Source organism: Amia ocellicauda, chromosome 13, assembly GCF_036373705.1.
Source record: "Amia ocellicauda isolate fAmiCal2 chromosome 13, fAmiCal2.hap1, whole genome shotgun sequence".
Taxonomy (NCBI): Eukaryota; Metazoa; Chordata; class Actinopteri; order Amiiformes; family Amiidae; genus Amia; species Amia ocellicauda.
The window spans coordinates 30508957-30630852 of NC_089862.1; the positions used below are offsets into that span (position 1 = coordinate 30508957).

A 121896-nucleotide genomic window follows, 5' to 3' on the forward strand; every position below is an offset into this window, starting at 1 on the left:
CATGTCTGCTGATTTCCTGTGTGTAAAAATAACTTGACTTCAGGAGAGGGTGAATCTGGAGCCAGTCTAGTGTTTGGAGTAGACCAACAAAAAAGTATGTTCTTTTTAGTGCCATACAGGAAAAACAACAAGAAACAAACATTGCCACTGTGTAACATCTGATGAAGATACATGGAAAGCACAGGTTGCTGGGCTGAATTTCCTAGAACTTCACGTCGTAATGACCTGGGGATCATCCCTCCCAAGAGCAGCCTGTCAGTGAGTGATGTTCTTCTCTTGTGGTCTGTTTAACGCACCTGGCAGATTGTTTCCTATGCTGTGTCAGATCTAGTTAGTGTGACAATCTATCCTGCCACAAAAGACAAACAGCGGCCATAATCTGCTGCTGAGAAGCTTCTCCAAAACTCCACTTTATAAACATTGTTCCCGTGAGAAGTCCCAGAATTCCAGCTGTATCGCCTCTAAACCTTCCCCCCCCTCATGGAACCATAAACCTTTAAAAGACTTTAGAAGAAATTCAGACTTTGTAGCATCAGCCAAAACCATGCATGTAATTTAAGTAGGGAAATAATTTGTCGCTCACTGTTTAAAAGCTAGAATCAAATTATGACAACATCAGGAACATCTCGTATCAGTGTGACTGTACCACGTTGCCACAAATGTGCTGTCACTTCACAGGCTGTTGCGATGATGGAAAGCAAATCACAACTGTCCTTTTGATGTCCTACAGAAAAACAAACAAACAAGAAAACAACTTATTTTCATGGAGCACCTTGTTTTCAAGTTGATGGTAGGCTTTGACAACAGTGGAAATAATTGTATGGAAATCATACCACAGATAGGTATTTTTAACCTACAAGACCCTCTGTCTTACACCATACACTTTAAATATATATGTCTCTTATATAAACTGTAAGTTATAAGATACTGTGGTGTCTGATAAGAAATTACTTGTGTGGAAATTCATTACTAATATCTCTAAATTATTTAGACGTTAATTCTACTGTCGACCTCTAATACCTTGTTTTAGGTGACACGATTCTTTTGAGATCTTGTCAAAAAATCTACAGTATTTTCTCCATGCTGATGGCTATCTAGATTTTCCTACCGTGAGAAGCTGCTGAATCACTGACCCCCCGACCCCAGTCACTTCCATTCAGTGTTGTGTATTCAACCTTTTCAATGCGGTTCAGAATGACAAGGCGGATTTGACCTTTCCTGGATGTCAGAAAATATAGCCACTTGTGTTTTTGTGTAGCCTTCTTTTTTTAAATATTAGTTTCTCTTTCTAAAGCTGAATTTGAATTTGTGCAATTCAGAAATGACTGTCAAATCCAAATATACAGTGGGTGCCAACATTTTGTACATAATTGAAAAAATGAGTCTCCAGGACACTAGAGGGACAACCCAAGAGAATAATCATAATAAGATGAATAATACTGTTGAAAACATATCTGTTGAATAGTGAAGCGAAGTTATTTTCATGGTATCATACAAACAGTAGGTGTTTAAAACATAAAGTTAAGTATGTATCTTAATACATCTTAATAAATCTTGTTAATGTTAGTCCGCAGTCTTAGGAAATTTTCATACAAAGTGCTGGTAAGGGGAGCCGAGAAAATCCAATTCAAAGAAACATGAACTAAAAGCAAAGCTCCATGTTCTCTTACTCCAACAGTTGTCTTCTGGTTGTTGATGTAGACTATTCCATGCATGACTGCATGTTGGACTAGCAGCTATGAAACAAGTCACATTTATTGAGCCCCAGGCATAAAAATGTTACATTCAATCACATACTGCTAGCAAGTCTACAGTGCACATCTTCAGTGACATAAACAGTTCACCCAATCACATGGCAGGGGTTTCCATCACAGTTCAGGACCAGTGCTTGACCAGTAGGAAAGGAAACCTTGGTCAAGCACTGCAGATGTCCAGCCTGTTACCTGTTGTGCAGGAATGTGTGCAAACATTGAAATTGTGTGTGTGCATGTGTGTAATTAGCTCCAAGATCAAACCATGTGAATCAAAGAAATTAAAAACAGAAAGACATCCTCCATGTTAAAATAACAACCAGTTTTATTGATTTGTCTTTTTTCTCAGCATCTGTAAATTCCCTAAAGAACATTAAAATAAGCTGTTAATGCTACATGTTGGACTTATTATGATCATTAGATATTATGCATATCAATGTGGTGGGGGAAGGTTATTGAATTGGGTAAATATCTAAGCAAGATCTGGGAGAGATGCCAGTGAAATGTGTGTCGGACTTTATTATATCAACTATCCAAATTAAAGATGTAGGAAATTACAAATGTAGGAATTAATTAGTTCATTCATTCGTGTTCAGACCTGGTGTGACACACCACAACTGGAACCTCACAGGGCCTAGAACTGTGTCAGATCCATGGTTTTGGAAGGCAATCGTTTGAGTAGGGAACTGCTTAATTTTAATACTCTTACCTCTATCTTACTCTTTATGTCTATGTGTCATATGTCTGAATATCTGGGATTTGTTTACACTCATAATAATATTGTGGCTTCTCTCCCCGTTAAAAAAAAGAGGCAGACTATATTTAGGATTGTTCATTCAGTCCTTTGGTACAAAATCGAAAACAACTCCCTGATTTCGCTGTTTTGAGTTTGTCATCTCATATCTGCATCCACTTCAAATGAAGTGTGTGTGTGTGTGTGTGTGTGTGTGTGCGCATGTGTATGTGTGTGTTTCATGCCTTTGTGAGACATATTTGATAGAAGTACCGAACGTAACACAAATTCTAGTATTGAATGGTTTTGTTCAGAATTTTCGGTATACCATGCAACACTATTTCCAGGACATCTGAATGATGCAGTGTATTGTGTAGAAATGTGACTGTTCAAGAACAATGTCATAATATTTTAGATTCACAGAATTAATGATTAACTGTGAGCTGATTTGTTCATATTAATCCTCAGCAAGCAGCAGCACAACCTTGAAGCCTGATCTTGAAAACGGGGTGTTGGTAGACCTTAGGTTAGGAGACATTCTTGTCTGGACCAACACATTCAAACCAACAGGAAAGGGGGGACTCTGCTGTTAGAGCATTCTGTTCAGGGCAGTACACATTTAGACTACACTATTATATACACTTTTACTTTAAGCTTGAAAGTCAGCATTTTAAAATACAAGCTTATGTTAGGTGATCAAGTCAAAGAAGACAGTTTCCTGAGCAGATAATCAATCTGTCAATCGATACTGGGGTCTTTGTTGTTCTTCCTTAAAACCAAACTGGAAACCTTACAGTCTTATGTAAATAATAAAGGAACAGAAGTATTTACAAGTTGCCCCATACAGACACAGGACAGTAGGGGTGAGAGACAAAAAGCTATGGAGTTGACTAGGGAACAGAAACCAAGAGACTGAAAAAACTGTAACATTTAGAAGCATGTGGCCACTACAGTGTCAGGTTTGCAGAATGATTCCCTAACTGGATGAACTCATCCAATAAGATTTAATTTGTGAACGTTGTTGACATGTTGAAATCCTAGAGATCAAGGTCCGTGATCTTGAGGCTCAGCTTGTCGATCTGCGCTGTATTAGTGATATGGAAGAACTGGTCAATCAGCTCATGAGAGAGATGGTGTGCACGCCAAAACCTAGGAGAGTTGAGATCTTAGAGCAGGAAAGTGTACAGAACTGCTGGGTTACAGCCCTTAGAGACATCCCAAGAGCTAGAAATGCCCAACAGGTTCCAACTGCTGGACACCAAGTTGGACAGTGATGGCTCTGAGGACGATGGGAGGGCAGTTGAGCACCAGAGCACCATGGTGCTCACTCCCCCCCCAGAACAGGGAGGTAGTTATAGTAGGAGACTCAATTCTTAGAGGTGTAGATCAATAGTGTGTTCTAGTGATAAGGAGACCTGCATGGTATCTTGCCTGCCTGGTGCTCAGGATGCAGATCTCCCTAATCTAGTAGACGGGGGGAATGCACTGGTCATGATCCACATTGGAACCAATGACATAGGAAAAGGTAGAGTAGAGGTTCTGCAAGATGAATTTAAAGAATTAGGAAAGAAACTGAAGAGCAGAACCTCCACGGTAGTTTTCTCTGAAATACTTCCAGTACCACGTGCATGGCCAGGGAGACAGGCAGAGATTAGAAAGTTTAGCATATGGTTGAAATCTTGGTGTAGGGAAGAGGGTTTTAGGTTTATGGAGTATTGGTCTTTCTTCTGGGATAGATGGGACCTGTACAAACAGGACGGTCTACATCTAAACAGACGGGGGGGGTAATGCATTGGGAGAGCGTATGTGCCGAGTAATTGAGAATCTTTAAAACTAGGGACCAGGGGGGCAGGGAGCTCTGACAATGGGAGATGTTCTACAAAGGAAAGAAAACAAAGGGAAACTGCTAGTAGGAAAGTCCTGAAATGTTTGTACCTCAATGCCAGGAGTATAAGGAACAAGATGTTAGGCCTAGAAGCAGTGGTGGACTGTGACCAAAAAACGTCCCTGGATTTTAACCAAGGGGACGACGGCTAGGGTAGTCTGGGTCCCAATAAAGTGCGGTCCGGGGGGGGGAATGGCTGCCAAACTGTGGTTTTGCGTGCCAACAAAGTGCGGGGGGAGGGGAGAGGGTGTTGGCGATGTGCAGTCCAGGTGTCTACATGGTGCGACTGGCCCACGTGAGAATTGCCCGATGGCCAGTCCGCCTATGCCTAGAAGTCACTGTGCTGTTGATGATGATGATGATGATGTTGTAGGAGTGACAGAAACATGGCTTACAGGACATTCTGGGGATGAATAGAAGTTGAAAAGATACACATAGTATAGGAGAGACAAGGAAAATCGAAGAGGTGCTGGGGCAGCATTATATGTCAGAAATAACATTGAGGCAGAATAGCTCAAATTAGATCCTTCAAATGAAACAGAATATTTGTAGGTTAAACTTTTGAATAAAAGACCTGGAGGATTAGTAGTAGGAGTGTGTTACAGTCCACCCAACTCAGATATTCAGACAGATGTTGCACTGTACAATGTAAGCAGGACTGCATGTAGCAAGGATGTGGCTGTTATAATGGGGGATTTCAATTTCCTAAAACATAGACTGGGAAAGCCCAGTTGGGACTACAGAAGCAGAAATAGAAATGGTTGAGATGGTAAATGACTGCTTTCTAACTCAATTTGTCAGGGAACCAGCCAGAGAGAAAGCATGCATTGATTTGATCTTTTCAAAGATAGAGTCAGAGGGACACTAGTTAGAGAACCAATGGCAAACTTTCAAAAAACAAGGACCAAGTTGAAAACAATGGTACAATTTTAGAAAAACCAACCTTGCAGGTATGAGGCGGCACTTAGAAGAGGTAGACTGGAGCACACTGGATACAGATTCAGTCAAAAATGGATGATTAGATTTTAAGAATATACTACTTGAGGCTCAGGAGAAATTTGTACCTAAACTTAGTAAATAAAGGACCAAAAAACACTGCCCAAAATGGTTTAATAGAAGTATGCAAAAAAAATAAAGAGAAAGAAAATGTTATATAAAGCACACAAAAGGAATGAAAACAAAACAAAATACAACATTTTTAGAACTGCAAAGAAATGTTAAGAAATGGATCAGTAAAAGCAAAGAGGGAAATAGAAAGAAACATAGCTCTTGGATCTAAAACTAATGCAAAGAGTTTTTCTCAATACTACAACAGCAAAAGGTCAATAAAGGAGGAAGTGAAACAGATAAAGGGCAAAAATATAAGTATCTTGGAAAACGAACAAGATGTGGCAAATGTTCTAAATGAGTATTTCACAGAGGTTTTTACAAAAGAAAAAATTGATAACATGCCACAGGTTAACAATCAGTCCAGTCAAACCCTAAGAGAGATCAGGATAAATGAGGAGGAGGTACTAAAGGGACTAGCAGAATTAAAAACAAACAGATCACCTGGGCCAGATGGTATATTTCTAACAGTACTTAAAGAAATGAGGGTCGCTAACTCAAATATTCCAAATGACACTTAGAACAGGGGATGTGCCAACTGACTGGAAGACAGCAAATGTCATACCAATCCACAAGAAAGGGGACAAAACTGAGCCAGGAAATTACAGACCAATCAGTCTCACCTGCATCACCTGTAAAATGTTGGAAAAAATGATTAGACAGAAAATAGAAGAGCATCTTAATGAAAACCATATTCTTGGAGATAGTCAACATGGGTTTAGACGAGGCAGATCATGTCTTACTACTTTATTAGAATTTTTTGAACATGCAACTGTAGCTGTGGATCATGTGAAAGCATATGATATGATATACTTAGATTTTCAAAAAGCTTTTGATTAGGTTCCACACCAAAGACTGATCCTCAAATTGGAAGCTGTACGTATTCAGGGTAATGTAAGTAGATGGATTATGAACTGGTTGATGTAAAGAAAACAGAGGGTGTCGATTAGAGGAGTTGCTTCTAACTGGAGTGAGGTTGTTAGTGGAGATCCACAGGGATCAGTACTAGGGCCTGTGCTGTTTCTAATCTATATTAATGATCTGCATTCTGGGATAGTTAGCAAACTTGTCACATTTGCAGATGATATAAAAATAGGTGGCTCAGCAGATACAATCTCGGCAGCACAGGCTATTCAAAGGGACTTTGATAATATTATGTTGTGGGCCGACACCTGGCAGATGAAATTCAATGTGGACAAGTGCAAGGTATTACATGCAGGCAACACAAATGTCCACTATAATTACACTATGGGAGGAATAGAACTGGATGAAGTAACGCATGAGAAAGACCTAGGAGTCTATGTGGACTCCTCACTTTCTCCATCCAAACAATGTGGGGAAGCAATAAAAAGGCAAACAGGATGTTAGGGTATATTGTCAAAAGTGTAGAATTGGGAACAAGGGCAGTGATGTTCAGACTGTACAATGCACTAGTTAGAGCTCATCTGGATACTGTGTGCAGTTCTGGGCTCCACACTCCAAGAAAGATATCGCTGCTCTAGAGGCAGTTCAGGGGAGAGCAACCAGACTTATTCCAGGTCTGAAGGGAATGTCCTACTGAGAGACTGAGGGACCTGAACCTTTTCACTGGAACAGAGCAGACTATTTGGGGACTTGATTCAAGTCTTCAAAATCATGAAAGGCATCGACTACATCAAACCAGAGGAGCTTTTCCAGATTAGCAGGGACACACGGACCCGGGGACACAAATGGAAATTGGGCTTCAAGACATTCAAGACAGAATACAGGAGACACTTCTTCACACAGAGAGTCATCACAATCTGGAACAAACTCCCCAGCGATGTGGCTGAAGAGACAATTTGGGAACATTCAAAAACAGACTGGATAGGATCCTTGGATCACTTAGTTATTAATGGACACCAAACGAGCATGATGGGGCAAATGGCCTCCTCTCGATTGGACACTTTCTTATGTTCTTATTCTTATGTTCTAAACACAAGGAGTATACACCGATCAGCCATAACATTATGACCACCTGCCTAATATTGTGTATGTCCCACTTTTGCCACCAAAACAGCCCTGACCCGTCGAGGGATGGACTCCACTAGATCTCTGAAGGTGTGCTGTGGTATCTGATGAGTCATCCTTCTGGTTTGAGGTGGACTGCAGGATCTTTCAACCAACGCCACAGATGCTGCAGAAGTTGAAGAGCAACATGTACAATATCAGAAAGGAACAGAACTGTCTGTATGGTCTATTTGTGGAAGCCTAAGTTTGTAAAGCCCTGTTAAGATTTACATCTATTTAATGATTTTTCATTGGCAACTGCATTTATTCTCACATTTTATCCATGTAAGGTATACCTAATAATAGTCTGAACATAACACATTTTTTATTGTTTATTCAAATTTACTTATAGGGGAAAATTTCTGAAGACAGTAGAAAATGGAGCATTTTTTCCACCAATAGTGGAATTTTGTGAGAAGTGTCTGGCAATTCTGGGGGATATACATGACATGACCTGTTGTGTTAGTTTGACATCAGTAATAATTGAATATGAAATACAACTTTCAACATGTCTGCATGCCTGCGAAAAATAAATACTTTGAAATGCCATGCTTCCCACACGCTGAAGCATTACTGAAGACACCCCTGCCCAATCCAAATGACAGATTGTTTTGTTATGTTTTGTTGGGTTTAAACAAAGAGCTAAAACCTCATTTTAGAGGCTCAGTTTGTGTGTGTCTGTCTGTCTCACTCTCTCTCTCTCTGCATGTGTGAGAGAGTGTGTGTGTTTGTGTGTGTGTGTGTGTCTACCTGAAGTGTAAAGATTTTGTCTGAAATCTGATGCAGTAAACCTCCCCTATTTACAAAACCACAGCCACACTTCACTCGTGATTCTTGGTGACAGGAACATGTTGCAAATTATGAGCCTGATACTTGATGTATGGGCTGTTTTGTTGTGGTGCTATGTTGTACCATAAATACATCCAGTCTCTTTATACAGGAGGCTGCACAATAAAAACCTCCCTGTAACATTTGTTTTGATTAAAAACGAAAAATCGTGTTACACATAACTTCCCACACAATTCTACGTTAGCTCTAAGCACTTGTCTTCCGATTGCTGAGATGAACTCAGATCAATGTCATGGTTAATCCTGGATGCCCCTCTATGGACATTTGCATTCTGAGATGCAGAGACAAGGGTGTCAGGATTGTCTAAGCTCTTAGTGGTGTCTTTCAAACCACAACCTCAAACACACACTTCTTTCTGTCTTCAGGTTGACAAAGCTTAGCAGTCATCAGTGCCAACTAGAAATCATGGAATCCCTTGCTATTGTTCTTAGTTTTTGTTTCGAGGGGTTTGAATTTGTATTGTTTTGGTTTCCTAGACATAATAGCTTCAGTATTCAGTGTGTTCTCTGTGTATATTACACAGCATTATAAATACTAATATTTCTTGGAAAAAAATAATTAAGCTGGTGCATTTTGAGAAAGCAGTTACATTATTACAGCCTTTTTCTATTGTAGAAAAGCGCATTGCTCAATTACGTCAAGCCATGCCTGATAAAGATAGTAATTTAGTATAGTTACAGTACACTAGAAATAAAATTGAGTTCCTTTCAATTTGTCACAAGTTATTATAGTAAGTATAGGTCTTATTATGTGGAACTGAGAATAGAAGCAATATTCATTTCAGCCAGTCGAGGGAAGCAAAGTCCTTGTGAGAAAAAATCCAGTACTGTACTTATTTTTTAAGGGAAAAAACTATATAACCATCAGTATAAGTATGGACGAGAATGAGATTATAATCAAGTAACAAAGTGTTTACATTTACAAGACAGTTTTAAATTATATTTAAGAATGTGCAGAAACTGTTGCCACTTCAGACATTTTTCATTTCAAAATTTCTCTTGTTTTTGTGCTTTATTTAATTTGTTTTCTATCAATTGATCGTTAACACGTAATATTGATTCTAAGCATTACCTTCCTCTTTCAAAAGAACTCGTATATCTGTTGTCCTTGAATATATATTTTATCCTATGGATATATATTTTATCTCTACAGCATGAGATTCAGTGAACTGTATTAAAACACAGAGTTAGACTATCAGTCTTATCACAAAATAATGTTAACTGGCTTTCTGGAAATGCTTCAAGTTCTTGTTACTTTGGTATGAATCTGATTATAAGATTACTTGCTGGTACGCTTCTTTGGTTATTATGCCCAATTTTATATGGCTAAGTAAAAAGTACTTTCAGAAGAGATTTCTCTTTGAGATCAAAATAAGTAATTTAATGGTAATGTAAACAGACTTGAAAACTTATATTTAAACTGTACGGGGTCTGTAGATATCCCAAATTAAAGACAGCAAAAAGTTCATGAAAACAAAAGAGAGTTACTTGGGAAACATTTCATGGGAATTCCAGCTCACATCTCTTGCTGTGCAAGCATTCGATTAAACTGGCACTGGTGATTGTTCTGGGGTTAGATGTGCATGTCAATATAAGTGAACACTAGTGAACACTAAATGTGTGTGTCAGTTTAAGAGGAAAAACAATCTAGAATAATCAAAATGCACACTTTAAAATTAACAAATACTACAGTACCTTTAGAAAGTCTACCCACTCTTATACTTTTTCCAAATTTGGCTGTGTCAGCACCTTACAGTCTCATGCATTTAAATTAAGATTTGTATCCACTTATCTACACACCAAACTCCACATGTTTAAGGCGAAAAAAAGTTATTTTTCTTATATATATATATATATATATATATATATATATATATATATATATATATATATATATATATATATAACAAAAACAATAGTTGATACGTGGATTCACCTTTGGCAGCAATTACAGCTGTGAGCCTGTTGGGATTGGTCTCTACCAACTTTGCACAACTAGATTTGACAGTATTTGTCTATTCTTCTTTACAAAACTGTTAAAGCTCTGTCAAGTTCCTCGGGGAGTATTGATGGACAGCAACCTTCAAGTCATGCCACAAATGTTCGATTGGATTTAGGTCGGGGTTCTGACCTATACCTGGGCCAAGGACATTTACCATTTTGTTCCTTAGCTACAATAATTTATCCTTGACTGAGTGCTTTGGGTTTTTGTCATGCTGAAAGTTTCCCAGTTTCAGCTTTCTTGCAGAGGGCAGCAGTTTTTATTCAAGGACTTTTCTATACTTTGCTCCATTCATTTTCCCTTCTATCCTGACAAGTGGCCTAGTCCCTGCCGATGAAAAACATTCCCATAACATGATGCTGCCATCACCATGCTTTTTTCCAGATGGTTACACAATCTCCTGAGTGTTTCAAGTGGGCTTTCGTGAGTAATGGCTTCCTTTTTGCCAAGCCTACGATACAAGCCAGATTTGTGGAGTGCTTGGGAAATCGTTTCACACTTTGACCAGTCTTGGCCATGAAAGCCTGTAGCTCTTGCAAAGTTGCCATTGATCTCTTGGTAGCCTCTCTGATCAGTCTCCTTCTTGCTCAGTCATCCAGTTTGGAGGGACGGCCTAAGGGCAGGGTCTTGGTGGTTCCACACACCTTCCACTCCTTAATAATCGTCTTGACCGTGCTCAAGGGGATATTCAAGGCTTTTTATATGTTTTATATCCATCCCCAGATCTGTGCCTTACAACAACTTTGTCCCGGAGTTCTTTTAAAAGCTCCATGGTGCTCATGGTTGAGTCTTTGCTTTGAAATGCACGTAGCAGAGAGAACCTAAAGAAACTGTAAAAGCAGGAGTGAGAATCAACAGGGGATAGAAAATCAAGTCAAACAAGAAACCAGAGTTTGTAGTCATATAGCAGGCAAAGTTTCGAGATCAGGCAACCAGGACAGAGAAGAATTTACAAGAATCATAAACAATAACAGAACAAAGGTCAAGAGGAATAGTCAGGTCAGTATACAGGAAACAAGGCTATGATTTGTTACTCTGGAGCAAACAAGACTTCACAAGAAGCTGAGGGAACAAAAGAGTATATGTACTCATGGTTAAGGGAAGCAGGCACCTGTGGCTTGGAGAGATAATGGTAGGTACATGAAATGCACATGGTGCTGTGGAATGTCAGATACTAGAATGAGGGAGATGACGACCTCTAGTGGCAAGTTGGGCAATTGTGGAGTATAGACATGACATTTTAATGCTTGGGTATTTGGCAACAAAAGGTGACACTTTTGAAATTCAGTTTTCAACAATTATCTACGATTTCCTTGTGGTTTATTAAAGCTGGTCATTGAACCAGCTTAAACCACGCATTGTACATAGACTGCAGTTCTAATGATAAATAAGTAATGTTTGTACAAGTCGCATCCAATCATATTTCATGCATTTCACATGGAGTGCAGTGCCACAGTGCAGTGGTTTCATGATAAATACTGTGCATTTTACCAGGCATGAAAACAGGATGATGTGACCTGGAGGATGTAATGAATATCCTGAAATGAAACAATAAAACCACCAATACAGGCATCCAATGTCCAGAAAAAAATGGCTTTGGTTTGCTTTAGAATTGGCAATCACCAGCACTGAATATGATGACAGTTATCAAGATTCTGATGTTAACTTGTCACTGGATCTTCTGTGATAAGACCGGCAGGTCTCTGCAAAATAGGTTTCTGTGTCGATTCTCAGTAAAAACACAAATACTGTAGTCATTATATTCAGCCTGTGTGCTAATCCTGGAAAAAGGTCTCGCCAAGATCCATCTGCAGACTTCTGTCTTGAGCTATTCTCATCCAACTCTCTCCAGCAATCATTTTGATTTCATGTTTTTGTGTGATTTTTCAAGGACAGTCTCTTTGCTTCTAAATTTGTACCTGGATCGAATACAGTGGGTCTTATTTTATATCCAAAGAACAAGAATATTTTCACCAAACCCCGCGGGCATCAAAGCTACCTGCTTCCCAAGATGAAGTCATTTAATTAAATACCAACATGCCTTGAGAAACCTCTGGTATTGCTACCCACAATTATTGAGGCTCACAGACTGGATTTAAACCTGCATGTCACAGGGTCCATTCTGCAATCCAGATGGAGCCTTTCATCAGATGAACCACTTAGGAGCCCCAGCTGAGTTACTGCATTAAAGGGTTACAGAATGATGCGTAGTGTTCACATCAAACATACTACTTAGCAAGGCTGTCATCTGTAGGGTATGTGTTACCAAAATAGTACATCCGAAATCACTGTGATTGTTCTGATTTTGAATTTCACCCCCCCAGGGTTATAGCCTGGTAATGGAGTCTAAAATAAATCACATAATTTCCACCAGCTAAATGACTCAAGCACAGCGCAGTACCTTCAGAAAATATTCCATGTAAAAGTGCTCTTACCACCAACGTGGTTTCTGATTCTACTACAGCCATCCTTAATATCTCAAGACAAGTCTGTGTCAAGTGCATTGTAGTATGTAGACAATCCACAATTATTTTGGCCCACTGGTTTCAATTTGATGCTTCCTATGGATATAACTATCCCCCAACCCCCTCCCCCCACCAAAAGATACATTATTGCATACACTGTAGTAGCCTAGTCTGATGTCACTTCTGCAAAACAAAAATCTTCTTTCTTCAATATGACAAATGGCGTGATACTCCCCTGTTTCTGCCCAAAATACTCACTTTCCTGTGGGTTTAAATACTGTTAGTACAAGAGCCACACTTGGGAGCCTAAATGATCTTACATAAATTAGTTGAACTGAGTGACATGAGATAGATACATTTGCATATTTAAAAAACATTAAAATGAGCTACAGAATGCACGCACATTCTACAAGCAACATGAGATATAGTAACAAATTGCGCCAAAATAAATGCATCTGTGGTTACCTTTAAGATGTTTACAGCACCTTACTTGTCTTAATGGGAGTAATATTTTCCTAAACGCTGTGGTTGTGACACAAGGTATTCTGCATTTTGAAAGAGAATGAGTCTGCACATTGTCTGTTTAAAGGACCCTTCATAAATGAATACTGTCACTGGACACTGACATTGAATATTCAGATAACCAGTGTCACCCCAGGATTTTAGACATCTCATATTTAATATAATACAGCATCAAATAGTCATCTAAATTATAAGTGACCTGTTAACTTTTTGTTTACATCATTAATGACTGAATAAATGCTCATACACATAGTCATGCATTTCCACTTCTCTGGAACTAGAATCTCTTATTCTCTCCCAGAGTGTGTTTTTTGTAACATCTGTGATGCTTGGCATAGAGCTTTAGTGTGTTTTGGAGCTGCTGGAATGAAAGTTACTTCATTCATATTTCAGCATTTTCTAGTAATGATTCTCCTGGAAAAAAAAAAAAAAACTAGGTAAGGTACTATCTGTTTCCCCAATGATATCACTGTCGGAAGCCACAATAAAAATAAAAAATATTATTCCAAATTGAAGTTTCAGCCATTTTCCTAGAGGAAGTATTATTATTATAATAAAAAGTTAAGTAGGCTTTTAACATTTTATGAATGTGCAATATACTTATAAATATATATTTTCACAATTTCATATTTTTGATAGATCTCTGAAGTCTGGCTCTGAGAGTATTATTCAGAATATTGCAGCCCTATTTCTGTCTATAGTATATACTTCCTCTGTATGTTTCTGAAAGTCTGACTCTCAACTGTTTGTCAGGAAATTGACATATAAGGCTGCAAACACTGTTGAACTGAAGTAATTTGAAAATCCTAAAAGTCTCAGCCAGAGTAACTTATTTTTCTTGATATCTGAAGAACAGAATGCAGTGTTTATAGTTAAATGGAGAATGTCATCTCTCTTTGATAAAATCTATAATTCATATTTATATATAAAAGTTTGTTAGGTAATTTTAGTTCAAACTTGATTCCTTAGGGCTTAATTGGATTCTTTAGGGCTGATTCCTTTGTTGATTTTACTGATATTATACGAAATTTTTGATATACAAGAATGAATCTGCTTTTGTGATTCAATATTTTAAATGCACAGTTGGTCTGTAAATAAAATATTAGATTTTGACAACAAATTAGTGTAAGAGTTTGATTGCAGAGTTAAGTGAAAGAATATTAGTCAATGTTGTATAAATATTTCGAGTGCATGTCATGTCTAACGTTATCTCACTGATAAAACCATCCGAGTCAGGGAATGTTAGCCTGCCTGCTGTACAGCTGACACTTCACTGGATGGTAATGCAGGAGGACATTTTTGTATGGTATGTTGCCTGGGAGACATGTTTCATTTTAAATGTTCACACATTAAATATTTCACTGCAGCTTTTTGTCAATTAAAAGGTTAGACACGCATTGAAAGGCCTTCGGGAACCAAGAACCAAGGAATTATTTCCATATAATCTGCATAAAGGGTTAATGGTTAATGGTCATTCTTAGCAGGCAAACAGCCAATGCTCTGGATCCAAAAGTCTTATCTTCTTCCTATCCTCCATTCCTTTGATCTCTTGGGTTTTAAAGGTTTAGCCTAATCTATCACAGATGTACACTGCTGTAGTATAAGCTCATAAGATGTTCTTGTAACTTGTAACCTGGGCCCCTCAGATTGGAAAGTCTAGAGATGTTTGTTGAATTGGTCACAAATCTCAGGAAATTAAGCCTCTTGTTTGTAGGAGACTACTGAGATTTACCATGAGCAAAGGACTCTAGAAATCATGCAATGTAAGACTTCTAGTATAATAATAGTACATATGTCACATTGTCCTCCTGCAGTACCTAACCCATCCTCTTTAGGTATTTCCCTGTACATGCTTACAGTGATTTTACTGTGCTACAATAGATTTATTTTAATTGATACAGAGCTTTTAGGCTGCTGATTGTAAATGGACTTGAGGTACAGTACATAAAGGCAGCGTTGATATTTTAAGCATGCGTATTATCCACAGTTCAAGAAGCCCCCCACGACAGAAGGGTTTGGTAAAAATCAGATGCTGAATAATCGGCTTTTGGCACCATCAGACAAACAAAACAGCTGCCCCTTGGCTCCTCTGGAAGGAATACATTTCTGTATTTTCTCCAGAGCCATAATACTCACAATACACATTCTCCTCAATTTTGTACAAACCTAAGCAAATTTAACAGAAGACTGAAGCATCATTACCCATGAGTTGCAAATTATTTTCCACTCATCTTATTATGAAGATGTAGGGCAGCTATGGCATAGCTTGCTCCTACTCAGATAGCATTGGACTCATTGTGAGAGTGCATTCAAGTAAATTATTAGAACAATAAATAAATAAACACAAAATATCAACATAATATAATGTACTAAAATGCTGTTATATTTTATGAGATTACTTACATATTAAAAAGATAGTTATCTGTTCAGGGTGGCCAAGACAAGTTTACAATATTTATCATCACATTTCAGAGCATTAAATGTATTGAAATCCTACATCATTTGAAAGACACTAGTATATTGCTAGTGTGTGTGGGGGGTCTAAATGAATAGTTTGTCACCTCAAGGTTAGGTTACAGTTGTAATATTCAGAAGCAAAACCTACTTAATTCATTCAGAATTGAAAGTCCCAGCTCAGACACTGTCTTCCATTTCAATAACCTATTGGGCATTTCAGTTTTGTTTTCTCCAAAACAAGAAATGGTATCTAAGGTCAGTCGAGTCATTGCAAACAACCCAGTGCAACTTATCTAGTGTCTGTGCAAGGCCTCCCTGTGCCCTTGTGTCTGATACTGTGATTATTGCTCATCCATCTCACTCTAAGTGGGCGGCTGGAAAAGCCCGGGCTGTCTGAAACCTGTGGCCGCCTTTTGTAAAACAAATATACAAATGAATACAATGCTCTTCATAAACTACTCTCAATCTTTTATCATCAGATGAGAGGTAGAATATTCAGACCATTGGTTTACAAGTAATAGAAATACCACCTCAACGTTTCACAAATAGGACTTACAATAGTGAAAAGCGATGTATCTTTATTGTCTTAGTGTCTGATTACATTTTTGTGGTCTGTTTGTGATGAGGGGTGTTTGTCACATGTTTGTTGCTCGGTAAGGGGTTTTAGTTCACCAAGCTTTGCTGACATTGGATATAATCAAAAATACAAATATAAAGCATTGGGAATGAGGAATAAAAAGCTAAAGAGGTCATATGGATGTAGCACAATTCCCTAGCTAGGTCACATCTGGAATACAGTGTTCAGTTTTGGTCCCTCTTTCAAATTCTATTGACCTGCTGGAGAGGAGTATTTAGTCTCTTGAACTGGCAACCAAAAGAAGATTCTGGAAGACATTTTCAAGCCAATTCTACCGCTATTATACAGGGGCACATGTGGAAGGTTATTAATAGCGGATTTAGAAACCGACATTGAAAGAGTGATAAAAACCTCAGAGTAATTATAGATGATTTATATACAGATTTAAGAAGACCAACAAAATGCAGAACCGTCTCTTCTCATTTGTAACCCTTTTAAAGTTCTTCAGATGTCAAGAAAAATAAGTCACTTTGGCTGAGATTGTCTTCACTTTTGGGATTTTCAAATTACTTCGGCTCAACAGTGTTTAGAGCCTTATACAGTATGTCCATTTCCAGACAAATAGTTGAGAATTATTCATCAACAGAAGTTGCCAAAGTATTGAGTCTTGAAGGCCTGAGCCCCGCCAGGGCAATCACCATCTGGTCTTATCAGGTGACTGCTCAGTGGTGGATGGTGTGACATAATGAGACAAGTCAGTCCAATCTTGGTTTTATCCTCTCACTAACCCTTTTGTGGTTGACAGTTCTGCAGTCAACAGCCAAGTGTGTCATTTTTTAACAAAACATTTTCTAAGCTTTCAAACTGAGAGGAAGGTCAATATCCTGTCAAAGTATGATTAAAGATTTACAAGCACTGCACAGCTTCTTTGTCTTTATATTTAATTCCTTTACACTTATGAGTTTTCCTTGAACTTGTGTGGCTACTGCACGGTCAATTCTTCTGTTACACCTTTATTAATAATAACTTCAGTCCTGATTACTATAATTAAAACTTGGGTACACAGCCTCTGAAGAGTTTGTACAGATTCTAATCTCAAAGACCAGTTTGCCATCCCTGCTATACATTTTGCACTGATTTACATTTCCCTATACCCGAAAGCCATTCATCCATCAGAGACCATCAGGGACTAAATGTCAGTTTGGACTGCTATCAAAACTGAGCCCAAGATAACCAAGCTGAAAGTATTTGTAAGTAAATATAAAATAATAAGATAAGTTGTTTCAGAAGAGCCATTTCCAAATGTGCCTTTTGAATGATGTTTACTTATTGAGAAGTTTCTTATTTTGTGTTTTGTTTTTTATTCTGATATTCACTTCATTTCTTATTAGTTATTTTCTTTCTCAATTGGAAATGCACAACTAATTGTTAGATGTTTATTAAGGGTGAATCTCTCCCCTTTATCCTCTGGATTCATTGTTTTCAGAGGCTTGTTATTGGTCTATGCAAATTGACAAATCTATATTGCTTCATCTTAGACAAAACCTTTTTATATGCCATTACTTACATACAATAGCTTATTAGGTACCTGACAGGTATGACAGCCCTTGCATGCAGTGGAAAACATGGTGAATTACCTGAAGTTTGTTTTATGGTCAAAGCATTCTTTATAATGGCTGTCTGTTTTCAGTTTCATCTTGAGATTCAATTAATTCAGGAAATTAACAATATGCACATGTTTTTCTGACTTCTTTTCAGTTCCCTTTCACCTTAAAACATATACTGATAGGTAACTTACATGTGAGGAAGTACATGATATGAACTGATTGATGAAATGATGTTTATCATAAGGGAAGCAGTAATAGGTTTTTAATGACAACAAATATTTACTTTTGCTGTCAGTTGCACTGGAAATAGTATCACTATCAGTGCTGTCAGGGTTTCCCCAGGGGGAAGCTTGCTGTGAGTTATTTTTATTACTCACTAAGTCTGTCATATTCTTGTCTCCAAATTCTTCTTTGAATGTCTCCTATAGTAACTTTAAGACCTTATATGTAATAATGTGATTTTCTGTCATTTTCTGCCAGAAATAAACACAAACTTAGTTTCACAATTCATGGAAAACAAGGCATTTATAAACAGCAAATGCTTGGATTTTTATTTATTTATTTATTATTATTTTTAGGAAAAGTCAAAAAACATTTTTTGTGTGACCAATTGCTCTTAGTAAATCTTAATGTGTAGTGTATTGAATATTGAAATGAAGTTCTACTGTGTTGATTTTGAATGTGTAGATGTATTTAATCACATTTGACATGTGTCAGAATGATGAAGATTAGCTTTGGTAACTCCATGTCAATTCAAATTATAAAAAGCATTTTTATACATTTCCAGAATTTAATTTAACTGGAGATGTGTCTTACATATTGATCAGATGGAGAGCTTGTTCATATCGGTCAATATTTATTATTTATCGGTGATTGTATCATTGTTTGGTTCAATGGTTTTATCTGCTGCTGAAACAAGTGTTCAAAACGGTCCTTGCTGAAGTGGAGTGAATTGATGTAGCGTGACCCACATTTTCTTCTTTCAAGTTTTTTATTTATTTTTTGCAAGATTTTATCTGTTATGATTTTCAAATTAATGTGGAACAAACCAACAAACTTTACTGTGCCTAACTTTTAATGTGCCAGATAATGCACTGATTTGAAAATAGATTTCTGAGATTTGGTTCAGAACCAGAATATGATTCACCCAGCTGACATTATTCCCTGTATTACAATGACAAATATTTGACAATACTCTGCCACACATCTAGTTACAATTATGCAGCTAAATAGAACTTGAAAAAGAACATGAAAACCACTCATATCATTATGATGCTAAAGCAGTTAAGAGGTATAAACATAAATTGTTGTTTTAAATTAGATGTTAGGGTCAAATCAAGTTCTTGTTAATGGTGATAGACACTTGAGCATTTGTTTATTGCCACATGAGGGGACAGTGTGCTGTCTAGGGAGCTGAAACAAAACGTGTCTATCCAAATGTTATTCAGCATGTGTCACAGTGGTCCTGGCCATACTTCATTTTGAATTCAGTTTAAATTCCCTGCACTATAGAACTCTAAGAGCTTTTGAAGAAAACTTTAATGACAGCCCTCAATGCTGGCTTTTCCCATGTGAGTCTGCAGCATTGCATTGAAATCAACCAAATTACAAATACATCTAATATGTATACATTTTTGTGACGGCCAAGTACAAACCAAGTGCATAATGATCATTCATCCTCATAATGCACCCAGGTGGGGGCAATGTGTCTGTTTTCAACATCACAACCTCAAACTAGTGAATTGAGAGAATACACTTTCAATCAACATGAATCCTGATATTCACAAAAATATTGGGACAACAGAAAGCAGAGCTTCAGTTGTGGACCCACCGGGCATTATATTTGTTTACCAGCAGCTTCTTGTTTCAAAGAATCAATGCCTTAAAAGAGAAAACTATGCAAAGATTGCGGGATAACATCTTGAATACAAATACGGACCATTTCTCCGTGAATCGGTATTTCTGAATCTAGTGTTGCTGACTGCACTGTCTCGCTGTTGTTAGTATTTATTTATTGTCTGTGGCGTGCAAATGAAACACGGCCATAATAACAATCCTCACCTACAGTGCACGCCTGGGAAGCAAATCTGACGTGTTGCATTGGGAAGAAGGTGTGAGAGTCCAGCTCCTGTAGGTGGATGCAGCTCCACTCCGCACATGTGAGCGCTGTTTGCAGGAGGCAGTTAACAGCTTGCATTGCAGTGCTTATGGTCATTTTGATGCAAGAACTGGTACAGGGGGTTATTTCTGACAGGGTAACTTTTCCTAGCAGTGATTCCAGTAGGGGCTTCTCTTGGAGGTGGAAGTGCGCTTGAGATCACTGTCTCCATCTGTCCCCGAAGCCTGTCTTTCACCCCATGCTCTCATCCTCTCCCTTTCAGACTCGACTTTCCACAGACAGAGAGGCAGCTTGCTTTGAAAATGCAGGGACGCAAGTTCTTGGGATGTGCTTACATAGGGATGCATTTATGGACAGCTTTCTTATTTAAAGGTAAGGGATGCAATGATTTGCTATATTATGTATTTATTATCATATTTACATCTGATTGAAAACATGTGCGGTTTTCCACTGTGAATGAGAGAGTGATGCTATCCATTATAAGCTTCGCTCATTTTAAACACTGCGTTAAAAAGTTGTTTAAGAATATTTTTAAATGGTATGTAAGGAAATGTGTGCTGTATGATTGTGTTTGCGACCAATGGTATTGTATGTATTTATATACCGTCATAATTAATTAGAGATACATAAGCACAATGGTGCGACATTTGATTTATGTATAGCCTATAGTATGTGTAAGATACACTTCAGCGGTATTAAAGTATGTGTTTAAACCAAGATACAGCACTGAATCTAATCTAACGCTTCGTCCTGTAAATGTGCATTTTGAACAATAAACAATCCAAGCAGCATAGCTAACTTTTACTATTGCAGGTCTTAATATTCAGACTATAATTGAATAATATATTTATTTAGGTTTCTTTCAATTCTTCCTTATGAAATGAAAAAACGAATCTACACTGAATTTCACGATATTCTTTCCCCTTTGATTACAAATATGCATATCATGAATATATCATTTAATATATAACTTAAAATAAGCTATGTATTTGGTTATTATTATATTCTATTATTATTAGATTATTGTAAGCTATACCTCAGACATACAATTATATAAAATATACTGAGGTATAATATATCAGATTGTTGTAGTTTGCTACAGCTTTTAATAATACAATTAGAAACTTATTTTTTAAATTATTAATACCTGCCTTTTTATTGCATTTGTCTTATCGATTACTGATTGGTTAAAAAAAAGTTTGTACAGTCAATATATAGTATGATCAATCTACACATATTTACAGTTGTCAGGGCAAGAGGCAGTTTGTATACCATTTTGGGAAATGTTCCATGATATAGAAATGTTTTTTCAAATATTTTCTATTGGTCTTAAATGTAACAAGCACTTTTGCCAGATAATAAGATTTCCTACTCCTGCATATGGCCTTTTTAAGACCCACAACATCTGGTCACCTCAGGAGCACAGATCCGGCATTGCATCCAGTCTGTGAAAACTGTGAGGATACCTATGCCATCCCTAGGTCTATATTCAGTTACTGTTCAGATTTTAAATAGAGACACTTTTTAAGACAGGATTAGATTTATTCGATGAGGTACTTTATTAACAATTGATGTCAGTAAGCTTTTTTAGAGGATTGCATATTTAATTTGAGAAACGCTTAGAGACTTCCTGAAATATCTAATATTTAAAAGCCATTAAATGTTTGTAAAATGATATATAAAATACAATAAATTATTAAATCAAATATGTGGCAAACCAATGATTGGGGGAAAATACCCCAGTATCATAGGATATGTATTTAATTATCTAGATAATCTGACAGCTATGGATGTGTTTCTTAAACATTTCCTGCTAATTGCTGAGAAAGATAGTAGATTTGAAGAGACAGTTCATTAATCTTTATAAGGCACCCAGGAGGGGGGGCAAGGTGTCCGTTTGAAACCTCAAACTAGTGAAATGAGAGACGCTGAAAAACACACTTTCAATAAATATTAAACCTGATTTTCCCAAAAGTATTGGGACAACAGACACAAATAAGAAAACCCACATGTTCACCATGTGTTTAAGAAGTTGTGGACCCACTGGACCTGATATTTGTTTACCAGAAGCTTCTTGTCTCAAAGAATCAGTGTATGGAAATCTGTCTTTAAAGAATCACAGTTTGACGGATTTCCAGGAGGACGTTTTGCTTGTCCTCCTGCTGTTTAGTTTCTTATGCAGGGAGAAAAGTTGTGCTCTGCAATCTCTTCCTGATTAGCAGTTCATGTTTATCCCAGAGGTCCAGACTTAAGCATGCCATATATTATTTTCAACACTCTACTCCTTGAAACACTGTGTTACACTTAGCTTTTTAACATGGTATGCTGTCATTTTGGCATTTGTGCACACCCTCAATGCTCTATTGATGCTGGCAGGACATTGCTGAGTTGTTGATACCACTATGCATATTGGTGGCCATGGCACCTTCACAAAAAACAACCTCTGTATACAATGTGGTGCACTTGTGAAGTAGGCTTTCCTATTACATTTGGCAATATAGTGAAACTGAACTTCTTTTAACACAAATGATCTTCTGGCAGACAGTACTTAAAATAAAAAATGAAAGAAAAGACAAAAGTATAATAAAATTAACCACTGCAGTAGAAATGTAGAGAGATATGTCTGCAACAAAACAATACATTGCAACAAACCCTCCAATGAACACTTATTTATCGTACAATTAAATATGAGGTAAGTTTCTGTCTTGTGGCAAATGTTCGGGATCTTTAAGTGTAAACATTTTAATGAGAGCATCATACTTTTTTGGATGCGTAGGCTGTAGTAGCATGCCATGAACCAGTTTGTCTCAGAAGGCTCAGAAACCTCATCTTAGTGTAATTATCTGGAACAATCAAGAATTAGTCATGCATCTGTAATAGAGTTAACATCTGCCGAGTGACCATGTCAGAGGTGTAATGTGTTGGTTGCCTTTCTCTTGAGTGAAAGAGAAGTATTAGATGATGCACCATCTTTCATTTAAATGGAGGAAAAAGGGAGGGAACATCACCATCAATGCAAGCTTTTTGAATAGAACACATTCAATCATATAATTTGGGAACAATATGATTGCTGTCATAAGTACTGAATATTCATTTTAATGATGCAGTTGTTTGGTGTTATTTCTTTGGGGGGGATGAAGTTCATAAGGCAGAGATGATTCATCTTTGCACCGAGGGCATACTTTGTCTTTTTTGTGTGTTTTCAAACAGAGGGAGATTAAAACATGATCAAAATGTTTAATAGGGTGATTCAGAACTAAACACAGAGAACCAAATGGTCCACCTTGTGAAGTGTCATCAGGTATGTATGGTAAATTATTCAAATTTGACAGGAATGATGCAGCCCTTTGTAGATGTCTGTTTATACTTGGGTAAAACTGTGCTGAATCACAGGCTACTTTTACCCTCTGAGGCCACCATACATTAATTTATTTTCATTTTAGAAGCTGAAACAGAGGTACACTGTCCACTTTTCTATTGTCTCTTCAACACCTCATCCTTTTGGAATTCGAAGAGCCACAGTAGTGGGTTTGTTTAGACTTTGATTGTGACTCAAAAGCCGTACTCTAGGGGCAAGTGGCTCATTCAGTAAAAGTCTTTGTTTGGACTGCTAGAATGGCCCTACACCCACACTGGTTACATTGTGTTTTAAAGCGATCTCCTGTTAGAGGTCAGGAGAGGGTGGCACTGATTTCGATGGGGTTTTAAATGAAAGATGAAGAGAAGGACAGACCCTAGTCTCGTTCTCAATTTCCTGTTAATGAGCATCTCTTTTCCTGGTTCATGTTCCTCCACTCCCAGTCACTGCCTTTGCAGCATCCCTTTGCTTCAGTCCACCTAGGATCCCAGGCCGAGCACCGGCTCCGGCTCCAGCACCGGCTCCTTGTCGGTGGAAAAGCGCTACTAGTGAGGGGGTTCCCATGGCCTCGTCCTCACAGGTGAGCCGTAATTCCCTCAGCCACCTTCCATAATTTACTTCTGACGTGGGGTTGTCCAGTCTAGGGTTTGTGGAAAAGTTGACCAAATATTTCTCACAAACTAGGAAGTGCCCCACCCCAAATGTCAATTACCATTTTTTTAAACTACTGTAAGCTTTGAGTCTGTAATCTTTAGCTGACTACACACAAATGACTACTTTTACCACTGGGCGGTTGATGGTCAATGCCAGAACGGCCACTGTCTGACCTCCGTTGGACAGGAAATCCTTGCTATGTGAGTTCTAGTGCCAGATTAGAAATAAAAAGCAGCTGACATGAGGGTACACATATGTATACTGCCTTCATCTCTCGTTGTTCTATTTAACGTATCAGTCAAATTGCATGTAATGGGGCAAAACTAATCCCAAACAACGTTTCATGAATATATTTTGCAGCCTGAGGTCAGTGCAGTCTCTGGGTGGAAATATCTTAAAATGTACATAATTGTAGTATAACAAGCAGAGGGTAAGAGAATCGAGAATTTTCTGTTGGTTTTCAATATAATCTTTTAGAGGGAAACATCTGAGATTTTGAGACCATTATTTAATTTTTTGTTCACAATGTAGTTGTTAAATTAAATTATTAAAAAGGCACCAGCTCTCAATTGAAGGCAAGATAAGGGATACCTGCACTACTACTTTAGTAATTGACTTCATACCAAAAGGATACAAAATAAATTGTATTTTTTGGGGTGTTTTTTATATTTAGAAAAACAATCTAATCAATTGAATACATTCATTTGGTTGATGGGGATTTAATTGCAGTTATTAGCATACTGTGGAGAGGATCATCAATGCACAGTGCTGCCTACAGGATCCAGTGGTTCATAGATCATCAGAAAGATTGAGTGTCCTGCAGGACGGTGTCTCTTGTGTCTCTGAATAAGGGTTTGATGATGCCTGTCTAGCAGATGCTGAATGGGTGATTGGCAGGGCCGTTTTGCATAACTGAACAAGGAAGTTGCTGCAATCTTTCTCTCCCAGGTCCTGTCAGGAAAAGCAATGTTAAATCTACGGCCTTTGTGTTTATTACATCACTAACACAGAAAAATGATGATTGTTATGAGAGGAAGATAAATATGTTAATAACATCAGTTTAGAGCACAGGGCTAAACTCATGCAGACCTCATTTGTATGACCCTTCAAAAAATGTTTGCAGGAGGGGATGGTGATGTTACTAAATATGCACTACATCCTACAATGCTTTTGTTTTTTACAGGCCACTTCATTAACTCATCAAGACCACACAATGTGTTTCTTTCCTGCTGTTTTTAATTTATGAATTAGTTTACATGTTACGGATGCTTCAGTGACAATCAACCGTGCATCCCCTAGGTTTCTATTCGGTGTATTGATCCCTTCAATATTTGAATTCTCAGCAATGCCACAGAGGTTTGGCACAGGACCCATAGTTCTTACATTTAAGCTGGATGTTAATCAATATTTAAAGTTTTTGTTTTTGTTTTTAACCTTGAGTACTAAGAAATAAATATAGCCTAGAGCAGGGGTCTCCAGACCTAGTCCTCTGTTTTCTTCCCAGAAAGAAGTCTACATGGCAGTTTATTTTGAATTTGAAACATAATATTATATAGTATTTTGACAAAGCTGATCAATTGTACTATATTCATGAAAGGTAAAAATCAATTACCAAAAACATGAATACAAGCTTTCATTCTCATTTAATTGAAGAAGGTCATAGGATAAACGATTTCTATCTATATATTCTTTACAAACTGTACTAATGCGTAATGAAAATATGCACACAAACATCTGTTCCCTTCATACATACTTAAAATGTTATGTACCTGTCAGAACATCAATTAGATTTGATTAGTTCGTTTTCAAAAGACCAGAATTGTACTATTGTTGAACTTCTCTAAACAAACTCTAAGTGAGATGCAGCTCTTTCTGGAAAACAGTAAAAGGCATTGCTTCAAACAGTCCTTGAAGAAGTAAAGCATCCAATAATCTCATAGCATCAGGGTTGGAAATAAAAAGTTTACTATTAATAACCTTTTTTGTTGCAGAGCAAAGGAAGGTTCAGTACATCTCCTAATATGGTTCTTAAATGATAGACTCACATATATTTTATTTGTATCTATCAAAGTATATTAATGTATTGTTTTGGACATTCATTACTGTATTGCTATGCTGATAAACTGTTTATCTGTGCCTTTTGGGTTAATTAAATATGCAGATAAAGTAATTTTTTAGGGCAAAGTTTCAGGAACTCAGCACTGCCTGTGGTTTGGTGGGCTTGGGTCAATTTTCAAGGCTTGAGGGGAACAGTGACTCCTTTGGCTTAGTAGGTTTCTGTGAGCCCACACAGTGACATTGATTAGCCCTTCCATAGGATGCTATAGATGTGTTGTGTGTGCGGCCGAAAAGATTAAGGGTGGCATCAGTTTTGGATGATGTGTGTGAGGTTTGTGAATCTTTCCTGCCACAGTCCAGGATTGGTGAAATGTGTAGCTTTACAATTTGTGACACTAGATTGGAAGGATGTATTTATAAAGAATTACTGATGATCCCGATTAAAATATATATATATATATATATATATATGTATAGTTATACACTCACCTAAAGGATTATTAGGAACACCTGTTCAATTTCTCATTAATGCAATTATCTAACCAACCAATCACATGGCAGTTGCTTCAATGCATTTAGGGGTGTGGTCCTGGTCAAGACAATCTCCTGAACTCCAAACTGAATGTCTGAATGGGAAAGAAAGGTGATTTAAGCAATTTTGAGAGTGGCATGGTTGTTGGTGCCAGACGGGCCGGTCTGAGTATTTCACAATCTGCTCAGTTACTGGGATTTTCACGCGCAACCATTTCTAGGGTTTACAAAGACTGGTGTGAAAAGGGAAAAACATCGCGTATGCGGCAGTCCTGTGGGCGAAAATGCCTTGTTGATGCTAGAGCTCAGAGGAGAATGGGCCGACTGATTCAAGCTGATAGAAGAGCAACTTTGACTGAAATAACCACTCGTTACAACCGAGGTATGCAGCAAAGCATTTGTGAAGCCACAACACGTACAACCTTGAGGCGGATGGGCTACAACAGCAGAAGACCCCACCGGGTACCACTCATCTCCACTACAAATAGGAAAAAGAGGCTACAATTTGCACAAGCTCACCAAAATTGGACAGTTGAAGACTGGAAAAATGTTGCCTGGTCTGATGAGTCTCGATTTCTGTTGAGACATTCAGATGGTAGAGTCAGAATTTGGCGTAAACAGAATGAGAACATGGATCCATCATGCCTTGTTACCACTGTGCAGGCTGGTGGTGGTGGTGTAATGGTGTGGGGGATGTTTTCTTGGCACACTTTAGGCCCCTTAGTGCCAATTGGGCATCGTTTAAATGCCACGGCCTACCTGAGCATTGTTTCTGACCATGTCCATCCCTTTATGACCACCATGTACCCATCCTCTGATGGCTACTTCCAGCAGGATAATGCACCATGTCACAAAGGTCGAATCATTTCAAATTGGTTTCTTGAACATGACAATGAGTTCACTGTACTAAACTGGCCCCCACAGTCACCAGATCTCAACCTAATAGAGCATCTTTGGGATGTGGTGGAACGGGAGCTTCGTGCCCTGGATCCCACAAATCTCCATCAACTGCAATATGCTATCCTATCAATATGGGCCAACATTTCTAAAGAATGCTTTCAGCACCTTGTTGAATCAATGCCACGTAGAATTAAGGCAGTTCTGAAGGCGAAAGGGGGTCAAACACAGTATTAGTATGGTGTTCCTAATAATCCTTTAGGTGAGTGTATATCGAGTCACGAGCCACAACAAAACACCTACACTGCCTTGAGGGCACACAAATTGATTAAATTATCATTTAAGCATTTGAGAATGAGTGCTGTACCAATAAATTCAAGATTCATTTCAGGATCATTAACTAAGTTGCAGCTGGCCAGATGAATCCATTCATGTCCAGCAGTTTGACTAATATGGCCATTCAAAGCAATCAATTTGAATAAAATGATGAAGTGATACACATCATACTGAGCTTTTAATTCTCAAGAAAATATGGGTCAGAAGGAATCTCCTGATTTTCCACTCTTTGGGAAGCTTGAACACTCATTTGAAATATGCTCTCTCCTCTTTTTTCGTCTCCTGTGATGGTGAATAAAATTTGCATCATTTGGTAATAATTAAAAGTTTTTCCTCACGGTTACGCAAATACAATGTTCTTGGTCTACAGTTAAAAAATAATCACATTTAAGTCCATGTATGCTTTGATACATATATACGGTTGTATCACAGTTTCGTATTCTAATCTTAATTTTTTGTTAAAGATTTTTGATTTCTTGGATCTGTATTCATAAGCTGAAGAGCTGGTGAATCACTTCTCCCGATTGCATTGTTCCAGCTCTCAAATTCGGTGGGTGAAGCATTATGGTATACATAATTGGCAAACTTATTTTTCTGGCCTGAGGGCTGAATTCATTCTTCAAGCTATTCAGACATGTTGGGAAAAGTTCTGAAGGCCTCCTTCAATAATTTATCTCCATGCTTTGCTATAGGACTAATCCAACAAGATAATGCTGCTTGCCACATATTACTTACCAGCAGTAGATTGTATTCAAGAACCTGGGTTACCTTTCTCAAATGGCCTCTGTGACTTAAACACAGCAAAACATGTATGGACATTTTAAGTGAAAGTGTCAGGCAATAAAATTGTTCTTCAAAAGCAGAACTGCAGACAAAATTGCCTAAGAAATTGAACAAGATTGGAAGTGCCACCACTTACCTGTCAACATCTTGCCTTAAAGGGTCTTAAATGTAATTTGAGCAATTGGAAGCCCTACAAAATAGTACAAGTTTTTTTTATTACATGAAATGTATATTTTTTTAAATAGACTCTGAGAATACATGCTGATTGTTTGAACGTTTACGTGTAATCGTTCCCATCGCTCACCTTGCTGCACATATGAGATCTCCATGGAAAAAGATTCAATAACATGACATTTGTAAGAGGATGGAAGGATGGGAATGGTGGCAGTTTGAATACTTTCAGATGAGATAAGCTTCTAAAATGCCTTGGAAAGACACTAATCCCGGACAATTGGTCAAAAGAGCATTGGATAACCGACATGCAAGATATATTTATGAATCTTACAGCTTTCAGAGCTGAAAAGGAGAGAAAACAACAAGCCATTACTAATGCGAAAGGTTTGGGATTATTTGGCTGGTACACTAACAGGAGTCATAGGACAGCAACCATTTTTATACAATAGCATTTAACCTTTATCAACACAATGATGTTCCTAAATATACAGATAGAGTTAATCAAACATAAAATAAATAAGGAGAGAAAGAATGAGCACAAATGCAAGTTTACTTTACTTTTCTCAGTTGCCCAACTGAACACCACTGAAATTATATGAAATGATATGACTGGAAAGACAACATTTCCAGTAAAATGCTAGCAAAAGCAAACCCCTGTTGCATTCATATTGGAGAAAGACAATAAATTACAATCTAATTAATCCGCTTAATGTGATTCCTCCTTTCTTGGTTGAATTTCAGTGGGACTTTCAGGTGACTCCATAATTCTTATATCAGACAACGTGAGTGTGCATTTACAGCTCTGCTCAAGAGGTCATCCAAAATCTAAAGAGCTTGTTTATGCTGACTACACTAAATCATTTTGGGAGTGTGGATAAGTGAATTTCCCATGAGCACGCTGACCCATGACACCAAGCTAGGAAAATGAGCCCCAGTTTGATTATGTTTTCAGTTTTAAGACGACATAAATTAGCTTTCTCCTTGGCAACTTGAGACCATTATCTTAATTTATTTAAGATGATGTCCTTGTGAAGACGGAAACACAGCCAACATTTTGGCAAATAGGTTAGCAAGAAGGATTTGCATTTCCTCTACTTTTTCCATTCGTTTACCTGACTTTAAATATTGTTTTCTATGCCAATTAAAACAAGGCCCTTTAACTGCAGAGTTTGCTGTCCTTGTTTTTCTCCTTGATCTGAATGAGCATTTATTGTACTTTGCAAATTCAGTGATGCACAGTGAGGAGTTCATTGCTCTGTAATGATGATGATTTATATAAATCCTTAATGAACCTTTAAAAGGATTTTCATTAATTTGTTTTGTATTTTATATGTTTGATCAATTTAGTATAGTATTCAGGCTGAATGTCTACTTTGTGATGCAGGCAGATTAGATGTCTGCTACCTAAATACAACCTTTTGTATATTTGTACATTTCTTTACTGTACATTTCATTGAAAATACTTGCTTAAATTAAAAAACATTTGTGATGCGCACATTTTCTACATGTGCAGTACACGAGAACGGCCAAGTCAGAAACAGATCAGCAAAATTGGAATTTGAAATCACCCAAAAGAGCCAAGTTAGGAAAACAGGTCAGTCCTATAAAGATTTGATATGACATAAACACATTTCAGGCTAACTTGGTTCCCTTTGCCATCATAAATCCAAATCTGACCACAGCAAATCCTTGAAAGAGAGTGAGGGACAGTTAGTCCATACTTTAACTAATCCAGGTCATATCACATCTTTATAGGACTTAATGGGATTATTAACTTTGGTCTTTTGACTGATGGCATCTTTATCTGTCCGATTCCTGTTTCTAATGCGGCTTGTCTTGCAAATGGGAAAAGTTTTAAACCAATAAACCACTGCCACATTTTTATATTTTTACTACTTCTTGCTTGCATGTTTCTGTCAAAGTGTCCAATACTTATTAACATAAATATACCCAGCAGGCACTCGATGTCATTTCCAAGTTGTTTCGTGGTTGAAATCTAGTTGCAACGTGGATCAACAAGAATACAACTACTATTCAACGTGGTTTTGGCAACGATTAATCAACGTCAAAATATACATTGCTTTCAGGTTGAATAGACGTCGTGACAGTCAAAACAATCAAACAGACCCCAGATAACAAACACAATATCCTCTCAAACAAATGTATTTCCCCAGTCAGTACTTTTTTCATAGGTGTATTTTGACTGACATGGTAACAAATGCGCAAAATTCCCCTTAATAAATAAAACATATATATGTACGTATATATATATATATATATATATATATATATATATATATATATAATGCTACTCTATGATAAACCGATTAGCCGATGAATCAGATAGAGTCAGAAAGGGTTATTAAATAATCAGCCAATCAGATGAAAGCGGGAAAGCCTCTAGACTTGAACAGCCTGGGAACAACCTCCATTTTAACTGTGCTGGCTGTACGGAGGAAGGATTTCTCAAGTAAGAGTATATATATTTTGTGTAGGCTATTGAAAGGGTCTTTGCTGCTTGAATGTTTAACTGCTATATACTGTAGAAATTGATGAAGCTATATAATTAGAATTTAAGCACATTCCTCTAAAGGAAAAATATTTGTGAGAGTTCATTAATTTAAATTAAGTAATTAACGGCTAGTTTAACTCAAATATTTTACTAGCAAAATATTTCAGTGCAGGATAATAAAACTGTATTATGTGTGCATTAATCAAATGTATTATCAAAATAGTAACTGCAATTAAAATATTTTATCAGTGACCGTTGACGATTTTAGAAATTTGAAAAATGTCAGCGTGCATCGTTTTTTTGTTTTTGTTTTTTTGTTTTACTTCAACTGTATTTCAACTGGAGACCTGTATAAAATATATTGGAAAAACTGTGGGTGTGTGTAAACGTGCTCTCTAACCATAACTTGAATGGAACTAGTTTTAAAAAGATTCATAGCATTTTTAAAATCTGTTTTTCAGGTGGTTTAATATACACTCTTAGATGTAATGTGTAGAAATTCTACACAAAAAATTTGTTAATAGTACTATGACATGTTTTGTGTTATTTTCTACACAATATGTGCAGGGTACTGTCTTTCTTCTAACACATGACAATAAAGTAATTTCAGCCAAAAAAACGATGTTTGGAGTTTGCATTCTACGTTCATCCTGTGTTTTTTTCCTCTACTATTTTTGTATAGTTAACACCAAGAAATTGTATTTTAGTTGTTTACTATTTTTCTCCCCCCCAGATTAACTCATGTTATCTGTCATCACTCACTCTCTCTCTTTTTCTGTGGTTGTTTGCATTTGCTGATTAAATTGATGTTGAAGGAATGTTGACAATTTGACATTGATTCCGTTTGCAAATCCAACCAATTTGCAACTAAATTTCAATGTTGTATACATTAGATTACATTAGAAACAACGTTGTTTCAATGTCATATTTCAAAGTTGACTAAACATTGAAAATTGATTGGATTTGCAAATGGAATCGACGTTGAATTTTGTCAGGGACAAGATTGTAGACCTACACAAGGCTGGAATGGGCTACAAGACCATCGCCAAGCAGCTTGGTGAGAAGGTGACAACAGTTGGTGCGATTATTCACAAATGGAAGAAACACAAAATAACTGTCAGTCTCCCTCGGTCTGGGGCTCCATGCAAGATCTCACCTCGTGGAGTTTCAATGATCATGAGAACGGTGAGGAATCAGCCCAGAACTACACGGGAGGATCTTGTTAATGATCTCAAGGCAGCTGGGACCATAGTCACCAAGAAAACAATTGGTAACACACTACGCCGTGAAGGACTGAAATCCTGCAGCGCCCGCAAGGTCCCCCTGCTCAAGAAAGCACATGTACAGGCCCGTCTGAAGTTTGCCAATGAACATCTGAATGATTCAGAGGAGAACTGGGTGAAAGTGTTGTGGTCAAATGAGACCAAAATCGAGCTCTTTGGCATCAACTCAACTCGCTGTATTTGGAGGAGGAGGAATGACCCCAAGAACACCATCCCCACCATCAAACATGGAGGTGGAAACATTATGCTTCCTCGGGGGTGTTTTTCTGCTTAGGGGACAGGACAACTGCACCGCATCAAAGGGACGATGGACGGGGCCATGTACCGTCAAATCTTGGGTGAGAACCTCCTTCCCTCAGCCAGGGCATTGAAAATGGGTCGTGGATGGGTATTCCAGCATGACAAAGACCCAAAACACACAGCCTAGGCAACAAAGGAGTGGCTCAAGAAGAAGCACATTAAGGTCCTGGAGTGGCCTAGCCAGTCTCCAGACCTTAATCCCATAGAAAATCTGTGGAGGGAGCTGAAGGTTCGAGTTGCCAAACGTCAGCCTCTCAACCTTAATGACTTGGAGAGGATCTGCAAAGAGGAGTGGGACAAAATCCCTTCTGAGATGTGTGCAAACCTGGTGGCCAACTACAAGAAACGTCTGACCTCTGTGATTGCCAACAAGGGTTTTGCCACCAAGTACTAAGTCGAAGGGGTCAAATACTTATTTCACTCATTAACATGCAAATCAATTCATAACTTTTTTGAAATGCGTTTTTCTGGATTTTTTTGTTGTTATTCTGTCTCTCACTGTTAAAATACACCTACCATTAAAATTATAGACTGATCATTTCTTTGTCAGTGGGCAAACGTACAAAATCAGCAGGGGATCAAATACTTTTTTTGTTGTGTTGTGTGTATGGCCAAAATCCTCTGCAGTTCACTTATAGACCTCTTTCCAACTTATCTAGTTTGAGAGAAATACTTGAACCCCCCCAACAGATTAAACCCGCACCTGTTCTCTGCATCCTATAATCACAAACTCTCCACCCTTCACATAATATATAAATCATTTTCCAGGAACAAGATCTCTGGCTTTAAATGCAGCCACATCTAGCATCCTGCTTAGAAAACAAACAAATCAAAACAAAAAAACAAATATGGATGCACACCTCCTCAGAGATATATATGTATATACACAAGAGCAAAACACTCAGGTTTGAGGCAAGCTCACAGTACAGAGATGACTCTTGTTTCAGGCATATAAATGCCCTTGTAAATTCTGACTCAGTTCACATCTCGTACTATTTTCGAATTTTAAGTGTGGCCTGTGACACAATTTCTCTTGAGGCGCCTTGACCCCCTGCATCAGTTTAACTGGCACTGCGTCATTTTAAAAGTCATATTCCTCTACATGGAAGTAATTTCATAGCTTGACATATCTTTCTCTCCCATTGCAAACATTAACTGTGGCATCCTGCAATCTTTTTATTATGCCCTGTGCTCTTTGTGATTCACATTACCCCTATGTACCTGAATTCAGTGAAGTAATGAGAAAACAAATGTATTTTTAAGTGGCTCTCTCAGCATCAATAGCAGAGTGCATTTTAAACTTACTGTTTGTCAGTGGATTTTTTTTTAGCGCTTATTTAAAAGGAGCTAAAATGAGGCCTTCAATGTCCCCGACTGATGCTGAAAAAGTTGTGTATTCTTTAACCTCTCTGTAACATTGTGATTGTAGGTATTTCTGGTTCTCTACTGTCTTGCCTTTGAATTTTCCAAAATGTTACAGTCATGGTTCTAAAGATAACCAGGAAAACCCATATGATAGAATCCCTAATCCCTAACGTTTGAATTGATTTTAAGAGTTTACTTTTAACTTACAAGGTCTTAAAATACTTATTATCACTCTACCCATTTACACTTTAATCACATTATAATCCTCCTTCCAGGTTCCCAGAGTTAAGTTATGCTCAAAGGTTGAATAAGCATTGTCCTTTTCTACCCTGTCTATAGAATTATGTGTCTGCCAGGATTATATATTCTGAATAAGTCTCTCATTCAGTCTTACGTAACAGATTCTTGAAATGTATTTCTACAGACTATACATTCATTGTTATTTGTATTTTCATACATTGCAAATGGTGCCATCTATGTCACATTTTGTTCTTAGTGATGTAAATTAGGTCCTTGCTGTAGATCACAGTCCAAACTCAGATCAAGTCTCTGAACTTGAACTGAACATAACCTCAGCAGTACCTGCCACGGACATTCCTAGAATTAAGTCAAAGACATTACCAGCTAAATCTGATAAAAAGACTTTAGATACAGATTAAAATAATATGTTTCCCCACCTGCTATTAGAAAAGGACAGGGTTTCAAAGCACCATTACAATTTCAGCAGTCAGAAGATTGAACTATAGAAATTCAACCGTAATACAAAACGGATCATGACCATCAAGTCATTTTCATTAGTAAATAAATAGATTGGAAGAGTAAATAAATAAAATAAAAACATACAAGGACAAGTGGGCTACCATTCTGAAATCAGTGCATCTCTGACTTCATCATATGCTAATGTCTAGAATTAATCTAAAATTAAATGGTGAGTGGAACCCACTGACCTACAATGTGGAATTAAATACATTTATTTGATAGAAACGTAATGCCATAAGGAGGTTGTTTGTCGGTCAGTTATCTCACTTTGATTATCTGTATGACTTTATACCTGTGTTGTATGTCATCATCAGCATTACTGAACTTGCAAGTTGATTGGATTTATTTTTAGAGCATGCAGATAATACTTTGAATCTCCATTATACTGTCAAATAACACACTTTAATCAAGCCCGGTCTGTGAGGGCAACAGGATTCTGGGCGCATGCAAAACAGTGTGTTCCTGGACAAATGTTATCAGTGACAATACAAATGAATCAGTGTGAAGAAATTGCCTTTCATTTGTCAATTTTCTGATTGCTCTGTTACTTGAGAGGGGAGGTATCTGTTTCAGCATCACAGCTGAGATACATCTAATTGTTGTTTACCACTGGTTTTCTGTCTTTGAGGTAACTTAAAACATGGACACATACCTCTATTAAGGGATGATTAATGTTAAATAAATTAAACAGTAATTAAATGTTGGGGCCAGGGGAGGGGGTGTTCTAAAGCAGGATTTAAACAAAATCCACTTTAGGTTTAATATTCTTATCCTTTCTCATAGTGAGAGTAAGCAATCTGCAGTGAAATGTACTACACTATAGAAGGGGTGCTAAGAATAGGTTCAGAATTATTATAACTCATTGCAGATAATGAGAAAAACTAAACACTGTTTTCAGCTGCAAATAGAGCTTTTTAATGTGTTTTATATTAGATTAACTTACATTTTTGTACCGTGCTGATTATAATCTGGAACGCTTGAATAAGAATCGAGTTGACAAATTGCCCAGGAGGGTTGTCATTATGTTCAAACAGTTAAGATCTAATAGATTAACGGTGCTGATGTGTAAGTCACACTTTGAGGAAACCAAATTATTATTATTAATATTATTATTTTGACCCAACTTCACTTATGAACTCTACCATTATTTGAATTTGAAGCAGTTAACGATAATAATAAAAAGAAGAAGATGAAATAATTGTGTGTACTAGCTTTAGGAAAAATGCCAGGTTTCTCTATATTATCCATCAAATATTTTTAAAGAGCCAGAAAACTTATTTGAATGCAGAATGTCATTTGGCTTTTTGCTGAAATGACTGTAATGTGACATGCAGAAAGAAAGGCAGTAAAATCAGACTGCCATGGTAGTTTTATGAATTTGACATAAAAATCGTCACGCTGACTCCGTGGGCGATTTGATAATTGTGTTCATTTTGATGAGAACTCCCCATTATGTTTGACAGCTGTGTACTTTTTTCGGCAGAGTTATACCTTATAGAGTATTGTTTGAAAAACAAGAATGTAAATCTCACTTTCCTAACAAAGCTTGGCATGGCATAGTTATAGTGATGAGATTTATTTTAAGTTTTTCATAACTTGCTAAGTAATTTGCTGCTAATAAAAAGCAGAACAAGGTGACATCTGTTGCAGTTAATAAGCAATCTGTATCATATTAATAGATAATGAATAACAACTTATAAAAGCATAACCACTGCTAATGTAACCTTAATATAATATATACAGTTCCTGCTAAGTAATATGTGAAAACAGTATATATGCTCTGAGGATGATGTGACCTGAGGTTTTGTTGTCTGATGACTATAATGTTATGTATTTGATTATAATGGATTACATACATTTAACTGGTTGCCTTTTGACTGTTTTCTTGCATGTATAATGCCTTTATAGCATGCTATTCATTATCTATTATTATATAGGTTGGTAATTTACTACTATTGATGCATCTTTATTATAAAGTGATTCAACAATTATTGAACATTGTAAACTTTCTTAATTTCCTTCCTCCTCCCTTTTGATTTGTTTCTTTCAACAGTGGTCACTCATCCAGCAGGTTTTGAGCATATATCACTTTCACTGTTTAAGCATTTGGGTAGTTCTGTAAAAGATATAACAAGATGTAACATATAAAGTGGCACAGTATGTGTCTAATTTAGTTTCACTGGTTTCTGGTGTTAGCCTGTTCCCAGAATTTCATTTGTGTGGCCCTCATGAGATTAAGGGCCACACAAATGAATAGTCATATTTATTGCATATCTTCCTGAAACTTCCTCTATTCACTCATAACAAAAAAAGCAAAGTTTCAGTAAACCCCTTACCAGGGACTGCCTTTTGAGTGTCAGTTTTATACTGTCTGAAGCATTATTTTTGGAAAGTGATGTTCTTACACCAAACTTATTTCTTTATTTATAATTCTTTATTTATTCTTTTTCAATGTAAAATCTGCAGGCAACTTTTCCATGTTTGTGAGAGTTCAAAGCTTAAAGCTTAATTGACATGGAAAAATAGGGATTGTTATTTTTGTGTTGTGACTGCCTGCACATTCAGAACTTATTTGTTTTCATATTTGTCACGTATCTTGTAACAGGTGGATGAAACTAGGTTTTAAAATAGCAGCAGTGAAATATGAATCTAGTCTGCAAAACCAAAAAGCACACAGATGATCACCCAATTACTGGAAATTTCAGGGATCATAAATACAGCTTGTCAGAATAATGCTTTAGTAGATAACTGCAGTTGCCATAGTTAGAGTTACCATATTGGGAACAATAATACTGAAGTATGCAGTCTGCACAGTATGATTATCACAGTATTACTATGGCAGAAGAGACCACCCTTTTAGCGCTAGAGCTGTTCTGGTGAGCTACACCGGTTGGATCCTCACTACAGTGAATCCTCGACTAAAGTGCCAGATTCCCTGCTTTGCGTGACAGTTTCAGTTGAGGTTTAATTTGACACAAGTTGGATTTGACAAGCCTTGTCTAACCCTCTGACCATCACAAAATGTTTAGGGGCACAGCTCGCTCGCTTGACTTTTATTTTTCTTCCTGCTTTGCCATTGCTAATTTATTGTGATGACCAATGTCTTCGGAGCAAACGACACAACATGACTCTTTGCTGGTGAAGAACATTTTCAACGTGCGCCTCCTGTCTCGGGTCGTCGGGATACGATTGATCTCTGCTCTCCCTCATCAGTGATGCTTCACATTTTTATAGTACTGCAGTACCACTGGATCAGCACTGCCACGTGCATCAGCAAACACTCTGACCCTAATAAATGTACATTTGGACATTTGCTATAGTAGTTAAATTTTTCAGTGACATTTAGTTTATGTATCACATATTTTAGGCTCTATTAGCTTTCATAAGAGACTTATTTATCTTTGGCAAAACCAGTTAGGAAAAACAAAAGTAAGGTAATTAAAGTATGGCATCTGATTTTCACCTTTTCATTCTGTTAATTGAACGTGGTTACCTAAAAATCAAATGATCAGCTTTTAAAAGCATCTTCATCCTTGAGAAATAATAGCTGACAGGTGAATGATGTAGAAAAGTGAAATTACATCAACTGCCGACTCTTACTTCTAGCTGTGGAAACTCGGTCCTGTCTGTTAAAATTTTTTTAGGGAATAAAACCCTTGACAGTGAATATGAATCTTAATAGGCACTTTTGAAGGTACAATCCATTTTATTTGATAAATCCCGTACTTTTGTATTAATTTCAGGGTAAAAGCCGGCAATTTTGAGAGTGTGCTTGGTAGATAAGTGGCCATAGAAATTGATTTGAAGCCGGTTTGCATTTCTGACTTTTTTAAAATTAGTTCAGACGAGAGGGTCTGGAGGATCCCTTGTAGGCCTGGTAATCGTGCCAAAAAAAGAGTAACCGTATTACAGGCACTCACTTCAAAGTCTGACTTTTCAGTGCTAGCCAGTGAGCATGGATTTCAACATGTGTACTCATACACAGTCTGTCCATCTGCATACATCGGGACTATAATCACTGGATAATCACTCAGAGGCTTAAAGCCGGGACAGCAGCTTACAAAATGATGCAGACTAAATAAAAATACATTTTAAATTCCAGATTATCCCTGCAGCATATGAGAAAACAGTTCTTCAAAGGCACAATGAAAACAGGTGCTTTTATTATAGCTATATGTTAGCTTGGATCTAGTATATAACTTACAATGCTTTGGCACATATTATTAATAAGTTAAAGTTTATCAAAAAACATTTAAACTGGACAAAAAAGTAGTAAATATCTGATTTACAAAAGACACAAGTATAACTGACATACAAAATGCTTTTAGGGTTTATTCATATCAAAGTATTTGGCTGGCATTGCAGGTGGAAAATGTTGGCTGCAATAACATGAACATCATGTAAACTCTCACAAAATGCTTTTTGTAGTGGCGGGTAATTATAATATGTAACTTTTCACAGTTCTGTGGTGCGTGTGAGTCATCTTGGACATATTAATAATTAATATTACAACATAAACAACAATACCAATTAAAAACAGCATTATTATTATGTTTAAATATTTTTTTATTTAAATATTAAAAGTAGTAGTCGTTGTCTCAGGCTCAGCTGACAGCACCAAAAGACTGGTCCCCTGTTGTGGGGGGGAGGTTGAATTTACCAAGTCCATGGGGAATGACATCACCATGACATTCATTTACACATTATTGGCCCTGATACACATTCACTCAGTTTGGCCCGAGCTGAAATGCTGCATTGAAGCATTGGAGAAAAGTGTAATGTTTCAGAGCAGAAGTACCCAAGTGTATATAGTGACACAACTGCATGTCTCACAGTCGGCCATCAGCCATTTTTTAGTGTTGATTCCACAGAACCAGAACTACATTAACCCAATACTGGAAACCCAGAATGCATCACTTATCACTCACTTAAACTTGATTAACCATTTTCTTGTATTTTAAAGTCTGGAAAGAACGTATTTCTTTGTTACATTTTAAAATATTGTAGTGACCCGGCCACAGTACTGTAAGGGGGTGTGGTGGGGTCATCCTGGGCAGGTTCGGAGGGGCTGGGAGGTTCTGCAGTTTTGGCGCGAATCCACACCTGTCTGTCGCCGGGGGGACTGCCAATGGTGAGCGTGCAAAATTGACTCTTGATGCTCACAGTTGGCAGGTACCAGGGGAGACGGGGCGGCTTCATGGAGAGGTAATAAACATGCCCTGTCTGGTGGTAGGGAGCCAGGATAGGCCAGGTCCTGGTTTAGCACAGAAGCCAAAGTGTTGGTAATTCCTGTGCTGTTGCTTATTTGTTGTGGCACAGGCTGCGGCCAACACGAACCTGTGGCCACTTCAAATAAACCATCTGTTCGAGAACGGTATTAGAGTCTCTGAGTGCCTCCTTGTAAAAACGCAACGATATTTTAATGTAAACAACAGTACATTCAGTACAGTATAAAGCATTACTATGTATAGAAATGTGGTATTTCAGGTTTGTATTATTTTCACAATATAAAAATATGTAAGACTCAATATCAGAAGTGAGAAGAAGGGAAAATCTTATTTTTCATTGCAAGAGACTAAACCTGTTTTATATGTTTCTGTGTTGCTTACTCCTTGACTGTGAGAATTCCTGCATCGACTTTCTGCCTTTAAATTGTGAGGGTCAATCAGTCACACTACAGAAACCCCAGAAACCAAAACTACAAATATTAGACTGTCAAGATGCTGAGATAGTGCCAAAAAAACCAACTACATTTACTACTACAACTACATGTTATTTAATGTATGCTAACAAATAACAGACCTAAACATGAAAAATACAAATTACATTAATTGAAGGCAAATAGATAATTCTGTGACCTGAACATTTATAAAAAAATATATATATTTATAGTACATATACTACATTTCTGCACTACATTGAAATCTCTACATGAGATATGTAATGTGCTATTTTTCCTCTTGTCATTTCAAGTCTTATCGGTCTTGTACTTGATATGCCTACTATAAAATGCAGAGATTTATGCAGAAATATAATATGAGAAAGCTTTATACATTCAAAATGCATGACTGTGCAAAATATAAAGGACATTTCCAGTTGATTGATTGACAGAAATTATAAAAAGTTTAAGCTTTTCCTGTTATCTCTACATATGTATTTAAAAGGAAATTAGTAGTAATTGCGGGAGAAAGCACTTAGCATAACCTCTGAAAGACTGCTAGGCTGAGCTGATACTTTGACGCATGCCAAAGATGTTTTCCAAATATCCTCCCCTTAAAATATTCCCAGAAGTTCCCTGCAGTTGCATATAGTAACACAGTGTATTCTGCAAGGTTGCCATGTATTTTTCTATGTGCACTTGCGTGTGTGTGTGTGAATGTTTACACTCATAAGTACATCCCAAACGTTACTCTAGGAGTCACCATATTGCATTTTGAAGCAATCTAAATAATATAAAATCAAATTAAAGCGAGACACCATCAAACAGAAACAACTACACTAAAAACAACTCAAGGACAATTCCAGGCTTATCCAGATAGAAAATAAACTAAATATGATTTGATACATAGTAGAAAGGTATACATACACTGTGTCTGCACTGCAAAGAATTTCTAATTAAGAGTTTGCATTGTGATTTAAATGATTTTGCACTTTAGATATTATAATAAAGGAAAGGAGAAAAGTATTCATATTGGAAATGAGTTTCAATTCATCAGGACTGAAAATTTAATTTTCACCTGCAATGTCATGAGATTTACAGTATGTTCACTTTTCTTCTGAAATTGTAACAGTGTCTCCAGGCAGTTTGCATTTATCATAAAAGATGGCCCAGAAATTATATTAATTGGCTGGAATGTAACTCTATCAAATGGAATGTGTTACTGCTAGCTTTAAAAAAAAATGTATGGCATCAGTATTACTAATGGGCACACTGAGAGTTACACATTACATGCTACCTTACTAAGTTCCCGATTAAATCAAACTTTGCTATGCCATTCTCAAATTCAAAATGCGTCACTTGATTATGGCTATGTGTATATATACCCAGTGGTGAGTTGTAGAGAAATTGGTTTGGAATTTAAAATTGTTTGGTGGGTTGAAGTTCAGATTTAATTCAGGTTTATATGTCTTAAAGCGTAACTGGTACTCTGCTAACTTTATCCCCATCTTTTAAGAAGCGTTTTTTGTGCTGGAACATTTGATGCACCAGCTAATAATCTATGCAGAGACACCAGCAGGTGATCACAGTGAACCCATACAAGATTAACTGTAATAAATAAGAAAGAAACAACAGGATATGTTTCTTTGTCTCTCATTTGATATACATAGACCTGATAGATATTTGGAGCACATCTCTGATCAGCACCAATTTTACATTTTTACATTTTAAATTTGAGAACGGTTGCTTGGATTTGTGTTTATTTGTCCATTGTTGAATTAAATAAATTAAGACTGTTTGCAAGTATTCAAATTGAAAAAAAAAATCTGATTAGAACTTGGTTTGCTATAAATGAAGCCCAATGGTGCTATCAACTTAAATTATTTTCATTTTGATTTGAACATATCATGGGAATAACAACTGTAGCATTGTTTAATTAAAATTCCTTTGCAGAAATATTCATGGCCTATTGATAACTCCCACACAGGCCCATCAGCGTGAATCACAGGCGCACATCTTTAATTGATGAACTAATTCAACCGTATCGGCAGGATTTTGCACTCACCAAGTAAAGCTCAAGCTAAATGAATAAAGAAGTGTTGCATATTATTTGTTCGGTACAATGTTAGAAGCTTTTGTTTGTCTGTTATCATCTGTTCAAATTTGCTCTCCAGTATCAGAGCTTACTATTTAATGCATATATTCAAACTAAAGCCTGTGTTATTTTCACAGAGATTCTACATTTTTGAATACTTGAAGCCGAGTGTTAGACTGGGTTTCTCTGTGAGATAATCTTTAAAAACACCGGAACTTGTTGAAATCAGTTTAAAGGATACTCTGACTTGGGGTGATGATTTATCTTGATTGTCTCCACGAGTGTGACAGGTCGAGCTTTGAATATTGCACTTAAACTGAAAGAAATTAACATATAAATTGGGCATTACGTCCGGGATGAATAGGGGTGCTTCATTATCATGTGCAGCAAACAGGTAATACTGATCAGCCATTCCATATCCCTGCCACTGAGTGAACATTTGATTAACTACTGATTGTATCGGGTGAGAACTTGCACAATTTATTATTAATTAACAGAAAATAAACACTGCCTACTATATTAATAATGGCAAACAATGCAGAATAAACAAGACAGATCAATACCTAATGATATAAATATGTTATCAGACTTTATTTGTTTTCTTATTGTGGTGCAACGGCACTCAATTTAGCAACAGTGTAATGCCTGATTTAAATATCTTTCCATTTAAGATCCTGTCTTATCTCTAAGTGTCCCGGTGACCATGGAGCTATATCATCCTACTTTGATTATTGCAAACATTTATCAGAATATTTTTCCTGTCTCGGAAAGTCTTTTGATCATTTATATAAGCTGCATCCTGGAGCTGCATTTATTCTGAAAATCCGTTTATTAATATATAAACAACCTGGTAATGTGCTCAGCTTGAGCTGTTGTTTTTTTCTGTCTAGAGTTTTTTGTTTCCATGCTAATGAAATGTTCTGTCTTGTGTGGAGTAACAGAGTTATCAATGCTCATTGATAGGAAATGCAGAGAGAGCTAATTAGTTTTGTCCCCAAGGCAGTTATCGAAGGTCTATGCCACAGATGCATGCTTTTGCTTGTGATTGGAATCTATGTGACATCCATTTTGAAAATCGTACTGATTTTGGCTGTGGCCGTGGGGTGACCATTCTACACCATTATACACACCGTTTAAGTGGGTTTAAAACAAGCAGGTGGTTGTAGTAAAAGTTTCACAAGCACAGTTGCCCTATGACAGGGTTTTAAGCGTGTGCAGGCTGCTTTCCTAAATCTTGTACTCCCAAGTAAAATAATTTGGTAGGAAACCACTATGTCTTTACAGGATGACATGTATGACACAGTTTTATCTTGATCTGCATTTCCATTGGCAGAACTAGGCCATCCTTATCTTACATAACATAAGGAACAGATTTCCCATCACTGTTACTGCATACAAAGGCGAAAGTAAAAGTGCAGGAAAGTCTTGTCTGCATGAAGTGCATAAGCCCGGTTGACACTAAATTGCTTTTTGCCAGTTAGAGGTTAATATTATTTCCCATTCTGTCCATTGATGCACAAATTTATTGTGGGTAATGACTGCTGACTCATCCAATGGGTCTTAACATGTTCAAATAATAGAAGTTGAGCTACATCAGACACGTCAAAATTTGCCCATGCTGTCGGAGGTTTATTTAAGGATGTCATTACATTGACCAATCAGTGTGTGGACTATTGATTAGATATCTAAATCTTTTATTGACTAGATTATCCAGGGGTTTTCAACCTGTGTGGCGCGCCCCCTTAGGTGGGGCATACACTTGAGTGAAACAGCTGCGAATGTGAGCTAGCAAATCTTTAGTAATCCACTAGAGGAGGCAACCTGATTAGTCCCCCAGCTAATCAGGCGATCTTTACATATCCTCGTTGTCTACGGTTACTGCAGAGTTGGTGTGATGGAGTTTGAGAAAAAATAACTAAAAACAAAATGTAAAAAAGAATACCAGTGATGGTAAAACGGTTAAACCGACTGACAAAAAAGAGGAATGTCAAACTGATGCCGAACTCTCCACGTCAACAGGGCTTTCCACACGGAGGGGATTAATTGCAATAACCAAAGGCCTTGATGCATCAAAACGATTAACGTATGACAAACAGTACAGAAAATATGGATTCACGTGCATCACATTAAATAATGAACCACATCCACAGTGTGTTGTATGTCCTGAGGTGCTTGCAAATGACAGTTTGAAACCTGTGAAACTGATAAGACACTTACAAACCAAACACCCGACGTTAAAAGATAAATCGTTGACTTTTTTCGCCGTAAAGAATCAAGCTTAACAAATCAAAAACAAACTATGACCAGCCAAACTACTGTGGCAGTCAAAGCAATTACTGCTTCATATGAGGTGGCATATTTAGTTGCCAAGGCCAAAAAGCCTCATACAATTGCAGAGAGCCTCATTCGTCCACCAGCAATGGCCATCTGTATAACTATGTTTGGTGATGTGTGCCAGTGACATTGAACAAATTCCACTATCAGGCAACACCATCAGCTGCCGTATCACTGAGATGGCAACCAACGCCAAATGCCAATTAATTGAGAGAATAAAGGACGGAAGAGTTTTTTCATTGCAATTAGATGAGTCGACAGACATCTCAAACTTCTCCCAACTACTTGTTTTTGTCTGCTACCGCTGTGAGAGAAAATTGCTTGAGGATCTGTTATTTTGCTCAGCACTGGAAAAAACATGCCCAGGGAGAGATATTTTTTAAAAACTCAATGGCAAACTGGATGAACTTGGTCTTTGTTGGGACAATTGTGTCGGTGTGTGCACAGACGGAGTGGGAGCCATGTTAGGGAAAAATAAAGGACTCGCTGCTCCGCATGTTCGTTTCATCCGCTGCATGATTCACAGGAAGGCCCTTGCAGCAAAAACTCTTCCTGCTGAGTTGAACGCAGTGCTTCAAACAGCAACACAAATTGTAAATTTCATCAAGACTCGTCCCATAAAATCAAGACTGTTTGCCCCGTTGTGCAAAGAAATGGGGTCAGAATATGAATCCTTACTTTTGCACACAAAGGTAAGGTGGCTCTCCAGAGGGAAAGTACTGCAGCGGATATTTTCATTGCGTGATGAACTAAGAATTTTTCTGTTTGATTGTGCATCTTCCGTTGCAAATTATTTTACTGACCCAAAGTGGCTCGCAGATCTTGCATACCTGTCTGACAGTTTTGATAGACTTAATACCTTTAATTCGTCTCTGCAGGGCCCGAATTCAAACCTACTAACAATGTCTGACAAAATTGTGGGGTTTGTGAGGAAACTGGAGCGATGGCAAGGGCAGGTTGATGGGGGTAATGGGGACATGTTCCCAACCTTGGATGAATTTCTCGTGGAAAATGGGCTTAACTGGGATGTTACAAAATGTTACTCTCCATCTGCAAGCCCTGTCTACACATTTCATTAAGTATTTTCCTGAGCAGCATAGTTGGAACCAGTACGACTGGGTTCGTAACCCCTTCATCGAAAGCGCAGGGAGTCTGTCATCAGATCAGCAGGATGCCCTTCTGGACCTTTCAAGTGACCGCACTCTGAGGGCACTGTTTGACCACACTGTCAGAATTCTGTCTGTCAGTGGAGACAGAGTATACTGAACTTCCGAGACTTGCAATTGATGTACTTTTGCCTTTTGCCTCAACATGGCTCTGCAAAGCCACATTTTCAGTATTTACTTACATCAAAAACAAGTACCGCTCACACTTATTGACAGTGGAAGATGATTTACGGCTGTGTCGGGTATTGAACCACGGATTGGAATGATGTGAAACAGTCTCAGCCGTCACACTGAATTTGGTAAACTGTTTATATATTTAATGTTTCAATGTAAATAAGGTTATGCACGCTATATGCAGCACATTTAAGTAATATGCTAATGATGTTTGTTTGTTTTTTTGGGGGGGCGTGCGAGTGAAATTAGACAAAAGTAGGGGGGCACATTTCCTAAAAGGTTGAAAACCGCTGGATTATATCAGATGTGTGCGTTTTCCTAGAACAAGCTACATGCTCTGGTGTGTAGGTAAATTAGCATCAGTATGGGAAAAGAAAGTTTACTTTTTCTACTAAATGTCACCTTAAGTTTCATGGTCAGCTCTTTCAAACACAGATGAAGAATGGAAAAGTAATTTCATGGTAATAATTGTAATTTTTTGACTGTGCACTTCCTCCAGTAGTTACTGCTGTATAATTATGACGATGTGGTCGTATTATAATTTTGCTACATGATGTGCAGAAAAATACATTCTTGGACATGTCTGTAGTAATATTGAAATATGTGGCCATACATTACTAATTCTGATTGTGGCATGATTCAGTATTCACTGAGTGTAAGTTACTATCTAGAAATAGACATTTCTTAACATTATGCAAATATTGAACTTCAACCTTCAAGAACATATTTCCAGCTATGTTGTATTTTTGATGCAATTCAGATTTAAAGTGCTGCAGGCTTCTTCTTTTACAGATGTGTGTAAATGTAATCAAAGTTCTGTAAAAAAAACAACAACGAAATACCCAGAAGCTAGTGTTGGTTTATATTGGGGCCTACAGCTTATAAAAGTAAAGTTTCTGCATCTCCTTAAGGACAGAGAGGTATAATGAATGTTGCACAGAGGTCCCAGAGCCTGAATTACAGATTTACTGAAATGCTGTTGCCTTTTAGTTACATTTCTAATAATTTGCAATTTGTATTTTCAGTATAGGTTGTGTAATTTAAAGAGAGTGGTTATAGACATTTGTAATATGAGTATTTTGATGAAGTGTTGTAGACGACCAGCAATGAATAAAACAGTGTTTGGCCACCAGAAGGCCATTCAGGTATGAACAGGAAGGATGCTCAGGTAAAATGGTACCTACTCAGAACTCAGCGTAGCACTCGACTGATTGTGTTTCATGGGGAAGGTACACTCGACTTGATGCGATATCTGTTATTGCATGCAGGTGACCACACAGAGGCCCAAACAAAAGGTTAGTTGAACACGCACACACACACGCACGCACACACACGCGCACGCATGCACACACACACACAATATATATAACCTGGGGGAAGCAGTATAACATTGTCCCCAAGGATTTTATGAGCTCTGAGAATATTTAAATTATAAGTAAAATGACTAGTTTTATGGTTGAGAAGTTTCAGATCTATATTATCTGTCAATGTTCATTTTCATAGCCTTACCACACAAAATATGACTTGTTGGTTTGTTCAAGCACTCAGGTGAGGAAAAAGGAATATAAATGCACTGGTTACGTTAGCAGTTAACACAGACAAGAAAAAGCATCCTTATTCAATCCGAAGAATGCACTATATAAAAATGACATTTCTGTATTGCCTGGAGCACGCTGTGAGAAGGCAATGCACAATCCTCTGCAAAGTCATTTCTGTACATATCAAGGTTCAGTCAGAAGATGGCTAACTGCAGGGTAGTCCCTTTACTCTCCCAGGGTAATCCCTTTACTGAGTCTTTTCAAAGTACATGTGTTATACATTTTATATATTCAGAGACTAAGAGAAGTTATTTAAACTTTTTCTCCCATCATGTTGTACGTTGTGAGCTGTGTGTACTTTACTGCAAATAAGATAGCATCATTTATATGATTTCAGCTGTACCTCTTTCCAATATTGCAGCAATGTTTTGTTTTGTACCAAAAGTCAGTAATGAACCACAATAAGATGTTTTGTAGACTTGCATTCTGCAAAGACATATTTTAAGCTATATAATAAGATGCTATGGGATTTGTGTGTGTGTGAGATGTGAAATGTTGCAGACAATAAATGTTGCATAGCAGTCTTAATTAGTCAAAAATAACCTGGTACAGATGATGGATAGGCAGACATGCCAGACCCTGTAGCACTTGCACACATAAAGATTGAAAGTTACATTTTTCATGCTGCTAGAGAAGTATAACCATATAACAAATCTGTTTTGATTTGTATCTGACTTGGGTATTGGCAGTATTGGGAATTCTCAGGTTGGCTTTCACAGCCACATTGTTTCTTTGGTCTTGTTTGTGTTCACGTCCTGTTGTAGGTGATGAATGAATTCTGAAATTTGGAACCAAACCTCCTGCTGTTCCCTTGCCTATATTTATATTTCAAATAAGAAGTACATTGTACTGGACTTTGAATGTTAGTGTATTTTTGCAGGACTGACAATTTGTAAAAATGCTAAATTTTTAGCATGTGACCTGATATCAGAGGTCTGTGCTGAATGTAAGTAAAATATCAAGTTATGTCATGAACAACTTTGAGAAAGTGATGACAGGAAGCAGATCTTCCCAGTATCTTTTGATACTAAGTGGCCCACAGCCATATGCACACATCAGAGAGGAGCCCTATACCAGCTGCATCACACTGCCCTTCAGAAATAAAACAACCTAGCCTCAGCATGTGACAGCTGGTATAATCCATTACCAGCAGAGGGGGGTTTGTCCTATTACATTTAAAAAGTAAATTTGTAGATGTGCTGAACATATGACATCACTTTGAGGTACTTTTGAGGCAGTGGAAAATAATGTCTAGCAAACTGTGTTTCCTCTTTTGTGAAGTGTTAATAAAGTTTGTCCCGTCTAATTTGTATTGTTCCTCTAATTGTTTGATTAAATGTCTGAATGTGTGGGTGATAGACTAAAGCACAATATGAAAAGGTTAATAAAGAATGGCAAATAGAATACAACTAATGTAGCAGTCCATTGTTACAAGCTTTGTATATGTATCACAAAGCAGAACAGTGAATGAAAGAGCAGTCCGTGTTATACAGAAATATCTTCCTTAGCTGTCATGCTGTAATGCAACGTGTAGTTTTATTTCTGAGCAGGTGTTTCCCCACAAATATTTCAATTAGCAAGAAAAGGCCATGGCATTGATTCATTCCGAAATTTGGCTTCAGCTACCCAATCATTTTTCACATTATCCCCTTCATTGACCTGACAGCAGACAAATGGCTTTCCTCGATTTCCCTCTAATTTAGATATACTTGAAACATACCACTGGACATGGTACCTGTGATTGATTATAAGTCCTATTTCAAGTCACATCATGTCATCATAGTGTACCCAATGCAGCATAAGGACAAGGCACATTTTGAATACATTGAGCTCCTTTTCTGAAGAAGCCTGAAGGCAATAATTAAATAAAAGCCAGAAAACACACAAACACACACACATATTGCATGCATTGAATTTGGAACTGGTATATGCCTTTTACAATCAGAAAATTAATGTTAAATGGACTTAATTGTTCCCCTCCAAGTAAATTTTTCTCAATCATTTGTTTCTTAATTTGCCAATTTACCAGCTTCACAGAATAAATGTGAATAAATAAATAAAAGTGAATTGCTGAAATTATGAAATAGTTACTGACTTTGAAGTGAGAATCATGGTAGCATATAATGAAGTAATTTACACTTTGGCATGTGTTGGTTTGTTTATTTCACTTTCAGAGGGAGGACATTTTGAAGTTGCCAGAAAAATAAGAGTTTTAGAATATAAAATAAAAATGTGGGTAGGTTCTGCTCTGTTTCATGTAATGTCAATTTTGTTGTACTATTGCCTTCCTACATTGTTTTATGTCTGGTTGTTCACAGAGAAACAAGTCACAAAAGACTCAACAACCTTTTAGTTTCATCAATAAAGAATGAGACTTACATCTGATGTGATCTATGTCAAGTTATATTACAAACATTTTTTTTTAAATAAATAAATAGTGAGACTGGAAAGCATATACAGTACAGTAAGTAGATCATTATTTTCCCATCTTGTAATAAACGGAGTGATACAAGGCATTCAAAATACATGCGGATATTCCCCAAAAGATGAGCCTCTGGAGATGAATCACCATGTTCATGTTTTTCTCTGTTTGTTGTCATGCAGAATCCCATCAGGGTGAATACCAAAGGAAACTGTACAAAGAACTGTTGAAGAATTACAACCGCCTGGAGAGGCCCGTGCTCAACGACTCCCAGCCACTGCTTGTCGAGCTTGGAATGACCTTGTTGCAGATTATTGATGTGGTGAGTTTGAAAATACCAGTGTTTCAGTGTAACATCAAGCCCAGCCAAATAACATATAACAGAGTATATAATCACAGTCTCCAATTATTGATGACTAATGGCTGAAAGTAGTCAAGGGAGTAACAGTAACTATAGCAAAAGCATTTTCTGGACTTCAAATATCAGTAAAGCATGCTACACAACACAGTAAAACTCACAACCATTATAAATCAACTCTTTCCTAACAAAGGCATTACGCCACATTACTGAGAATATAGAACGTGTTCAAGCTTTAGTCATTCACATTCAAGTCTAACCCATGCTGACTCATCAACACACAAATACGATAAGTGAGGTATTGTCAATAATATTGATAACATCATTCATATCCCTTCTGAATAAGCGATTCCAAGGTATTAGTAACATTTGTGTTCTTTACATAACCTGAGTTTTGAGAGTTTGGGAATAGTCTGGTTGAAATGGGATATGAGAGAACTGGGTTTATTTCTTATCAAATAAGAAAGCTTGAGACTTTAGCATCAGAGGGTCTTTTATCTCTCTCACTCTGTCTTAAAGTTGCGCTATATTGTAGATGGATTTAGACTAGGGTCCGGATTAAATAATAGCAAACTACAAACCTGTACATCATAGCAGTTACATTTATGATTAGAAGAAAGTGGCATCTCACTAAAAATGCAGCTGCAACTGGGTACAGTTCTGTAGTTTTCTATTAGCGGGTGGGTCAAAGTTTTGATTTAATCCGGCTCTAAGACTGAAGGATGAGGTTATTGATGCCATATTGGTCTTGCCATGCTATATATGTTATTCAAAATGTGAATCACCAATTTGCCAGTGAGATTGTGTTGATTGAGTCCATGGACACATTTTTTCTTCTCTCTTGATTTTGAGGTACGAAATGAGATACAGATTTACGGTTCAATATTGTACCGCACTGGTATGTTATTAAAGATGTTTATAGGTATGGTACTGATTCACAATACTGTATTTTCAGGTCGCATTATGAAAAACCTTCCATACCAGACCGTACTGCCACCCTTGCCTGTTTTATAAGAGCAGACATATTGTTTTGAGAGTTTGTAGTCATAGAAATAGAGAGCCAATGGAAGTTGTTCTTGCGAAGATTCATAACATGTAGTCATAATGTAGTTTCCTTCCAGTATAGAAAGTGAAGTCACTTCTGTGTCTCTGGATAATTTTGTTATGTTACATTTCATTCTAACATCCATGCAGTGGATTTCCTCTGATAGACATTCATTTTCCTTGTCTGAGAGATTTATTTTAAAAGAGATGCGTTATTCCTACTTGAAACATTATAATTGCCTCTGTGTAATGCAGGGTTTCATTTCTTGTTTATTGAGCTCGTTTTGATCAGCTGTAAGTGGTTTGAAAAACTGACGGATGTTCTCTGTGAAATAAATTCCTTGGAGGCTTTTCCGTTTTTCTTCATTGAAATTAATATTTATTTTCTTCTAATTAAACATAATTATTTGATAGCCAAAGTCACACAATTTTGCTGCTCTACTCTTCTGTGAACATTACCGAGCGGGAGTAAGAGTTGAAACCAATCTGATGAGGAGGGGGTATTTAAATTTAAAAAGTGCACCAGCATAGTTCAAACTAAATAAATAAACACATACATACGTATGTACAGAGCTGGTCTTTGTAAACTTGCTTGCTGTCTCATTTTTGTAATTAAAAAAACACTGTCATGTTATTATAATTAGATCAATAACAGGACATGCATATATAAATTATACTGCTGGGGTTCAGGGAGCATTTTGGCTTGGTATAATTTCTGCATATTTTTGCAATCTTGCTTGTTCTGCACCCAAGGGTTCATTTTTTTAATCACTCCATTGATAGATGACAAAAGCATTAGATAGTGTTGTGAGATGACAAAAAAAAAACCATGACATTTAACATAACATAAGAGAGAGTTTTCACCACCCTTAACTAAACAATTGACATATACTTGTATTTATTTAACTACAGGCTTTTGGGCATTTCATAATAAACACGAATTGACAATGACTGGATTCTTTTTTTAAATTAACTTGCATGTCCTTTGAAATCTTCATAGGTAGCTTCTGTTAACACAGTATAACGGGATTCTCACCTTCTTTCTGAAGATTAAAATTCTCAAAAACAAACAATAAAATGCAATTAGAAGGCAAACATTATTGAAGAAATTTGTTACAACACTAAGCTTTAAATCATGGTATCATAATTTAGTACTAGTAGTAATCCTAGTATTAAAATATCTGCCTCTGACCCTCGTAAGTCCCTCTCCTAGGTGGACTTTGAAAAGTCATAATTCCGACTGAGAAATATATTTTTTGTTTGTTTGTGTGTTTCTGTTAAATATGGATTTATATGGCGAAACGTAACCTGGAAATAGAAAATGTAAGTTTCTTAAGTTGCTAAAGATACCAAAAAAAAAATAAAAAATACATTTTACTTGGATTTTAACTTGATTTGGGAGAAAGAAAAAAATGTAATCACTAACAAACCATATCCTGCACCACTTTAGGGCTTGCCTGGTACTTCAATACTTTCATGCACTCTCCCATTAACTGTGCAGAATGCTGAAACAAAATGCAATAAAATAAAAGCTTCATGTTCCTCAGCGTTATGGGAGTCCTTGCTAGCTGCTGCTGTGCCTTTATTCTGCTTAAAAAACCTATTTCACCCTGTTCCTACCCACTTGGGCCTACATTTACATACTCCAATTCACTCAACAGTCTGTACGGCTACAGGAAACTTTACTTGGATCTGCAGGATGCTAATTATGCAGCTCTTTCAGGTGAACAACTTCAGAAGCAGCTCTTTCAGGCTGTGCTGGGGCTTACGGGAAGTGTCGGACCATAATAAGAAGAGCCCTGTTTCAGAGACACTTGGGATCTCTTATGCACTACAGTTGAGAAATTTTAAATCAAGATTCAATAACCGATTCACACTATAAGAGCTCTTCCTTATATCTAACCTGCCATTAGGTACTTGTGTGTATTTAATTTTAAATTGGCAGGGTGGTTGGAGTTTTAGACTTTGCTATCTTCCAGATAACTCAAAGCCTGTCTCTTCTAAAGTGTGACTTAAAACAAACTTGCATTCATAATGTGCAAGGCAGTAAGATGGAGGATTCTTCATTTAAAGAATATTATTGAAGTGTAAAGCAATTCAAGGCAGACCTGGAGGAGCCAGTCTCTCCAGCTGTCTTTCGTGTCCTACATACAGATGCATTGGAAATTGTCTCAAGGCATTTTACTGTATGATCTGACAACTGGCTCAGTCAAAATTAAATCTTAGGGCTGTCAATGACTTTGGAAACATTATTTGCCACACAAAGTTTCTTTTCACATTTTTGTTTTTCTAAAGTGATTGTTTCAACTATATATTGTCTTAATGTAAATATTTAACCAGTGTTTTATTTGCCAGTGTGAGTAGGATCCAATAATCACTGTACATCCAAATAAAATTATTCAAATTGTCATTTTATTTTCATTACAACACACAAGGAGAAGAACAAATAAAGAAGAAAACATCTTTCAGTATCTTTTATGAGTTCCTTTTCTTTCATATTTTTCTCTGAGATAACTGGTATTTGCCAGACACCAGATAAACAGACAGACTGAAAATAAAATACCCTGATGCTTGCTGAAAGCTCTCCTATAAATCATTTGCTTTCTTACCTATTTAAAATGGGTTCCAATATCTATCCCCCACAGGTATGCTGAATGCTTTTTAAGCCCCATTTTTTGCTTCTAGAATCAATAACTTTAGGGTGTCCATTGGGGATAGGGTATTAGAAAACCTTCTGAAGCAGTCTGCCATCAATTTGTATAAATATCCATTACATCCCATCTATTAAAGCTGTCTGGGGTGTATCAACTGTACTGGGTCCCCAGTGAATTGGGATTAACCGTAGGGTGTCTAGTGGCTAGGCTTTGCTAAAACCTCTGCACCTTTCTGACCTTGTACTTAACTTAGTGTTATAATGAACACATTTTGCACCCTTAGCACCCGCATTTGAGTGACCCTCCCAGCTCTGCTTTGAAAGCCACATCACCACTAATCATCTCACCCGCAAAAAAGGGTATCAACACCATTGTTAGGAGCAGTGAGTGACAGCAAGATCTACATCCCATTTAAAAGTTGTTGATAACTCTAATACGCCATCTGTAGTGTTGCACAGTTTTCTCCTCCAGCGCCCAGGTCTCCTCACTGGTCTAGTGGACTGGTGTCAGGGGAAGTCAGGTATAACTGGGAAAAATTGCACAGGAATAGAGTTATACGTTATTCATCACCTACCTAATTTTTGGGTGAGCAGCAATAATACCTTTAAGGACCAACAATAGGACAAACACATCACCCACTAACCTCTGACTGGACTCCTCACAGGTCTGTTGGACAATTGGACAGTTTCACTGTGTCTGGAGATTTGTGGCCATCAGTGTGTACCTTATGGCTGATTCCTTATGGAATCAGAGGTGAGCCACTAGTACTCTTAAACCAGGACAGGTGAGAAAATGTGTGGGATGATCCAGAGGTGCCCTGTCACATACACACTTTCTCCTTAGAGAAAATCGGCTGTGTATTTTATTATTTTTGTTCAGCAGTGCTGCCCACATAAGAAAAACAATCACAGCTCTGTCCTTTGCTTAGAGGAACGCCTTAGTGCATCTGAAATGATTCCTAGACTTGAATCTAATCTCAAATGACAGAAACAAATCTATGGAACTAATGCATTTCACAAAATGTCATGTGCTTTATCCCAAGATATGCCTCTGAAAATTCTGATTGACACAACCTGTTGCAGAACAGTATTCCCCCAAAATAGAGGACAGAAACATGACTGTATATATGTGGTTTAGCATTTTAAAATTACACTACACTGAATACACTGTTCAACGTAACTTTAAATGAGGAACTCAAGTGTAGCGATAAAATCATTTGCAATACCTGTAAAGATTTCACTGCTCAATAAATTGTTTAATATCTTGCCCATTCTGTTCTAACTATTTGAATAAAATACAATTTCTCATCCCGTTTTGGATGGTAGGAACTTACCTAGAATATCAAAACGTTATTTCATAATCCTGAGGTATCTGAGCTTTGACAAATGCTATGTAAAACATGCAACTATAACATTGCTTATTTTGACGTGAGCAGCAACATTAGAGGTTTCTAGTTAAATATTAAAGAGCTGTCTGATTTACCTTACGTGCTGTATGGAAAGTCATTCTTGTTCTCAGTATCCAGTAGCAACAGTCCTAATGTGTGTCTGTGCACATCAATGCTGTCTGTCCAAGCAGATTTCATGTGGACAGGGAGAAAGGTTATCTGTTTCACCTACTGTAAATCACAGACATACAGTCAAATCTGTAAATTTTTTGTACCCCTTGTGAAAAATGTGAACAGATCATCTCTTTATGTGATTGTACCTAACTGCTACTGCTTCTTAACATTACATACTATACAGCTTCCTTAACACTATGCCCATTGGTTTTGGTGATTACAATGCTCTCTGATTCTGTAAACATTATAATAGTGCATAACTATACGGCACACAAACATATTTCATACATAATTCCATAGTTTGTGTTATGTAATTTGTTAAACAGAAGTTTGATTGTCCATGATTGTCTGGAATACTGAACTGTATTGAGCTGCTGAAATATTGTGATGGATTGTGAGACCATGAATAAAACGTTTAGTTCTACGTCTGTTACAGGAGTGTGTGTGCCGGAGTCCAGGGCAACTGTGTTTGAGTCCCTGAGGTAGTGAGCAGCAGCTTCATAACTCTGTGCCATTCATCTGAAACAAACCATGCCTTCTCTTATTGTGTATACTGTACCATTCTATTACCGTAGCTGAGTCACAAATATATCCTTCATACTGGATTCACTACAGGCCTGCAATATAATTGAAGAGAGCTCTGTGTATACAAGGAATGTTAAAAGTAAAAATGGAGCTGAGAGTAAAAAATAATTTGCTTTTACAATGAACTGATCAAAGAAATAATGCCAGTTGTTGTGGGATGTTGTGCTTTAGGGATACAATCAGTGAATGCTGCTGGCATGCAAACAGAAGAGAAGATAATGTCAGACTATTTCCATAACAGAAATTATTGCAGTGCCTTATACACAATTGGTATCTTATAAACATTTGGTAGCTTGCTTTTCAAATTAGTTTAAGCTAATATGTCCCCTACGAAGTCATAATCTCATGGCTATTATTAATTTAACTAGTGCAGCCAATGTCACATACACACATGCAAGATTAAAAAAGACATAGATAGTCAGTGAGTTATTTTGCAGTTGTTACTTCATTTGAATTGACAAATAAACAGGGAGAGAGAGAGGCATAACTTTGCCCCTTCCCACTTATGGTACACTAGGAATAAATAGGATTAAATTATAGTCCATGTTATTGTTAGTTTTCTGTTCGGGTGATTTATTTTTTGTTAATTATCCTGGGGGTCTTTATTCAGTACGCTTTATTGACAAACCAGGTCGTTGCTGAACAAACATGAACAAGATATAGGATGTGTGAGATGCCGACACTTACATTCATATAGTTTGACAGAGATATTGGAAGGTGGCTAAACATACAGACACACAAGGCATTAAGCCGTATGGTTCAGGGCCACAGGCCATCCCAGAACCGGTTGACTGGGTTTCATTTACACAGTGAAACTGAGAACGCATGACTACATTTTAATTAGTTGACAGCTGAGGACATCTGCTTTACTGTAATGTTAACTAGGTGTTAGAAAAATGAAGTCAAGGATTGTTCAAATTCTATTATTGCTATACATATAATACAAATATTTGTATTTGTGTATTGTTATTATGTAAGTGTATTTTGAATAGTTAAACTAATACTTTAACTATTTTTGTATTCACTCAACAAACATCAACATCTCAAAATGAGGGAAGAGTTCAAAGCTGTGACAACTTCAACAGATTCACAAAATACACATTAATTATGATCTTGCTCATTGAAAACCCCCATAAGAGATCAACCAAAAGAAAAGACGCAATGGAAACATGAAAACACAATTTAAAACAGATGCTGTTTACTATCAGAAGATACAACATAAATAAATGCATAAATACACTAGAAGCTTAATTAAAAGTGTTATGTTTCAAAGATGTATACTGTGAAACTAGGCCAGAATTTTTTGGTGCAATTTAAGAATTGCCCTAAGACAACACGAGAGCGTGGAAGCTACATTAATAAAACAACACACAAGATATTATAAGGCAGTGTCATGGACCATTGAAATTAGTCTAGTAGGTACGCATTAACCTTCCAACACAACAGATATTTATCAACAAATCTTCAAGAGTCATTTCTGAGACTAAAGTCATCAGTTGTAAATGCATATTTATCTTTTCTAGCTTAATTTAGCTTTCCCCTAGTGGTCACATCTTTAATTCCAAATGGATATTAACAATGTTTAGACCAGTTCTGTATAGGAAAGTGGAGAAAACCATTTCCAACCTACGTTCCTGTAGCTTGGACCCATTGAAAAAGTGCCAGTCAATCTGCTTTATGCACATCTTCAGGAAGCTGTTCAAAACATTCAGTCTAGATTCCTCTCGGGACTTAGTACTGCATATCGTGTAATGATCTTCTGCAGCTTACAACATACTGCCCACCTGTGTCTGTGCTGATCTTTCTGCAGCCTTTGATACCTTAGATCATTACATTTAAATATACTATTTATTATGATATTGGTCTCTCTGGGAAGGTTTGGGACTTGTTTATTTCCTGCCTGCCAGACCATCAATTGTAAGATGTCAAAGAAGCTCAAATTAAAAATTGGGTCCTCTTAAGTCAGGTGTCCCCCAGGGCTCTGTTTAAGGTCCATTTTTATTCAGTATACATGCTGTGCTTCATGATATCATTAGAAAATACCATTTGATACACACATGCATACCATTTTGTGTTCAACCATTTTTAGTAATCTGGTTTAAATTCTACTAAAGAAGAAGTTGGTATATTGGTATTATTCTATTGCTATGTTAAGTTATTAAATAAATTGTATATCAACAACAGAGTTAGCATTCATATTTAAACAATGCTAATAATAACAGTTCCCTGGACTATATTCTGGATATTGTACTTAATGAACCGAAGAATAAACATGTAAAGTTAAAGAATGTACTGGAAGACCTTGATCTCTCTAAAGAACCACTGTTTTGGCTTCGCTTTGCATCAGCTAATGATTTTACATTTTAGTTATTCAACGTGTTAACCAGGGACATCCAGTTGAGGCTATCTGTCTCAAAAGCAGTTGCAATGCTAAAATGCTACAACCGTGAATTAATACAGTGTCAATCACTTTTTAATGAGGTTGCCCTATTGGGTCGTGTTCCTCTATACTAAAAGTTTCATTTCTTTTAAATAAGAATTTAGTAAGAACATACACTTTGACATTGTATTTCCTTCATAAAGTTTAAGTGTAATTATTCATATTCATAGGTTCTGTTTAATACACAGAGGTATGATATTAATAATTTAAAGATCATGATCAGATCATGTAACAGCATGGACTATTTGTTTAGCTGAGTTTTTGATGTACCTCAGGAAATGGGCCTCAGGAAAAGGTGAATACAAGAACTCAATGAACTTCAATTTACATCAGTTCATACCATATAGGGGTGTGAAATGGTTAAATTACAGCCTGTCAGGAGACACAGGCTAGCATGGAGAAAGAATTATCCATGGTAGAGAAAATGTGCTTTCTCCTAGCATATCTTACAGCATGCAGTAAATTCCTGGCTCAGATTGCCTCACAACTATTGTATGAAGATTTAAAAACATTAATTTCTCAATATTGATTACCTATTGTGAAACAATTTGATTATGTATTCCTACTAAACGTCAGGGAAATCCTATATTATGAACAGGGAAATCTTCCTCGGCAACAGGCAACAGCTAATCTAAGCAATCGTCAAAGACACACAAATATCTTCATATGTGTTCAGCCATATGGATAAAACCCAATCATTTTCCAAACTTTCTGAGAATTTAGCTAACCAGATGTCACACTTAGAAATTAATTGATTAAATATTGTTTTGTTTTTTGTTTTTCTGACCTCATTAATATGACCTGCAATTTAAACCTGCTGTCTCTGGAAATACAAATGCAGATTTAGCACCTTCTTGGCAGCTCTTACTCATTTGAATGTGTAAATAAAACATCAATGTCTTTGTGCTACTGAAATGTCTTGACTTATGAAACTAAACAAATTCAGCAGTTCCAATAATCAAGTCGATTGGTTGATGTTACCAGGTAACTGATTTTCAATATTAATAATTCAAGAGAGGAATATAAACATGTTGATATCTTTTTATTCTGGGAAAAGTATTGCAAAGAGTAAATTGAGTTCACTTTCAGATTCCCTATTTGGCTATTTCTTGTTTTCCACAGAAGTGATATTGTATTATTAACCATATGAAGCTTATTTTATTAATATGAGATCACTTTGGCCTAGTTAAATCAAAACATTGAACCATTCGCCAGTCAGAAAGAACAGTCTGAAGCCTTGATGCATGTTTCCACTTTGTACCAGAGGGAAGCTTCTGAAAAGAAATCTTAGGGACTCTTTTTTGTGGAGCTTTAAATATAATTACTTGCAAGCATTGACAGCCCTCCAGGATTGTGCAAGAATCTCCAGGAACTAGAGGTTAATCTCAAGGACACTGCTGGGAGCACCCCAGAATAACAACCATGCAGAGGCGAAAATCTTTAGTAACTGTTGAAGAGTGATTTGGATAAACTGTTATTTGACTCTTGGTAGTTTCAAACAGAGAAACAGAGGGAGTAAAACTGTACCTTCTGAACATTGTATTAGTGTTATTTACAGTTTAAATTGAAGGCAATTGAGTTTGAGTGTGGTAAAATTATTATATGAAACTTAACCCCACCATAATGTCAACAGTACAATTGTTTCAGTTGTGTGTACAGTTAATGTTGTACAAAACCACACAGTTTATGTATTAATCACTATGCAAAATAATATTATTTTGTTTGCAGATCTAGCATGTATTTTTTCATTCAATAAGCAGAAGAGAAATAGTGTTTTGTTTGTTTTTCATTTGGTTTCCCCCACAGACAACCAGGCTTAGTATTTGAGGCTGCTATGTTACTTTATGTTTGTGTCTAGGAAGGCTCAGAGTTTACGCATTGTACCTGTGTGGATGAATATGCTTTGTTTAATACCAGACTGAAGGATTCGTTTCAGATCTAAAGGGATATTAATGTTGCTGTTCTAAAAGGTCATATTTATGTGTGCTTGCTTACAGGGCAGAATATTGATGATTATTTGTAATCTTCACGATAAATTGCCTTTACTGAAAGTTATATGAATGGTGCCCTTACACTGTGGTCTGTGCATTGCTCCTTAAACCAGAATTATATGAAAATACACATTGATAAAAAATCTTGATTCCTAGCAAAATCTGAGAAATATATTGTAAATTAGTTTTTGGAAGATACTGATTATGCAAACATTTATGTCCATCACCTGGTAATATACATGTTTTTCTCCTGTATTTTCAATATTATATATAAGAGCAAACAGAATTTGTATGGAAATTGACTTCCCTGGATATAAATCCTGCCTCATTAGTTTACATTGGTTTGCCTGGGAATTTTAGATGGGTTTTAATCCTTTGTTTGAGTTTCCATTGATGGACCTCTGCTAGATAGAAGTCAAGTGTGAATGTCTGTCTTACCTTCAAGCATTTCCTTACAATAATCTTTTTTTTTTCCTTTTAATGTGATTTTCCAGTCTCTGTGATTTCTAAATAAAACAATCCCACATTGTAAATTATCAAATAATTGGAATAACTGGTGGAACTGTTTTCACATTTTAAATTCCTCTCTATTCATGTGGTTATTAAATGGGAAATTGGATAGCTGATGGAGTATGTCCACACTGGGCAATCTGTGTTGATCCCAGCATCTGTGTTTTAATGGTGTGAAATTATTTCTTACTCCTTTGGAAATACATATTAAGAAATATACATGCAGATTCTTCCAAATACATCCTTACCCTATATTAGAATATGCAGAGGTATAGCAAGTATTTGATATCATAAATATATTGAAATGTTGGAAAACATATTAATATTAATACTCTCTTAAATATATTTTTTTTCTTCAAATGTATTCCTACTCTTTAAACGTGTTGTAAATAAATCCTTGTAAATATAGTACTGCATTACTTTTCTGGTGATAAAGTAGTAGAAGTAGTAGAAGTTTCTGGAAGTCACCTTGAAAGCAACTGTGTGTAAAAGGATGGTTCGGACAGATGCAATAACTACATAAATGACAAAATACTGAATTGTTTTCATTATCCATTGTTTATGCTTGATCATTTTAAGTCCTTTAAAGTTGTGGAAACAGAATATAAGTTTTTGTTCGTACAATGTCCACATGATTATTCCACTATCAACAGTATCCATATTATATGCAGCGCATGACAAGTCCATGTGTTTACAAAACTGCAACAAAACCACATACACTGGGATCATTGACATCATTCCTCTGGTGGACATACTATCCCAGTTATGTTAGAATCTTTTTGCTTTGGTCAAGGCGGTTTCTGGAGAAGGATATGAACCATAGATTCTGGACCTGTTCAGGAAGGTCTCCTCAAGAAACTTGTCAAACACTGGATAGACAATCACTGGTTTGCTCCATCACTGATTTCTGAGCTATGATGCTTTGGTTGAGATCCCACACTGATCCCAGCTCATAGTGAAGATGATGAGAGCACAGCCCTGCAGTCACAGAACGGACAATTCACTAATGCAATCCTTTTTCAGATACTGTATAAATGTTACATGCAGTTACAAGCCAAAGGGTGTAGGTTAAGTGTCCATATGCCACTGTTTCCAGGATACCGTATACTGTATCTGTTATGTACCCTCTGCCACTAACACATACACGTCCATTCAAACACATTCACTGTTTTATATTCCAGACAAAACATCAAAGCAGTCACCTGTTTTCAGTGAAGTGTTTTTATTTTCGTTGTTGTTGTCTTGTTTGTTTGTTGCTGTTTTGTGTGGTGCAGTGCACATACTAATAACATTATATTCCTTGCATAACTACAACAGAGGATATAACATTAGGACAAATCATTTTTACATGTCCTCTGGTTTCAGTAATTGAAAATGTATGTCTGTGCTGATGAAATCATGCATAATGCAAAACATAGAATGAGATTTCAAGGGTAAGTAATGGTTCCATCTCGGCAGTATTGTTTACTTATGGTGATTGATTATTCACTGCTTAAAACCAGTATATTAATTTTACTGTGCAAAATATGTTTTCAGGATTTTTTAGAAAATGTATTTTAACTCGTAAGAATACTGTAGCTATAGGAAAATGTATATATTCAGTGAAGTCTGTACATTGATTCAGAAACCATCGGTCATTCTGAATAGACTTGAATGAGTATCCTATTAAAGTGTCCGTTTGAAAGGAAACATCAGTAATTGAAAGATTTGAATAAACAGAGATAAATTAATACTTGTACCTGTTTGTAACAAATTAATGTTCTTGGTTTTAAACTCATAAAACAACTTCCACAGCACTATGTTACCATACATTATAGATTACAGATTATACAGACATTTAAACAGATAGACATACATATCCACAAATAATTGTATAGGTTGAAAAACCAAAAAAAAGCTAATTTAATGGTCTGTTCAGCAGGTTAAACTCTTACATCAGCAGGAGCTGTAACACACACAATAGGGTGTTAGATTAAGGGAGAACAGATATTGGCATGTTTACAAGAGGAAGACTTATTGACCATCTTAGGTGTGAGAAATCCCATAGAGAAACCGCAAGGTTTTTTCCATACATTATTAATGTCACCTATCAACTTACAATTGTTATAAAGAAAGAAGAAACTTCTAAAGTAAGATGCAAATGGTACAAATAACACAGCCAGTCAAAATATATTTAATGGAAAGGCATAAGAGCTTTCTAAAATGAAAGTTGTAGGACAGGAGTGTGGTGATGTTTGCCATATTGATTTGTTTTCAGACGCTTTCAGGTTTTGGTAATACATCATCAGTTGTCAACAGAAATATGAATGCAATATACCTGATGAAATTTGGTTTTCAGTGCACTTGAACATCTGTAAAGTTAAGTCTTAAGACAGACAATTCAATCTAAGTGATGGCAATCAACAGTTAATTCCTACAGAAGATGTCCTCTTCCCAGAGCAATATATATATATATATATATATATAATTTGTACTTTGACATTAAATAGCTGAGTGTGTGAGAAGGAAAAGGTCATTAGCAGTCAAACATATGACCCATGCCAGAAACAAGAGGGGACATCTCATTGACAGGGATGATATATTACATAATCATGGCCCTATTTTCTCAATTTTTGATGAAAAGGGAATTTACCTACATTTTGTAAGGTGAAGCAGTTTCTTCATAGTGGACTATCTATTGTTACAATAATGCTGAGGGGGTGGTGTCCTGACACTGAGAATTGCACTACTGTGTGCAGTCCTTTTGTATTTAGCCCTTTCTTCACCTACACATAGTATTGAAAGAATTAAACATTTTCACCATCTCTAACTGTTCATATTCTCCTGCTGGGGCTTAGAAGTTTAAACACTGTTTTCTTTGTCCATAATAGGAGCCATTGGTATATCAAGCAATCTGTACACTTCAATTTCCATTGCATTGTTTTGCTACTAACCTCAGTTCCCTGAGTATGTGCACCTCTGATTAATAAATATGTATTCATTTATTTATTTATGAACATACTGTCTTTTCTCTTTGATTGTATTTTACTGTTCAATCTGCATTGACTAGAATTGGGTTTGTTCATTAAAGTTCACATTTTTGAGTCTTTGGAACAAGGGTTTAGTTCTTTAAGAGAGGTGTCTTTTCACAGGCAGGCAGATTTATTTTTATTTTTATTTATTTTTAAGGAAATAACATGCTACAAGGCAAATTGCCATTTCAATTTTAATTTTTTGGTTCAAGTCCCTTGAATCTAAACAACACTAAACTGCCACAAGACAATTAATCCTAATTTACTTATTGTATTTGACATTTCCCTGCAAGCACTTCTATGTGCCTATGTGTCAGTGGTACAAGTCTTATTACAAAATGTAATTATGTCTCCTACTTTTAAAAAAATGTTTGTTTATGTGAAAAAGGGTTTTCTAAGCAAAAACAGCAACTAACAAACTACCGACAGATTACTTTATTTCATATATTGGATTATGTTATAATAACTAATAATAAAGGAAGATGCCATTGAAAAGTATAATTTAAACATATTTGGGCACCTGGATTAGATGTGTATAAAGGAATTAAAAATGCTAAATATCTTCCTAAATTCAGATTCATATATGTAATAAAGTGTGTGTAACTCTTTATTATTATTATTATTATTATTATTATTATTATTATTATTATTATTATTATTATTTTCTATGTGTTGTTTGTGTATCTACTGAAAAAAACTATCAACCGCTAACAGCAAAAAAATAAAACTGTGTATAACTCAATGTACAAGGTCACCCAGAAAAGAAAGCCACCCTTTTATTCCCGTGGGAATGACTTTGTTTTAGAATGTGGGGCGTGCTAGGTGTCACTCCTGTGTCTGTTCAATATAGTGCAGACAATATAGCTAGGTATTGTATTCAAACAATTAGAAAAGCAAAGCACATACCTAAGAGTACATGGAGAATATGTAGAAATTGGCCACCTACAGAACACAGTGTTCCTGTTTGAGGATATATTAAAAAAATAATATAGATGTTGAGGATAAATTTAGAGACTTTATCATCTGTTTTATAAAGCTTGCGATACAATTCTATGTTCAGTAACTAAATCTCTCTGACTTGAAGAGTGTTAATCAGTTTTTAAGGGAGGATCAAACATAAATCTTCAAGAGTATGTATGGCCTTTACAAAGACTAAGCTGTATATAACTTTAAAGATAGCCTTTATAATGGACGAAAATGGCATGCATGTGAGTATATTAAATTATATTTATTTACATATGCTGGCATATTTATATTTACTTTGCTTACTTCCTGGTTTATATGGGATAATAAAACTTGGAATAATTGATCCAGTCATGATGCTGAGGTACCGTTAAGAACAGGCTGGAAAAGGTGTCGACGATAATCCCAGAGACGCTTTCTGGAGCTTGTGTTTACGTCATCGCTAAAGAATAATCCAGTTAACGCGATACATTTAAAAATAGCCAAATATTAATGCGAATGTCTTTCACGGTACACATTGATGAAATGGCTTCATTTTTTATACACACCGATAAGGTGGCCAATATGTACGGCAATACTTTTTTGCCTCCACTTGAGAACTGTAGAGAAATATATACAACTATCAAAGTTGGAAATAAATGCTTAAGCCTGTGTCAGTAAACCAGGCTGTAGGCACTGTGAGACCCTTTGTTAATGGGATGCTTCCTGAGGTGCTTCAAGATTATCTGTGATCCTACTGAGTGTGTGAAGGGCAGATGCCATGTTATGATCACTAAGCATCTTTTGATCTTCACCGCTGTTGGCATCCACACACAATCACTTCAGGGTTGTTATTAGGTTGGGGGAGATTTTAATTGCTCAGAAAGTTTATTTATCCAGAATTTCCAGATGTGAAAACACAGTCAGTTGTTACCAATTAACCTTCTCCGTCTCTCAGTAAAGTTGCCTGTGACTGTAGTTAATGTACTTCCAAATTAAAAAGCATTATCTCTTGCTGAAGGGGTTTACGAAATAAGCATTTATCCCACGGTTCAGACCCAAGGCTGAGTCAAACATATTTTGGAGGTACTTAACAATGATAAAGGCAAAAGGGGGAAAAGCTGCATCCTGAATAGCTAACGCCGAGCTGTTTCTTCTGAACTGTTTTTGTCAGGATTAGCAACAAATACGAGTGCCTTTCAAATTGATATGTAAATGTATTTTCTCATCTGAGGAAGAAATAAATACTGCAGTGACATTGGCATTCAAATCCATCTGCATAGCAAATGCTTTTCATAGAAAGAAGTGGATTGATTACATTCAGCAAGTTGCTTCATCCACTTATGTTCAGGTTTTTCAGCGATTAGCCCATTTGTGTCCAAAATAATAAATATGTCTTTCAGTTCAGGATTGTATTAAGCAGCCTATATCAGACAATACCAATAACGAATCCCGGATAAGACATTAAATGCTGTAAGCATTAAAAACATCCATCCAGAATTCGTCTAGGGTTCTAGAGCATATTGTCACACATCCAATAAGAACATAAGAAAGTTTACAAATGAGAGGAGGCCATTCGCCCCATCATGCTCGTTTGGTGTCCATTAATAACTGAGTGATCCAAGGATCCCTAGTCTGACTTTAAATGTTCCCAAACTTTATGCTTCAACCACATCACTGGGGAGTTTGTTCCAGATTGTGACGACTCTCTGTGTGAAGAAGTGTCTCCTGTTTTCCATTTTGAATGCCTTGAAGCCCAATTTCCATTTGTGTCCCCGGGTGTGTGTGTCCCTGCTGATCTGGAAAAGCTCCTCTGGTTTGATGTGGTCAATGCCTTTCATGATTTTGTTCCAGGGTGAAGAGGTTCAGTTCCCTCAGTCTCTCAGTAGGACATTCCTTTCAGACCTGGAATAAGTCTGGTTGCTCTCCTCTGAACTGCCTCTAGAGCAGCGATATCTTTCTGGAAGTGTGGAGCCCAGAACTGCACACAGTATCCAGATGAGCTCTAACTAGTGCATTGTACAGTCTGAACATCACTGCCCTTGTTCTCAATTCTACACTTTTGACTATATACCCTAACATTGTGTTTGCCTTTTTTATTGCTTCCCCACATTGTTTGGATGGAGAAAGTGAGGAGTCCACGTAGACTCCTAGATCTTTCTCATGTGTTACTTCATCTAGTTCTATTCCTCCCATAGTGTAATTATAGTGGACATTTTTGATACCTGCATGTAATACCTTGCACTTGTCCACATTGAATTTCATCTGCCAGGTGTCGGCCCACAACTGAATATTATCTAAGTCCCTTTGAATAGCCTGTGCTGCCAAGATTGTATCTGCTGAGCCACCTATTTTAGTATCATCTGCAAATTTGACAAGTTTTCTAACTATCCCAGAGTCCAGATTAAATGCCTATGCAATAAAGCACTACATAATAAGGTATATAGTGAAACAAAACACAGTACAATACATGAATAGGCAAGGCCCAGAGTGGTAGAGATAGATAGTTATGGAAGAGTGTGAAGCAGAGGGGCTATAGTGTCAAAAGGAGGTAAAAAATGAGAGAAAGAGGAAAAGTTCACGTCGAAATTGAATAGCTAAACCAACAGATAACAAAAAAGGGACGTTTTGTAAGGGGAGAGAATTTCTATCACACTGGGGTAAAGAAGTGTTGGCAGACAGAGGGGATAGGAAACTGGATGCAGAAAAGTGTCAGAATTGAAACAGGAGACAGCCACTACCTCCCACTCGGCCCCCGGAGGAATGGAAATATGCAGGGCCAAGAAAGGGCGGGGTTAGTGATAGCATTGTGTGGGGAAATCAAGGTTTCTGTGAAAGATAGAAAGTCAATAGAGAGGGATGAGAGGTGTAAGCAGAAGTGAAGTCTGCTTTGTTTGTGTCAGGTGAAGAAGGCACCAGAGGTGGCAGCTAAAGAGATTGGGCGAGTACAGCTGAAATCGAGAGTGAGAGGTGGATAAGGATGGTGAGAGAGAGGGAGGGAGAGAAACATGTGACTTTTAAATAATAGTTTAACTATAAGAAGTAAAGTAGAAACAGAATTTGATGTTTTTGGAAATAATGATGCTTAGTCCTCCACATCAGATAAAAACATTACTGGATTTTAGTATGCAACAAGCTTTATTTATCTCAACTTTTCTTGTAATCAATTTAATTTGTTTCTACTGCTTCACATGTTACTGGAAATATTATTGTACAGTGCCTTGAGGTACTAGCTACACGAGTAATTTGTTTTGAAAAAATTAAGAACTATTAAAAGGTCATGAAGGTTGTAATTCCCAAAGGTTATTAATAAATGTAATGCTGGCTTTTGCTACACGTGTGTATTTGCCTTTTGCTTTTGCATTTTAAATGAAAAAAACATTTTTTGTGCACAAAGCATTTTTATTCATATTAATAAAATATTACATGAACACCATTTCAAAACATGAACAGAAACAAACCTGTTCATGCTTTGAGATGGTGCTTTTCTCATTATCTAATTATAGAACACACTGAACAAATTATTGTAATTGTTTCATTACAAGTGATGTTTGAGTTTTAAATGGATTGTTTTCTTTTTCTTTTATAGGATGAAAAGAATCAGGTCCTGATTACAAATGCTTGGTTACAATTGGTAAGGCTTATCTTTTATTATTATAGTTAATTTGCATGTATTGTAGCCCTCTCATTTAGACATATAAAACTTAATACAATTGCCGTATTTCCATAACCTGTGGTAAACATTGTTCTATGAGATTAGCTAAAAGCCACATATTGAATAGTCAGTAACCCATCAAGTTTGAAGTAACTGTTAATTTTTATCTATGAAACCTACTAATTTTCTATAAATCCCCAAAGCTCTTGAAACTGGTATATGAATTAAAATACATAATACACAAATAAAAAGGCATAACAGATATATACTTGATTTGAGTACCTCTAGCAGTATTTTAATATGGTAGCTTGGTTTTCTAACACTTTAAATAATGTAAGACACACATACAAATCAACAGATTGTTATTGCCAAGTAAGAATAAACTCAGAATAAAAAAATAATGGAAGCCGATGGTGGAAATGTCATCACTGCCCAGGGAAGAAAGCAAATAAAGGGTTAACAGTTTTTGTTAGTTTTTATTATGTTAAACTGTTTCTATTTCTTCTTGAGAAAAAAACAAACAACCAAAGACATATGCATAGCTTGTTGTCTCTGCGTTGCTCTGTAATTTACCACTGTTTTCTTTTTATGGGACTGTCCTGCAGAGGGAAAGAGAACACACACTGTTGATAAGAGCACTTTTATTGCAAGTAACCTAGATAGCTGATTAAAAGAGTCACTTTTGAAATGTTGAAATTGATCAGCTTATATTATCAAAAAATGTGATTATGAATGTGTGCTTGTATATATTTATTTATTTATATTTTTTGCTACAATTCCAGCTTTTGCTTGTTTAATGGTTTTGATGAATTGGACTCTAGTTTTACCAAAATATACATGAACAGTCTTTTATCACAGTAATCGTTTTTGACTACCCAGCATTCTGACGCTACTGTAAAACATTTTTTTAGCTTCTGTCAGCGTTAAATTGACTAAGATCACTCTAGGTTCACAGTGTTGCTCTGGGACTGTTAAAGGATTGGTTAAATATTAAACTGACCCCATTATAAATTTGGCTGTTCTTATTTTTGGCTTGGAAAGGTATTGCAAAGGCAGCAGGATATTTAAAAAAAAATATACCATATATTTGATGTTTTCCTCTGTGAAACAGCAGCAGAAAATTGAGAATTGTGGCATAATGTGCAGCACATCCGCTCATTGCCTGTCCATGCAAGTGGAGGGAAAGGTGTCATATACAACTGAACACACAGGCTTTATTCTTAACCTGATGTGTTTCTGATGGGAGACTTGTGAGAGCCTGGGTTAAAAGGATGACATCTCTCTCTATGTTTCAGCATTTTCACTACCTTGTATCCATGACATGGAGCTCAGATCAGCCCAGTGAATGTCCAATCCCATTGTGCTATCACCGCCATTTGTCTTTCAGAGACCAGAGTGCCGTCCCAGTACACATTGGAAATTGCTTCAAAGACTATACCATAACTCACCAGGGAATACTCTGAAACTAACGTAGCATAGTCCCCAATTGGTGTGCATTTATAGAACACTATTCTCAGTCACCACACTCCCATGAAGAAAGTCTTTCAGAAAGGCCTGTCTCCATCAGACCAATTTATTGCAAAAATGTCCTCTTTGCACTGATTTTTCATAATAACACACATTTTCCTTAAAATCACATACTCATTTATACCGGTTCAGAGAATTATGAGTTCTGTATATCAGGAACAGGTGAAATGATTTTAAGGTTTCATAGTGCACCCTTAGTAACCTCTCAGAGCTTTCAAATGTTGATTTATGTGTTTAATATTTGAAATAAACATATTCAATATATATAAATAGTAAAATAAAATATATTACTAGCTGAGATTAATGTGGTAGCTTACTGTAATAAGTTTACGACGCAGGGATTTATTTGTTTATGAGAGTACACAGTTCTTCATTTTTTAAACAGATACATTTATAAAACAAGTATATCATATTATGAAACAGTGGTGTGCCATGATCATTAAAAAGGCATGCATTCAGGGGATTGTCCGACGTGAGCCCTGTGTCATCAACTGACAGATATGATTTGATGGAGTTGATACCTCACAAAAAACACTACATTGAATTGATTAAATGCTTGCTATATTTTCAGTATGTGCCATTTTCTGTGTCTGGTGAACTGACACAGGTGACTGCGTGTGTCATGATTAGAATAATATAGTGGATTTCATGAATAATGCATTGCATTTACATTAAGCAAGTTGCTTGATCCATATAACCTTGCATATCTGTCTAATAACATGTTTACTTAACAAGCATATGCTTACAGAGAATGTCTCAACTTAAGATTAAAAGAAATGCATCATTGACCTCCTTTTAGGTGATATCAGTAGGTTTACTTTTTTAAAGGAATGATCCCATGAATGTATGCCTTCTTACCTATCACAGCATGCCACTGACTAATACCTAATATTCCTATTTAATTTAATTTATTGTGTATTGTGTAATAAAGTTTTTATTTTATTTATTTTATTTGGAGTGGGAACACAGGGTTCTGACTCAGGCAGTGGTTGCTTTATTTAGGAGAAACTGAAACAGCAACAACATCCAGACATTTTAGTATTCTGAGAAACCAAATAAAATAACAATCAGGTGCATTAAATTCACAAATTAGTAGCTGTAAAACATGATGATGCACACTGAACACATATTAAAGGTCACATTGCACAGAAGAGAATTGGTGAAGCAAAACATACCCAAATGTACAATGTCTCCAGTGAATGTAGAATAAACACAGATGGAGTCGGCAGCAGAAGAATTTGGTTATAGTGGTTAAAACATGTGAAAAGAACAAGAAGGGAATTACAGAGCATTCATTTAACAAAGCCAAACAGGCAGGCTTCGATATCAACACAGAATCTCTTTTCAATCTTCTTCAGCTGGGGAAATTACTTTAACACGTCTGGTTTGTTCTGTTGTTTCTGCAGTGCACAGAAAGGAAATTCTGCCCTTTGACTTTCTGAAATTATATTATTTTTTGTGTTGTTTTTCTGTACTCCAAAGAGCCTGCTAGATAGGGATAACCAATATGTCTTCAGACAATAAGTCTGTTCAAATCATCTTGTTTGAATATGGAGTGAAAATTGTATTGAGTCTGATTATTAATGTATTTATGTCATTGATTGTTTCCCATACCAGGTAGTGATGTATATACAATTTTATACACTTTGTGTTTCTGATTAGGCATTCAGATAAGGCAAAAATGTAAAAGGCATAATTTATACAGAAACTGATCTTCTGTAGCTTTGTGGCAAAAAGTTATGTGATCTGATCAAACAAAAATTTAACATTTTTGCTTAAATGCAAAGCATTATATTTGTCACAAACCCAACACAGCGCATCAAACAAACAACACCATCCTTACTGTGATGCATGGTGATGGTAACATCATGGTATGGGGATGTTTCTCATTGGCTGGGACTCGGGCAGGATAGAAGGTGGAATGAATGGAGCAAAGTATAGAAAACTTGGTAACACTGTATAATAAGGTTCTTCTTACTGGTCTTCTTAGTGTTATTAATTGTTTATAAATGTTTAGTATGTAATTCATATATATTGTATAAAGCATTGATAATTCATTGTAAATTAGTTATAACTCAGTTATAGCAATTGATTGAATGGTCACAAAGTCGGGTAGCAGGTAGCTAAAAAGTGTCAATTTTTCAAATTATATATGAACAGGTTATAAAGCAAATTTCACTACTGCTTTGACACATTCGTAATACATTTTGCAATTTTTCATTATGAATAATTTATAAGAGGGACACTTTTTAGCCATTCCATGTATTGATATAACTGAGTTATAACTAATGCATAAGGCATTATCCGTGCTTTATAAAGTATATATATTAATATTTGATTAAACTTTTATTAATAAAGAACACATTAATAAGCAGCACCTGCTGCTCTCTGCAAGAAAGCGGCAACTGGGACTGAAGTTCACCATTCAGCATGACATTGACCCAAAGTACACAGTCAAAACTACACTGTAGTGGCTAAGCAACAAAAGGTAAATGTCCTTGAGTGTCCTCGTCAGAGCCCCAGCCTAAATCCAATCAGAAATTTGTGGCATGACTTGAAGATTACTGTCCCCAAGGAGCTTGACCGAGCTTGAACAGTTTTGTAAAGAAGAATGGTGAAATATTGACAAATCTAGGTGTGCAAATTGTTTTACTTTTTAACCTTTTTTCCCCTTAACAGTGTGGAATATGGTTTGTAAATAAATGGAAATTATCCTCATTTAAATCCATGAAACAGTTCAAGGGGGTGTAGACTTTCTATTCATGCTAATGTGTATAGTGTTGTTTTTTCAGAGTGTTTGATATCAATTGCAATTACGTTTTTTAATTCTGAACTGTTACTTATATTATGTAAGGTTATGCATAACTTAATATACTTTATAAATAACAGTGTGACTTTCATTCTGTTTGACAGTATTGGACTGATGTATACCTGACCTGGAACCCTGAACAGTACCCGGGGGTTCAGAACCTGCGATTTCCCTCCAACCAGATCTGGGTACCAGACATTCTCCTGTATAACAGGTAAGGGCTGCTGCAGAATGGCAATGAGTCGTTACAGCGTAGTGCTGCTGGCTGCAGTGTGAGCAAAGGTTAAATTGATGTTGTTGTTTCTTTCAGTCAATAAATCAGTTAGCCTATAGGCTCCTCATCTAAGTGTCTCAGGGCATTCAGTAAAATCCTCCTGACATAAACAGTCTTAGCTGAGTTGTATGAGAGATCCCTGGAGAGGGAATTCCATGGAGCAGGGATGCAGAAAGTTGGGAGTGTCAGTTAAAAGATACTCTTATGGAAGGGAAAGCTGTATGTAGGTCAGCGTTGCAGACATTGCAGAGCACAGTGGAGAATCTAGTATCCCTTCAGCATGTTGGAGAGGTAGGTCAGTGCCATGATTCGCCGCACTTTCAAGGTAGGCACTGGGATATTGTAGTTAATCCTAAGGGCTGCAGGCAAACAGGAATAGAATTATACATACCATTAATAATTACGCTCTGAAACACCTGATTGGATCTGATTTGCTACTAACTTCAATTCAATTAGAACTCAGGTGTAGCAATAACAAGGAGGCCATGAGACCCAGATTAAGCCGCAGGTCTATTTGTCAGTGTTAGTCACTGGCAATCTACACCTTCAGAATCCTCCCCACCCCCCGACTTTTCATTAATGATCATTTTTAGTTTTAATTCAATAGTTTTGAGTATGTAGAACACAATAAGTTTTTCCATTCATCCTTAATTGTATTTCAGTAGATATATTAAAGTCTTTTCACATTAATTATTTATTTGAAGCAATTATAATTCAATGTATTACTTATTTCTATCTTATTTATATACTAGAAAAGTAAGCACTTAAACCATTAATGAATAGAACATTTATATATTGTGTTCATATGCTGCATTAGTAAACAGTCCAATTCCCAATGGTTGTGCTCAGCCATTTTAGAAAAAAATACAAAATTGGAGAGAAAGGCTTTATATAATTTACTTAAAAATCAGGTGAAAGTAGAGCTCTCTTCGATAAAGCTTTGCATAGCCAGGGTTTGAGTAACTAACATGTCTATCAGCACAAACATTTTTAAGATACTCAAGACAGGTGCAAGCTGAGATGGCTGACATGCTTGTCTGTAAGATCTTAGTAGAACATGTAATTTCACATTTGACAACTCTATTGGAAATTCTAGGAGTTTAGGCACAGATATACTTATGATTAATCAAGTAATTGTGTCTGTAGTTTTGGCAGGAAACTCAATGGATTTGAAATCGATTCTCTGTCCAAATAGGTAAGGATAACTGTATTTGGCCCAGACTGAGAATGAACTTTGAACTTATATAACAGGTGTAATTGCTTTATGCCATGGTGGCAACATTAGTCCTTGCATTGTGAGGTGTTACTTAGAAAAGCATCACAATTCTGTGCACAGGAATGTCCCCAACTGGAAAACAGGCACCACAAAATATATCTGTAACAGCACAAAACTCCATGCACAAAACTAAGAAATAACAACATTATGAAATGATGCAACTTAATAATAACATTCAGCCTTTGCTATAAATCTCTGAGATTGCATATAAACTACAACATTACAAAATAAGGGAACACTTGATGAAACCTGTTGATATATTTTATATGAATTGTTTGTAAAATGTGTAGTGGCTTTAAAATATGTCTATCAATAAATTACACACTAGATTAAATTGCGTTCGGAATATAACCGCTGCACCAAAATGTTTTTATATTTGTCATTGAGCAGACTATTGTAGGTAAAATATGCAAGGCACATGGGACCAACTATCCCCTTGTCTGGGTATAATTCAAGGAGACATTTCAATAAGAATAACTATTAAATGGTATACATTACAGAAATGCATTTTACCTTGAAGGTGATTCTGAAATTCTTAATGAAGCCTAGAACCAAGCAAAAGAGATTTAACTACAACTAATATTGAGTCTCAAAATGAAGTTGAGGATTGTTGTCTAATGAAATGATACACAACATTAAACATTTTCATGGTCAGAATAAAACCATCATACCAGGATATTATAATAGCAAAACCGACTGGGTATTACAATGCTTCTGAGTGGAATGAAAATATTTAAAAATGCATTTAACTTATTCTTACTTAATGACTGTTTTAATGTTAGATTTCATAAGGGTTTCTGACATGTAATAAATTATGTATGTAAAGGAATATTTACAATTTTAGGAAATCCCTTTGTCTTGATTGTTGTCCATGACTTTTAAAAGGTTATTTAGGGTGATCGTTCAGAAATGTGCTAACTTGATAAGTGTTCAAATTGTAATGATTTATATAACAAAAGCAAAATGCTGAATACATTAAGACAGAATAGGGGGGTATCCCACTTCATGGAAATTTAAATAATCCTTACAGTTTTATCTTGTCTGTGTTTAACAAAGTCTAAAAGTTCATAAATAAGTTTATGTAAATTAATATTTATTCACGTAAATGAATCACTGAATAGCATTTTTTTTTAAATGAATGCCGAGTAATTTCAACTATAACTGTACGTGTGAAAAAGACAAAACAAACAGTAATCAGACACTGTTCGTTTTTGCAGACATAATTACAGATTTTTCTGAGGTTTGACTTTTCTCCTACAGTAACTCTCATTGTTTTTCAATATAGTCTATGATTGTGTTACTGAAGACTGTGATTTTTTTGTTGCCACTGGAATTTCATTGCATGCAGTCCATAGTGAAAACACTAAACTGGTTTTGGGTTAATAGTTGTAGGGGGTGTATTCAAGATCACACATCTTTTGAGCCATTCCTCTCAGGTGAAAAATGTCTGCTGCTGGCTTGCATTTGCAAAGCAGGAGTTATGCAACAATGTCAAGCTAAGTGCAGCAGTCACAAAACATCGCACTCCAAAATAAATTGGTTCCTCTTCGCTCTACCTAAGCTAAAATAAATACATAACATTCACATCTGTTTTCCAGATTTGTCTTAAACCTGAATCGACACAAAGCAAGTGGTATGAAAACTGGTGCACTGTGGCATCAAGCTGTGTGAATACACACGCATTACAAAGTCAGGGAGAACATTCCAGTTGTGTTGCAAAATTGTTCAAGTACAGTCTTGTGTCCAGTATTGAAGAACAAACATCCACAGTCCGATGCTATTCGTCCTATTGCAGTGTTTGTATGTAAGGAGTTTCTAATATTATTTTATTATATAAAAAAACAATACAGTGCTCCTGTTTAAAGCCACATTAACAACAAACAACATCTGTGGAAAAATCAGACTCAGTGCAGGAGTTTACATCTCTAAGCAGCTACTGTACAGAAGAAAAGCAAGTGAATGTGTATTTTCATTTTTATTGAAAACATGCACCTGTGTATATTAAATATTAACTATTGACTATGAAGATAACAGTTAAAAACCTTTGAGTCATAGATATTTTTCTGGATCTAATCTGGACTTTTTCTAACTATTCCACATTCTGTATATTTCCACACTTGGAAGGAAGAAAGGCAATCAATGAAAAGCTTTCACATGATTATATCAGTAAAAAATATAATTGGATTTAATACAATGAACTGATAATTAACTGTTATATATTTTTAAAATGTTATTAGGTGCCGGATTAAATCAAAACTGAACTGTACTCAGTTTAAGCTTCATTTTGCGTAAGATACCGCTTTTTTCTAATCATAAATGTTACCGCTATGATGTACAGATTTGTATTTTTACATTAGCGGGTGGGTCAAAGTTTTGATTTAATCCGGCCCTAGCTTTGGGTTCGTCTTCATCTCTTGAATGGACCTAACATATTTGGACATGTAGATATATTTTGCCAAATAATACAGCCATTTACATGTTCTTGTGTCTGACTTACTTGTTATGCTATAGAGTGACATAAGGACAGTCTGTAATAACGGACACAGATGCAGGGTGAATATCATTTCACACATGTTCAGATTTACACTTGCTTAACAGTGCATGCTCCCCTGGATAGGCAAGTGTTTACTGGAATGCAGATGAGACTGAGCAATTAATCAGTCAGACTCTTGAATGAAAGTAAACAAAAATATTTAAAAAACGAGAGAAGAAAAACATTTTTTAACCCTCAGAACCACATTACAGAATAGAACAATTATTTAAAAAATACAATTTATTACAGAATCTATTTTTCTAAGCATCCTGTTGGATTGCAGTAGTAGGCTTCTTTTTTATCAAGATTAATTAATCTTATACAACGTTACATAGGCCTGCAGTCATACTTTAACATGCCACTTCAGTATTTATTAGAAAGCGTGAAACACACATCGTTGACATTCTGGACTGGCATACTCTCACCAGCGGTTAAGCTAAAGTCGCTTCACGTAACGTACATAAGAATGCTCAAGTCTGAAGAGTATGGCACTCAATAAGAAATCAAGCACAGTCAGTCAATCAACCTGGAAATTATCTGCATATAACATTGCAAGAAGAGATATACAACCATTTGTTTTTCTAACAGGTGAAACTTTGGTACCTAGAAGGGGGCAAAACACTTGTGGTATGGATTTCTGGGAAGCGACACAGTAATGTTCTCAAAGAAGACATCAGTTCAAAGAAGACATTTTGGCTGTTCCCGTTTGAGCAGCAACAAATGAAGGTGCATGTCAGTTTTGACAGTTAAATCAACCAAAAACATCCAACCACTCAACAAAAGTGAAAAATATGTTTCATAGATATTTTTATTTGCCTGGCTACACCCAATATAAACCAAAGAGGAAACTGTGGTGTTATTCAACCTGCCATAAAATGTCTCCAATATTTCCTCACCTGAGAACCTTCTCTGTGGAGTATGGTAGCTAGGTCACCTGGGATATCATTATGAAGTTCTTCAGCACAGGTGAACAGATCGTTTGGAGGGACAGCAAGAACCCAGGGCCACCCGTGTTTGGCTCTACTCGTGTACACCCTCAGTCTCAAGTGATAAACTGGTGTGGGAAGGGTTCTTGTTAAGCCAATATTATCCTTTGTGACAAACACTTCTGGCACTTATTTGGCAGCTTGTTGCAGCTTCCACACACAGCCGTCAGTTCACAGAGTATCCAGGAATCCCTGCGGCCAGTCTCGATACAACCCCCCCACCTCAGACCGTTGCCGAGGTTGTCTGAGGTCTCTGTCTCCCTATAACAAAATTAAATCAAGGATCTCATTATGTCTTGCTCACTGAAGCCATGATGACTCAGACAAGTCCACTGAAGCGACGTGTCTTCTTTCCCTCTCAGTTAAGTTGCACATGTGTCATTGGGTGGTCTAATTGAACTTTTTCAAGAAGTCTTAAACTATTATCTTTGACTTACTGGCTTCAATTCAAGCCTGCAGTGTAGGCTTTAGCCTAAAACCTCCCTCCTGCAGGGATGAGCTCCAAGTAATTGTAAAAGGATGGTAGCAATGTTATTTGTCTTGGATATGGTGGGCATGCAGGTTTTATAAGTGTTTGTGTAGTGGAACCAAAATTGTATTTCTTAAATGTGGGAAATATTTTGCAATCGCTTTGTTTGTTTGTTTGTTTGTCTTGTTTTGCTACTGAAATGAGAAATATATGTTTTAAATATAATAATTGCATAATTGAAAATATGAATACATTTGATCCCCTGAGTGTAATAAAATGTTAGGTGGAGACAATAAATAATTAAATACCTGATGAATCCAAAGATAAATCAAATAGCACTTTAAAATAAACCAAAGCAAATGCTTTTTTTAATAGAAAATGGTTTGGTTGTAACTAGTAGAAATAGCTAATGTACCTCAGGGTCCTTCATTCTTGCTTCTCAGGATTGACTGGGTTTTATATCAGTTGAACTCTCTGTCACTAAGGCTAATTGAACCACTTAATCAAGCTATTACTTAATTAGACCTTTTTCTACAATGTGTTCAGCTCTTGAAAGCTTGAATGTGGTTAGAAATTAGAATGAAGCTAGTACCAAATGTTGGGTTTCATAACTCTCATTTAGATATAAGATGTATTTTCTTATCAATTGCCAGCTGTCTGCAATTTACTAATTTGGGCCTTCGCACTACAGGTTCTTTATTTTGTGTTTAATAGAGTGAAAATCCCACCTCTGTCTGTAAATTACGAAATTGGTAGCCTTTGGTAAGAGTTGTTTAGTTGGGAGATTCTAACTTGAGAATGCATTGCCTTCAGAAAAGTCAGAAAACCCTTATTTTCTTCAACTGGCATTTTACCATTTCCCTGTCAGTTCAGTATGCATTCAGATTGTAAACTGCTTTGCTGGAGATGAGCTTTTCTGTGACTAATTGGAATTTAGGAACATTCTTTAACATAGAGCTGTTTCCTGTTTTGGCAACTAATTTTGGGATTATGACCAATGTGACGGGAAGGTAACACGTACAATGGATGCCAACCTCAAGCATTTCTTTCCAGTGCTTCTAACAATGGCAGAGTTATTGGTAAAGTGGTGATACTGACAGTCCTTTTCCTGTCCAAGGCAATATCTCTTGATTAAAATGCACGGCTTTGGGCTCCACTCTATGGTGCTTTGCACATCAACCCACAAATCACTATTTGTGCATGGCTAGATTACCTTTGTAAAAAAGATAGAAAGTATCCTCTCCAATTTCCCCCTTGCAGGATCTACAATATGATCTTAATAAGGTTACTGCCCCAATTCATATCATTTCATGGTATGATTAGAACAGTGTCAGTAACTTATATTAGACATCTTTGTATTTTATTACCACCTTCACTCCATTCATAAATTGAGTCAATTGCTTTTAATCTTGTAACATGGGACCCTGTGCTGTATATTCAACAAAATTGTCTCCTCTGATCTCATAAACCATATAATTTGCAGCTTATTATTATTAAAGGTTATGTAAGGAACATTGAACATAAGTACTATCACAGATGAGTGGAGGCCTTCAGCCCATCTTGATCAGCAGGCTGTTAGAAATTTAATCATCCTTTACATTTTTCTGGAATTCCTCAGGTTACTCAGCACCCACATGGGGACTTGGAGTACAGATAAAGACAATTAAATTAAGTGTGTATATATATGAATATTCCAGTTCAGTGCAAAAACACACTGGAGGCAATACATGTCTATTTGTTTTATTTGTCTGTTGTTGTTCTTCTGTTATCTGTGTTGTTATTTGGAAATCTTAACCGTGAAAACAGATTCAATACGTTTCAAGAAAGCACATAGATATTAAATAGTGTCAGCTAGCCAAGAGATATTATGAATACAAGCAACAGAAAATTGATTTGCCACATACATACAATGCATACTGTGAAATAACAAAATGCTAGTAAAAATCTAGTAAACATAGGTACAAGGTGTGAGGGAGGGGAATATATGAAGAGGAATATATAAACTAATTTAGATGAGGCAAAAGTACTTTCATACACTCAGCTAAATATTGAACAGATGTGAATATCATATCACAACAGATTCCCTCCATCCCGAACTTATGAAGTTGGGCTACCCCCTCCTCTATGCAAACTAAGACCATTATAGATTAATTGAAATGTAGAGGATGGCCTTCATGTTTGGTAAACCTGCCATTTTATATTCAAGTGCATAAAGATAGTAATTATTTACTACATAGAAATCCACTTAAGGATTCTACAAGGCATCTTACCTTAATAGTATCAAATAAACAACAAACAGGCATTGAACCCATTACTCAAACACCCACAAGCCTTTGTGTAAATAACTATCTTCTGCTTTGAGTCCTGAACTGCATTTCATTGACTTTCAGGTGTGCCCTCTGGTCCTGGGCTCTGTGCTGGGTGGAAAGTCAAACTTTGGTTGATATTGGTTGTCATTCTTTTGAACAACCTTGATCAAATAATTACATCTTTCTTGCTATAGGCTAAACACATGTATTAATTTTCATATAGTTTCATATAGTTCCTCTATCTCCTGATATATGTGCATAATTCTTTGTATTACTATTACTATGGATGGTATTATGAGTTAACTTTTATTTTTTTATGTTACCATTTGTATTTTATTGTATTGTCTTGGTCTTATTTATTTATTTACACATGCTTTGATAGATAGACTACTCTATTGCTCTTTCACACATTTGACATTTGACCTGCCCTAGATACACACTAATTTATTAAGAATAAGTTTACATTGTCACGTCTCAGCTCAGAGTTGTATCCTGCCCAGTTTGTGTTAGATTTTGTTTTCTGCTCAAAGAGTGTTTAATTTAATTTAATTTAATTTGTGTCATCTTCCAATCAGAATTTCTACAGATGTCATCTGCAAATGATCACTTGATAGTGATAACTGTCCAAACCATTGTGTTGAATATTAATAGACACATACTTATGATTTCACACCTGAGTCTCTGGGCAGTTTAAAATCTTTCTATCAACCCTTCTTTTGTGTAAAGTTTTGCAATTATTTATGTAAGAACATCAATAATGAATACACCTGTGCTGCTTATATGTCAGTGAAGGTAAATCATTTATGAATATTGCATTACAATTCATAGTCCATTACTTATAGCAGAACTAATTTGAAAATATGCTATAATATATAATATATAACTATTCATAACTTTGATCAAATTACACATTATACTCAGTTTGTATATCTATAGTATTGTATTGTATTGTATTTTTTACCCTTTTTACCAATTTGTAAATTATTATTTTGACAAATTTGATAAACAAATTATCACATGATGTACCTTTGAAAATGTCAGAATTGTTGCTGTAGAAAGCAGTATGTGCAGTATGAGAATGACCTGCAAGAACCTGGAGGGTCTAGGAATAAGAATACTTTTTTTTCTTCAACAATCACATTTCTCCTAAGTGTGTTTTCTTGTACCCGAATATGCAGCTTTCGAACCCATTATATAATATGTAAGAGGGTGATCCTGTTAGGTTGCTGGGTAGGTGGGTTGAACTAAGTTTAGTGTTTGCTGGCAGGAAATATATTTTCATAATATACAATATATCCGTTCTCCATGGGATATAGTAAATCTGCTTTATTGCCAAGGTTTACACAGTTCTTTGTTTTAGTAATCCATTGATTGACATGATCAATAACCTGATAAAGGATACAGTGTGTGTTATGATTGAACTGTGGGTTCTGTGCATTAGCCTTGTCTTGTCCGGTTTGTGTGAAATTCCCATGTATTATTGAGTGAGAAAACTCTCTTGTATGTCTTACATATGTCTCTTGATTGTAAATTATTTATGATAATGTTTTTAAGAACAGTTATAGTGTTCTCTCATGTGACCGTGCTATAGTGCAGAACCTTTCCCAATTTCTAAGTGCATGAACTGCATATCATGTATATTGTATATCACATACACAGTACACTTCCATCACATTTTGAAATGCAATTCAACAGAAAAGAAAGAAAAAAGGCCTACTCTACTACTACATAATAATAATCATAATCATTAGTAGTAGTAGAATTCATTGATATATTATTTTAATATATTTAAATTAATTCTTAATTGCTTGAAAAAGGACAGAATTGTGTACATGTACTTCAGTCTGGTAAAGCTACCCTCAGTTTTTGAAACAATTGTGCCTCCAGCAATACTGTAGCAATACTGATTTATATGTGATTGCAGCTGCCAGGACTTAGTTATAATTGTGTAAACTGATTATTAAAGGTCAGAAGCTTCCAGAACCTGAAATAATTACTACTGTAGCTAATTGCAGATGTTTTGATGGTACTAAAAAAATATTATTTTGAATATAATAATCTTTATTCTTATTCGCCCAGAAGAATATATGACCCTCCATATAAAGTATTTGGAAGTTTATAGTTTATAGTTCACCCACACAACGCAGACACATCAGTTTGTATGGCATTTTAAAATACTGTCAGTGGGGGGTAATTCTGTAAAGAATGTTAATTAACAAAAAATACATATCTTTGATCTCTGCAGTTTTATTTCTCATCCATCAGATCACTATTTAAATTGAATATTTTTTCATTAAATACCTCTTTAATCAAATAACTTCTTAATTGTGAATGTGCAATGTGTAAATCAATCCGTTTTAAGTATTGTATTCCCAGGAGGACACAAGTTATTTCACCATTATTTTTTATTTTGTATTATTTATTGCATCATATTCAGATAAACATAAAAACCAACACCATTTACTGGCAACATAAATGGGCAATAACAAATGCTTTATGATATATTTCAAAACATAGGAGGGAATGGGGGGAGGGACAATATAGTATATTTCAAGACTTGAAGGGGGTGCTTTGTTTGTATTATTTTGTGTACATTTGTTATATAATGTGTATCATGTTGTTGTGTGCACATTACGGTGTGTACTGTTCTTTGTGTTGTATTATGTTATTTTAAATTATCATGTGGCATTAATCTAGCAATAAATTCAGATATAAAATTGCAGGTGTCCAGGTCTTATTGAAAAGGTCACCATTGTTTAATATGTGCCATTGACCACATCCACAGGTATGATTAAAACATGTTAAGGTTGTCATTCAATCAATACAGTCCATGGTTGGAGAGTGGCACATTACTTCTTGTTGTGCAGTTATGTTAGGATCGTTCAACAAGCAAAACTAGTTCTGTCCAGATGCATCTTGCCTGACTACATCAGAACAGTAACAGTATTAGTGTGGCCACTCTGAGGGACAACAGATATGTTTTTATTCTCAAAATTGGATAGGGCATTAAAATGCACATCTGTAAAACTGAAATGGTCTCTACTAAGTTAATGACTCTTTGCGCACTGCCTTGCATACAGCGTTCACAGCTTGTTGGGCTTTTCGTGATGTAATTTCGCCCCTGGCGCCTGCCGTTCCGTCCTGGACTCCTGACACACTCGCTGAGCTGTGTCTGTGTTTACACACTACCCAGAGGCACATCTGTTTGAAAGTGACTTTTGTTAATTAGATCCTGTCTTGTTAGTTATAAAATACAGCTGATTTAATTCAAAGTGGTGTTTAAGGCTGTAAGGTTTTTGCTTTTGTGTTGTTGTTGTTGTTGATGATGTTTTACTTTTATTTAAAAACAAGTGTAAAAGTGCTCTTTACAAAATAGAGGGGGCTATGTGTTATGAAAATGTGTGAAATGCTTAGACTCTAGATATCTCAGGATTTAATTTACAAATTAAAAAGTGGGACCATTTAAATACAGGCATGTCAAACAGTTAAACTGGATATATATTGTTTTTGTGTGGCAGTTTTAGTGGGAATATTTTAATCTGGAGCCTTTTATTTTCATCATTCATGGAGACTCCAACAGCAGGTTGAACGCCATCCTTGTAGGTTGACAGACTGGAGCCGATTATGGAAAGCCCAGACAGATATTTTACGGCCCACATCTGTTAAATGTGTGAGTGAAGTGTGATTGGTTGGCAACCACACAATGTCATCATGGCTATCACTTGCCCTGTGTCACCAGGATTTCGCACTGGTTGTAAGCAGCTTGCCAATACCGTTATGTGATTGATTCGCTTTTGGAAGTTCAAAATTTGAACTAATTGCATGGAGCATCTGCTGAGTTGACTGGATGCTGTTTTAGAGCCTCATTTTGCAAGCAAGTCGAGATGTGTTGGGGATGTTGGCTGCTTGGGGCCACTGGGTCACACTAGTCTGCCAGGAGAGGAGCGCTACGCATTTTATATATTAAAGCACAACAATACAAAAAATAATGGCTAAACCTTATCTGTTGAATATAAATCTAATAACTGATAATAAGTTGTGTTTGGAAGGAAGACATTCTGTGAAAGTAGACGTTGAATGAAATGCTATACATGCAATTAATATAGCTGATTGTCTGTTCCTAATGGTATCATTACAATATCTGGATTAGAACAAATGAAGTGATGGCAGCAGCCTAAGTCCACCAAGTAACAAAACATAAAGATTATTTTTTATTATTATTGTTTTATTTGTTTTAAGTTGTGTTTTTATCAAATGTTTTTATAAAAAGTTTAGCTAACATACATTTGTTTGCTTTCCTGTTTTACACACTCTACTTTGATCAATAAAAAATATATTGTTTTAGAACTGACCCAAGGATGATATTGCACTCCTGTATTCTGCATTGTGTACCTTAAATACGGTTTGACAGTGCTTTCATACTGTGGAATTATTTATTTAGTGCTTGTTTTTAATCCTAATTAAAACAATTTCAATTTCTCAGTGATGGATTAAGAATACTGCTTATCTCGGGACTGCTGCATTTGTACTTAACAATCAATGGAAGGGAAAAAGCACATTATCTGAGGTTTAATGGGTCTTAAAGGTCTAAGGGCCTTAAAGGTTTAATTCCAAAATGTATGGTGACCTCTGGCTTTTATTCATACAGCTTACTGGGTTGTGGAAATGACCTGGATTTCAACATTTGTGGAATTCTACCTATAAACACTGTTAAAGCCCTGTGCTATAATGCAATGCAGGTGTTATAAAGCTGTTTAAAATAAAGCTATGCTTTTCCTTAGCCAGGGAAGATCTGCACATAGACATCTCCCATCTAGGGAATGGGTTTTGCTTTATTGAAAATCACAAATGACAGGGAATTTCCACCTGGGACTCCACAGCCAGTGTTTCAGCAATCTGCTACGATAATGGGCCGTGGTGACTTAGGTACTTTGATGCCATGGATTTATTGGGATAAAAAATACTTCTCTTTGCAGCAGCAGAATATTCAACTGCACATCAGACGAAAAGGTGGAGTTAAAGATAAGCAAGCTTGGAAGTGAATTTGGATTCCTTCATTTGAAATATTTTTGGAGGCATTGTAATTATTTTTAATTGTCCAGGGGGTAGGGCTTGTTAAAAGCTTGGCCGATGTGCCAATACTGGGCACCTATCCCATTGACAGGTCTAATCAACTTGCGTCCAGTGCAGCTTTATTTTTTTTAAGTTAATCTTCCAGTTACAGAATGGGGAAGCAAGTATATTTAAAAAAACGTGTAACATGCAGTCTATATCTTAGAGTAAGAGACACGAGTGAATTGTCCAAAGACATAAGCCATATGTTCCTCACATAAACAGGTTTAAAGAGCAAACAAACAAACAAACAAACAAACCAATAAACAAACAAACATCAAGGATAGCTGTCCCTGAAGGAAAGTATTTGTGTTCAGTAGCAGCATGCACTGCCAGTCAAGTAATACCAGTTGAAAGTGCAGAAGTGCCTCAAGAATAGCTTGATGTCTGATAGTGGATTGAGAAGTACGAAAATGTGATCATTTTGACAGCATCCAGTGAGTCAGGTCCAGCTGGTAAAAAATCATTGTGAAGCTGCATGACTGCTACAAGATCCAAGATACAAGAAGTCTGACCCCGGCTCTGTCATGGATGTCCCGTCTTGCAACCAAATCATTTATATATAGTAAATCTCTTGTTACACTACAAACCAAAAAAAACATCCAGACTGTAATATATAATGTACAGTATATTATATCACAATTGGTATATCACATATCACAATTGGGAGTTGTCTGGTTGACAGATGTTTTACCTGGGTGCAGGATTGACTTTTCAGGAATTATTTAAATTTACATTTTTAAATTTAGTTTTCTGTAAAGGTGTTTATAAGATTTTTGTGTGAACAAAATAAGAAACATATTAGACATTGCCCATTTTTTGTACAGTGTTTAGATTAAATATGTAGATGGTAACATGAAAGTGGGGTTGTGTACTGGTGCATTTAAGGAATGTTTTGAAAAGGAATAATTAATTTTCATTTTCATGCCGTACTCTCAGGACTGTGACTTCCCAGTGAAGAAATTCTCTCAAAATTATAGTTACCCTAAATAACCTAAAACCACAGTTTTGTCTTCTTTTCCATTATTTAAATACATTTGGTTAGTCTTAGTGTATGATCTGTAAGTCGATTCTTTTTGCTCTCTGCTGTTCATGAAGGAGCAATGTTTTGAAGAAATCTGATTTGGACAGTTTTTAAATGCTTGTTTATATTGATTCTTGGAAATGCAACACTTTTCTCAGGGCAGTCTGTGCAATGTATTTGAACTATTTCATCCTGAGAGATCTAGAGTGTTTGATTTAGGAGGTGAAGATAATTGTTTAAATTTTTTTGGGAATGTTAAAAGCAGTCTATTGAAAAGTTAACAGTTAATGTGCCTATATACGTTTTCTCAGGTACAAATGCATCAATTCAAACGTGGGGTACAAACACCAGAGTTTTCATTCATTAGTTTGTTTATTTCTAAATTCCAGTGCAGATGAAAGATTTGATGCCACCTTCCACACCAATGTCCTTGTCAATGCATCAGGGGCATGCCAATACATTCCTCCAGGTGAGTTAAAACAAACTAAAATTAAAAAGACTAACATTTAAAGTTTATTAACTGTGCAGCTGTATATGGAAGTTGCCATGCATACATCCTATAAGAGCAGTGATCACAACACTTTTTTTTCATATAATTTCATCAGTTTGTTTATAGCAAGTGCCACAGAGCTGTTATTGGACAAATACATGAGGAAAAAGCACAGCAGTCTATGGAAAAGTTAACAGTTAATGTACCTATATAAGTTTTCTCAGGTACAAACATCTATACCGTGTCCTAATTATATACTAAAGCAATGGAGGAGAAAAAGCATTTGGAAACCAGTGGCCAGACAGGTACCTTGGCTTGAAAGGGCCCTCTAATATAATTGCACTAGTAGAGTTAAAGGAAAGGTATCTCTTCAGACTTTAACAGAGGGGATTGTGAAGTGATTCAATTGAGGTTTTCAAAATCCTCAAGGGTATTATCTTCTGGACAAATGAACACCAGAATGTATGTGGCATAACAGGTTTTAAAGCCTATATTTAAATCTTGTGACACACTAGGTATCCTGAAGAGCACATGCTACATTGACGTGCGTTGGTTCCCGTTTGATGTCCAGAAGTGTGACCTGAAGTTTGGCTCCTGGACACACAATGGCTGGCTCCTTGACCTGCAGATGCTGGAAGTTGACATTTCAACTTACATCTCCAATGGAGAATGGGACTTAGTAGGTAAGATTTCAAAGAGATATTCCTATTAAGCCAGGCACAGACATTTTGATGCAAAGGTGCCCTACCTTATGCACGTTTCAAAAAGGTATAATAATTTACATTAATAATATCAATATCAAGAGTTCAATATATGAATTCTCTTGAGTTAAGGGCACTTTTTCTTTGCTCTCTTTTTTAAAATACTGTTGAATCAATGTTGAAATATATTTTTAAAGCTGCTTTATAGACTAGGAATATGTTTGTATGTAGCTGTGTTTGAGGCTGTTTGCTAAAGTGTTTGCTAAGATGCAGGAAGTTCGAAACTGGAATGTTTGAAATTATTTATATGTTGTGTATATTATTATTATTGTTGCTTTTTTGCACAAATGTATGAGATTTTGTTTTGTTGATTCCAGCATTAATTATACATAGGCATCATGTTTTGAAAGTGGTGTTTTCCATATTAAAGGCAGCTTCTGTTTCACAATAGGCTTTGAATTTTTTTAAAAAGTGTCAGTTTTTTTGTTTTGTTTTTTTGTTAATTTTTTTTTTAAATTCTACTGCCTTTATCTTTTTCCTCTCATTGGAAAAAAATGCTTTCTGGTCCAGATTCATGCTGCTGTCAAAATGATAACTACTTCAAAGGGAATAAACTTCCATCTGTAAATGTTGATTAAGAAAATCAGAATCGTCCGGAAAACTGCTCCTCAATGGAAATAAACTCCATTGGGTGCCTGAACCCAACTTTTGCATAGTTAGGCTCCAACTGCACACAAACAAAGAAGGGAATAACTTTTGTTATCGTCCTTGCCAACAGGCAGCTGTGAAATGAGACTGGGACTGGGAATAGGGAGGCATTGTATGTGCGTGTTCAGTGTTTCCTGTGCTGTTTTATATCACTCTTCTAGAAAGTTTTAGATGAACCCTGGGATTTGTGTTTCTCGTTTTAAAAACAGTGGAATTTGGTGAATTATATTATATTTTTGGTACCATAATCATAAAACAGTGAACTGGCTTGTACTGGGATTTTTTTTCCCCCTTCAATTAATACTTTACAAATGTAACTAGCTCTTAGTCCTTATATATACTGTATATTACCTTACATATATTCTATATCATGCTATGCTTGTATTTGGTGTTTATGTTTCTTTATATTTTTTTACATCCAAAAATACTGTTAACAAATAGATTCTAATTTGGCAGTTTTTTGTTTTTGTCTCCATCTTAAGTGTCTGTTAAGGGCTTTTAGTAATGGTCTATGGATTACAACTGTCATATCTCTAGGTACCAATTTAACTATCATTTCAGCCTATTTTACGCTCAGATCTTTCAGTACTGATCAGGGTCCTTTAACATGAGGCATGTTAGTAGTTTCTTCCTAATTGAAAACCTGTGCAAAACATTAATTTAAGCTATTTGCCAATTCCTTTAAATCTTCTACAGTGAATTCATTATTATCTCCTAGACACGTGTTCCTTGACTATTATTTAGTTATTTGTATTACTCCCCCTAGAATTACATTGTATGTACACTGTAATAGACCATACTGTTTTAATTAATTAATTGCACATTATTCCAGGGCTTATGCAGTTGACAATTAAATGGCACTGTGGCAGATGGCTGACTTGCCACCTAATTTGAACTGTAATCCCACAAGTGTGATGTGTGTGCTGGACAGCTGACTCATTTACTATTTGCAGGGCATGACAATATTAAAACGATAATTCCTGATTAGTCCATCAATCAGACCTATAGAGACTGGGACATCTTAAAAATGGGCTAGAATAAAGACTGTTCAGAACAATGTGAATTAGAAAATTAAAAGGAACAAAAAGTGTATTTTTGGACACGCGATGCACAAAGCTCTGCAGAAAAGCCTCCAGCTTGAACATGATTAATCATCTAAAGGATTGCAAATAATATCCATGTTTGACAAGCAGATGATTATTGCCTGAAACTCCTCCTTTTCCTATCTCTGTCTAGAGTATGAAATTATTTAGCAAACACACATTTATCCACCTTAGGCCTAAATGGTTTAATAAACACTATCCTCCACCTGTAGAAGAGGGACAGAGAGCTCAATATAGGTTATAGGGAGAAACAAAAGATGTAGAGGTACAAATTAGCAGTTTGGCGAAGTGAGTAGTGGGTAAGGACTGGGATCCTGAATTTAATATGGTCAGAATTAGAAATTGTAGAGTTTGAAATAGGAAAGTACCGTGAGAAGAATGAAAGAGAGTATATGAGACAAGCAACCTCATTCTGAGCAAGATGAAGAGGGGGAATGGTGGGTGCAGGATGAATAGCCAGAAGACAGTTGCTGTAGTCCAGACTTAATAAGACAAAGGCCTCAACTCAAAAGCAGATTAGGTAAGCAGTAAATTACTTATTCAGGAGATGTTGCTTAGACAGAAACTGCCAGTGGCTGCCAAGGAAGATCTGTGTTCAAAGTAGGATGAAAGGCAATCAGAGATGTGAAAGGAAATGCCAGAATCAAAGAAGGGAAAACCGAGGAAGATTTAGGGCAACATCTGCAGAGAAATTGTAAGACAATAAGTGAGAGGAGATAACAGAACCCAGAGAGTGAGTTTATATCAAGTAAAGTATGGTTCCCAGCATGGATTCCAGGAAACCAGGAAGGACTGGTCATAGAGGTAGGAAGGGAATCAGATGGGATTTCCAAATCTGACAGAGCAGACAGGACAATGGAGTGGTTAACCGTGTCAAAAGAGGTCACGTATAATTAGGACAGAGCCTCTAAGAGCTGGGGTTGTGCTCTATTCTGAGCTGCTGACAAGTCCAAGTTGATTTCAGCCTCATCAGTTATGACCAGACACTTCTTTCTGGCATTGACCCTTTTGTCAGATTGCATTAGATGACAGTACAGTGTTACTGCTTGTGAGATCTGGCTGCTCTGAGCGGTACTTATTCCCCCGAACATAAGGCATTTCAAATTAGCGAAAATTATATATCTCTGTCAGTTTTATGAAGGCTCTTGGATCAGAGGGTTCTTTCTGGCTCAAAATAGTTGTATTTTAATATGCTTCAATGATAAGTCAGTGAGGTCCTACTAAACTATCTGGCCCCAATGAAAACCTCTGCTGTCCAATAACATACATTTCCAAAGATAACTGCTTTGTCCTTCATTATCCCGGTTGTTAAAAGGTTTGCTGCCTGACAAGCTACATTATTTTTAAATTAAAAGTAAGCCTGGAACTAGGTTCACCGGGAGATGTTTTTTTTATCAGGATCCTCCTTTGATTTATAATTTCTGAAACATGTTAGATGATTTCTTTATGTTATAATAGGAGGTAAGATTGAGAGTTGATGATATAGCATACTGACCTGAATCCACCTAAGCTTTTTCATTTGTGCTTTATGGACAAAACAAATACTGGTTATCCTTGTATAGGTGTTTAACGTGGTAGAGAACACACGTTTGTCTGAGCTTTTTTGACATTTTCTTTGTGTATGTCATGTGTTGTACATCTGGGGCTTCTACTTAAACATCCTAAAGTACTAGGATTTTGACTGCAAATGTCATTTAAATTCCAAATACTCCACATGGGGATTGTCATGTGATCACCATTATGGAATCATGAGGAGACGTTATGCATGTTAACACAGCACTATGACTTCTGTCTCCCACACAGGGGTCCCTGGGAAGAGAAATGAGCTGTATTATGAATGTTGCAAGGAGCCCTACCCAGACGTGACATTCACAGTGACAATGCGCAGACGTACACTGTATTACGGCCTCAATCTCCTCATCCCGTGTGTCCTCATCTCTGGTCTGGCACTTCTTGTTTTTCTGTTACCAGCTGACTCAGGAGAGAAGATTTCATTGGGTGAGACTCTTATGAATGCTTCAGTGGGCCTTCTGTTTTAATATCTAATTCCTGTTAGCATCCAACTTTAACCATTGGTTACCTTCTTTTACAACACTTTCCTTTCTTGGTTGTGAGTTTTAAGGTCATACAAGAACCTCAGCAGAGAACTTACCAAATAAACCATAAATTCTCCCTTTTTCTTTTTCAAATGTTCGGGTTGACACCTTATGTTCATAAATATGGGAAAAACTGAGACATTACTAAGTTATTTCATGAGTTCTCTTGATTTCTTTACACCATTTATATATAAATACATTTGTATATATATATATATATATATATATATATACAGTGAGGGAAAAAAGTATTTGATCCCCTGCTGATTTTGTACGTTTGCCCACTGACAAAGAAATTATCAGTCTATAATTTTAATGATAGGTGTATTTTAACAGTGAGAAACAGAATAACAACAAAAAAATCCAGAAAAACACATTTCAAAAAAGTTATAAATTGATTTGCATGTTAATGAGGGAAATAAGTAGTTGACCCCTTCAACTTAGTACTTGGTGGCAAAACCCTTGTTGGCAATCACAGAGGTCAGACGTTTCTTGTAGTTGGCCACCAGGTTTGCACACATCTCAGGAGGGATTTTGTCCCACTCCTCTTTGCAGATCCTCTCCAAGTCATTAAGGTTTCGAGGCTGACGTTTGGCAACTCGAACCTTCAGCTCCCTCCACAGATTTTCTATGGGATTAAGGTCTGGAGACTGGCTAGGCCACTCCAGGACCTTAATGTGCTTCTTCTTGAGCCACTCCTTTGTTGCCTTGGCTGTGCGTTTTGGGTCATTGTCATGCTGGAATACCCATCCACGACTCATTTTCAATGCCCTGGCTGAGGGAAGGAGGTTCTCACCCAAGATTTGACGGTACATGGCCCCGTCCATCGTCCCTTTGATGCGGTGCAGTTGTCCTGTCCCCTTAGCAGAAAAACACCCACAAAGCATAATGTTTCCACCTCCATGTTTGATGGTGGGGATGGTGTTCTTGGGGTCATAGGCAGCATTTCTCCTCCTCCATACACGGCGAGTTGAGATCATTAACAAGATCCTCCCGTGTAGTTCTGGGCTGATTCCTCACCGTTCTCATGATCATTGAAACTCCACGAGGTGAGATCTTGCATGGAGCCCCAGACAGAGGGAAACTGACAGTTATTTTGTGTTTCTTCCATTTGCGAATAATCGCACCAACTGTTGTCACCTTCTCAGCAAGCTGCTTGGAGATGGTCTTGTAGCCCATTCCAGCCTTGTGTAGGTCTACAATCTTGTCCCTGACATCCTTGGACAGCTCTTTGGTCTTGGCCATGGTGCAGAGTTTGGAATCTGATTGATTGATTGTTTCTGTGGACAGGTGTCTTTTATACAGGTAACGAGCTGAGATTAGAAGCACTCCCTTTAAGAGAGTGCTCCTAATCTCAGCTTGTTACCTGTATAAAAGACACCTGGGAGCCAGAAATCTTGCTGATTGATAGGGGATCAAATACTTATTTCATCCATTAACATGCAAATCAATTTATATTTTTTTGAAATTAGTTTTTCTGGATTTTTTTGCTGTTATTCTGTCTCTCACTGTTAAAATACACCTACCATTAAAATTATAGACTGATCATTTCTTTGTCAGTGGGCAAACGTACAAAATCAGCTGGGGATCAAATACTTTTTGTCCTCACTGTATATAGTGTTGCAGTTGACATATTCTCCATCTCGGTAGAGAGAAAGGGAATGTTTAAAATACTTTTAAAACTTGCAAACAGGAAAGTGCAAATCAGTTAATGTCATTATATGCAGAGATGTCAGACTAGACAAATAAAAATCATTAGGAAATGGCAGGTACTGAACTATTTTGTGGGGTAAGTGCTAGGTTTGTCCCTAGGGATGGTTTTGAATTGTATTCATATTTGGAACTGATAGGTGAATATTGGTGCCCGGTGAGGTAGGCATTTTAACATTTCTAAAGTATTAAATACTCCAGAATAAAAACAGAAAATACAGGGACTACAAATAATTTCAAATGTGTTATTTATATGGAAGATTCGTCTGATTGGTCGGAATTTACTAAAAATGTTAAATCTGAGAAATCTGTGATTGGGTTCCAGTGACTTTGATTGGGTTTGTTTTATTTCAGGGATCACCGTGCTGCTGTCCTTGACTGTGTTCATGCTGCTGGTTGCTGAAATCATGCCAGCCACTTCCGACTCTGTCCCACTAATCGGTAGGTTTATTGCAATGTATGTGTTTAACACACACACAGACAGCCCGATTCATCTCAACCTAACTGCTGTTGTGGGATTGTGGGTTAATATCAGCTCTAAGGGAGTTATCCTGTTTCCTCTCTTAAACCTACACTATAATTTAAAAAGCGAAAGTCTTACTAAATTGATTTAGCTGTATCTGAGATAGCCAGGTTTTGCTGCAGGAGCCTGTTACTTTCCTGCCCTTTACTTTTACCGTGAAGAAACAAAAATCCTTACAAAAACATTTTTTCTTTACAAAATAAAATATGACATTTTAATGACATTTTAAAGATATATTATGAGGTGGATTTAACAGATGTATACTGGTAACTGATCAACATACTATAGTACAAAATACATTGCTATTGCTAACACACTGAATGTAGGAAATGTGAAATGTATAAGGCACAGTACTTTGTACATGGCCTTGGTACGGGTCCAAGAAGCTTCTGTTTTGGTAAAGTAGTTGCAGGTGAGGATGTGAGGTGGTAGAGGGGGTTTGATGCCAGACCCAAACTGCCAGCAGCCTGGTGCATTGCACTACATGTCTTTCTACTGAGTTTTTGAAAGGAAATAATTGGCAATTTAAATTTCAGGATCCGGTGGCATGTCTTCAGAATATGCAGCATTTGCATGCACTTGTCATTTGTCTGTGACTCCTCAAACCAAGGTCTGAATGCGAGTCGCCCTTATTTCCTCAAACTACTTTAAGAAATAATTATTAAATTAAAATAATTGCCACATGTTTTCAAATAAGTGTCACAATGCTTGAGGACTTATTTTGGTTTGTTGGTTTGTTTCCTTATTTCATAGATAGATAGATAGATAGATAGATAGATAGATAGATAGATAGATAGATAGATAGATAGATAGATAGATAGATATGTTTTATTTAACAGATCCCAAAAACAATGAACACATTATAAACGTATACACCAAACCATATCAACCAGCAACTCAACAAGAGATGGAACATGTCAAAACCCTGCCATCCCCAACTCCCCCACATACTGATGACTGTTTACAAGTACAAATAAGGGGGAAAAAGATAGATAGATGGACGAAGGGACGAGCGAACAGACAAGCAGACAGACAGACAGATGGGTAGACATGTAGACTGGTAGATAGACAAGTAGATAAATATTGCATTGAGATGCTGAATCCTTGGAGTCACAGAAACAACTTCCTTGATAAACTGCAGTAAAACATAGACATGATCTACAATGTAATGCAGTTGTTTATTTCCTAGTTTGTTATGTTCAGGAATCCCACAAAATGTTCTGGCTGTTTTATCAGTCCAAATTAGGAGTAACCGAGGTTGGGAAAACAATTAGCATTACACAAAGCTGTATATCCCGTGGGTAAACTAGTGTGCATCGGAGCCTGTGCAACACTGACACTCTTTTACACCTCATTGGTTTGCATCCTGCTTTGTTGGAATACTAACTTAGCATGACGAATAAGTGTAAATAGAAAGAACAACAGCTACATACAAATCGAATAGTTCTGTGAGACTTTAAAGGATGGACTATATAGCCTGCATTTGTTCTGGAAGGGAATTTTACTTTATTGTCCTCAATATTGTTCTGCTTTGTTTAGAAGGACTTAGGTTATGAGTAATGTGTAGAAATGCAAAATAAAAAGTAAAACGGAATAGTTGGGATTGGTATTTGTCTGAAAGAATCGCTTTTTGAATTTGTTACTAGAATGCAACACTGAGATTTCATATTTTTGTGAGAGTATAATCTAAATCTGCCTTTCTTGAAACATTATTTTACTTGGAATGTTTTGAATGCAAGCACCACCTTTTCTGAAAAATGGTCTTGTATTTTTTGGATGCACAACATTCTTATCATAAATTATAATTTGTATATAACATAAACCCTCAGCTTTCCTTCTCAGACCTTTCCTGCAACTTCTATTTGTACCTGTGCTGAAAAGTCACCTTAAAATGTCAGTATCTCCATCGTGTATTGACAGAACATTATGTTAGAGACCTATTTCAAATGCGCAAAGATACATTTGTAACTTTACAGATCATTCAAAACATAATATCATTTTTTTTTTGAGGCAACATGTTTCATGAAAACACAACGAATCTGATGCCCAATACAACTTCGTCATTGAAAGGGTACTGCCCATGAAAATGCGGTGTACAATAACTTGCTGATGGAAAAAAAGTAGTTTACTTAAACAAAAAAATCAAGGTCAGTGTCAAGCAACTATATCTGACATGAGTTGACTAGAAACAAAGCCAAGCAAGAACAACAAGGAAAACAACACCAAATGAACTGTCAGAACATCTCACAAACATGTCTAACAGTAAAAGTTATGGCTCTTGTTCCCAGTCATTACATAATCTAAAAAAATAACAAAGTAGCTATGCAGCAGTTTAGGTCAACTAACCTCAGAAATGTAAATGTTATGTCAGCTGAAAAGTCTGTTCTCTATATCACTATACAGCAATAGACTCTCTCTATATATAGCTGTATTATCAGAGGAGCCAGGTCATCACATTTTAAAGCAAATGTATGGACACATTTGACCCAGAAAAGAAACTCAGAGGTACCCCTGACTGGAGTCTGTATTTGAGCCATTAACTCTCAGATCTGTTAGTTAAATAACAAAATGATAAAATGCTTTATACCAACATTTAAACGTCTCTGAATCAGCCATGTGTAATCGCCTGTATCATAAGCTTCTACAATATCAATAAAATGAGATCCACAATATTACTTGTTATCCAAAAGTTACACAGTATCATCCATTATGTTCATATGAAAAGTGAATCTCAATCTTGGAAGCAGAAGATTTTAATTTGTTGCTCTTTTTTGTTGAATTAATAGAGCATATGAAATGTACAGACACAAGGAAATCTGTTATTCATTTTCAGGTCTCGGTAGTGCATTTGATTTGTGCTCCATTTTTAGCAGAGAAGGGAGCTTCTTTGACCCATAGCTGTCAGGCCTTGCAACTTGTTTAAATTGCCTAAACCATGAAGAGCCATAAGCTATCATACCTACATTTAAACATGATGAAAAGGAGAAGCCCTTTTTTGTAATACTGCTTTCGTGTCAAGCAGCTCAGTCTGGATGGCAACATTTATGAGATAACTAGGGCTTGATAGCTGGAAGCTGGCTTACAGCATGGAGTCAGAGTTGTGGCATGAACACACTTTCTGTGGCAAATATAGTATTACTGCAAGAGTTGTGCTAAGTTGCTTCAAAAGTCAATTTAGTGGTTTTGAAAGCTTATGCTTTCTTGTAAGTCAAACAAGACACGCTTCGGGCTAACACCATGCCTCCTTTCCAAACGACTTTGAGCTGCCAAGTCAGGTCAAGTCAGAATGTACAAAAATAATTACTTGCATTATGACTTCAACAAAAGAGGAACTAACGTCTATAATATCATTGTCAGTACCATCACTGACTCTGCGGAATGTGCCATACAGTTTTGATGAGGCTTAACAGTCATTGGTATAATTTCCTTTTCAGCATATTTCTTTATATTGCAAGTCACATAGGGCACTATTTGTGTACATTCAAGAGGGTCTTCAGAGGAGAACTGCCATTTAAAATCCTTCAATTGCCTTTTCCTTGATGTTATTTGACAAATAATTCAGATAAAATAACTGAGAAGTAACTAATACACACAGACCATTTCATTCACCAGTCATGCAGACATTTCGTCCAGGTGCTGAGCATTTAATAACACAAGAATAGCAGAGCTCCTAGGTCATTTTATTATTATTATTCTATTGAAGCCACAGGGCACAGATAAAAGCTGGACCGATAGAGCTTTGTTACTTTTTTAGTTCATAATTACTTGCATCTGAACTAACAGTTTAAGTGAATTTGCCTCCATGGAATAATTTCAGAACAATCCTGACTGATTTGCTCATCAAACCAGATCTCTCCAGGTTCACTCCCCCCTGAAATGCTACTTGAAGAGGTCCCTTTACTGGATTTCAGAAAAATAGTGTACCTTTGCTACAAACTGTAAAACAGCATGTTCCTCCTGTCATATAGTGTTGTGCTGTAGGGTTACTTGTACCTTTAAAGTATTTTATGTTATTCATATGTCTTCCTTTTTAAAAGTAATGTAATGAAATGTTATGAAATATTGAGGTGACCAATGTGGTCATTAGTTTAGACTCATAACTGTTAAAGGTTATGATGTAACTTTAGGAAAGGATGTGCATTATTTTCACAAATCACATCCAGAATGTGTGCTTAGAGGTTATTCATTCATACCCTTGCTTAATTATCCTGGGATATGTAGGTATGTTTCATATCTTTGTAGAGAAGATTTTGATATTATATTGAGCCGTTGTCCCTAATGTATAGAATTACCCCACTATGTCAGAATGGGTTGGTAAAATATTGATTTCTTTGTTGATCTCTCAGAAAATGTATAAGCAGTATTGATGATTTAAGAAACTTATTTTTATTTGTATAGATTATTAATTGTGATATAAGATTCAAAGTTGCTAAATAATATAATTGTGTCTTTAAACAATTGTTAAGGTTACATTTATAATATATAGTGGTTGTGTTGTTACAAATAGTCCTAAAGCCATAGCAATTATACAAAAATATAACATGTATAACTTATTTAAGTCATTTGCAAGAATGTACACACATTTAATATGCAATTGTTACTGTAATTTATTTCAATCTACAACATCTTGAATAATCTTGTATTGGTGAACAATGGTGAATCAAATCTCCCTAACCTATTCTGAAAAACAGTTGTTGGATAATTATTTATATAAATCAATAAATTAGATTTAAACTAATTTTGAACATTACAAAATGCTAAATATACAGAATTCAATCTAAGCCTTAAAAAGAAAAGGTTTTACACATTTGACGAGTTCTATTGATGTTTTAAGAAAAGGGTAGAAATGAGAGTGAAATCGCAGGCTAGGGACACATCAGTTGTGCTGACCAAATTAAGCTATTGAATGCTATGTTGCTAAACAAAGAGAAAACGCAGTGACCTCAATCAGAAATATATCTTACATTATAATGCCACATTAGCTGAGAGAAACACAGCAGCATATGACCCAGACCGATTTCTTTACGCACTTTGCTTATAGCTTGGTTGAAGGAAGAAGCACACTTGCTATGATTCAACACCACAGTCTCCAGAACCTTATTATGCACACTGATAAAATGTGGAAACTTCCCACTGACCAAAAAGACAGCACATTTACTTAAAGACAGACACCCACCATCATTTTTGTGTCACCCCCCTCCCTTACGATGTGACACGGATTACTTTCCCTAGCACAGATAAAACAGATCTCTGGACCTGAAATGATAGCTGTCTTCTAACAGCAGTCAATGGTTTATTATGTAAGCTACACCACAAAACACACTGATGAGGTGTGACTTGTTATACAAATGTGTGTGTGTGTATGTAGCGGGTAGCGGGGGTAATTGTCCCTGTACAAAAAAGAACATTCAATTTTAAAACAATGAATAAGCCAACGAACCCTAAACCAATGAAGTTAAAGGAGATTAAAATAGTACAACTGTTAAGTGTTTAGACCTCATTATTATATGGGCTGCAACTTGTAACTTCTTTTCCTGTGGTGCAAGGCCATATTTTAACTAAATTGGTGAAAGCAGTAGTTATGTCATTGTTTTTCACTCTTCATATACTTTTTGTAGGTGCCATCAGGAACAAAAAGAACATCTAATCCATGTTATTAGTCAGCACCCTCACTGTCACCTACGGCTACTGGATGCTGTAACTAGTGATTGCTTAAAGGCAGGAGTTATAATATATTCCAAACTGTCAGAAAAATCTATGTAACTTCGCTGAATTTTAAATGTTCTATAGCTTTTGCCCTGGTAATAATTGTTCTTGTCTAAAGCATTTAGAAATGTTCCTCAAAAGAGAGCATCTCACTCGTATTGTAAAATAGGTTTTAGGTTGTCTGAGTTCAGAAAACCAATTTACACGTTTTTAAGACTCATGAGCAGATCAGATCATTTAGTTTGACATCTCTTAAAATATCAAAGAACATGAGCACATCTCTGCCATGTCTGACATTTTTTTCTTCTAGTCCAATCTGACATCTGCTGCAACACAACACCTTTCTAAATATAGTTCTATTCTTCATTTGTTAGTATGTATATTTTAGCATAGTATATGGGAAATAATAGTATAGTATGGAAACGAATATCCTGATATTGAATGTTTTTCTTTGTGCTTGCTGTTTCAGCCCAGTACTTTGCCAGCACAATGATGATTGTGGGACTGTCTGTTGTAGTCACAGTGCTTGTGCTTCAGTTTCACCACCATGACCCCCATGGAGGGAAAATGCCAAAGTGGGTAAGTAAACCTTTTCATATCACTTTATTGTGCCTTTGCATATATCTATACACTGATATACACCGATCAGCCATAACATTATGACCACCTGCCTAATATTGTGTAGGTCCTCCTTTTGCCACCAAAACAGCCCTGACCCGTCGAGGCATGGACTCCACTAGACCTCTGAAGGTGTGCTGTGGTATCTGGCACCAAGACGTTAGCAGTAGATCCTTTAAGTCCTGTAAGTTGCGAGGTGGGGCCTCCATGGATCGGACTTGTTTGTCCAGCACATCCCACAGATGCTCGAATGGATTGAGATCTGGGGAATTTGGAGGCCAAGTCAACACCTTGAACTCGTAATTCATCAGACCAGGCCACCTTCTTCCATTGCTCTGTGGTCCAGTTCTGATTCTCACGTGCCCATTCTAGGCGCTTTCGGCAGTGGACAGGGGTCAGCATGGGCCAGCCTTCGCTCCCCACGTGCATCAATGAGCCTTGGCCGCCAATGACCCTGTCGCCGGTTCACCACTTTTCCTTCCTTGGACCACTTTTGATAGGTACTGACCACTGCAGACCGGGAACACCTCACAAGAGCTGCAGTTTTGGAGATGCTCTGACCCAGTCATCTAGCCATCACAATTTGGCCCTTGTCAAAGTTGCTCAAATCCTTACGCTTGCCCATTTTTCCTGCTTCTAACACATCAACTTTGAGGACAAAATGTTCACTTGCTGCCTAATATATCCCACCCACTGACAGGTGCCATGATAACGAGATTATCAGTGTTATTCACTTCACCTGTCAGTGGTCATAATGTTATGGCTGAACGGTATATAACTACACTAACGTACCACCTATTAAGGATAGAACTTTCTAACATCTATTTAGTATCAGGAGTGCAGGGTAGTGAAAGTCTTAAGCATACTTTTAGGGGCGTCATGCTAATAGATGTGTGTCACCCATTGGTCAGTAACAATCAAGAGGAATTGACAGGCAAACAAGTATTTCCTATTAAGTTGATTTTGCTTATATAAAGGTTTTTAGTAACTGTAACCACTGCAATGATATGGGAATGAGAAGATTTTAGGAAAAAAATAGAAGGTGGCCAACTGTTTGCTAGGCTTTGAAACAAGGAGACATTATTTCAACTTCAAAAATGCAGCTAAAGAGATCACTGCAGGAATAATGTTGATATTGCCATTGCTTATATTATAAGCTTAAAATAACAGATTTAGAGCACTGAGAATAAATTACATTAAGCTAATCTCAATGTAAATTGATAGCATTATACTCTGTTATATGTCTTGTCTTTTCATTTTATTTATTTTCCTACATCACTACCTTTTGATTCTCAGTTGATGTTTCTGCTATTCCATTATAATTAATTATTCAATCACAAAACAGTTATGAAAAATGTTTATGAAAGCTAGTTTGAGGACACATAGAGGAAATACAAATACAGTGCTTTGCTCTGACTGGTTTCTGTAAATCAGCTTTGTTTTCAGTGCATATGTGCCTTCAAGGCAGTTTTGCCTTTTTATGTCTCGGTTTGTCATTTATTGCTCCAAGGATGGCTATGACTAGAGATAAAAGCAATGTGGTCTTGCCCTCAAAAGAACATACAACAGACTTTAAACAGACAGATTTTAAACACTGCTTCCTTTGGGGGAGATGTCAGACAGTGTTTCTACATCCTGATGGTTTGGAAATTGAACTGTGTCAAAGGCAAAACTGACTTCAAGGCAGACTAGCCTTCGAGGCAAGAAAAGGTAACTTTATATACCGGTATATCTTTGTCCAGCTGTAACAGCACATGGCAAAACTATTCTAAACTAAATAATTCTAAATAAATAAAAGGAAAGTGAAAATTACATCTTTGAGACAAAGTTGGTAGTTGGGTAAGAGAATGTTAGCATCCCAATGATGCCGGGATCTGAATGACAACAAACAAAAGACCACTAGTCTTCCTAAACAGGAACTGTGATGTCCCATTATAAGAAATTACACCAGATCAAACACAAATACCCAAAGCTGCTGTAAAATTGGTCATTTTTAATATTATGGAATCTCTGTAATGTTTATAAAAAGTCTGGAGAGCAATCTTGTTTTAATTAAGCTCATAAGGCAAGGTTTGATATGTCTACTAAAGTGCACCACAATTCCCCCTCAGACATTTGTTGATTGTAGTTGAAAGTGACATGCAAGATGAAAATGTGTCTATTAGTTCACTGTTTTGGTTGGGATGGTTCCTCAAACAAGGGTGTAAGTGAGCAGAAAGTAGTCCTTTAGGAGTTATTTTGCCACTAGTAATTAGAATTAGAATTATATTGGTATATAATTATACTTGTTCCACAACTTGTAATATTTTTCTCAACAAAACCTCTCTTTTTGTATTAATATTAGTTATTAGTAGTATTATTGATATTATTACATGCCCTTAATTAAAGGGTATATCATAGGCAAACCACAAAGCTTTGGAGCTCTTCCACAAAGTAATTTCAAACAAAGTGATTTTCCAAGAGTCTTTGTAGTAGTAATCGCCTCTGCAATTGTACAATAATTATTGTAGCTGCAAGCAAAGCAGAGGGCCCAGCAGTCTGGGCTGCACGGACGCCCTAACAGGTTCCTAGAGAGATGGGATGAAATTGATTTTCTGAACTGAATTTAGATTAAAAGCCAATAAGATGGACTTGCACACTAGGCTCCCATGTCTAACCTTGAACTGATCTTGTTGTACCATGATCTGACAATTCCTCACTTTCCAGTTAATTTATTAATAAACACTTTTTATACATGTAAAGATTGCTAATTGCTAAGATTGCTAAGCCACAGTTACTGCATTTGAATCAAAGTCAATTCAAATTTCCTAGTTTCCTAGGGGTTCATTATTGATCAAGATAAGAAGTACATTTCTACACAAAAATAAAAAACTGTTTCACCCATTACTTACAAAAAGTCTATATTTGGAAGTCTCAGGAAATGGGTTTACTGGGATGGTTTCATAGACATCAGTTCAAGATATCCATTAGCATCTCAACGTGCTTGTGATGGTATGTAACATTGCAGAGTTGTAAAGCACTATCTCTTTCTATCACTAAATCTTGACATTCGTATCTGTGTGGTCTTAATTCCACTGGGGAAGCACAGCTGTGCTGAATAAAATGTGGAAAATATTTTCTGGTGCTATCTGACAACAACAGATACAAAGTTTTTAGGTTATAATTATGGTGCCAGAAAATTCAAGGCATTTTTAAATTAAATTCACGTATGGTGATGGAGAAAAAAAAAATCTTGCAGTGTCACCATAACATTTATTTTAAATCAAAATTACGTATAACACATTTTTATATATTTGTTACTTAATATTTGTATACATCACATACATTATCACACATATATCAAAGGCACGTTCAGAACTGAAACATTTTATCATCCCTGCAAGTTCCAAATAAACATTGTAATGTTGGAAGTCACAATTAATCATCCTTTTTAATGTGTTGAACAATCACTTAAAAACAAAGTAATTTAAAAAGCTACACTATGTATGCAGTAGTAAAATTACTTTGAAACAATTGGTAAACTTAATTCTTAGAATTATCAATCTTACGATCTGAATTGACAAATGTCAAAAAATATATATAATTAGTAGCATGTTTATATTTTTCAATTTCTGATGTGCAATTTTACCTGAAAACAGGGAATGCATTAAGTGGCAGAGAGGAGACATTCAGGACAGAGACTTATTTTGTATTAAAATAAATGAAGTGCCACGCAGATATATGGGTCAATCAGTAACAGCCGCTGCTTGTGACTGACTTGGCATCCCAGCCTAATTTCCAGAATGGGTTGTTTCACCTTTTGCCATAGTAACTAAATTCATGACACTGACACCAAAGATCTAGTGCCTCAAACTGTAGTGTTTGTGTTATGAATATTTGTTAAATATACAGGGAAAGTGAGGCATAATGCAAAATTATTTACACAAAATAAAATGCAAAATTCACAGGAAACTGTGAAATCATGAATTTTCGTGTCCCTAGTTATAATGTGATGTTTAGTCTTATACAGAGATATAGCGAAATGCAGGAAAATATGTAAGAGGCTGTAGAATTGGTTCCTTTATTCAGGTACCTTGTCATGACAAATTAACTTGTTTACATTAGCTTGTCATTTCTGATCAAAATGTGCTGTCTAAAAAAAAATAGAACAACATCTCAACGTGGTTTATTTAGAAACTCAAATCCTGGTCCTAATATTTATTTCTCAATTATTTTATTTTTTTCTTGTCAGGTTCGAGTTGTGTTGCTCAACTGGTGTGCTTGGTTTCTGAGAATGAAAAAGCCTGGTGAAGACCGAAAGCTCCTAGCTTATAAATACAGCCACCCACAGCACCACTCCAGTGCCAGCAGCATTGAGATGAATGCTGTCCCTGGTCAGCAGTCAAGCAATGGGAACATGAACATCTACTTTGGATACCATGCAATGGAGAATCCTTGCTGCCCTCCCAGTAGCGATTCAGGGGTCATGTGTGGTAGGACAACCAGCTCTCCCACAGAAGACAATGAAACTATTCATACAAGAACTCTGTCAGAGCAAGTTCCCGAAATCACCAAAATCCTTGAGGAAGTGCAGTACATTGCCCGACGTTTCAGAGACCAGGATGAGGGCGAGGCCATCTGCAGCGAGTGGAAATTTGCTGCTGCGGTGGTTGACAGATTGTGCCTGGTTGCCTTCTCTCTCTTCTCCATCATCTGCACTTTTACAATATTGATGTCAGCCCCCAACTTCATAGAAGCTGTTTCAAAGGACTTTACATAAGCGAAGCACAGCAACAGAAAGAAACACAATAAGAAGTATCATTTAATTGTAAATATACATCACATACAGATATGTGACATCGCCAATTTCCCCAAAATACTGTTGCTGTAGTATTTTAGGCACATTGACATGCTTTCCAGTCAGATGATGTACACACCAACTCTGTAAGTAGGATAATTTATTCAATTTCTTGTTCCTGGACAAGCTTTTACCATCAAACAGCAGTCTTTTCCTGTAACTTTGACTCGTGTGTTTAAGGACAGTGAGCCAACCACATGCTTTACACTTCAAAGCTACAGCCCATCAGTTATTCTTGGATACGTTTTTTTTGTTCACAAGCAAACATAAGGTTATCTTGAAGACCATTGTCCATAATCATTCCCAGTCAGCGTACTGTTTGCTGCAGGGACAATCTGTCAACCTCACTCCTTGCAAATTTAAGTGCGTATATTAAATTAACAGCTTCATTTTTAAAAAATTGTCTTAGGAAAACTCTGATACTTACCTGCCCTTTTTCATTTAAGAAAAAGGGTGTGTTTATGGGAAGCTGAGGAGACACCAGTGTATATACCTGCCTATCCCAGACCTATGTTATTAATTTTCTGCCTTTCTCTGCTTTTTCTGCTTCAGCTATCCTGATTAATTGCAGGGGACACCAAGTTCTGCATTCAAATATCAAAAGATGTCAATAGTCTTGAGGAATTTTATAGTTTAAAATGTTCTAAAGATAAGAATCGGTCAAGAAAAATAAGCAAACGACTAAACAAATAGGACACCATGTTTTAGCAGTAAAGAGTTATTCCAGGTAGCTGAACCTAGGCAGAATAATATAGATAGATAGGGCAACTAACTGAAAATAAACAGAAATCAGACAGGAACATCAAGCCCCATCATTAATAAGTTTGGATGGTTTATTAAGAAAATATTGTAAACCTGATAACATGGTTTAATGAGTCATTTATAAAGCATTGAGAACTGAGATTCAAATGGACAAAGAGGATTATTTCTCAGTTTGAAAGCTGTGTGGCTGTTAATGCAGTTTTGGCTCTTGAGAAATTAGGGATTGTTCTAGAAGCAGCGTGTGATTTATACACGGCATAATTTGATAAGCACTTTGTATGCTGTTCTCAAACATGAGTGCAGGGCATTCAAGGACTCGTTTAATTTAATTTTATTCTGCTCTTTGCCATTCTCAAGAGTACACTTATTTGGGACTTTTCCAACATCAGCTCTCCTTTTTCAATATCAGAAATAGAATCAAACAGACATCAATCATACATACAAATATTTATCCCAACCAAGTCTGAAAGGGTCAAGGCATATTCAACAGAAGATATTGTTATTGCTTCCGTTCAATATACTATAAATAAAGTTAAATCAAATTATGTATAAAGTCAAAATAATTAATAATGTTTTTTTTTTACTGATTCATGTAGTTCAATAAATATTTTTAATTACACTATTATACTAATTGTTTATCAGTAACTTACTTAACATTGATTCAGCCTTGTGAGGCCTGAAAATATTCAACTGCATTCAGCTGGACCCGTTACAGTTTTTTTAGCAAAATTTGTGTTCTCTGAAAATATATAATTGAAAAAATAAGATATATTTAAATATTGATATTAACACATGCCTGTCCTTTTATGTGTAGAAGAAAGACATGTCTGGCCAAAAAAGAAATACAGGTTTGTAATTTGCAATTAGTGGTTGGTCCAAAGATTTTATTTAATGTCAGATCCCAGGATGTTCATCCTAGTTTTATATCAAAAGTACTTAATCTGATGACCCCCCTTTAAATTTGAATTGCGTATTTGAAGATAAGAGATTATTAGATGTTGGAAAGCCATACAGTTGTTTATGATTGGAGAGCTGCAAGAGAAACAAAAAACTCCTGGATAGAAGTGGTTCCTCTACATCTGCTGCAGAATCTTCAAAACTGGGTTTGGTAATTTGGTAAAGTTGACAAATTGACATTTACCCAGATCGAGAATATTGTTTTGTGGCGGTGTTTGTATGTAATTTTACTCGGTACTATTAAAGTACTGTAAAAAAATCTATACAAAATAAATGTATAGTGAAATAATAATAAAAAAATAAGTAGATAACAAAATAGATACAGATAACTTGAGATCCAAGTGGATTCTATATATTTGAGTGAATAACACCACATTCAATTGTGTTTATTTGTGATTAATCTTCTTAAACAAAAAATAAAAAAATAATCCACTCTCCAAAAATATAACATCTTTTGGATTGTTTTTCTGTTGTCATCATCATATTCTGTGGCTAAAAGCAACAAATCTTTCCTAATCTCTTGAAGCGTGTAACACTCATTGAATGAAATTCATATTTAGGACAGTTGTTATATAAAGTGTCTGCTGTTTAGCCTCATTGTAATAATGTTGTTTTTCTTGTTTTTGTTACCTGTCTATTAAGATGTAATAGTCACTTGTACATAGAGAAACAGAAAATACTGTAGTCTAAGAACAAGTAACTATATAATTACAAGTGCAATATGCACTGGATGTTTTGATATTAAAGCCGGTGTCTTCTATATTATATTTAGGATAAATGTATGTAAGTCAGATGCAAAACTACATTTCTGTGAGTGATCTAGAGATTATTATCCACATGTGTTTTCAGCAGTCTTCCTTGTGAAATAACTCCTCTGACTAAAAAGAAAACTAAATGTGTTCTTTTTTTAATGTGAGTTAAGGAACTTGGAGAAGAACATCCTGGTCAGATATCGATATACATATTTCTGGTGATCAAATCTAGTGTAATCTTGGTACGTACATGTATTTGCTTTTATAATCCCTTACAAGGATATAGTGTGTCTATAAAAAGCACATCGTTTTGTCATGCTGACGTTGGAGAAGATGTATTTTCCTGATTTGCTGTGCTGAATTTTTGTATATTTCAGTGTTCTCCATTTTCTTGCAAAGTGCATTGAACACTTCTCAAGATGTGATAAAAGTTCTAAAACAAAGTAGTCTCAGGCTGATTTTCACTACATCAATGATGGGAACCCCATGTATATCTTTAAACTAAATAATTCAGTTTTATTTTACATTTAGAAGCACATCCCTACTGTAGATTGCTGTTTTTTCAAGCACAGTAGCTGTCAAACATTTGAAACCTTGTAATTTTATGCAAAATAGTGAATCAATACTCAAGCCAATTAAGACTCACAACTCAGCTGAAATAAAGCAATCCAAGAATACATTATTAAAACCATTTGTGTTTGACAGCAAATTTCAATGGTTCACAGTGTCTCTTTGCAAATTAAATATTTATTTTGCAAAGAGTCAGTGTCATTTCTTTTAGTCACAGTTGTGAATGCCTCGAACATATCTAAAACCTACTGTCCTGTCAAACAGATGCTGTGATTTATGGTGACCGATCAAAGAGATGACTACTGTCTGAAAGCATGGGGTTCTGACTATGTTTTTAGATTAAACTCTTTTCTGCTCATGTCATTACAATATATAATTTCATATTTCTGTGCTTTAGGAAAAAACACAAAAACACATAGCGTAAAGAAACAAATATAAATAAATATATTGACAGAATACATAAAACCCATTGTAAGTGATTTATTTCTCAAAAGGTAGGTTTACCTGTTCGTAATATACTGGAGCTTCAAAATGTATTCATACACATGATGTACTGTAACTAAATGTTGATTTAGCAAGGAAAAACAAGGGTACACTGTATTATGATACAAACAAATGAAAAGTAAACAATTATTTCATAATCAGTTTTGTATATATCCGTAACACACCTATCACAAATATTTACATATATTTCTAAATACATAATGTTTGAATTTCAACAGATTTTCATTTTTTTGTATTGGTTTATTTCCATGTGCCAAAGAAATGGAAAAGCAAGACGTTTTTAAAAAAATGTATTGAATCCAATAGGGATCAGAATTATATAAAGAATGATATAAAGAAGTATTTCTCTCCCTTTATTGTTCAGAAGCAAATCTCTTTGACCGTGACAGTCCCTTCTGGAATAATTGTTTTTCAGACAAATATTAGTCACAGGGTGCTACATCTGTGCTGTGGGGTGGATGCTGGCATTTTTGCAAGCTACAGTATCTAATTTTAGCCATTATATAGTACTGTGCATGCAGTAGAGTTCTGTCACAAAATAAAAGCACATAAGACGACGGCCATGAGATCTTCAACGTCATGTCTTAAGTCCTGATAACTTAGAAACATTCCCAGTACATCCTTAGAAATTCATGGTAACACAGTTTACAAGCTAAAGTGCACTGGTCTACAGCAGTAGCACTTTAAGATGTGGTAAATCCAGGTTAACCATAAATTGGAGACAACAGATGTGAAAAGGAGACTCCAAATTTTAACATAAGCTATGGCAAATTGTTGAGAATGTATCAAGTATCATTATTAAGAAGTAAGTTAACTAAGTAACCTGTGCTCCAACATACGTATATTTTATATTTTAAATAACAATAACATTAATTTGTTACATATTCAATTCTATGTAATGTGCAGTGAAAGTTTTACTCATTGGCACAATGGAAAGCAATGAGTTGGAAACCATATAACCATGGAATCAATGGTAAAGAAAGGTGATGTATCCAAGATCCACCTCTTTCTGAACTGACTGACTAGGGCAGTGTGTGAAATGCAACACAACGGTGATAACTGCTAATCTGCTCCAGGCAACTATCCGCTAACAGCTCAAGGTACTATCTTGGTAATACTTCATAGTCCACTGGTCAATTCTAGAACCATAGAGTTTATATTTACTGACCACCTCTACAGGAGGAATAGTTACACCTTGTCATGGCCACAGTTTGGTTTGAAACCTGTCAGGTATAGACCACGTGTGGACCTTATTTCTCCACATGTCGACCAACCCCAAAGCACCTATAAGAGTTGGTCATTGCTCTTAAAGAGGACAGGCACTGTATCCCTCAGGTGCAGTTGGATTGAGTCAGAGAACCAAGCCTGCTTTATTGCTAATTATGTGCTAGCCTGTTACTGATTTTCTTTTTTATTTATAATTTTTTTATTTCACCCCACATGGAAGCTGGTAAAGTGCTACTGACATCATTCCGGGATTATTTTAATTTAATACATTTTCATCACCTTTGTGGTTAATTGATTATTATTTTTTTGGTTCTGTTTTTTATTGTGCAATATTAGTGGTATGTTCCCTACTTTGGTGAGCAATACATATTTATGTTCACATTGCATCCATAAATAACACAAAAGAAAATGAAAATCTAAAGTTTGTTGGGAACATACATTTTCCACAATCTCTGCAAAGAATGAAAAAAAACACAATCTGAGAAACACATATGCATTTCTTCTTCTTCTTCTTCTTCTTCTTCTTCTAATTATTACAAGTAGTAGTATCAATGTTGCTGTCATTTGGTACTGTTGTTGTTTATCACCTGTAGACTAACATTTCTGTTGCTAAGCTTTTGGCACCTGTATTATTTTTTAGTGTATCTTTATTTTCACTGTGGCCGTGCCTCTCTTCTGTATGGTTTGTTTCTGACAAAACTTTTATTTTATTAATATAATATGTACATTCTGTTATAATCAACCATACTTCTTGAAATAAAATCTATATATATATAAAAATAAATTAAAAAACAGATGATGTTTGTTTACTGGTTCATACATTTTTCTGATCTTTACAGAAGATTCATAATAAAACTGCCTGTCAGTTTCGTCACTCAGAATCCTGATCTTTCAGTCTTGTGCAAACGTACAGTCTAAGGATTTTGTGATGTGTTGCCTCATGCAAGCTGCCAATTGTCTGGTCTTCCTTGAGTGGTTCTTCTGAGCCAATGACACTGAGCATAAAGTTTAAATCGTCAGCTTGACCTTTTGTTGATTCTCCATCAGGGAAAAAAGTTTTCTCCCAATATTCAGAACATTTGACACGGTGTCATATTTTTTAACAACACTATCTCGTGTTCTGCCTCCTTTGGGTCTTCTAACTTGTTTGTAGCTACAATCGTGGTAGTGCATCCAGCCGACTTCAATTTTCCGTTTCTTGCTTTCAGCATTCTTATCGCCATGTCCAATTTTTTTTTCTGATTTGGAATTGCTGGTAGTTTCATTTTTTCTCTCAATCGGTTAATCAATTTCTGTTTCTTGTCTTCATTTACCTGTTCCTCTGTGTTTACCTGTACCCAGTTATTTTCAATGACCCTGTCACCATATCGAGATATATACATTGACAGTTCCTCTTCATTAGTCTGGCAACATGAGGATCAATCTGAAAAACAAACATTATACTCTAATAGCATGTGTTTAGTCTTTTGCATTTTTAAGTAAGCCTAAGCCACAAAGTTAAAAGTTCTCTAAGCCACAATAATCACACTTCATTTTTGTCATATTATATATATTTTCTTTTACATGAATTAAGCTATGAGGCAGATGCAAAATAGCTACAAATCACTATTAAAATGTATAATTGCTCCACACGTTTTGTGTGTGTGTTATGCAGACTTTTTTATATTTTAATAAAATATTATAATATTATTTTATATTTTTTATGTTTTATATTTTTTTATTAACGCATGATATGGTGGTTTTCAGGGGTGGAAAATAACGAATTACAACTACTCTCGTTCCTGTAATTGAGTCGCTTTTTCATGTACTTGTACTTTTTTGAGTAATTTTCAAATGTGGTAATTTTACTTTTACTTAAGTATGTTTTGAGTTAATGATTGTACTTCGCTACTTTTAAAAATGCATTCGTTACAGAGTACAAATTTTGTAGACTGTCATGGAAAAAAATAAATGTGTCTGACAGACAAAAAGACCAATAAATGAAGGAGCAATACATTCAAATGTCCAGCATCCCGCCCACAGCACTCAACAGGCCAATCACAGTGTGTGTCTGATGTTACGGCTGGTCAGTCAATAAAGATTTGAAGTCAGTCATCAGTCCAGCAGCGGTGAGGTGAGTTTACTGGCTGTCCAGCCATTAGTCAGTAGGCGAACATGTGTTAATTGAAACCGAAGAATGGTCGAAAGGAGCGTTTCATTTCCACCATCAAATTTAAAGATGGAGTTGTGATATATTTATTTATTTGGCTTTGCCAAACCAATATTAATTCAAGTATCAGAAAAAACAAAACGACAGCAGGCAGTAAATATCTCTGCGTGTGTGCATTTATAAATTCCTCTACGGCGTTTCAGCTGTGAACTCCTCAAATGTAATAAGTTATAAACACTTTATTCTCCAATCGCGGATCCGGCAGTTTATGTGGTAGGATTTACTGAATACAATATAGCCGACAAGCTGGGCTGTGTAATACAAATTAGTCGTTGTGAAAGAGTTACAATCGTGTTGATTCCTGAAACGTGACTTTCTGCAAGTCATATGTTAATATATTATTGTCATTATTTATTGTATTAGCAGATTTGCACCTGCTTTAGCTCTCGTTTGCCTGCCCTGTGCTCGGCTCGGCAAGTTTCTGTCTTTCCCGTGGAATTCAATTTTGATCTCATTGCAAACCCAGCTAGGTCTCTGGATCAATGCTGTCAGTCACCTGTTTGATGCTATTTATTTTATATTATAGGCCTCTGTAGTGTTGGAAAGCGCGTTTACTGCAATGTACGCAGCTGTAATACTAGAGACGGGGCCATGTCAAAGCGCTTTCACATTGCATAATACTATCGACTATGTAATATTTCAGTTTCATGCTAATTTTATAACTAGTTATTTGTTTTATATTTGCATATGTCTTCAAAGATATGTGCATACTGATTTATATAATGTATTGTGTAAAGTTTGTTGTATTATTATTTGTCTTGTGTATGTATATGTGCATGTTTTTATACACAGTTGAATAATGGCAGCTGATGCAGCTCCTGTCTGCCTGTCCTGATCGGCTCAGCGAGTCTCTAACGATCAGGAATTCAGTCATGAAACTCCAGAATAGTGTGCATGCAAATCTAGAACTACTTAATACATTAAAGTGCGTTTCATAAGGCCTTACTGTTCATTTACTGTTAATACTGTTATTGTTGATTTCCTGGCTGGCAGTGTTAAAATAATTGTTTGATTTTTATCAGCAAAAGGTTATTAATTTGGAGACAAGTGTGTGAAGAAAAAGAACAACTACAATTGAAAACTGGACCGAATCGAAATGTGTGGAATCGTTACAGCCCTATAGTGAGCAAACATTTGAAGAGCTTTGTGGCAAAACGTGATAATGAAGCCAATTCCACACATAATGCAGGTTCTTGCTATGGATATTATTGTTATTATTATTATTATTATTATTATTATTATTATTATTATTATTATTATTATTATTATTATTATTATTTCTTGGCAGACGCCCTTATCCAGGGTGACTTTACAGCATGAGTGCAATACACTATACTCCTAGAGGTACCCTTTTCACGTAGTATACACAGTTTAATCTAAAACGAGTTATGTCTTTGTAATTCCAATGCTAAAAACTGCTTTCCCCTCCCCCAAAACGCGACATTTGACATTCCCGATTTATATCAAAAGGCAATATATCCATATTAGCCAATCAGCATCACGCTCATTTTCAAAATAGCACTGAACTCTGAAACAGTGACGTTCACACGTTCACAATGAATACATCATTCAGACAGGTTGACGAAGTATCAGCCAATATCACACATTACAAACCCGTACTTAATAGCAATTTGCTTTTTGGAAAGAGATGTTTCTGTGAAATAAAGGAACAGACTAAAACGAATGACAAAACGGAATGCCCTTTGACCATAATGTGGAGTGGAAAGCCCATAGACTGCAATGGGGAAAACAGAAGGATGGCCTATATCTCCAAATCCTAGACTGGGATTCTAAAATCTGGAATACATTTTCCAGATCCCACAATCACTCCATCAGTGCTCAGACTGTCTGCAATAGGCTGAGAGAGGCTAGACTGAGGGCTTATAGGCCTGTTGTAAGGCAGGTCCTTGCCAGACATCACCGGCAACAACGTCGCCTATGGGCACAAACCCACCTTCGCTGGATGTGATTTCCTGCAAGACAGGAATGTCAGTGTCTGCCATGGCCAGTGAAGAGCCTGGATCTCAGTCCCATTGAGCACATCTGGGACCTGTTGGATCGGAGGGCGAGGGATAGGGCCATTCCCCCCAGAAATGTCCGGGAACTTGCAAGTGCTTTGGTGGAAGAGTGGGGTAACATCTCAGAGCAAGTACTGGCAAATCTGGTGCCGTCCATGAGGAGGAGATGCACTGGAGGACTTAATGCAGCTGGTGGCCGCAGCAGATACTGGCTGTTACTTTTGATTTTGACCCCCCCTTTGTTCAGGGACACATTATTCAATTTCTGTTAGTCACATGTCTGTGAAACTTGTTCAGTTTGTCTTAGTTGTTTAATCTTTTTGTGTTCATACAAATATTTACACAATAAGTTTGCTGAAAATGAAAGCAGTTGAAAGTGAGAGCACGTTTCTTTTTTGCTGAGTATATATAGGCAGTCAAACGTATTTGTGCTGTTTTCAGTGAGTTTTCGATATTCCAGGCCTGTCATTCCATAGAAAGCGGCTGTCATTCTATGTCATTCCACTTTTATATTTTATATGAAGTTATTTTAAATAAATTGTATTCCGGATTTTAGGATTCCTGTGTGGGATTTGGAGATATAGGCCGTCCTTCTGTTTTCCTCATTATAGTAAGTGGGCATTCCGTTTTGTCATTTGTTTTAGTCTGTCCCAAATATGGCCTCATGTCCTGACTAGTGATGTTCCCCACAATAAAGTTATATCCACATTTGTTTGTGTTCTAGGTAAGTAGGTATTGTAATTTTATCTGTATTAATTTATTTAAATATCAGCTACAGGCTTTTAGAAATAACAATAATAACACAAACACTTTTAAATCAATAGAACCATTACTTTATTGTTACACGTCTCTGCACTTTTCCTCTATTGAGGAAAAAGAAATAAATACATAAAAATACATATATATACAGCTCTGGACCACTTAACATTGATTTCTGAACTTGGAGTGGTCTCTTATTTTTTTCCAGAGCTGTATAGTGTTAGTGTTTGCTTGGAGATCATGTGACAAGGCTTTGTTAAAAGTAACTATGTAATTTGTACTCCAAGTACTTTTTAAATTAGCTACTTTTTACTTTTACTTGAGTAGTTTTTTTATACCAGTACTTTTACTTCTACTTGAGTAAAATTTCCTCAAAGTAACAGTACTCATTCCAACTCTGCTCCTACCCAGCTAAACCACTAGTAAAACTGAAACATGGTCAGGTGGTATTCTCGACAGGGAACAGTTCAGAACCCTATAGACTGAACAGTATACTTTCTTACTTACAAGAAATGGTTTCCATGTAGAGAGTAAATAAATGCAGCAGTGAAACAAAAATTCTGAACCAGATGAAGACTATTTTAAAAACAAAGTATGTATGCAAATGATAACAGTAATCAACAGAAAACATTCAGAATCAGGTAAAACCAGAACTGAAAAATGGCTAATCACAGCTTCACGTCTCATCAATTTACTGTGCAGAGCTAAACTATATATAGTTAGGTCCATAAATATGTATAGTTAGTGACACAGTTGTCATCATTTTGGCTCTGTACACCACCACAATGGATTTTAAAGGAAACAATCAAGTAGTTACATTCAAATTGGGTGAACGGTGTAGGAATTACACACATTTTTATATGTGGTCCCCTCAATTTTCGGGGCTCAAAAGTAATTGGACAAAATAACATAATCATGAATTAAATTGTGAGTTTCAATACTTGGTTGCAAATCCTTTGCAGTCAATGACTGCCTGAAGTCTGGAACCCATAGACATCACCAGATGTTGGGTTTCTTCCCTGGTGATGCTCTGCCTGGCCTAAAACTTCCAATTTGAGGATCAGTCTTTTGTGTGGAGCCAAAAGCTTTCTGAAAATCTAAGCATATCATATCATATGCTTTCACGTGATCTACAGCTGCAGTTGCATGTTCAAAAAACTGTAATAAATTAGTAAGACATGATCTGCCTCGTCTAAACCCATGATGACCATCTCCAAGAATATGGTTTTCATTAATATTCATTATGTATAGTTTTCCTTTCTTTGTTGGATTTGAGAAAGATTTTCCATCTTTATCCCATAATTTGCACTGCTACATAATTTCTGTGAAAAATTAACTTTTGATTAAGCCAAACACACAATAGCTTTATTATTATTATTATTATTATTATTATTATTATTATTATTATTATTATTATTATTATTATTATTATTAAAACATAATGCTGTAAATGTTTATATTGTTACATAAACTACTTTCTCATTTAGGTGCGGTCCAGCAATTCTGGATGAGACTTCACAAAATGCAGACATGAATATGAATTGTCCTTTCTGGAGATATTCACAAGAAATAAGATTTCAGACTAAAATGTAGATTACACATATTTTCACAAGTTGATATCATTCTATATTTCCAACATATTTTTCTGTGTGGAAACTCATCTAGTTGGGGGAAAAAACTAAAAAGCATTCAGTTTGATGGGGCACATCAGATGACCCCCTGCAGTGCCTGGAAGCCAGGAATGCCACAGGCAGGTTCTAGTTTGAAAACTTGACATGCCATATTTGACTCCACTAAGCAGAAAAACATGTCAGCATACCGTTCAGATCTTTACACAGGAAAGTTACCAATTAAACGAAATCATAAAGGCTTAAAACAGATATGGGTTATTTTAAAGTTTTTTTTCATCCAATCATTTGTATGGGAGGATGTACTTTTGTTTTACCCTTAAAACAAAAATTGGCTCATGAATAAATGTTTTCACTGACACGCACACGCAAACACACACAGAGGGAGAGTAAAAGGTGCTTTGGAGAATTAAAAGGCAGACAATGTCAGTGTGTTTCTCTAAAACAATAAACAAGGTGTGCTCATGAATAACAATACTGAATTGACCTGTCCTTTCACACTTACAATTTATAAAGAAACAAGTACATTTAAGAGCTGGAAATGCAAGCACTCAAGGACAAAATTAGACAATAGGTCAAACTCTATTAACCTTGTAGTCATAAACACACTCACAAACGGCAAACACCTCTTCTTGAACGCAATGGTAAAATTGATTGAAATAACACACAAACTGCACTGAAACTTAATGAGGGATCAATTGTCGTGCTTGATTTTAATTGTTTTGAATGATTACAGTGCGGTGGTGTGCTGGCTGACCTTGGTCTTGGCAATTTGTGTTCTTTCAACTTGCACTGTGCCTCTGTTTCTCACACTGTCAATTTTATTTAAGTTTTCCAACACTGTAACTCCAGTCTGTCATTGGTTCCCTTGCTACTCAAAGGCCATATCAGAATATAAGAAATCTGTTTTTACAGCTCTATGTAACTCTACTACCTATGGGGGTAGATTAGACCAAGTGTGTAACCAGTAATTGTTCTAATCGTATAGCACCCTGACAGATTGTCCAGCAAATGATTCCAGTCTTAAATGTCGGACGACCTTTGAAATGCACAGCTGATGTCCAGCGCAGAACTCTCCTGCCCGAGTCGCTCTTTTTTAATGCTTAAGTAGCAGCTTTGGAGTTTTTCCTATTCATACATACTCTCTGGTACTGGTTTACATGCTGCTTCTTACTACTAGGGCAACTTATTATATTTAATTTTAAACTTAAGCTGTTTTCACAGTACACCATCTAATCCCGGGTTGAGTGGACACGGGGCAGCCCCAGAGTCTCCCCCCTGAGTCCAGCTCTGCTTACATTCACATTGGCCCTGTGCTACGATACACAGGTTACAGTTGGCCCCGGGGTGTATTTGTGCAGAACAGAAATCTAGGTTTCAGCAAAACATAATGGAGTGAAATGTAAATCGCCAATTTTAAGGTAACACGATTTTGTAACTTGCATTTTTTTAATGCCGATAACATTTTTGGAAATAGATAGATATTACATTAACATTCTATTGATATGTATTTAACAATTAGTTGAATGGTAATTGATTATCAATCGAATATCCATTTAATATTAAATTGGGTCGTGAAATCTAAAGTGTTACCAAGTGTGGTGGGTTTAAATCTTTAGATCTTTTAAATCATCATGTCAATGGCAATTAAAGGAATAGTTAATTCAAATTTCTTACAAAATATGTATCTTGAGATCCAAGAGAGAATTAATGCATTACCTGTGCATTCTCCAGCAAAAGCAAGTAACAGTCTATCCAAACAAAAAGTTCCCTAACATAAAACACTGTCATTCCCCTCTACTTTCAGGACAGTAATAGGCAAGATGTTAACAGCTGAGCATAAATAATGGACGGCATGCTTTTTTCTGAGGCGGTGCACAATGCATTAGAGTGTGAGAAAGTAGCTGTTCCAGAAAGGAAATCTGCAGGATAACCCCCTCCGGAGATATTAAAATAAAGCCTCCTCTCAGATTTTACACTGAGCATAATTCACTGTTCACCCCACTACCTTTCATGAAGGCCAAAGCTGTACAAGGGAATTCACTTTTTGTGTTAGTGTGCGCATTAAATCATGTTTAAAACTATGTTATTATTGCCACTATAGTATTACCTTTTCACCTTTACATTGATTAGAATCAGAATCAAGTATAACATTGTTCTCTTCCTTCGAAGGCAATTGAAATATTGTAAAAACATCCATGGTGTATGCTGTATCGTAACAGTCAAGCTGTACAGAACAGAACCTACCCCGGGGTTGATCTGACAGAGGATTTTAAAGGGACCTATAAACCGTGGACTGAGTTTGTGACAAGGGAGATGGAGACGGATGTCCTTTGTGGAGAGCCAAACCTCCTGGCCAGGATGATAGAGGGGAGCCTTGCAACGCCAGCGATCTGCCTTCAGCTTGTGACGGCGCACCACCTGTCGGAGACAGACATGTGCAGCCTGCCAGACCTCATCACTCCTTTTACACCAGTCATCCACAGCAGGAACCAGAAGTGACCTGTCTGACCCAGGGAAGAGAGGAGGCTGGTAACCCAGGATGCACTGGAAGGGCGTGAGACCAGTGGAGGAGCTGGTGAGGGAGTTCAGCCCAAGGTAAATAGCGACTCCAATCCGATTGGGACAAACTGCAGTATGATCTCAGGAACCTGACGATTTCCTGGTTGAGCCTCTCCGTCTGACCATTGGATTGTGGATGGTAGCCTGATGTAAGGCTAATGTTCACCTGCAAAGACTTTAAGAAGGCGGCCCACACTCGTGAGGTGAACTGAGGACTCCGGTCCAAGACGATGTCCTCCCTATCCCGTATGTATGAAACACATGGTGAAAGAGACACTCGGCTGTCTCAGAGCAGTGGGAAGTCCTTTCAACAGGATGAGGCGGCCTTTGAGAAGCGATCCACGGCCACAAGAATGGTGGTATAACCGTTCGATTTGGGAAGATCTGTGACAAAGTCAATGGCTATGTGAGACCAAGAACGGGATGGAATGGGGAGTGGTTCCAGGAGACCTGCCGGTGGTTGCCGTGATGGTTTAGATTGTGCACATGGAGAACAGGCTGCAATAAACTGCGTGACGTCCTGTGACAATGCTGGCAACCAGAACTATTTCTGTATGACGGCGAGAGTCTGATGCATTCCTGGATGTCCTGAGGTGGGAGAAGAATGAAGCCAATGCAACAACTGTTGAGGTACGGAAGAAGCGGGGACATAGGTGAGGCGAGGAGGACAGTCGGGAGGCATCGAGTTGGTGGACAGTGCCTGCTGGATCTGTGGCATGATGTCCCATCGTATCGGTGCTACAAGACATGCCAGTGATAATATGGGATCTGTCGCTTAAGAGACATTATCAGAACTGAATAACCGGGATAAAGCATCCACCTTGATGTTTTTGGAGCCCAGCCAGTATGTGAGGGTAAAGTGGAATCTTGTAAAGAAGAGTGCCCATCACGCTTGTCTGGTATTGAGTCTCTTGGCAGATCGTATGTACTCCAGATTGCGGTGGTCTGTGAGAAAAGGAAAGGGTGGTGAGCGCCCTCCAGCCAGTGTCGCCACTCCTCAAAAGCCAGTTTGATTGCCAGCAATTCTCTGTTCCTGATGTCTTAGTTCCTCTCGGCGGGGGACAATTTCCTGGAGAAAAAGGCACAGGGGTTGGCCGTGGTACTGTGACAACACTGCCAACACTTCCCCGACTCCGGATTCAGAAGTGTCCACCTTCAAGACAAAGGGAAGTGAGGGGTCTGGATGCTTTAAGATGGGAGCCATGGTGAAGATGTTCTTCAGGTGTGTGAAAGTTTGGTGAAAAAGTGTGCACCTCTGACTTGTTCCAGCGCCGCTGGCACCAGAGGAAGAGGGTCCCGGTATTTTATTGTGATGTTGTTCATACCTCGGTAATCAATGCAGGGGCACAATCCTCCATCCTTCTTTGACACAAAGAAGAAACTGGCAGCAGCAGGAGAGGTGGATGGCCAAATGATCCCCAGTTCTAATGCTTCCTGAATGTATTCATCCATAGCCTTGGACTCAGGGATAGACAGAGGATATATGCGTCCTCTGGGTGGAGCTGACCCTGGCAGTAATTCAATGGCACAGTCTCCTGGTCTGTGAGGTGGTAAACAAGCCACTATGGATTTATTGAAGACTGCAGAGAGGTCTTCATATTCAGAGGGACAGGTGAAGTCGAAGACAGGAGAGGACTTTCAACATGAGTGGCTCCACACAGGATAGACAGGCATCTGGAAAAGCAATTCGACCCCTACTTGATGATTTTGCCATTGGCCCAGGAAATGTTGGATTGTGATGAGATAACAAGGGAGTCCCAAAATGATCTCAGCTCTGGGGGAATCAATTACGAGAAAAGAGATCTCTTCCAGATGAAGGACACCGAT

The 121896-nt window shown here is 36.5% G+C and overlaps 1 protein-coding gene across 1 annotated transcript; it reads left to right on the forward strand.

Moving 5' to 3' along the window:
* The first annotated feature begins 19866 nt into the window (after positions 1-19866).
* chrna8 (cholinergic receptor, nicotinic, alpha 8) lies at positions 19867-109035 on the forward strand. Its single transcript, XM_066720586.1, has 10 exons — positions 19867-20473; positions 50742-50881; positions 69245-69289; positions 73751-73860; positions 88019-88098; positions 88635-88802; positions 92435-92629; positions 94792-94878; positions 101136-101245; positions 105516-109035. The coding sequence occupies exons 1-10, from the start codon at positions 20404-20406 to the stop codon at positions 106041-106043; spliced, it is 1533 nt and encodes a 510-aa protein (XP_066576683.1). The 5' UTR covers positions 19867-20403; the 3' UTR covers positions 106044-109035.
* The last annotated feature ends 12861 nt before the right edge of the window (positions 109036-121896 follow it).

Bases quoted from the DNA above. Each gene is read 5' to 3' on its own strand.
- chrna8 (XM_066720586.1), top strand. From the start codon at position 20,404: ATGCAGGGACGCAAGTTCTTGGGATGTGCTTACATAGGGATGCATTTA. The intron at 50,882-69,244 runs GTGAGTTTGAAA...TTTCTTTTATAG, and splicing joins TGTTGCAGATTATTGATGTG to GATGAAAAGAATCAGGTCCT. The intron at 88,099-88,634 runs GTGAGTTAAAAC...GTGACACACTAG, and splicing joins ATGCCAATACATTCCTCCAG to GTATCCTGAAGAGCACATGC.